A 144,179-nucleotide genomic window follows, 5' to 3' on the forward strand; every position below is an offset into this window, starting at 1 on the left:
TGGCCTCATTTACAGCCTCCAGGTCCCAACCCCTAAATCTCAAAACCCTAATGCCTTGTGTGAGCTTGTGAGTCATTTTTGAGAGAAAACTTGTGTATTTAAAGCTTGTGGAAGAAGAAGAAGCTTGAGGACTCAAGAAAGAGTTAGTAGATCCAGAAACTTCACCCCATCCTCGTCACTTTTTGGTAAGAAAGTCTCAAACTTGCTTAATGATTTCTTAGATCTCTTCATTTTCACTTTTATTGGGTTTTTGGTCCAAATATCTTAATCCTTGGGAAATGGACGTCCCAAGTGAGTATACTTCCAAATCTAGGACCTTGAAGGGCTTTCATGGCATAAAGGTGCAAACTTTATGGCCATTGAAGCCCCATGCAAGCTTTAGGATGTCATTTTGGCCTTTTAAGCTCCAAAAGGCCATTCATGGAGAGAAAGTCAGAGAATTTATGTGTTCATGTAGTGTCTAGGGTCAAGATCTCAGTTTGTATGCCTTAGCTTGAAGTATTAATGGATTTTGGATCAAGATCTAGGTCTTAAAGAGTTAGGGATTGAGCTAAATCCATTAAGGAATGGTATTAACGGGTAAAGTTGGAAACTTTACCCTTAAAAGGACATTTTCAGTATGTATATATGAAGTATGGAGCTTAGATCTGAAGGATAGGAGCTTAATCTATTAAGATAGCTTATCAGACTGAAGAACTCGATGAGTTCATAAAGAAACTCGACGAGTTGGGTCGAAATGCCCCGACCCTGTAGAAGGAAAGACTCGACGAGTTCAGGACGGGCTCGACGAGTGGAGTTGGAAAGTCTCGATTCTGTTGATAGGAGAAACTCGACGAGTTCGTGAAGAACTCGACGAGTTGGATCGCGACTTCAGGGTTTCTGATTTATGGAACTCGGCGAGTTGATGGGTCAACTCGGCGAGTTGAGTCAACACAGAATGTTGACTTTGACCAGAATGTTGACTTTGGCCAGGGGTAATGGTCATTTTACCCTAAGAAGGATTATTGGATTTTGACTAAGTGTTATTGTGATAATGATAGTCGGGGAGTCGTTGGAGCAGCCGTTAGAGATTCCTTACCGCGAGATTCCACAGTCAGCTTTGCTAGGTGAGTTTCCTCCAGGTTTGAACGGGTCGAAGGCACCAAGGCCGGCCCGTATATGTTATGTGTATTGATTAGTAGCAGAGTGTGGGTGGGGCCCGTATCTCATAGATAGCTGATTGTGGGCGAGGCCCGTATCTCATAGCATTAATTGAGTATGGATATATGACTGATTGATAGCTTTGATTATACTTGTTGTCTGTATGATAATTGTATGTATGCTTAGTAGCTGAGTGTGGGCGTGGCTCGTATCTCATAGTTAGCCGAGTGTGGGCGGGGACCGTATCTCGTTCTCAGCGGAGTGTGGGCGGGGCCCGTATCTCCTAGACAGCGGAGTGTGGGCGGGGTCCGTATCTCCTAGTTAGCCGAGTGTGGGCGGGGCCCGTATCTCCTAGTAGCATGATTATTTGTATGGTATGTAGTAGTTTGGGGAGACTCACTAAGCTTCGTGCTTACCATCTTCAGTTTTGGTTTCATGTACTTCCGGTAGCAAAGGGAAGAGCTCGGGATGACTGCAGTGCACACACCATGATTTTAGTCTGGGATGTTTTACTCTGATATGATTGACATATGTTTATGATGTTTTGAGAAACAATGATTGAAGATTTTTATGTGACGATTTGATAATTATGGTTTTATTAGTAATAAAAACGAAATTTTTGGACCGTATTTTTGGGATGTTTCATATGAAGGTATTCCCTACTATCCGAAAAGTAAAAAACATGATGGTTTTGGGGTTACACATAGGTAGGTAAAGAGATGTATCTTTATGGAGCTATCATATTGGCCTACGTTGTTAATTCGACACAACCTTAATTTGATGCATACTGAGAAGAACTTTTTTGACAGTATTTTTGGCACAATATTTATGGAAACTTATAGATCCAAAGATAATATAAAGGCTAGGAAAGATATTGATATTATCTCCATCTAGTCTCTATTTAACTATCTTCGGTTAAATGAGAAACTTTTTAAACACATGAAATTATGTAAATACTAAAAATAAAAGTTATTATGCTTTCGAAAACCATGATTATCATGTTTTTATGCAATAGTTTCTTCCACTATGATAGTGTTTATACCATATAAGATATATTATGTTATAAAAGAGTTATGAACATTCTTTTGAGTAATATGTTCAAAGTCTTACATCTAGATGGCTTGAAAAATATAAAACACAGTATTATCAAACCATCTACAAGTTACATAAAATCTTGCCTACCAATTTATTTAATTCCATGGAACACCTAGTGATATATCTAGCTCAAAAAGCGATTCTTAATGGTCCAATGCAATACAAATGGATGTATCTAGCCATACTAGAGTCTAGAGGTTATCATAATGTTTGTAATTTTATATATCAAATATTTTCCAATAATTTGTTCTATATTCAAAACACATTCGCAATATAGTCTAATGGTAGGAAGTTGAGATTGTTATAAAAACCTTTGGAAAAAAATTCAAGGGCTGACGGTCCGATCATCGAGTCATATCTATTTGATACCATGTGTGATACCCTATTATGTTGTTATGTGGTAGTGAATGGGTGTCACTGAATTTCTCATTGAATGAGACGATGATTAAAGTAATGGTGGCAGAACATAGACTTATTGGACGTTGTTGCTAATAGGGTTGTAAACGAATTGAACGTTCGGCGAACTGTTCGTTCGACGAACTGTTCGTTCGACGAACTGTTCGTGAACCGTTCGGCGGGAAGTTCGTTTATGTTCGTTTATTTAATAAATGAACAAAAATGAACACAATTTACGTTCATTTAGTTAAACGAATGAACATGAACAATGATCTCATTCTTTCAGTTATGTTCATGAACGTTCGTTTATGTTGTTTGTTTATGTTGTTCGTTTACATTTATTTATGTTCGCTCATTTAAGTTCCTTTTATGTTCATATATTTTAAATTGGGTCTGATTACATTACTATATTATATGTTCGTTTATGTTCATATATATTCAGTTATTTTTATTTATCAATGTTCGTTTATGTTCGTTCATTTATATTCGTTTAAAATGTTCACGAACATGAACAATGTAACTTTTTAAACGAACGAATATGAACATGAAAACTCGTTCGTTTATTCGTTCGTGTTCGTTCATTTGTCCGGCTAACTTAAACGAACGAACTTAAACAAGCCCTTGTTCACGTTCGTTTGGTTCGTTTACAACCCTAGCTGCTAATGTTTACCCCCTCAACTCAACTATAAAAATCCAAATGAAAGCATCGATGGAAAGCTAACCGTTATGTGGTGCTTGTCATCCAGGTTAACTATTCATTTTGCGTATGCATTTGATGCATCATGGTTTTTTTAGCACGACTTACACATACACACCTACTACTTACTCCTACATCTACACCTTTCATCCCAAGTGGGACTTGAACCATCAACCTTTGGCTGAAGAAAATCTATTCATCAACTCTTGATACTGCTATGCCAAAGTCCTTTTGGTGTGATGCATCATGATATTGGTGATCAATATAAGTGGACTTCCAAGTTTTGATTATAATGTTGCAGATCAACACATTTTTATATGGGGAAATGGCAATAGAGTTGGCAAAAACTTAAATTAAGAGAATTGAATACCAAGAAATCACCACGGGATTAAGAAACAAACACACATTGCATATAGAAAACAGTCCTCCAAATCTTATTTACATAGATAGGAATGAGAGACATAGAGCTGCCATGGGAGAACATTTAACTGAGATTACCCGATTAAATCTGTTTTATTTTTATCCCCAATTGCAGGAATAACAAGCAATACAATGACAGTGACAAGGAAACCAGTGCCAAACCCAGTCAATACAGGCAAAATAATGTCACAGGCTTCCTCATTATCAGATGATGCAGGAGTTTGCAATGGGACTTGATCAATATTGTGACAGTTGATAAAAAAAATTCACCACATAAACCAGAGTTTCCTTCAAAGCTGAAGTTTGTAAATGTTGGAAATTGACCTCCGGAAGGAATGATTCCTGTTAGATTATTGTAGGCAACACTGAACTTGGATAAAAAAAAGTTAGGCTCACTAGAGATGCAGGGACTGTTCCTGTGAGACTGTTAAAAGAAAGATCCAGCGTCTCTATGATGATCATACTTGATAAAGAACCAGGAATCGAACTTGATAAATTGTTATGGTTCAGATCCAAAATATGTAGGTTTTTCAAGTTTCCAAACTCTAGCCAGATTCGGCCAGTGAGGAGTTTGCTACTGAGGTCTAAAAATGGTGGAAATGTGGTGATCTGCTTGTACTGATAGGTCACTCTGCTCATTGACATGTCTTTATACTTAAAGAATGTAAAATCTGTGGATGGTTCTTCTAATAGGATATCACTTGAAATGAGGCTTTGTAACTGTGTTAGATTTTTGGGTATCTCTCCTGACAAGGAGTTGTTTGATAAATCCAAGTAAAAGAGAGACCTAAAATCACCCAAATATGTTGGAATCGATCCTGTCAAATGGTTCCATGACAAATCCAGCAACTGCAACTGTGTTAAACCGTTTAGCCATGGCAGAATGCTACCTGTGAGCCTGTAATTGGCAATCACAAGAGCTTTGAGTGCTTTGAACTGTAGAGCATCATCAGGTGGCAACTGTTCATCATAAAAGTTGGTTGTAAGAACCAAAACAGTTAGATTCAGGCAGTACTGGAGGACTTTGAGAGACGATGAGAGATTGCTGAAGCTACAATTGGAAAGTGAAAGGTAAGAGAGAGAATTAAGATTCTTGAAACTTTCTGATACACCTTGATAGTGTATCAAAGCTGTGCCCTTCGAGTGAGCACGTACTCCACACAGAAAATAAGAAAAGAGAAGAAGAATTGCCAAAATCAAGTCTGCGTGGCTTGTGATTCTAATTAGCTTAAATAATCACCAAAACATAATCCAAATAAGAATTCAAAACAAGTACTTATCCACTACTTATCCACTTATTCAAACTAATTTCTAAGCTACCAGATATAATCAAAACAAAAGAAACTAAATGTGGATTCTTCCAAGTCACGTGACATTATCACTCCATGTGATAATCCTTCTGCCAAACAGGTTTGACCACCAACCGATTCGACCTTCTCGGCTCCAAGTCTCCAGTTGTCGACCTTCTTGACTCCATGTCTCCAGTTGTATCATTCCCTTCTCCTTCAGAAAACACCTTGTCCTCAAGGTGGTAAGTAGGATAAGCTCCTTGAAATTCTTCCAAATACTCCCAAGTTGCTTCAGTTGGCGATCGACCCGTCCATTGTACCAACACTTGACGTACAGGTGCACCGTTGCGCAGCACCCTGCAAGAACCACAAATGGCGAGGGGTTGTTCCACTGGCTGTCCTTTCTCAACGTCCGCTGGTAATGCCACAACGACCGCCTGTGCATCGCCGTTAAATGGTTTCAAAATAGAAACATGGAACACCGGATGAATCTTGCTAGTTGGGGGTAGGGCCAGGCGGTACGCGACTTTTCCCACGCGTTCGATTACTTCAAACGGACCATAGTAGCGTTTGGATAGCTTGTTAGTCAAGCGATTAGCGACTGAAATCTGACGATAGGGACGAAGCTTGACCAAAACTTGATCGCCCGGCTGGAAGTTCACCTCACGCCTTTTTTTGTTCGCCTTGGCCTCCATACGAGCCTTAGCAACAGCCAGATTATCTTTTAGTTGGCGAATAAGAGTGTCCCTAGCTACCAATACCTCATCCACAGCCGCCACATTTGAAGATCCGGGTGGATAAGGAATAAGATCTGGTGGTAATCGCCCATACAAGACCTGAAAAGGTGACATTTGAATGCTAGTGTGGAAACTAGTATTATAGCAAAACTCAGCCCATAACAAACAGCGCGCCCAACAATGTGGCTGGTCCGACACCATAGCCCGTAAATATTGTTCGACGCCTCTATTCACCACCTCAGTTTGACCGTCCGTTTGTGGATGGTAAGCAGTACTATAGTTGAGAGTGGTACCACTTAAACGAAACAAATGTTTCCAAAATTTACTGACAAAAATAGCGTCCCGATCTGACACAACCGTGCGCGGAAATCCATGGTGTTTAACCACAATTTCCATGAAAAGTTCAGCAACTTGTTTAGCATTATAACTAGTGGGTAAGGTACCAAAGTGTGCATACTTCGACAATATATCAACTACCACGAAGATAACAGTGGCGCCCTTTGATAACGGTAACCCGGTAATGAAATCCATGCTCACGTCTTCCCACACGGCTTCCGGCGTCGGTAATGGTTGCAAATAGCCGTCCGTGGCTTGTGTTGAATATTTAGTTTGTTGACAGACCAAACAACACTTAACAAAATCATCCACTGACTTGCGCATGCTTTTCCAAAAGAAGAGAGCCGACAACCTTACCAGCATTTTCTTAGTGCCCCCATGACCCGCACTTGGTGTTTCATGAAACTCACGCAACAATTTGTCTTTAAGTTTGGAGTCACTTGCCAAGAAATATCGGCCTGAATACAGAAGAATACCATTTGATGGAATAATTCAGAAATAGATTTAATTGTTTTATGTCATGTTTTTATTATGTGTTGAATAATTCAAGCCATGTTGACTGTTGAAGTCCGGGTCTTAAGCCAGTAGGGGTAGTTGCAGAAATTTTAGCACTTTCCTTTGTTTAAATAGGTAGCTAGTGTGAACGTTGAGTTTATCATTTTTTCTTTTCAATTCAGTGAATAAAGGCTCCAAAAGCTATAAGCTTTAAGCAGTTTTTGTGCTCTGTTTCATTTGTTTTACTGTTTCATTGCTATACCCTTGGTAAAAGGCTTGTGAAAAGCCAACATTTGGTATCAGAGCATACCTGATACATGCCCAAGTATCAACCCCGAAAAGAAGAAATGACGGGCAGCAGCAGCAATGGAAATGGTGACAAAGATGGGCAAATCACTCTACACTATCCGATGTTGACTAGAAGCAATTACAGTGCATGGGCAATTAAGATGAGGGTCTTTATGTTGGCTCAAGGTGTTTGGGATGCAGTAGAACCCAGAACAGCCAACACTCTTGTTGAAGCAAAGAAGGATAACATGGCATTGGCTGCCATTTATCAGGGAATACCGGAGGATCTGCTCATGACATTGGCGGAGAAAAAGACTGCCAAAGAAGCTTGGGAAGCTCTCAAAGTTATGTTTGTAGGAGCCGATAGAGTAAAGGTTGCCAGGATCCAAACACTCAAGGCTGAATTAGAAGCCATGAGCATGAAAGAAACGGAGAATATTGATGACTTCACCGGAAAAGTAATTAACACAGTCAGCATGTTACGAACCTTGGGAGACAAGGTAGAAGAATCTCAGGTGGTGAAGAAGTTACTCAGGGCGGTATCGTCCAAATTTCTTCAGATTGCCTCGACAGTCGAGCAATTTAGAGACTTGGAATCAATGTCCGTTGAAGAGGTGATCGGGAGACTCAAGGCGTATGAAGAACGGATGAAGAGCTCAGGTGATAGTGATGATCGGAAACTCTTGTTGACTCACAAGGAATGGTCTGATAGAAACAAAAAGAAATCAGAAGGTGACTCAAAGCAAAGAGCAAGTCGAGGTGGATTTAGTGGTTCACGTGGTGGTCGTGGCAGAGGTAGAGGAAGAAACGGAGGAGGCCGTGGTGGTCGTGGTGGCAGAGGCGGAAAACATCACCAAAAGGAGAACAATTCCGGTGCATCGAGTAGTCATGACAAGAGTAACATTCAGTGCTATAATTGCCAAGAGTATGGGCATTATGCATCTGAATGTAAGAATCCTCTAAAGGAACGAAGCCACGAAAGCAATCTGATCCACGAGCATCATGAAGATGAACATGCCCTGCTACTGGCAACATACGAAGATGAAAGTTTAGTATTCTTGAATGAAGAAAACCTTAGCCCACAATTGAGAACCTGTGGCAACCCAAAGAAGTTATCTTGCACATGGTACCTAGACACAGGTGCCAGTAATCATATGACTGGAGACAAAACCAAGTTCAAAAACTTGAATGAATCAATTCATGGTTTCGTGAAATTTGGGAACGAGTCTAAAGTAAGAATTGAAGGCAAAGGCTCAGTTGTATTCAGATGCAAAGATGGTGGTCAACGAAAGATGAATGAAGTTTACTACATCCCTGATATGTGTAGTAATATAATCAGCTTGGGCCAACTAGCCGAGGGTGGAGATGAAATAAGGATCAAAGATCCATTTTTATGGGTCAAAGATTCAAAGGGAAAGCTGCTAATGAAGGTGAGAAGATTAGCAAATAGACTTTACAAGATAGAGCTAGAAGAGATCACATCCATCTGCCTAGTTGCTGAAACTGATGAGTCCATATGGCTGTGGCACAAGCGAATGGGCCATATCAACTTTAATTCGATGAAGCAAATGGTAGATAAAGGCCTAATTGAAGGTGTGCCTCAGATGAAAATCCCCACACAGCCATGTGAAGGATGCTTGATGGGAAAGCAGACTCGAAATTCATTCCCATCCCAGACGAGTTACAGAGCAAAAAAGAAACTGGAATTACTCCATGGTGATCTATGTGGCCCAATCACACCTCCCACACCCGCCGGAAACATATATTTTATGCTCATTGTGGATGACTACAGCAGAGTAATGTGGGCTTACTTAATGAAGACAAAGGACGAAGTTCTTCAAACGTTCAAGATGTTTAGAGGGAAGGTAGAAACGGAGACTGGAGAGAGGATAAAAGTGCTCAGAACTGATCGCGGTGGTGAATTTCTATCAAATGAATTTACAAAGTATTGTAACGAGACTGGGTTAGAGAGGCATTACACCTCTCCATACTCTCCACAGCAAAATGGAGTAGTGGAGAGACGTAATCGAACGGTACTGGAAATGGTTCGTTGCAACCTGAAGACCATGACAATGCCTCATGCTCTGTGGGGAGAAGCTGTAATGTACTATGTGTATGTTCTAAACAGAGTTCAAACAAAAGCCTTGAAGAATTCGACACCATATGAGATGTGGACGGGAAGAAGACCACATATCGAACATCTAAGAGTATTTGGATGCGTGGCTCACATGAGGGTTGCAAAGAGTCACTTAAAAAAATTGGAGGATAGAAGTATTCGTCTTGTTCATCTGGGAGTTGAGAAAGGAACGAAAGCATATAGATTAATGGATCCAAATACAGGAAAGATGTATGTTAGTCGGGATGTTAGATTTGACGAGAATCAGGCATGGACGTGGGAAAATAGCGGGAAGATAAAGGAGACACCAGGGATAACCTTCACTGTCGAAGGATTTAATTTCGATGATGAATTCGATGATGATATTGGTGATTGGGTACCGGATACTCCTGATCAAGGGAACATGGCGTCGACGGCGTCGGATTTAAATGAAGATTGGGTCAATTTTGACCAGTCAAATGACTTGGGTGACCCGGGTTCAAGCCAATCGGGTACACCGATAAACTCCCCAAATACACCCAATTCTAACACACCGCAAGATTCCCCAATTCACACACCAATGTCGAACACCACATCCAGCTCCACCGGCGGAGGAGCTCCAAAGCGATATCGGCTTCTCACCGATCTGTACGAGGCCACAGATGAGATCCACATACCCCTGGAAGAACTTCAATTGATCCGTAATGGTGAAGAACCATCCTCATATGTCGAAGCGATCAAAGAAAAAGAATGGGCACAAGCAATGGAAGCGGAATTAGCATCGATTGAGAAGAACAAAACATGGGAGTTAGTCGATCTGCCAAAGAATCGAAAGGCCATCGGTCTAAAATGGGTATTCAAGCTGAAAAAGGATCCAAGTGGGAAAATAGTCAAGCACAAAGCTCGAATTGTGGCAAAGGGATATGTTCAGAAGCATGGAATTGATTACGAAGAAGTTTTCGCCCCAGTAGCAAAAATCGAAACAGTGAGGCTAATTCTAGCCCTAGCAGGTACAAATGGGTGGAATGTACACCACTTGGATGTCAAATCGGCATTTCTGAACGGTAATCTAGAAGAAGAAGTCTACGTATCGCAACCACCGGGTTATGAGAAGAAAGAAGAGCCAAACAAAGTCTTAAGGTTGTCCAAAGCCCTTTATGGGCTCAAACAAGCTCCTAGGGCTTGGAATGCTTGCCTGGATCGACATCTAAAGAACATTGGTTTCACGAGGTGCGCTCATGAGTACTCTGTCTATACCAAGAGGTATGATGAACACGTCCTAATTGTAGGAGTATATGTAGATGATTTAATTGTAACAGGGAGTTGCCCTAAAAGTGTTCAGAAGTTTAAGAAGGAGATGAACACTAAATTTGAGATGAGTGATTTGGGACTTCTAACTCACTACTTGGGGATTGAAGTGAACCAGAAGGAAGATGGGATTACACTAAAGCAGGAGTCCTATGCCAAGAACCTGCTTGTCAAAACAGGTATGCAAAACTGTAACCCTACAAAGACTCCCATGGAACACAAGCTCAAGCTCAAGAAAGAAGATGAATCTGAATTGGTGAATCCAACAGAGTATCGAAGTATAGTAGGTGGGCTGAGGTATTTAACTCACACCAGGCCGGATATAACTTTTGTTGTGGGAATTGTAAGTCGATTCATGGAAAAGCCAACTCTGAATCACTTACAAGCAGTAAAGGGTATTTTAAGGTATATAAAAGGCACCTTGGATTTTGGCTTGAAGTACTCAAAAGGAGAGGGACCAGTCACGCTAAAGGGGTATACAAACAGTGACTTAGGAAATGATGTCAATGATCGAAGGAGCGCTAGTGGCATGGCATTCTTTGTAAATGAAAATCTGATCACGTGGGCATCACAGAAGCAAAAATGTGTGGCTCTCTCCTCTTGTGAAGCAGAATTTATGGCTGCCACTATGGCAGCCTGTCAAGGGATTTGGCTAAGGAGACTACTCAGTGAAGTAACCGGGAAAAATATACCACTTGTTGAACTGAAAGTTGATAACAAATCAACACTTAACTTGATGAAGAACCCAGTCTTCCATGGCAGAAGCAAGCATATAGATATTCGTTTCCATTTCATCCGGGAATGCATTGAAAATGGGGATATTTCTGTCATCCATGTTTGTAGCAAGGAGCAAAAGGCTGATGCCTTAACCAAATCATTGGGAAGATTGAAGTTTGAGGAGATGAGAAGTCTCCTTGGAGTGATGAAGGTATGATTTCTGAATTAAGGAAGAGAATGATGGAATAATTCAGAAATATATTTAATTGTTTTATGTCATGTTTTTATTATGTGTTGAATAATTCAAGCCATGTTGACTGTTGAAGTCCGGGTCTTAAGCCAGTAGGGGTAGTTGCAGAAATTTTAGCACTTTCCTTTGTTTAAATAGGTAGCTAGTGTGAACGTTGAGTTTATCATTTTTTCTTTTCAATTCAGTGAATAAAGGCTCCAAAATCTATAAGCTTTTAAGCAGTTTTTGTGCTCTGTTTCTTTTGTTTTACTGTTTCATTGCTATACCCTTGGTAAAAGGCTTGTGAAAAGCCAACACCATTATGGCGTGAAAAACCAGGAAATAAGTGACCACGGTCCAGCTGCTGGTGAAGGTGACGTAATTCATCAAGTTCCAAATTTTCTATCTTCAGTTCATCTAGTAATCCCACCAGAGGTTGACTCATGGCCAAAAACGAGGCAATAGCAACATCTTCTGGTTCATAAACTCTTGACAAGGCATCAACTGCCTTATTAGACACCCCAAGCTTATACTCAATGCGAAAATCAAAACCCATGAGTTTGCGTACGTACTGTTGTTGCACCGGTGTCTGAATTATCTGTTGCATGAGCTCTTTTATACTCTTATGATCGGTTCGAATAATAAATGGACGCCCAATTAAATATTGCCGCCATTTGTATACTGCCTCCACAATGGCGTGTAGTTCCTTTTGATAAGTTGCTGCCATATGCATTCTTGGACCCAATTTTCGGCTAAAGTAACAAATGGGTCGACCCTTCTATAATAAAACTGCACCGATACCCTCACCCGACGCGTCCGCTTCAATAACGAATGTCTCATTAAAATCTGGCAAACATAAGATGGGAGCGCTGGAAAAGTGGTGCTTCAGTTTGTTAAAGGCTGTGAGCTCCCGATCACCCCATTTAAATGCATCTTTTTGTAACAAATCTGTCAGCGGGGCAGCAATGGTGGCGTATCCTTGTATAAAACGACGGTAATACCCCGCTAACCCCAAGAAAGAACGAACTTGCTTTTGCGTTTTTGGAATAGGCCACTCTGTTACCGCAGTGACTTTCTTGGGATCCATTTGCACCCCATGCTCGGAAATGATGTGGCCCAAATACTCTAACGACGCGGCCCCGAACATGCATTTGGACTGTTTGAGGTAAAACTGGTGTTCCCGTAGACAATGAAAAACGCTTCGTAGATGTACTACATGGGCTGTTAGCGTATCACTGTAAAGTAATATGTCATCAAAAAAACAATAACAAATTTACGTAAGTAGGGTGCAAATAAGCGGTTCATTGTGGCTTGGAAAGTCGAAGGCGCATTTGTCAAGCCGAAGGGCATGACCAAGAACTCGAAGTGTCCGTCGTGAGTGCGAAATGCGGTTTTGTATATGTCGCGTTTGTGGACGCGGATCTGATGGTAGCCGGCTCGTAAATCAAGTTTGGTAAAAACTGATGCACCCCCGAGTTCGTCAAACATTTCATCAGCCGTCGGAATAGGAAACTTGTCCTTGACGGTAACCGTATTAAGAGCCCGGTAGTCCACACAAAATCTGTAAGTCCCATTTTTTTTTTTTTGACCAACAAAACGGGAGATGAGAAGGGGCTTTGACTAAAGCGGATAATACATTGGTCTAGCATGTCAGCCACTAGTTTCTCCATTTCTTTTTTTTGATAATGCGGGTAACGGTACGGTCGCACATTAACCGGCTTAGTGTTTGGCAATAAATGAATCTGGTGATCGATTATGCGACGAGGTGGTAGGGATGTCGGTACGTGGAACAAGTCGTGGAAGGTCTCGAGGAGGTCGTTGATTTCCTTGGGAAGTTGTTGTGGCTTTGTCTCGATCGGGTCATCGATGGTCAGTATAGGTGGAACCTCATGAAGTTCATAAACACTATAAATGTCATCGGTATCCAACAATACTTGCATTTTTTGGAAGCTAATGTGTTTCATACGGAGTGACTCCTCTCCCTTGAGCTTGACCGGTTTACCCTTGTGAACGAATTCCATAGTTTGCAAGGCATAATCATGTGTTACTTTACCCAACTATTGCAGCCATTGAATTCCTAGTACGACATCGGCGCCCTTCATAGGTAGAACGTATAGGTCTACCACCACCGACACCCCTTGCATGATGAGGTTGACCTGTGAACATACATTTTTACACAAAAGTGTCTCGCCACTGCCGATGTAGACCCTGAAGGCCTTGGTGGTGTTGACTGTAATCTTCATCCTTTCAACTGTGGTAGGTTGAATAAAATTGTGTGTACTCCCGTTGTCGATCAGGACGTGTGTCGCCATATCCCCAATTGTACCCCAGAGCTGCAATGACCTTGGGTTACCAGGGCCAGCGAGTGAATTGAGTATGGAGATGTCGACTGTTTCCTCCACTTCATCAGTCTCCGAATCCAAGCGGTGCCCTGCTTCATCATTGTCGTCATCTTCATTGGACATCATCAGCAAAAATCAACCAGGGCATTTGTGTCCCTTGACCCATTGGTTGTCGCAATTAAAATAGAGACCTTTACTGAGTCGCTCTTGTCGTTCTGCCGGGGTAATCCATTTGATGGGTAGGGAATTGGTGGGTTTATGGACTGACATTGTCCCGGTTGGGTTTAATTTTGGTGTGGTCGGGGCTGGTAGCAAGGCCGACGAGGTGGAATTGGTTTTATTGACTGTGGGTCGGCTCATGATTGGGCTAAACGACGTGTTGGTCCAGTTAGGGTTAGCGGTGGGTTTTGTTGGCGTGGGTTGTGACCATTGATCTTCAAATCGGGCTTCAGAGATGCGGGCAAGTGCAAAAGCTTCGACCAAGGTGGGAGGTTTAGCAACGAGGAGCTCACGTTGTAGAATCGGCTTAAGGCCAAAGGTATAGAAGGAGATAAGCAAGCCTTCACTGATGTTGTTGACGCGATTCATCAATTTCTCGAAATCGGCCTGGTATTGAGCCCCAGTGCCAGTTTGGAGTAATTTAGAGAGAGCGCCTTGGGGGTCTTCGAATTTGGATGGACCAAAACGGGTGCGAACGTTATCCACAAAATTGTCCCAAGTGGAGAGCAACTCATTCCTAGTCATGTAGCGGAACCATTCAGATGCTTCACCTTCTAGGTTAAACCCAATGATGCGAAGGCGTTGGTCGGCTGCGGTGTTGTGTAGATCGAAGTACTCAGTGATGGAGAAAAGCCAACTTTCTGGATCTGTCCCATTGAACTTGGGTACATCCAATTTCATAGAGTGTGGAATGTTGGGCCCGAAGTCACCCCCACTGGTGGATCCTTTAGTCCCGAACCGGTTCTTAGCGGCTTTGAGTTCTTTGGTTAAGGTGTCAAGTTGTGTGTGAAAGGAATCGGCTTGCTCCTTGAGAAAGGCTCGGACTGCCTGTTCATCCATTCTCTCAATGAAAGCACCAATTGATACACCTTGATAGTGTATCAAAGTTGTGCCCTTCGAGTGAGCACGTACTCCACACAGAAAATAAGAAAAGAGAAGAAGAATTGCCAAAATCAAGTCTGCGTGGCTTGTGATTCTAATTAGCTTAAATAATCACCAAAACATAATCCAAATAAGAATTCAAAACAAGTACTTATCCACTACTTATCCACTTATTCAAACTAACTTCTAAGCTACCAGATATAATCAAAACAAAAGAAACTAAATGTGGATTCTTCCAAGTCACGTGACATTATCACTCCATGTGATAATCCTTCTGCCAAACAGGTTTGACCACCAACCGATTCGACCTTCTCGGCTCCAAGTCTCCAGCTGTCGACTTTCTTGACTCCATGTCTCCAGTTGTATCACTTTCTGGGACTTGGCCTATGATTTTTAGATTTTTAGCAAGATTTAAAGCTTTTAACTTTTTGGCAAGATGCAAGATTATCAGGAATTATACCCGAAAACCTATTAGAACCCAGATCAAGTAAGGTAAGATTAACCATGGCAGAGCAGTTAAAACTGATTTTACCCATAGTTACAGGATTCGCTCAAAAGGTTGCGTACCACGTTTTGAACATTTCGTACCCAAACGTGGTACAGAATCGATCCCTATCGTGGCCGAAACGGTCTCCGGTACGGCACAGTGATGATCGAATCAAGCATCCGATACGATGACAGGAACGCGATTCAATCGACGTGGATTGCTCAGATTCCCATTTCTTGTGCTCTGATTCGTGTTTCTGGTACGCCGATTTGGCTATTTGGTATGCCGATTTGGCTATTGGGTCGCTGAATTGGCGATTAGGCGGGAACTGTAATGTCGATTCCAAAAAGCAACGATTCACCAAAACGGACGCTTCGACTCTTGTTCTGCTTCCTCGATACCAGGCTCTATTACCTTATTAATTCAGACCCTTCTCACCATAAACTTCATCTTCTTCAATTACATGATTCTTGCAGTAATCAATTTTCTAATTGCCTTCCAATAATTAATTTCCAATTTCTATTTCTGCTTCTCTTCTACTCTTCTACTACTATTCTGTTCTTGAATTTGAGAATGGTTTTTGGCACTAGTATTAATCTATCAGAGAATGAAACAGAAACACCAGAAAATTTTGTTGACATTGGTGAGGACGACATACCAGTAGGTGCATCTGCATAAGGAAGTAAAAAAATGATAAAGAAGCTGGAAAACCTCTTCTGGAAGAAGTGACTATGGTTGGTTCAGGTACTAGTAAGAATGCTGGTGGATCAAAGTAGTGGATTTGTAACCATTGCAAAGTGAAATATACAAGCTCATACACGAGGATTCATACTTATTTCTTTGGTGCTCAAGCTGGGAAGACCGGCAAAAATTAGATGTCCGGCTATGATTAAAGATCCGCTCAAGCTACAACGACTTTCGATCAAGGTGAAAGAAGCTGAGAGCGGAGGTGTGTCAAGAACTTTAAAAAATTCAATCCTTTCAAAAAATTCAGCATAAAAAACGACTTGAGGAAGCTTTTGGTGTCATGGAACGCAATATGGTGGACTTGAAAATCATGAGAGGCTTATGTGCTAATGGTATCCCATTCAATGTCTTGCGGAATCCTCAATTCATTGAAATGATACAAGCCATCAAGAAGTCACTGGATGGATATAAACCTCCATCTAGTGAAAAGGCAAGAACCGTCTTGCTAGATGAGTGTGTGAGAGATATTGATAAAAAACTAATACAAATGAAAGATACTTGGTACACTCAAGGTGTTTTTATTATTTTAGATGGGTGGTCTAATGTCAAACATAAGCCACTTCTAAATGTTGTTGTCGTCAATGCTCGTGGTGCGGTGTTTATGTATGTGGAAGATTATTCGGGGGTTGAGAAAACGGGAATGGCGATTTCCAAGTTTCTAAGAGGAGCAATTGAAGCCGTTGGTCCAAGTAATGTCTTACAAGTGGTGATGGACAACGCGGCTAATTACAAAGCTGCCAGACGCGAGATCGAAAAGGTATTCAAACATATCTTTTGGTCACCTTGTTGTGTTCATAGTTTAAACTTGATTTTTAAAGATATGGCACAAGAATTTTTATTGGATGAGTTATACCTATAAGAGGGGAAAAGCAATTGTGAAATACTTTATTAACCACACTCATGCCTTGTCGATGTTTCGTGAAAATTCAAAGCTAGATTTATTGAAGGTGGCTAAAACTCGGTTTGTTTCACACTATATTCTTTTAAAGAGAATTATGGAGTGTATGGAGGCTCTTGCCACAACTATAGTCCTTAATTCTTGGAGGGATTGGGTTAAATCTGGGGATGAAAAATACAAGAATTAATGGGGCAAAGGTATGTGATACAATTAAAGATGATTTGTTTTGGGATGATGTTGAAAGCGTTTTGGCTATCACTAAACCTATTTTTGTTCTTATAAAGTTTTGTGACGGTGAAGGCCCTAAAATGGGTGAGATTTATGAGAGGATGGATAATATGATGGGGGAAATCAAAGACATAATGCAAGAAAGTACTTATGCTAGTTATTACCAACAAGTGGAGAAGATAAGTTTAATTAGGTGGGAGAAGATGAATATCCCACTACATTGTTTGGGGTTTGCATTAAACCCACGATTTTATGATAGGCGATATCTTCAAAAAATGGCACCCGGTGGTATGCAAAGGAAACCACCAAATATAGACAAAGAGGTTATGCAAGGTGTCATGGAATCCTTCAATAGATTTTCTAAAAATGAAGAGGAGGGACGATTGTTACGAGAGTAATTCATAACATTCCATATGAAGAAAGGTATCTACTCTATGGCGGAAACACAAACGGACGCTTTGACAATGGATCCAATAGATTGGTGGTCAACCTATGGAGTCGAAACCCCGATTTGGCCTTGGTAGCAAAGAAGGTACTTTCACAACCTATTAGTAGCTCTTCCGTGGAAAGGAATTGGAGTACGTATTCTTATATTCATAATGTGAAAAGAAACCGGTTGAATGAAAAAAGAGCCGATAAATTGGTTTACATTCACTCCAACATTCGACTCCTATCTCGTTTCCATGAATCATACAAATCCGGCCCACACAAAATGTGGGACATCAATCCCGAAAGCACTTACATTGAAGGGTCGAGTTCACGATTAGATGACATGGTTTGGGAGAATTTAGATGAAGAAAATTTGGAGAATGGAAAAGGAAAAAAGCAGCGGGTTGATTGACATGTTACATTTCTGTTTTTGTTTGTTTACTCTTCCTGGTTCTGTTTTTAAGATACTAGAAAACTTCTATTTTTAAGATACTAGAAAACTGTTCCTGTTTTGATTTCCAGCATGTAATCTGTTTCGATTTCCAGCATGTAATCTTTATAATATGTGTATTTTGGTATTAGGAATTATGGAATCATGAAAAATATTGTTGGGAATTGAGTTTATAAAAATATATTGCTGGAATTCTGTTTCTAAATGAAATATATTTGCTGGAATTCTGCTTCTAAATGAAATATGTTGCTGAAAATTATGTTTATATAAGTAAATTATTGCTAAATATGTGTTCTAAAAACAGGTACATTGTATCGGGACCAATGGTACACCGTACCGGACACGTACCGAAATGAACCTACCCCCCTCGCACCCGATACGCCCAATCTCATGAATCCCGTTCCCGTTCCCTGTTCCCGTACCGGACCGGACCGTAACACGAACTATGTGACATTGATTTTCCATCCAAAGAATTGTTTCTCAAGCTGAGGGAAGAAACGGAGTGTGAATTTGACAATGATGGAGGTATCCCACCAAACAGATTGTTGGAATGAGCTGAGAAATAACTTAAATTCGGAAAGCTATGGAAGAAATCGGGTATATTTCCTGAGAGGCTGTTAGATGAGATATCCAAATGAACCAGATGAGTAGAGAAATTACCAATTCCGCCAATGGCAGTGAACATGTTGTCCTGGAGTGCCAATTCCTGCAAGTTAGGTAGCCTAAATAAGAAGTCTGGCATGATACCTGATATAGAATTGCAAGCCACGTCCAGATGTTGAAGAAAAGTGCAATTTCGGAATTGGGGTGGAATAGTTTCATTGAAGTAATTCAAAGCAAATCTAAGAAGTCGAATTCTGGTGGAGTTAACACATAAATCGGATGGAAGGAAACCCCTTAACACATTATCAGAGAGGTCTAATACTTGAAGTGCAGGCAGGTTTATGTGAACTGGCAAAACCCTATTGAATTTATTACTACTCAAATCAGCTACTTCCAAATTGGCGAGATGAAAATGGGATACTGGAAGAGGACCTCTAAGGAAATTTTGTGAAAGATTGAGGGTTCTAAGCTGATCTAAATTAGAAAATGAATCAGAGAAATTACCAGTTAATCTTTCCTTTGGGAGTTCGATTTTTACAATCCTACCGGAAGAGGAATTACATGTGATGCCTAGCCAGTTGCAGCAATTGGAAGAGGATAAAGATGGTGAATTTGTAAGCCACCACCCATGAAATTGGCGATTGCAATCCACTCATGAAACCCTTTAATCCCCTCAGTTCATCAGAATTGCATGTCAGATTCTGCGAAATTACAAGACCTTGAGTTTGAAGAGAAACCACAAGAATTATGACAAGTGCCTATATTTCGAATACAACGACCATCTAGGATTATATAGGCTGAAATACACAAAACCAAATAAGAACAAGAACACTAACAAGATTAAAAGTTGTGAAATTTTAGAGTTGAGAGAGAAACCCCATTTGAGAAAAGGAGATTTCTTGACATGGGTTTACAAGATCCATTGTGTTTTCCACTTGGGTTTGCATCACATACCAAGTATGATGGAAAAAGAAGAAATGGGTGAATCAAAAAATGGGAAAATTTATAGAACAAGGGTTTTAACTTCGCCTTCTTTTTCCAGAGTAAGACAAAGGAGATTTTAAAGAACACGGATGAATCGGAGAGAAGTGGTTTGTTTAAGGATTCTACTATGTGTCTCTTTTCCAGAAATAACACAAATAAGTCAACGTTTACTAAACTGGAAAATTGTGATGTTCGTACTGATATGATCCAAACTGTACCATCAAGGTATCCACAAGAAAAGTGGACTTTATTGCCAGGTCACATTCCTATTAAATATTAGTTTTTGACAAATGTAGGGGTGATAAATCGTGCTATCGTTTCGTGTTTCTATCTGACACGACACGATACGATAAAGTTTTATGTAACACGAACACAACACGACACGATGTCGAGTTTTTTTTAACTAACACAAAAACGAACGAATTAAAAAACGACAAACACGAAACGACACAAAAAATATAACATATACTAAAAACTAGTTTATTTAATGAATACTTTATCAAATATAACACAACTAACACGAAAAACACGATAAAGAACTGCTAAATCGTGTCAATTTCGTGTCAAATTTTGAACACGACACGACACGACATCGTGTTTTTTACAGTTAACACGAACACGAATTCAAATTTCAGTTTCGTCCCAATTTCATTTCGTGTCGTGTATTTTTGTCGTGTCGTGTCATAAATTGTCACCCCTAGACAAAAGTGCAAAAATATCCATGTGAATTATGAGAATTATTATTTTGGTTTAAAAAAATTTAGACTAACATGGGTTTTGGTTTTTATTATGGTTTTGGTCCATTTCAAAATTCAAAATAATTAAAATAATATTTTTCCCTTTTTATTTATTTTTCTCTTTTATTTTATTTACTCCATTATTTTTTAATTAAAAACAATATATATATATATATATATATATATATATATATATATATATATATATAGAGAGAGAGAGAGAAAGAGAGAGAGAGAGGTTCAGGTATATTGTGTTATTGTATGCATAAATGTGGACCAATCAAAATTAAATAAAAATTTAAATAATTAAATAAATAAACAAGGGTATTTTAGTAATTTGATAAATAGCTTCCACAAATAGTCCCTGTAATCATGCTAGAATTAACTTTTAACCTAATTTATTTTCTTATATACATAGCCGCCGATCAATACCATCACCCACCACCAAGCTACCATCGCCCCCATATGATCGACTAAAGTAGGAACGAGAGAATGACCGACATAGAAGAAGACTTTGGTAAACACCACTAGATTCTTAGGGATTGATGTTGTGATTCTGGCAATCGTTTTTCACTCCTCCGCCGAGAGTGTAATGTCGGGAGAGTTAATCGACGATTGGTTCCCGATAATTGGTCATAGTGGTAAACCGGCAAACCCTAACACCGCAATACGATTACGGATCAAATTCACATCTTGTGATGATCGGAACAAGGAAAAATCAATTGCTACCGATGAGTTATTTGGCCTGAAGGATAGTTATTTTCCGGTGAGACACGAGGGGAATGCGACGTATCAGGACGCGCACCTCCAGGAGGGGCAGTTACCGGAGATCGAATTGGACGGAGAGAATCAAAACGGTATGAATTTCATCTCAAATCCTTTGTCTAACATCTGTTTTTAATTCATCTTCATTGTTTCTCTTTTATCTCGACTTCTAAATGCTACCATTCCCAAACTCTAAAGATTTCTGAAAGTTCCAAAATGATATACACAGGTGGTTGGGACCCTTTACACCCATCATCAAAAATGTGTTATAATGGACACACAAGCCCATGGAAATTACAAAAAGATCTCTGCTTTTATTTGTGGTTTGGACATCTGTGATGGACGCTATGACACACCAGAACATCGTTTATTTCGTGATCATGATACAGTGTTTGAAAATGACTACCATGATCCAACACTTCCTGTAAGTTTATATACTACTGTATTATTTTATATAAATTCATACATGTTACCTTATTTAATGGACAAATTATCCACAATAGCCAGGTATAAAAGGTCCAAGAGAACCCCTGGAGTATAATTCTGTTGGAAGGTTCTTGATTTATGTACATGCTAAAGGAATCACGAATTCCAATTCTGTTGGAATGGAATCATGAATTATAATTCTATTGGAATGGAGTATGCATGTTCTACAATTCTTCGTTATTGGTTTTGGTGCAATTCACAAGTCCACATATTTTTCCAAATGAATTTAGTTTTTTATTTTTCATTTGCTAATGCATTATTGGAATCTAAACTACAATTTGGTTTTGTTTTCACAGAAGTTGATGCTTGAAGAACGGACCACAAAATTGAAAGTGATTCTAAGCAACATTATTCTTTTAGAATGTATTAATTCTTAACAATTGTTACTCGTATTCTATAAGAAATTATGTATTTATTGTTTTTATTCTTCAATTGATTGTTCAAGAATTTGTTATTCTACAAAAAGTTTTTAAAGTCATGATCAAGAAATAGGTTCAAGAATATTTTTATTATTTATGGTTCAAGAATATTTTTATTTTTGAATATACTCATATACATATTGTGTCAGAATGTCCGAATTAAAAGAATTATAATTCGTAAAATCGGATTTTTAAAATTAATAGATATGATCCCTTAAAATATGCAATTTTCCTTTATTAAATCTATATTAATTGACTAAAATACCCTTGTAATTAAATTAGATGATATTTTTCAATTATATTTAATTCAATAATATATATTAATCACTTTCTTAAAATAAGTAAAATTGATTTGCCCACATTTATGCATACAATAACACAATAATTACTTTGAATAGAATAACCTAAGCCTATATATATATATATATATATATATATATATATATATATATATATATATATATAGAGAGAGAGAGAGAGAGAGAGAGATAGAGAGAGAGAGAGCTATGTTCAGGTATTCAAAGTAATTATTGTGTTATTGTATGAATAAATGTAGGCCAATCATTTCAAAAGGGTAAATATGTAATCTTACATTTAATTAATTATGGTAAATATATAAATCAATTAATATCCCTTTAATTTAGGAATATCAGTTTTAAAACCCAATTTCTAGTATATATCCTCACGTCCGCCTTTTCCCTCTTCTCTTCTATTCATCGTCGATTTCGTAGACTCTTGCTGTGATCTCGCCGTCATCTTACCTCGTGTCATCATCGTATCTAGAGGAAGCCTTCGCAAGAACAAGTTCGTTGATTTTGTAGGTACGTATTAATTAATTTCTTTGCTAATCGATCCCAGCTGAATCACGATAAATTCGGATCTTTTTCTTTATGAATGTGGTTGTGCTTTTGATTAATTACTTTCACTCTTTTCATCTATTTATCATAAATGATAAATTTATCGTTTTTTATGAACAAAACGACGGAATCATGTCGATAAAACGATAATTAATTGTGATAGATGTTTTCTTTTAATTATCAGGCGAATATCATCTAGATCTTATAATCGGATATGGAGTTGTTCCCGTGATTGTACCCCGGGTAGCGGGTGTTCATACGCTGTTGCACAGTTCGGACCTACCCTCATCCTCACTCCGATCGTCGGTCTTCTCCTCTGATGGCGGACCAGGTTTTTTTTGGGAAAGATTCCCCTGAACTCGTCAAACAGGTTTCTTCCTTCTGCTTCTTATTTTGACTGGTTTACTGTAAACCAATGAAGTTTAATTTGATTTGATTTCAATATATAGAATGGATGTTTGGGTTGATTGTTTGACAGAAATCAAAGAAATTTTGGATGTGTTTAGGTTTATTGTCTAATTCTTTCAAGGTGTAATATTTTTGGTGAATTGGGAATTTGTTCTGACTGTCTAATTTTTACAGGAAATTGAAAGTTGTTTTGATGCACACCAAGCGCTCGCTAAAATGCTTCAACTGAATGGTAATTCTTAGTTATAATATTCTATCAGAAAAGAATGTTTTTTATGATAATCATGAACATATTCTGTTAGAATGTCCAGAATTAATATAATCATTGGTAAATGAATTCCAATTCTATCAGAATGGAATCACGAATTTCAGTTATGTTGGAATGGAATATGAATATTTTCTCACTAATTTATTCATTGGATTTGTTTCCACAGAAGCTGATGCTTGAAGAACGGACCACAAAATTTGAACGACGCCTCTTAGCAACATTATTCTTTTAGAATGAATTAGTGTATTTGTTAGATTTTGATGTTTTTTTTCCCGATTTGAAAGTTTTTTAGTTTTATTCTTTAACAATAAATGTAATTCTTAGCAATTGTTACATTTATTTTATAAGAATTAATGTAATTTTTGTTTTAATTCTTCAATTGCTGGTTCGAGAATTTGTTATTCTACAAGAATTTTTTAAAGTCATGATCAAGAAATATGTTCAATAATATTTTTATTATTTTATGGTTCTAGAATATTTTTATTTTTGAACATACTCAAACATATTCTGTCAGAATGTCCGAATTAAAAACCTTATAATTCGTAAAATCGGATTTTTAAAATTAATAGAATATATGATCCCTTAAAATATGCAAATTTCCTTTATTAAATCTATATTAATTGACGAAAATACCCTTCTAGTTAAATTAGATGATATTTTTCAATTATATTTAATTCAATAATATGTATTAATCATTTTCTTAAAATAAGTAAAATGATTGGCCCACATTTATGCATACAATAACACAATAATTACTTTGAATATAATAACCTAAGCCTATATATATATATATATATATATATATATATATATATATATATATATATATATATATATATAGGCTTAGGTTATTGTATTCTAATTAATTATTGTGTGAATGTAAGGATTAATGTAGACCAATGATTTTAGTTATTTAAAGTAATGATTTACTTATCTTTAAATAAGGAGATACATGTTTAAATTAGGAAACACATTTTAATTAATGAAAATTTCAGATTTTAAGAGATATTGATTCTTTTAATTTTGAATTCTGATTTTTTTAATTAATTCATTTTTAATTCTAACATAATTTTTAATTTTACTCGATTTTATTCTTTTAGAATGCAATTCTGTTAGAACGATATTCTATGAAAATGCCAGAATATATTATGATAGAATACATATTTTGATTGAAATAATTTCTTATAGAAAAACAACATTCTTTAACCTTCAGTTAAAATATACCATGATCCTTATATATTCAAACATTGTAATGCAAATATAGATTCATACATATTATTACAGAATAATAGTTTAAATAACATCCTTAAATATACAATTATTGAACAAATAGATTTCATTACTAAAATTAATTAATAGATAACATTAAAAATTTACCTTATTTAATTAATTCTTAAACTGTCTTGTCTAAATTAAAGGGATTAGTTAAATATGTATTTAATTACTAAAATTAATTAATAGATAACATTAAAAATTTACCTTATTTAGGTTTTGAAATGATTGGCTCACATTGATTCCTACATCCACACAATAATTAGTTAGAATACTTGAATCTAGCTCTCTCTCTCTCTATCTCTCTCTCTCTCTCTCTCTCTCTATATATATATATATATATATATATATATATATATATATATATATAACTTTCTCTCTTAATACGTTTCCTTTTTACAAGAATATATAGTTGTCAGAAAATTATATCAGATAGTAACCTCTTATCGGACGTCTCTCACCCTCTTCCACTTCAGTTTTCATCAGGCTGAGGGGAGTGGGCATGTTATGACCCTCGATAAGGAAGCGCTAGAGACGCTAAACACCACTCTCATCAAATGCTACCAGCCTCGCTAAGGAAGGCTTGTTATGTGCTTAACGAGAGGAGAGAGGAGAGAGAAACATGGATGGTGTGTTCTTATTGGCTTATCTAAATTTTTCTTTTTCTTTTATAATTTTTTTTCTAAAATAAAACTCGTTAAACTAACAAACTACCACTCCCTACCTTTTTTACACTTTGGATACTAATACTCTTCCCAAACTATGTGGCTTCAAAAAATGTGATGTGGCATAAAAAAATTTGATGTGGTAACCAGCGTTGTAAAACTCGCCGAGTTAGCCGATTATTCCTCCGAGTACTCGCTACTCGGCCCCTTACCAAGGCGAGTTACAGAATCCCGAGTACTCTCCGATCGGCCCCTTACTGAACTGAGCAGTGTTGTAAAACTTGGTCAACTCGGTGATTAATATGTATTATTTACTTGATGATTTATTATTTAACACACACACACATGTGATTATTACTACATATATATATCTTAAATTTTCAGTAATTATTCACGAAGTGAGACCATTATGTGATTTTCAGATTTTGTGTATTCATATGTATCTAATTTTGTTATATATTTCAATCAACTTATGATTTTAACTTATGATTTTGACATATATAATTTCCCTAAAAATATGTCTACATGAATTACCGAATCCGAGTACTCCCCGAGTACTCGTTACTCGGTAGTCGGCCGAACAGGTACCGAGTAACGAGTTTTACAACCTTGGTGGTAACATGCTAAGCATGCTACCACTCCCTTAAGCCCCAGGTGAAACCTTAACTCTTAACTCTGGTTCGGTGTTTGCAAAGATTTGGTTTATCGGACCACCGTCGGTGTCACCCCTATTATCAACCACTGTGTGTAAGAACTTGGTTTGTCTTCTTCGGGAGTAGTGGCGAGCTCAAGGTGATGGCAACAAAACCTTATATCTTTAGATCTCGGTCCGTCTTCTCCGATAGCGAGAATTGATTAGGGTTTTAAGGTGACAGATGATTTCGGATCGGAGGGTTTCCTGAAAGGTTTTCATATCGGAGGGTTTTTAGAAAGGTTCAACACCAATGGTGTTGATCGGTGGTGGTGTCGATGGTCATATCTTCCAACTGTGGTGGTGGTCATATCTTTTGACAAAGGGTTTTCAACATTGTTGAAGGGTTGTCTTGATCTTGAATAACTTGTATATTTGGAAACCCTTCTTGTATTGTGTTTATTAGGTTATTATTTTGAGTTTATCTTGTTCTTTAGTAAGTTTGCATAAATATCTTGTGTTCATGTTTGAGTTTTTTGGAAAAAGCAGAATGTGTTTGAGTACATCAGATTTTTCCAACTTTCTTGTTCATGTCTGGTGGTAGTGGAAAAATTAATCGATGATACAAAAATAGACGATTGGTGGTGATTGAGTTCATCATATTAGGATGAATAGAAAAAGAGAAGGAGAGAGAGGGGGTGGGTAAGGTGGGTAGCAGTGGTGGACGGTTTGAGTTTTGATGATCGTGCGACTGTTTTATTTTTATCTAAATAATAATATAATTTTTTTCTCAATCCAACATATTTCATTATATATTTTGTTATCAAAATTTGGTTTTTTATTTTTATTTTTTTGTTTATATTGATATAAAGTATGTTTTATGTACTTCATATTGTTGAAATATGAGATTATACGGACGTTTAAATCCACAAGATTTTAATAAAGTGTATGTATTTTCCCATTGAGCCTGGTACTCTAAATCGCTTTATTTCGAAACTAATTACACCGTTGTAATTTTTATAAATTACCCAAATTATTATTATTATTAAAAAAAAAACTTTATAATTTATCTTAATACAAAATGCCACTAAAATACGAAATCCACTCAATTTCCTATTCAATGTTTTCCAAATTAGTTTTTCATTTTATTATATATTTGTTTTCATGTATGTAGGGTTGTAATACGATGTAAAATTTTGTTTGTTAATACACAAATTTTCGGTAGCTTACCCATAACATGTGGCGGAAATGGATCAATGGTTGCCTAGCTTCATCGATGACATCAGTGTTGGTTAATGGTTCACCAACAGATGAATTTCCCACATCTAGAGGCGTTCGGCAAGGAGATCCGCTATCTCCTTTCCTTTTTATTTTAGCGATGGAAGGATTAAGTGTGGCGATTAAAAGTGCATGTTCTAATTCGTTAATTCGGGGTATTAAGCTACCAAATGAAGGGCCTTTGATCCCTCACCTCTTCTATGCGGATGACGCTATCTTTGCTGGCGAATGGTGCAGTGAAAGTATAAAAAATTTGTCTCGTATCCTCAGATGTTTTCATATTTCATCGGGTCTTAAAGTGAACTTTTTCAAGTCCGGATTATTTGGCATTGACATATCTACACAGGAAACTCAACGTATGGCGCGGATATTAGGCTGCATGGAAGGGTCATTTCCGTTGACATATTTGGGCGTCCTAGTTGGGGCAAATATGTCACTAAAGAAAAATTGACAGCCCATCATAGATAAGTTTCGAGCTAAGTTATCAATATAGAAAGCCAAATCACTCTCATTTGGCGGGCGTCTCACTCTGATAAAGTCTGTGCTAAATAGCCTTCCAACTTATTATATGTCATTATTTAAAGCACCACAGGGAATTATCGATCTCCTTGAAAAGATAAGACGTAAATTTCTATGGGGTGAGTCAAAGATACATTGGGTGGACTGGTCTAAAGTAGTAGCAGCAAAAAAGGACGGAGGTTTAGGAGTTGGAACTTTAAAAGCTCAAAATATATCTTTACTTACCAAATGGTGGTGGAGACTATTAAATGAGGGTGACTGTCTATGGAGAAAAGCAATTGTAAGTATCCATAACTTAGAAAAAAAAACTGCCTCATACATTGCAAAGAAAACATGCAATGGTGTATGGTGTAACATCTATAAGGCGATTTGTTCCATTGACGAGATGAACCTAGATAGGAATAAGATGTTTAACCTCGTTCCTGGATGTGGGACGAAAATCCTATTTTGGAAAGATACGTGGTGTGGAAACCTTCCTTTTCAGGTCCGATTCCCAACTTTGTATAACAAGGAAATGGTCAAATGTTGCAATTTAGAGGACCGTCTCTCTGCTTCTGGCTTCACCTGGAAGTGGAAGCAAGAACCAAATGATACCACTTCACTAAATGAATTATTGCAACTTCACACAACCATTGGATCGATGGAGGTGCCTTCTCAATCATCCTTTGGTTTTCGATTCATACCAAATCCGGATGGCTGCTTCACTGTTAACACAATGAGGAGAATTCTTGACTCAAAACTTATACATTATAAAGGTCCTGTTGTTTTCTGGCCCAAAACAGTCCCATTAAAAGTTCGTTGCTTTGTGTGGCGGGCAGATTTGTCGAGAATCCCTATGGCTATCGAGTTATCAGAAAGAGGAGTAATGGTTCCCAATCAGATGTGCCACTTATGCAACAAAGCACCTGAATATGTTGATCATCTTCTTGTAAGCTGTGAATTTGCAAGGGGTGTTTTTGAATGGGTGTTCAAATGGTGTGGGATAAGAACTCAAAAATTCTCCAAGGTGAGGGAGGTTATAAATTTTGCAGCTTCATGGGGGAATTGTCCAAGGAAAAGAACAATCGTCAGCACCATTTGTCCTGTGGAACATATGGAGGGCAAAGAATGATAGAGTTTTCAAGGATTTGAGAACTTCTTACACAAAAGTAGCCGATAATATCATCTCGCTATCGTTTCTATGGTGCAACCACGGGAGTAGTAATGGATGTGGAAGTTGGGTTGATTGGTGTTGTTCGCCATTTCTTCACTTTACTAATGTTGTCTTGTAAATAGTTTGCAATTTTCTTTTTAAACTCCTTGTACTACTTCTGCGTTTTTAGCTTCTTGCTAAGCGTAGACTTTTGCTTTGGTTATTATATATCGTATTTGCTGTTTCAAAAAAAAAAAACACGTATTACTTGATTTTGATTGGTGCGTTTTTAGAATAGGAATATGTTTCATGTAAATTGTCATTTAATATATTAAAATTACCCAAAGTATTGGAATATGTTTATGTAAAGTTTCATTAAATGTGCTGACCATGAACTTCTACATATGATCTTAATTTCAACAATTTTACATATTACGGCAGAAGGTGGTGCACCTTTGGTAAAGAAGTCATGACTTTTTTTAACATGCCATTTTGTTAACTATTACATTATATGTGGTCATTTTCCAACAAAGTACATTGCTTTAATGGTAAAGTAATATATGTACATTATTACTATGGGTAAAAAACAAAGTACATACGATTTTATTATGGGTAAAAAACATACGAGTATTCAATTATAAGTACATTGTTATTATGTGTAAGAGAGCATAAGTACATTGCGATTATGGGTAAAAAAAATTATAACTATAGGTAAAAGTAAAGCATATTGCTTTTTTGGGTAAAAAAATAGTATATGTACATTAGTAGGATGACAAACATATATAGTAGTTATTATTCTGATTTTTTTTTCATATATTGTTGGCCTCAGCAATCATTCATTTACAAGTTGATGTTTGTCCTTTGTTGTTCGTCCTTTGTTGTTTGTTCTTTATGCATCTTCATGAAGTTTTGGTACTCTTCTCAGTTCTCATGAATTCTTTTCATTAACTAACATAACACGTTTGAGTATAATGGAGATAGAGTTGGCAAGAAAATAAATAACAAAAAACTACATTCACCATGGGTGGCTTAAGAAACACACATTGCATAGAGAATACACTCCATGTCTTATTTACCTAGATTATAGATAGAAAGAGAAAACTCCCTGGACAAGAAAGAGTGACGTGGGTCTGCCATTGGAGAACATGGACCAACATTACTCAATTTAATTCCTTTTACTTTTATCCCTAATTGCAGGAACAACAAGCAATGCGAAGACAGTGACAAAGAAACTAGTTCCAAACCCAGTCAATACAGGCAAAATAATGGCAAAGTCTTCCTGGTTGTTGTCGGATGCAGGAGTTTGCAAAGGGACTTGAATTTTGTCACAGTTGATTAAAAAATCGCCACATAAACCAGAGTTTCCTTCAAAGGTGGAGTTTGTAAATGTTGGAAATTGACCTCCAGAAGGAATTGTTCCCGTTAGATTATTGTATGCAACACTGAATTTGGACAAAAAACTTAAGCTCACCAGAGACGTAGGGATTGTTCCTGTGAGACTGTTAAAAGAAAGATCCAGCGTCTCTATGCTCCTCATACCTGATAAAGAACCGGGAATCGTACCTGATAAATTGTTGTGTTTCAGATCCAAAACATGTAGCTTTTTTAAGTTCCCAAACTCCCGCCAGATTGGACCCGTGAGAAGGTTGTAACTGAGGTCTAAAAGCGGTGGAAATCTCATGATCTGATTGTACTGGGCTATTGATCCTCTGGCGCTCATGTTCCGTATTTTAAAAAACGGGAAACTTGGTGACGGATCCTTTAATGATATATCTCTTGAAATCAGGCTTTCTAATCGTGTTAGATTCTTGGGTATCTCTCCTGAAAAGGAATTGTTGGATAGGTCCAAGTAAAAGAGAGACTTAAAATTACCCAAATACCCCGGGATCGATCCTGTCATGTGGTTCCAAGAAAAATCCAGCAACTGTAACTGCGTTAAACCCTTTAGCCATGGTGGAATGCTACCAGTGAGATTGGAATTGGCAATCACAAGAGCTTTGAGTGATTTGAACTGTAGATCATCATCAGGTGGCAGCTGTTCATTATAGAAGTTCATAGTAAGAACCAAAACAGTTAGATTGGGGCAGTGCTGGAGAACTTTAAGAGCTGTTGACAGGTTATTGAGGCTACAATTGGAAAGTGAAAGGTAAGAAAGAGAAGGGAGATTCTTGAAAGTTTGTGGGATTTGGCCTTTGAGTTTGGGATTCCTGGCAAGATTTAAAGCTTTTAACTTTTGGCAAGATGCAAGAGTATCAGGTATTGTACCCGAAAAGCTATTAGAAGCCAGATCAAGTGAGGTAAGGTTAACCATGGCGGAGCAATTGAAATTGATTTTACCATCCAAAGAATTGTTTCTCAAGCTGAGGGAAGAAATGGAGTGTGAATGTGACAATGATGGAGGTATCCCACCAAACAGATTGTTGGAATGAGCTGAGAAATAACTTAAATTCGGAAAACTATGGAAGAAATCGGGTATATTTCTTGAGAACCTGTTGGATGAAATATCCAAGCGAACCAGATGACTAGAGGAATTACCAATTCCCTCGATGTCGGTGAACCTGTTATCATGTAGTGCCAATTCCACCAACTTAGGTAACGTGAATAAGAACTTGGGTATGACGCCTGAAAGATAATTGGAAGCCACGTCCAGATGTTCAAGGAAATTGCAATTCCCAAATTCAAGCGGAATAGTTCCATTGAAGTAATTCGCAGCAAATATAAGAACATGAATTCTGGTGGAGTTAACACATAAACCGGATGGAAGTGAATCCCCAAAGGCATTATCAGATATGTCTAATACTTGAAGTGAAGGCAGGTTTATGTTAGGTGGTAAAACCCCATTGAATCTATTATCACTTAAATCAACTACTTCCAAATGGGGGAGACGAAATAAGGAAACGGGAAGAGGGCCTTTAAGAAAATTGTGTGAAAGATTCAGTGTCCGGAGATGATTCAAATTAGAAAATGAATCGGAGACACTCCCCGTCAATATGTGATTCGGGAGTTTTAATCTAACAATCCTACCAGAAGTGGAATTACAATTGATACCGATCCAGTTGCAGCAACTGGAAGATGAAAAAGATGATGAAACTTTTGGCCACCACCCATCAATTGGCGATTCCAGTCCATTCATGAAACCCCTTAATCCTTTCACATCATCAGAATTGCATGTCAGATTCTGTGAACTCAAAAGAACCTGACTTTGAAGAGAAAGTGCAACAATAATGACAAGTACCCACATCTCCAATAAAACGACCATCTCGGATTATATAGACTGAACAAGAACACCAACACCAACAGGAACAAAGGTAATGAAATTTCAGGGTTTAGAGAGAAACCCCATTTGGAGATGGAGTTTTCTTTCAAAGGTCCATTGTTTTATCCAAAGATGAAGAAATTTAAGTTTACAGACTAAGAAGGATATATTTGCAAACACAGCTACACAGGTCGAGAGAAGAACTAGACTGAGCTTCAGTGACGTGACGTGGCTTGTTTGGGCATATTCTCTTGCTCTCTGGCTCTTTTATGCTTCAGCCACCGAAGCAAGTCAACGTTTGCCGGAAGATTGAGCTGTTCCAAAATTTCGAACAAAACGTGGAGAGGTAGTTTCAATTTCTATTACGTCCACCAAAGTCTCAACTTTGAAATGTTTAACGCGTGTTAGTCAACAACAGCCGTCAATTGTTTGCCATATACTTACATACTTACCAATTTTTCGTACAACCCCTTAAACTTCCACAAAGATATTAAACCACACCCTTACTTTTTAAATTTTTTTATCTTGCCTTTATTATTTCACCGATTTATTAAAAATATTATATATATATATATATATATATATATATATATATATATATATATATGTTCAAACAAAAACAATTATTCAATTTAAAAACATGAGAATAATTCTCAGCCAATCAACATCATTTAAAAGAGTATGTCATATAGTTAAGTTAAAAGGGGTATTTCCGTAACTTTGTCTCTTATAAGCATTATTGGGACTTCATGGATTATGTTTTGGCTCAAATGAACTTTGGATGTAAATGGAGAGGTTGGATCAAAGGTATCTTAGTTTCCACGTTGTGCCTCGATCGTTGTGAATGACTCCGTGACAATTGAACTCTCTCTTTCCAAAACAAATAGTCAAGGAGACCTGCTCCCGCCCTTTTTATTCATATTGACTATGGAAAATCTTTATGTCCTCATGTGATAGGCTAAAGAGAAAAAATTTATTTCATGGTCTTGCCCTTCCTAATGGGGGTCCCGTTTTATACCATTTGATGTATGTGGATGATGTGTTGTTTATTGGAAAATGGTTCGAAGTTAATTTCATTAATCCTAAAAGGCTTTTTCATTGATTTTATCTTGCATCCGGTTTAAAGATAAACTTTCAACAACAACAAAATGTCAAGTCCCATAAGGATAGGGTAAGAGGGGATGTAAAATGATTGGCAACCTTAATTGTTTCCAAATAAGACCTCCAACTAAAAAAATGATTAGTTAAAGGTCAACTTTCTTAAGAGTAAAGTTTTCGACTTCAGTGTGGAAAGTGATGACATATATATAAAATAACTAACATATTTATTTTATAATAATACGTGTATTCAATAATAACATATTATTTCCTAAACAATATGTATATCTAATGATCATCTAGAAGAAGGAGGCATATACATGAATCAATAGGTACATGAATGATATAAATGGTGGTGGAGACAAAATGATTAAGATTCTACACCTTACCCACTTGTTATTCTTGAAGGTTATAAATACAAGAACAGGGAGAGGAGGCAAAAACGTCTCATAGGTTACATTTAGATAAAAAAAAAAAGAGATAAAGATAATTGCATTATATATCGGAAAAAATGCAAAATAACGATTGCTAGGAAAAAGCATCCTACGCAAATCATAACCTTTCTTTGACAAAGTCGTTCTAATCCTACCCGGGAAAGTGGCGTAAAACATCATATAAAATATGAAGTTACCTATGTGGAATCGCCATCCGATGAATTATTACTGACTTCCTAATCCCTCATCTGTTGATTGTTTCTTGTGTTTTTACATCTCATAGCCCCACTAAAATGATGACGATATCCAGAAGCCTTCTTACGGGTCCGGGTCGAAACGATTTACACCCATAAGAGGAATCTGTTATTTTACGTATCCTCAAATTGGCGCCATCCGTGGGACCCGAACGACATACCTTTTAAAAAAAAGATTTAAACAACCCGCGAACGCTACCCGGCTAGCAAGGACGGAAGCATGGTCATGAATGGAGACGAACCACCTCAAGTCACAACTCAAGAAATGACGGGTATGTTAGGCGAACCGAGCATCGAACCCGCAGCCATCCCCCAAAACGCAGGCGGAGCCAATAAACTGATCTCAGAACCAGATCTAGAAGACTCGATCATGCAGTTTGTAGTCCATAATTTTGATCGGATGAATGCCATGTACAAAGCCTTCACCCGAAAGCTTACAGAGTTACCACCTCAGCCTACGCTCGTAAGCGCAGATCCTCCGGTCGTAGAACCACTCATCTCAGACTCAAATGATGTGCGACCAGGGAAAGCCAAGGAGCCCGCTTTCGTCGAAAGTGACAACAACGACCCCTCTAACAATCAAGCTGTCATCAAAGCAACACCTCTCACCGACATAATTAAAAAGAGATCAGAAATAAATAATGACTTCTATTACGAACCATTCGTATTCAAGGAGTCGGACAGAGACGTGTGTCGTCTAGTAGCTTAAAAGTGCTTAAAAGTAAGCTCCAAGAACTTCTACAATTCAACAAAGATATATTTGCATGGACACCCGCGAATATGACATGCATCCCACGAGAACTGGCAGAACACAAACTTAACATCCATCCACATACGTTCCCAGTCTGGCAGAAGAAACGAGTCATAGCAAAAGATCGGAGTGAGGTCATCACGACAGAGGTGACCAAGTTAGTGGAGGCACGGATTCTTAGAGCGGTTTTCTTTCCCCGATGGGTCTCAAATCCCGTAATGGTGAAAAAATCAGACGGAACATGGCGCATGTGCATTGACTTTACAAACCTCAACAAAGCTTGCCCCAAATATAGCTACATGTTGCCCGAAATAGACCAGAAGATAGAATCCTTAGAAGGCTTCAAGCTCAAATGTTTTCTAGATGCATACAAAGGTTACCATCAAATACGTATGGCCAAGGAGGATGAAGAAAAAACTTCATTCCACACAGAACAAGGGACCTTCTGCTATGAAAAGATGTCATTCGGATTAAAAAATGTTGGAGCCACTTACCAATGGTTAATAAATAACATGTTCTCAGATCAACTCAGCAGAAATATTGAAGTTTATGTTGATGATATGGTGATAAAAAGCAAGAACGAGAACTACTTCATATCGGATATCGCCGAAACATTCGACACACTCCGTAAAGCGAACATGAAGCTCAACCCTAAAAAATGCACGTTTGGGGTGGAAACCGGGCAGTTTTTAGGGTACATGATCACCAACGAAGGAATCCAGGCAAATCCAGAAAAGATCCAAGCCATAATAAACATGTCTTCGCCAAAAACCTTACATGAAGTTCAAGCGCTAAATGGCAAACTCGCAACACTGGGGCGTTTCTTAGCAAAATCGGCGGAAAGATCATTACCATTCTTCAAGACGCTAAAAGGTTGTCTCAACAAAAAAAGACTTTCAATGGGGTGCTGAAGCGGAGGTGTATTTCCAAGAATTAAAAAACCATCTTCAATCCTTGCCATCATTTACAATACCAAAGCCAGGAGAGACATTAATCCTTTATCGGTCAGCCGCCACTGAAGCTATAACCGCAGTACTCCTAGCAGAAAGGGGGAACGTGCAAAAACCAATATACTTCGTGAGCCGAGCATTGCAAGGAGCTGAAATCAACTACCCAAGCCTTGAAAAAGTTGCCTCGCCCTAGTGCACGCAGCTCGACGGTTGCGTCGCTATTTTCAAGCACACACAATATGTGTCATAACCGACCAACCAATCAGACAAGTCCTCCTAAAATCGGAAAACTCGGGGCGTATGGCCAAATGGGGCATCGAACTAGGAGAACATGAGATAATATATAAACCTCGCTCAGCAGTTAAAGGACAAGTCCTCGCAGACTTTTCGGCAGAATCTCCTATGACCAACAACTTTTCCATAAAGAAAGCTGCCAAAATATATGATAAAAGCAACGCTAAGACATGGACCCTATTCACTGACGGAGCATCCAGCCAAGAGGGATCTGGTGCGGGATTAATTCTAATCGATCTCGCAGGACGAGAAATAACCTACACCCTCCGATTTAACTTCAAGGCCTCCAACAACGAAGCTGAATACGAAGCCTTGGTGGCAGGACTAGAACTCACTAGTCAAATGGAAGCACAACAGCTTCATGTATACACCGACTCTCTGTTGATTACAAATCAAGTGAAAGGATTATATGAAGCCAAGGAAGAATTGATGAAAATATATTTATCCAAATTCCAGGACTTACAAAAACATTTCAGCTACTTCACGAAAACACAGATCCTGCGTTCAAAAAACAAACGCACGGATGCTTTAAGTAAGTTAGCATCTTCATCTTTCTCTCACTTAACGAAAAGTGTCTTGGTCGAAATTGTCCCATGCAGGAGCATATATGTGAAAGTTGTCAACACAGTTGAGGAAATAGGACAGACATGGATAGACCCGATTGTACGCTACTTGATGGATGGGACCCTTCCAGACGACCAAACGGAAGCAAGGAAAATAAGGATCAAAGCCCCCAAAATTCCATCAAACAGGGTGTGCTTTATCGAAATGGATATCTGACCCCGTGTTTAAGATGCGTTGGACCCAAACAGGCAAACTATGTTTTACGTGAAGCACACTTCGGGTCATGTGGTGCACATGCAGGAGCCCGAAGCATCGTTCAAAAGGTCGCAAGGCTCGGGTACTATTGGCCTACAATGTATCAAAATGCCACAAGAATTATGGAAACATGCCAGAATTGTCAGCAACATGCACTAACGATACGACAACCTCAATGTGAACTAACAAGCATCTCAAGCCCATGGCCCTTTTACGAATGGGGAATCGACATAGTGGGGCCATTTCCAGAGGTTCCCGGCCGTTTCAAGTTTCTAATAGTCTCCATAGACTATTTTACAAAATGGGTAGAATTCGAGCCGGTAGCAACAATCACCGGTCAAAAGGTATTGCATTTCATTTAGCGCAATATTGTTTGTCACTTCGGAATTCCAGGAATAATCATCAGCGACAACGGGAAGAAGTTTTCCAACTACCCTTTTAGAGAATGGTGCGAAGAACTTAAAATCAAGCAAAATTTCACGTATGTTGCTCACCCACAGGCAAATGGACAAACCGAAGTAACAAATCGGACCATATTACAAGGATTGAAAGCAAGACTTGGTAAGGCTAAAGGATAATGGGTCAAAGAATTGCCAAATGTTCTTTGGGCATATCGAACAACGGCTCGAACTAGAACAGGTTGCACGCCCTTTAGCCTAGTCTATGGCTCAAAATTCGTTCTGCCACCCGATATTGGCTTACCAACTTACCACGTCAGCAACTTTGACCCAACCACAAATGATGTAAACCTATGCCTCGATCTTGATTTACTAGAAGAACGACGAGAGTTGGCTTCTTTAAGGAACGCTAGATATAAAACATTGACATAACGATACTACAACAACAAAGTAAAACATAACCAATTAAAAATTGGTGATTTAGTTCTAAGAAAAAATGAGGCCAGCAGACAAGAAGGCCAAAAGAAGTTAGATCCCAACTGGGAAGGCCCTTACCAAGTAGCAGGCACCAAGCGCACCAGATCATACCTCTTAGCCGACATGAATGGTGGCCCCATCCCAAGAACATGACATATAAGCAACCTACGAAGGTTCCGATTTAAAGAAGGCGAAGAAAGCACGTTACAACACGACACAGTTATCTCATATGTACAAATAAGTCGTTTTCTAAAAATGTGTTCTTCATTCACCATGAAAATAAAACAAAAGTATGTATGGCTACAAAAAGCCAAACATGATGGATCACCGTTCCGACATTATAGGAACTAATAATATAATCAAAAAGGCATACCTACGCGATTTCACACGACAATCAAACAACGTCCCACAAATAATGGTCGTTGATAAAGAGTAATAAAACCCGTATAAAACATATTATGACAAATCGACTTATATGTCAACAATCAAAAGACGATGCATCCTCGTTCGACATTAAAGGAACGAAACTGTATACATTAAAATGTATACTTTCGTGGCTATACACGATAACAAAATGACACCGCGGAAACAATAACTATATATGTTAATAATCAAGTTGTTCAAACATTACATTGGTCGGTAACAGTATCCCCTGTTAGCCTAATAAGATTTTGGGCTTTATTTTGTATTGGGTTTTATGATTGGGCCTTTTCGCTAGGAAACCCTAATTAGCTTGTCTATATATTATGTCTTTCCCTTTCATTGTATTTGTACTTCTCTTTGATAATAATACGAAACCCTAGCCGTTATATGTCTTTCACTTGTTAGTTTACATGGTATCAGAGCTCGGTTGATTATCTGTAGTTTTTCGTTTTTGGGGGTGAGCACTGTTCATCGGAGTTACTGTTCACGATTATTGTTCATCGGCGTTACTGTTCACCGGTGATTATTGTTCACGATACTGTTCATCGGCGTTACTGTTCACCGACGATTACTGTTCACTGGGTTACTGTTCATCGGTGTTACTATTCACCTGACGTTTACTGTTCATCGGTGTTACTGTTCACCGGTACTGTTCATCACGGTTACTGTTCATCGTATTGTTCATCGGTACTGTTCACGTGCACTGTTCATTGCCACCATTTGCAATTTTGGGTATGCCTTTTTTGCTCGTTTCTGTATTTGGTTTGGTTTGATTTGTTTGTTTGTCGGTTTTGAGGGTTTCTTTTCGTCTAGCTTTGTTAATTTCGAGATCTTGATCATTTTTGCTGCTACTCGTATTTACTGTTTGACTGATATTGAAATATGGCCCCAAGAGATGATTCTCTTCAGTCCATTAGTATTCAACTTGATGACAAAAACTATGCCTATTGGAGTTATGTTATGAAAATTTTCTTGCGGGGCAAGACTATGTGGGGGATTGTTACAGGTGACAAGAAGAAACCAACAGACGAGAAGGCCGCTAATTATGCAACCTTACTGGATTCATGGGAGACTGATAACTCCAAGATCATTACTTGGATTAATAATTTTGTCATCCAGTCTATGGGTACTCAGTTGGCGAAGTATGACACGGCAAAGGAGGTTTGGGATCACTTGGCTAGGTTGTATACTCAGTCTAACTTTGCAAAGCAGTATCAATTAGAGTTTGATATTCGAGCCCTCCAACAGAACAATCTCAGTGTTCAGGAATTTTATGCAGCTATGTCGGATTTGTGGGATCAGTTAGCTCTTACAGAACCTGATGTGTTGAAGGCTTTTAAGCCTTATATTGATAGAAGGGAAGAGCAACGTTTGGTTCAGTTCTTGATGGCATTACGTTCAGATTTTGAAGGTCTGCGTGGATCAATCTTGCATCGTACACCTCTTCCCACTGTTGATTCGGTTGTTCACGATTTGATTGCTGAAGAAACTCGTATCAAGTCCCATGCTGACAAAGCTCCCAAGATAGCCACTCCTGATGTCTTTGCTGTTTCACAACGACCCCAATCTTCAAACCAAAATCGTCCCAGAGTTGCATTTGATGAGTGTGCTTTCTGTAAGAAGAAGAACCATTGGAAGGCAAATTGTCCTTTGCTGACAAGCAAGGGAAATCAGCAGCAACAACAAACAAGATCACCAGCACAGTCTCAATCTCCACAGCAGAACAAGTCTTCTGGACAGTCACGTACCTCTTTTTCATCTTTTAGGCCACCACAGTACGCTTCTGCTACACCTTCAGTTGAGAATGAAACAGATTTCACACCACCATCAGCCTTGGATCCACATATTGTTGAGCAGTTCAGACAGTTCTTAGCTACCAATCCAACTGCCATGTCAGCTTCCATGTCTCATTCAGGTCTGTCTTCATCCAACACATCAAGTATTCCTTCATCCTTATGGATATTGGATTCTGGTGCATCTCATCACATGTCACCACATTTTTCATCTTTTGCTTCATTATCTTCTCGTACACTGATATTGCCATATTTATACATAGTTCTAGGCAATATTGATCTACATTCTATTTAATATTTTGGTTATTTGCATAGAATTATGGTACTTATAAGGATAAAATGTTATTTGCAGCCAAAATAAAGCATTTTAGAAGAAAGGGACCAGAAGTGACAATTTATGGAACATTGGAGGCTTGAAGCATAAAAGATGAAGTAATTCACGGAATATACTGGGGCCACGACGTGAACTTGATAATCACGACGTGGAATCGATCTTTTCAGAAGATAAGTACACGAAGAAAGAATCCTTGGTGAATACGGATAATTCCTGAAGTCACGTCGTGGAGCTTCCTGCCACGACGTGGAACGTGATTTTCCAGAAAATATATAAACCCCTCTCCATTACGTTTTGGGAGACTTTTGGTGGAAGGAAGAGGTTCCAGGAGGCGATTTACAGCAGAAGCAAGGTCTTGGAAAAGGGTTTTCAACACCAAAAAGAGTAAAAGTTCATAATTCGTTTACTTGTTTGATGCTTATAGACATGTTTTCTTATTTGAGTTGTGTTTATATGTTAGATGCTACTATGAGCAGCTGAATCTAGCTACTCTTATCTAGCTAGATGAAGCTTCAAACTTATGAATAGCATAACTTTACATGGATTTATTTAGTTGGTGAATTGCTTGTGTTTGATTTATTGTTACCTAGCATGCTCATGTTGTTGCTTAAATTGCTTAAACTCATGTTATGTGTAGCTTAGTGACCATTAACTGCATGAACTTGATAACCTAGTAATTTAGTGAACATTGAATTGCTAGAGCTAGGATCGACCAAAATCTTAGTTAGTAATTGAAGTAATTAACCTTGCTGTGCTAGAGAACATAGATTATGACCATAATTGTGTTTGCATGATAAATCCTACATAGCATATTCATAAACATAATTGGTTCTGTGTTTAATTGTGTGTGACCATACATAGTTTTACATGAATTAATTAACTATTGGTAAATTTAGACCTAAATTACTAATATAATAATATCCAACTTAATAATCCATAATTATTAGCTAGCCGTAAGGACGAAGTGGATTCGAACTAGATAAGAGTGTCTTTTAATTATTGATTGAATTTGAGTTAAGCAAAATCAGATAAAAACCCCCTTTTTAGCTTGTTAATAATTAGATTAATTTAGTAGTAAATAGATTAATTAATAACACCGTTCCCTGTGATCGACACCCGACTTACCTAAGCTATATTATAATCTGACTAGGTGCACTGCCTACAAGTGCATAGTTAGTCTAAGTTTGTTAGGTTATAAATATTAAAATTAGTGGGTACTTCCGTGCACATCGTACACCTGTCTCTGTTATGTCTGCTAGTGCTACACCCATGTCAGTAGAGGGTGTTGGTTTTATTGTCACTCCTTATATATCTTTAACAGATGTGTATTACATTCCTACACTTGATTTGAATCTTGCATCGGTCAGTCAGTTGTGTAAATCTGGTTGTTGGGTCTTCTTTTCTGATTCATTATGCTATGTACAGGACATTTGGTCTCGGAGGGTGATTGGGATAGGCCGTAGACTTGGGGAGCTTTATGTCTTGGAGCAGCTACATGTTGATGATGTTGCTGCATCTAGTGTCGATTTGTCGTCTTTTCGTTTAAACCCTTCATCGTCTCCTTTTTATCTTTGGCATTCTCGTTTGGGACATGTGTCAGCGTCTCGTTTACAGTTTTTGGTTTCCACTGGTGTGTTAGGCTCTTTGAAATTTGATGATATTTCTGATTGTTGTGGTTGTAAACTAGGAAAATTTTCTACTTTACCGTTTAATAAAAGTGTCACTCGTTCTGTTGCTCCCTTTGATGTTGTGCATTCTGATGTGTGGGGTCCCTCTCCGATCACCTCCAAATCAGGAGCTAACTATTATGTTTCATTCATTGATGATTACACTCATTATACATGGGTTTATTTTATGAAGTACATGTCTGACTTTTTCACCATATATAGTGAATTCAGAGCTCTTGTCAAGACTCAACACTCTGATGTCATAAAATGTTTTAGGTGTGATCTGGGAGGAGAACTTACCTCCAATGATTTTAAACAATTATTGGCATCTGATGGCACTATACATCAATCATCTTGTACAGACACTCCTCAGCAGAATGGTGTTGCAGAAAGAAAACATCGACATCTCCTAGAAACTGCCAGATCCTTACTACTCTCTGCTCAAGTTCCCAATATGTTTTGGGGAGAAGCTGTTCATACCGCCACTTATGTTATTAATCGCATTCCTACTGTGTACACTTCGGGGAAGTCTCCTTATGAAATGTTGTTTGGACAACTCCCAGATTATTCTTCATTACGAGTGTTTGGGTGTACATGTTTTGTCTTGAAGCCTCATGTAGAGAGAGATAAGTTATCTTCAAAATCAGCTCTTTGTGTTTTTCTGGGATATGGTATTGGTCAGAAAGGTTATCGGTGTTATGATCCTTCAAATCAGAAAATTATGTATCTCGCAATGTCACCTTTTTGGAGCATATTCCATTCTATAGCATTCCTGTTCAGTCACATGATGCAACCCGAGAGGAGCTTCGTACTATTGATTCGGTTAGCATTGACATTGATGATCCACCACATGTCACTGATCCACCACTTGCTGCTGATCCACCATATACGTCTGATCCAGCACCTATCGTTGATCCTCTACATGCAAATCATCAAGACCCCCCTCCATCGAGGCCTTATCGTAATAAGAAGTCCACAAAGCTTCATGACTTTGTCTATTCCTCTTACTCACTGGCTTTTGCCTCTTTTATTGCTAATGTACATCGTCTCTCTGAGCCAACATCCTACAAAGAGGCCATTTCTGATCCCTTTGGCAGACCGCTATGGCTGAGGAACTTGCAGCTCTTTATCAGACTCATACATGGGATCTGGTTTCGCTTCCACCCGGAAAACACACGATTGGTTGTCGTTGGGTTTATAAAATCAAAACAAAGTCTGATGTATCCGTTGAGCGTTATAAAGCCAGACTTGTTGCGAAAGGGTACGCGCAAAAGTATGGTATGGATTATGAGGAGACGTTTGCTCCTGTTGCAAAAATGACGACTATTCGCACCTTGATTGCAGTTTCTTCCATTCGCCAATGGAAGATTTATCAGATGGATGTCAAGAATGCTTTCTTGAATGGTGATCTTCATGAAGAAGTATACATGTCTCCTCCCCCTGGTATTGCTCACCGACCAGGTGAAGTTTGTCGACTTCGGAAGGCTCTATATGGCCTCAAACAAGCCCCTCGTGCTTGGTTTGAGAAATTTTCTACGGTGATTACTTCTCTTGGTTTTCAACTAAGTAACCATGATTCGGCTCTATTTATTCGATGTACGAATGCAGGTCGGATTATTCTTTCCTTATATGTCGATGACATGATTATTACTGGTGATGATCATGATGGTATAGAGTCTTTAAAGCGTGATTTGGCTCACCGTTTTGCTATGAAAGACTTGGGATTGCTTCGTTATTTCTTGGGGATTGAAGTTGCTCAATCTCCAAAGGGTTATCTTTTATCTCAAACGAAGTATATTTCAGATTTGTTTGAACGTGCATGACTCACGGATAATCGAACAGTTGATACGCCTATAGAGAGTAATGCAAAGTACTCTCCAACTGATGGTGTCCCATTATCAGATCCAATCCTTTATCGTACCATTGTTGGGAGTTTGGTTTACCTGACTGTCACTAGACCGGATATTGCTCATGCAGTTCATGTGGTTAGCCAGTTTGTCACTGCTCCTACTACTGTTCATTGGGGAGCTGTTCTTCGTATTTTGAGATATTTACGTGGTACTCAGTTCCGCACTCTTATGTTTCCTTCTTCATCCTCTCTTGAGTTGCGTGCCTATAGTGATGCAAATTGGGATAGTGATATTTATGATCGTAAGTCCACTACTGGGTATTGTGTTTTTCTTGGAGATTCATTGATATCATGGAAAAGCAAGAAACAAGATGTTGTTTCTCGATCTTCTACAGAATCTGAGTATCGAGCCATGGCTATCGCCACTTGTGAGATTGTTTGGTTGAGATGGATTCTTGAAGATATGGGCGTTTACATCTCTCAGCCTACCCCTTTGTATTGTGATAACGAGAGTGCGATAATGATTGCCAAGAATTCAGTGTTTCATGAGCGTACAAAGCACATTGAGATTGACTGTCATTTCACATGTCATCATCTCCAGAAGGGCACTATATCCCTTCCTTATGTTCCTTCCTCTTTGCAGATTGTTGATATTCTTACGAAGCCGTTGACTGCTCCTCGATTCCATTTTCTGTCCGACAAACTCTCAATGCTTATTGTTGTTGCATTGTGAGTTTGAAGGGGGATGTTAGCCTAATAAGATTTTGGGCTTTATTTTGTATTGGGTTTTATGATTGGGCCTTTTCGCTAGGAAACCCTAATTAGCTTGTCTATATATTATGTCTTTCCCTTTCATTGTATTTGTACTTCTCTTTGATAATAATACGAAACTCTAGCCGTTATATGTCTTTCACTTGTTAGTTTACATCGCCGACAAACAAATATATATCTACGGCGCAAACACATCCGGTTATAATCATTTTCAAACAAATGAATATGATTATGGAAATAGAAAAAGTACTATACAGAAAAAGATGAGTATAATGTTTATCCACAATGGACTAGAAATAGAGCAACACCAATAAAAAGCAGCGGCAGTATAAGAAAAAAAATAAAAAATAAAAAATAAACTACCAACTTCTAGTCAAAACAATTTTTGCTTACAGACCCACATCAAATAAAGATACAAACCACCTTCTTTCATGCCCTTACTCCTATTATTCAAAGGCACAATAATATATAACAAAACATAATAGTTTTATTGATGGAACACAACAAGGCCACATTCATCCATACATCTCATACAACTAGCGAAAAGTTATTTCAAACATTCCTAAAACATAACATGAGCAAACACAAAAACGCCTTAACGATCACGACCGCCACCCTGACCACCAACACCAACACCACCGCCACGCAAGGACGGCTCAACCAGTTTGGGGGCTCTAAGCGAACCAATATTTTGGGGCCCTTTAGCCTTTACTATACTCCTTAATTGTATTCACATACAAGTTCACTCTTAATGTTTTCTTCATGGACAATTTTAGTATGGGATAATGGATTTGTCTTGGTGTAATAACCTAAATCAACAAGAATTTGATACAAAATTCAATATGATTCTTATAACACCTAATATAACAAAAGTATATAACAAACTTGTTACTAAAACCTATCATTCAGTGTCAAGAATTTATGGTATTTAGGACTAGATGGCTCAATCACATAGCTATATTCTAATCGAAAGAAGTAACTGATAGTTTATTTATTTGTTTGCTTGATTTATTTTGTGCTTATCGGATTGGATCTTTTAATGGACTAAACATTTGGACTTTGGAGAATATGGGGCCCCTTAGAATTGGGGACCCTAAGCCCTAACTTAAAAAAACTCTACATAGAGTCGGCCCTGCCGCCACGAACGATTTCATTCTTGAGCGCGGTCACGTACCTACGCAATTCTGAGTTCTCACTAACCAACGTTGAACTTCTTCACAGTAAAACCCCGCGTAAACAGCGAGGAGCTGGTAATAACGCTCTAGAGAGTCAGCAAAATGATTCACATATTCAGAGTTCTCTGGAACTTGTCTCGAGTAATTAACCGTTGGATGAACGTTTACACCCAACGACAGGCCAAGAGAGTCCTCAATCCCAATCGGTGTCACCGGCATCACCGGTACAACTGGCACCGCAGACGGAACCACATGAACAAAAACTTACGACCCAATAGCCTCCACGGTAGTCGTTATTCGTTCAAATGAGCATGCTGAATCAGTAATGTTTGTTTAAAAAATATATATGCATATATAACTCGTAAGTATCGATAAAAAAAATTATACAACGTTTTTTGACGTTAATATATATATATATATATATATATATATATATATATATATATATATATATAGGGGATAGAGAATATACATTACAGCCTCACCTAAGCTTAGGTACTAAACCTCTAAAATATGTCGTCTTAACATGCTAAATATGCCCGGTTTGGTTTCACTTGGTAAATATATCATCCTCCATAACATTTCTTTCTTTCATTATGGTTTTACCATCTCTGTTTTCTTTCCTCAATTATCGCTTATTATTTCACCCAAGTGAACCTTACAAAACCCTAAACCTAAACCCTAAACCCTAAATTTAAACCCTAAACCCTAAACCTAAACCCTAAATCTAAACCCTAAACCCTAAACCTTAAACCCTAAACCCTAACCCTAAACTCTAAACCCTAAATCTAAACCCTAAACCCTAAACCCTAAACCTAAACCCTAAACCCTAAACCTAAACCCTAAACCCTAAACCCTAAACCCTATTGTGTCGATCTTGAATTTACATCTTGAAGTATTAACCGTGAATCCATTAACCGTCATCTTTATATAGTACAACAATGTATTTTCAAGAGGTTTAGTACCTAAGCTTAGGTGGGGCTGTAATATATATTCCCTTTTCCCATATATATATATATATATATATATATATATATATATATATATATATATATATATATATATATATATATATATATATATATATAAACTAATAAATTTAATACATATCTATGTATATTTATATGTATATATTAGGGAAAATACGCTAATAGACAAAAAAAGGGGGCCAATTTCAAAATTTAGTCATAAAAAATGACTTTTCCGGCTATAGACACGCATTCCGCGGAGGACCCTCTGCGGACCTCCGCGGAGCGTTGTTTCCACCGCGGAATCTAATAAAGTGACAATTTTTTATTGTTTACAAAATTGCTCCGCGGGGTCCTCTGCAGAGACATTAACCCCTCCGCGGAGGGGATGGAGGCTGGGGTTTTAATCCCTCCGCAGAGCCAGTGGCGAGGAGCTCCGCGGAGAGATTAATGACTCCGCGGAATGAATGGTTGGAACGTTTTTTGACAGATTTTTTGATACAAATGTTGTTTTTTCATTTTCTTATCTCCATTTGTGATCAAATTTGTCTAGTGTTACTAATTTATTTTCCAAAAGAAAAATGAGTTTTGTTATTCTATGTACCGGGGGTTTTTGGCAGATAAGTAATGGGGTTAACACCTACGTTAGACCTAAGTTTAACAACTTAGGTATATTGCTTCCGCCAAACTTTGATCGTCGAATATTGTTTGATTTGGTCAAAAGTAAGGCTAATTTGTTCCATAGTAATATATCATTGTCATTTCAACACCCGATTCATGGGTATGTTATGAATATTGTAGACGAAGCAAATGTTCATCAACTCAGAAATGTAATTTCTGAAACGAAGGAGATTGTGCATTTGTATTTGGAGGTGTTTGAGGGATGGGTCGAACCGACAGAAGCGGTTGAGAAGATTGTACCATACAATGTTGAAAACATTGTATCTGATAATGTTGAAGAGTGTCCAGAACAAGAAACTGTTGCAGTGAATACAGTGGAAGAAGAAATTTTATATGAGTTTGGAAGACTGGGTAACAAAACTTTGTCAGATGGTGAAGAGTCAAATGAAGGCTGGTCAGAAGATGAGTTCACACACGGGAAAAAAGCTTCAGACATATTTTACGGTATACCTCCCATACCTGATTGTCCTGATCCTATTGTTGAACCCGGACCATTTCATAGTTTAGGTCCAAATGATGATATGTTTGTTCGTCAAACGTATGATAACAAACAACAACTAATATTTGCTTTGAATCTTAAAGCTACCAGAGAAAAGTTTCAGTTTAAGACCAAACATTCTAAAAAAAATCGTTATGAGGTATATTGTGAAATTGAGAACTGTAGTTGACGTTTATATGCAAAACGCATTGTTCCCACTGATGAATTTGAAATCAGGAGTTTCAACAACGTGCACACATGTTCGTCATTACAGATACACCCTAATCATAAGCATGCTAATAAAAAAGTCATGGGTACTATATTGCATGAGATTATGGGAAAAACTCGTTCCAAGGTTTGGAGGCCTAATGAAATATCAAGGGATTTGAATGCCTTGCTGGAAATTAATGTAAATTACAAACAAATGAGAATATATTCCGTTTTCATCGTGGAGTAAATCCACATAAGGACCAACTTTTAAACCACAAATGAGAATATATTCCGTTTCACCAAAATCCAAATGCGTCCCTTGTATATCAAAAAAAAAACTCCCCATTTCAAATACTTCTTGAGACCTTACTTCATGCAACATCATCAAATGCACAAGTAACGGATCACCATGTGGGATATGCATTCCTAAGAATATTCCAAACGGCGAAGCTTCGAATAATTGTTGTTGTGATTGTGTTAGCCGCGGAAAATAATCTTTAATGATAGTACCCACCACACCTTTTAAAGTTAAATCCGCTTTTTGATTGAGATCTAAATGCTGCAAAACATAAGATTTAATTTAATTTAATTTAATATAAAAGGACATGAAAAAAAATTAGGAAATTATGTTTAAGGTCATTCCGCGGAGAAGGCTCTGCGGATGGACCAACACCTCCGCGGATAGACCAAATCCGCTTTTTTAAACAACATACTTCACTCCGCGGAGGGTGCTCTGCGGACTGATATAACCCTCCGCGGAGAGACATACACCTCCGCGGAATGGATCATCACCATTCCGGAACCCACCTGTCGAACTCCATTTTTTGCTATCTAAATTTTTTAATTTTGCCTATTTATTCAGTTTAATATAATCGGTTTTCAACAAATTTCATACATATACATCATTAATCCAAAGAAAGGAATGTGAGAAATACCCGGGATCCTAAACCGTCGCTCAAAATATTGGGGAGATTGTCCTCCATTACTGTCGGAATGACGTCGTAATCGAAGTCCTGGTCGCCGGTTTGGACGTCGGAAAATGACGTCGTTTGCTATCGTGGTCGCCGGAATCTTCGGTGTCGCCGGAATCTTCGGTGGTAAGTCGATGCGGAGAACCGTCTTTGTCAAAGAGGATCGGGGGACCAGTGGGGGGACCAAAGAGGAGGGTCCGATTTTGTCAAAAAGAAGACGGGCAAATGACAAAAATACCCCTCTCCGCGGAGGTAATATCGATCCGCGGAGGTCCGCAGAGGGCCCTCCGCGGAATTCGTGTCTATAAGTGGAAAAGTCATTTTTTATGACTAAATTTTGAAATTGGCCCCTTTTTTTTGTCTATTAGCGATATTTTCCCTATATATTACCGTTGAAACTCAATGTTTCGCTAGTCACCTCACACCAGAAATTATCCGACTGATTAAACAAATCCATCGCTCTCCTTTAAGGTATTAACTCAAAATAAAACTACTCTCAAATGATAAGGATGAACATTTTACAAAAAGAGGGTGATATATATAGCCCGGTAAGTAATGAGCCACGTATCCAGTAAAAAAAAGAATACTACAACATCTAGAAATCTATCTATTTGAGGAAACATAGACTTCATCATACCTAATGCAACTTTCTATATATATATATATATATATATATATATATATATATATATATATATATATATATATATATAGGGTGAGGTTCAATAGAGAACCATAATTAACCAAGGAACCAATCGTGAGCGTCGGAAATCATAACGATCAACGGGCAAGGAAATAAATGTACACTTTTACATTGGACGCACACACACCGGATTATACCAAAAATCCACCATTTACAAAAAAACTCACCACTTTTTTTCGTTTAAAATTTTTTTTAGGTCATGTTTTTTATCAAAAAAAAAACCGAATATACTGTTGTTCACGATTTTTCTTCCTCTTTCCATAGAGATCCATGATGATATATAAAAAACAAACTTTTTTTTCATTTTCTTATCTCCATTTGCGATCAAATTTGTCTAGTGTTACTAATTTATTTTCCAAAAGAAAAATGAGTTTTGTTATTCTATGTACCGGGGGTTTTTGGCAGATAAGTAATGGGGTTAACACCTACGTTAGACCTAAGTTTAACAACTTAGGTATATTGCTTCCGCCAAACTTTGATCGTCGAATATTGTTTGATTTGGTCAAAAGTAAGGCTAATTTGTTCCATAGTAATATATCATTGTCATTTCAACACCCGGTTCATGGGTATGTTATGAATATTGTAGACGAAGCAGATGTTCATCAACTCAGAAATGTAATTTCTGAAACGAAGGAGATTGTGCATTTGTATTTGGAGGTGTTTGAGGGATGGGTCGAACCGACAGAAGCGGTTGAGAAGATTGTACCATACAATGTTGAAAACATTGTATCTGATAATGTTGAAGAGTGTCCAGAACAAGAAACTGTTGCAGTGAATACAGTGGAAGAAGAAATTTTATATGAGTTTGGAAGACTGGGTGACAAAACTTTGTCAGATGGTGAAGAGTCAAATGAAGGCTGGTCAGAAGATGAGTTCACACACGGGAAAAAAGCTTCAGACATATTTTACGGTATGCCTCCCATACCTAATTGTCCTGATCCTATTGTTGAACCCGGACCATTTCATAGTTTAGGTCCAAATGATGATATGTTTGTTCGTCAAACGTATGATAACAAACAACAACTAATATTTGCTTTGAATCTTAAAGCTACCAGAGAAAAGTTTCAGTTTAAGACCAAACATTCTAAAAAAATCGTTATGAGGTATATTGTGAAATTGAGAACTGTAGTTGACGTTTATATGCAAAACGCATTGTTCCCACTGATGAATTTGAAATCAGGAGTTTCAACAACGTGCACACATGTTCGTCATTACAGATACACCCTAATCATAAGCATGCTAATAAAAAAGTCATGGGTACTATATTGCATGAGATTATGGGAAAAACTCGTTCCAAGGTTTGGAGGCCTAATGAAATATCAAGGGATTTGAATGCCTTGCTGGAAATTAATGTAAATTACAAACAAATGAGAATATATTCCGTTTTCATCGTGGAGTAAATCCACATAAGGACCAACTTTTAAACCACAAATGAGAATATATTCCGTTTCACCAAAATCCAAATGCGTCCCTTGTATATCAAAAAAAAAACTCCCCATTTCAAATACTTCTTGAGACCTTACTTCATGCAACATCATCAAATGCACAAGTAACGGATCACCATGTGGGATATGCATTCCTAAGAATATTCCAAACGACGAAGCTTCGAATAATTGTTGTTGTGATTGTGTTAGCCGCGGAAAATAATCTTTAATGATAGTACCCACCACACCTTTTAAAGTTAAATCCGCTTTTTGATTGAGATCTAAATGCTGCAAAACATAAGATTTAATTTAATTTAATTTAATATAAAAGGACATGAAAAAAAATTAGGAAATTATGTTTAAGGTCATTCCGCGGAGAAGGCTCTGCGGATGGACCAACACCTCCGCGGATAGACCAAATCCGCTTTTTTAAACAACATACTTCACTCCGCGGAGGGTGCTCTGCGGACTGATATAACCCTCCGCGGAGAGACATACACCTCCGCGGAATGGATCATCACCATTTCGGAACCCACCTGTCGAACTCCATTTTTTGCTATCTAAATTTTTTAATTTTGCCTATTTATTCAGTTTAATATAATCGGTTTTCAACAAATTTCATACATATACATCATTAATCCAAAGAAAGGAATGTGAGAAATACCCGGGATCCTAAACCGTCGCTCAAAATATTGGGGAGATTGTCCTCCATTACTGTCGGAATGACGTCGTAATCGAAGTCCTGGTCGCCGGTTTGGACGTCGGAAAATGACGTCGTTTGCTATCGTGGTCGCCGGAATCTTCGGTGTCGCCGGAATCTTCGGTGGTAAGTCGATGCGGAGAACCGTCTTTGTCAAAGAGGATCGGGGGACCAGTGGGGGGACCAAAGAGGAGGGTCTGATTTTGTCAAAAAGAAGACGGGCAAATGACAAAAATACCCCTCTCCGCGGAGGTAATATCGATCCGCGGAGGTCCGCAGAGGGCCCTCCGCGGAATGCGTGTCTATAAGTGGAAAAGTCATTTTTTATGACTAAATTTTGAAATTGGCCCCTTTTTTTTGTCTATTAGCGATATTTTCCCTATATATTACCGTTGAAACTCAATGTTTCGCTAGTCACCTCACACCAGAAATTATCCGACTGATTAAACAAATCCATCGCTCTCCTTTAAGGTATTAACTCAAAATAAAACTACTCTCAAATGATAAGGATGAACATTTTACAAAAGGAGGGTGATATATATATCTCGGTAAGTAATGAGCCACGTATCCAGTAAAAAAAAGAATACTACAACATCTAGAAATCTATCTATTTGAGGAAACATAGACTTCATCATACCTAATGCAACTTTCTATATATATATATATATATATATATATATATATATATATATATATATATATATATATATATATATAGGGTGAGGTTCAATAGAGAACCATAATTAACCAAGGAACCAATCGTGAGCGTCGGAAATCATAACGATCAACGGGCAAGGAAATAAATGTACACTTTTACATTGGACGCACACACACCGGATTATACCAAAAATCCACCATTTACAAAAAAACTCACCACTTTTTTTCGTTTAAAATTTTTTTTAGGTCATGTTTTTTATCAAAAAAAAAACCGAATATACTGTTGTTCACGATTTTTCGTCCTATTTCCATAGAGATCCATGATGATATATAAAAAACAAACTTTTTTTTTCGAAAAAAACCCACTTCGTTTTCTTTGATTAAAAAAGTTAAGGTCTATTTTTTATAGAAAAAAATTAATAAATATATCAAAATTCATATTTTTTGTACTTTTTAAACATAGATTCATATTCATGTTAAAAAAAATAAAAAAATAAAAAAAAACGATATTTCTGTTCAGATTCATATTGTAAACCTGTTCAGATTCACATTGTGAACTTTCTCAGATTCACAGTGTGCATAATAATAACTCAGATTCACAGTGTGAATCTGAACTAATCGTAGCTTTTTCACATTGTGAATGTTAAAATTTGAAATATTTACAGTTTAGATTCACAGTGTGAATCTACACTGATCGAGGTTTTTTTTTTGTGAACATTCACAGATTCACAGTTTGCATAATAGTAATTCAGATTCACAATGTGAATCTGAACTGTTCGAGATTTTTCATATTGTGAATGTTAAAAATTGAAATATTTACAGTTTAGATTCACAGTATTAATCTACACTGTTCGAGGTTTTTTTTTTTTTTTTTTAGTCGGTGTTGATGTTTATTAATAGAGTACAAAAAATTAATATTTTTTGTATAATTAGTTTTTTTTGATAAAAATAAACTTAAATATTGAAAAAACTAAGAAAATTAAGTGGGTTTTTTTCGAGAAAAAAAAAAGTTTGGTTTTTATATATCATCATGGATCTCTATGGAAAGAGGACGAAAAATCGTGAACAACGGTATATTCGGTTTTTTTTTGATAAAAAACTTGGCCTAAAATAAATTTTAAATGAAAAAAAAGAAGTGAGTTTTGTTATAATCTAGTACATGTGCGTCCATTATAAAATTTTACAACCCTTCATTTTGCCGTTGATCGCTTTAAATTCCGACGCTTTGGATTGGTTCCTTGGTTCCTTGATTAATAATGGTTCTCTATTGAACTTTTCGCTATATATATATATATATATATATATATATATATATATATATATATATATTTAATGATGGTTATATGTTAATACTGAAATATATTTAATGATGATTATATGTTAATACCGCAATATGAAACATATTATATATATATATATATATATATATATATATATATATATATATATATATATATATTGTTGTAAATAATTGGTGGTGTTGTAAATAATTGGTGGATGACATAATAATTGGTGCATGGTACATTTGTCAACATTTCTAACTAGTTACAATTATATGTTAGTAAAATTTGTAGTATAAATACCCCTCCATTGTAAAGAATGTGATACACCAAAAAAAAGTTATAAGAGATATAACTTTCATATTCTCTGTAAATATTCTTTCTTCTAAATTAAAGTTCTTATCAAAGTTTACTAGTTTGGTTTGATTTATAGTTACATTATTTACGCTTAATTCATAACACGTTATCAGCACAAAAGCTCTAATCAAGGTTATTAAACAAGTGGAAAATCACATCTATCTTAATCAAGGTATGTATTACTTATTAAAAGCACTATTAATTATAAAAACCTCAATCATATTAAAATAATAATAATACTAATGAATTAATGAAACTTATACATTATGGACATTATGGACTACTAACAATTTTTATTTCTTATACTAACATTTCTTTATGTATTCTAATTTTTATACTAACATTTACATTATGCAACTAATTTTTATTTATGCAAACTAACATTTACATTATGCAACTAACTTTTATTTATGCATACTAACATTTATATTATGCTACTAACTTTTATTTATGCATAATAACATTTAAATTATATTTATTTATACATGTCAATGTTTATTAATATTTTAGATACTCTTCATAATTTTATTTAAACATTTACTAATATTTATTTATGTTTCTAATTAGTAAAGTTATGTATTAGTTATAAGTCTTATTATATGATTTATAAAATACATATACATATATACACAACGGGAATATATATGCAACGGTTATAAACAGCAAAAACAACGGCTATATTTTTTACCATAAATAAACATCTTTACCCTGCTTATTTTACCCACAACAAATATTTCTCTCTTCTATCAAATAAATCAATTTCAAGAAATCAAGCTTCAAGATGATTCATCCTTTTGTGATAATCATGACTATAATAGTCATGTTACTTTTCATCCCAATCCTTAACATCGAAGATAATATGGAATTTCATCTACTTTTAGGCCTGTATGCAATGTTAGCTTTACCGCTTCTTTTTTGTGTAATATTTATTGAAATAAATGGATTTTAATTTTAATTTTTATTTTATTTAAAATTTATAGTTACATTATGTCAAACATTGCAAAGCTCGAGTTTGCAGCACTTGAAGTTAGTGGGAAAAACTATGTGCCATGGATGATAGATGTAAAAATGCATCTTGAATCCATGGGTATCTCAAATACTATATATGAATTTAATAACTGCTTGGCACAAGACAAAGCAAAAGCACAAGTTTTCCTTCGTAAGCATATTGATGAAATGTTGAGATTTGAATATCTTGATGTTACTGATCCAAGTATTCTCTGGAATCTTTTGAAAGAAAGATTTGATCATCAAAAGGAAGTTATACTTCCAAATGCTAGAGATAAATGGAGAACACTAAGGTTTCAAGACTTCAAGAAAGTAAATGAATACAACTCAGCTTTGTTTAGAATATGTTCACAACTCAAGTATTGTGGACAAGAGGTTACTGATGAAGATATGTTGGAGAAAACTTACTCAACATTTCATGCAACAAACATTACCTTGATGCAACAATATCGGATGCAGAAGTTCACAAGATATTCTGAACTGAATGCATGTCTGCTCGTTGCAGAGCAAAACAATGAACTCTTGATGAAAAACCATGAATCTCGTCCAACGGGATCAGTAGCACTTCCTGAAGCAAATGCTACAAATATTGATGGTCATCGAAACAATACATGTGGACGAGGGCGAGGTCGTGGTCGAGGGCGAGGCCGTGGCTATTTTAATTGAAACCAAAGCCATAATCAGAACCATAATTCTGGTCGTGGACAAGGTAATAATCGTGGTCGTGGACATAAAAGAAATAATTACCAATATTCACAAAGAAACAATGTCCACACACAAGATAAGGCCAAAGTGGCAAGGCATGACACTGGGACATCACAAAAATCTGATGGTTCATGTTATAGATGTGGTAGCACAGGCCATTGGTCAAGGACCTGTCGCACACCTGCACATCTTTGTCAACTCTATCAAGAGTCCATTAAAGGAAAAGGAAAAGAAGCAAACCTCATTGATAATGTTGAATTCACTCCGCTAATGTTGCTGATTTCTGCAATGACATGGAAGACATAATCTAAAAAAAAAATCTATTATTGTTCTAGTAAAACTGTTTTTCCTTCGTTTGTTTTTCATGTAATGTCTTTCCTACAATAAATGAACTTTCTTTTTAATAATAATTATGATTATGTTTATTCACTTATTATTCCTTTATATGTGAAGTTTAATATGAGTCCAACTGGAGCACAACACCAAGAAAAGATTGGAGATCTTTGTATAGCAGATAGTGGTAGTACACATACTATTCTGAAATCAAAGAAATATTTTTCAGAATTAGTACCAACAAAAACAGTCATACATACAATATCTGGTCCTGCAGACTTGATAGAGGGAACCGGGAAAGCTCATTTTATATTACCAAATGGTACAAGCTTTTGTATAGAAAATGCCTTATTTTCTCCAAAGTCTAATAGAAACTTATTAAGTTTCAATGACATATATTTCAAAGGTTATGACACAAAAACTGTGACCATTGAAAATAAGAAATATATGTATATTATAGACAAAAACCATGTGCTTGAAAAACTACCAACACTTGATTCTGGTCTGCATTATACATATATACATATGATTGAATCAAATATGGTAGTAGAAGGAAAACATTGTGATCCTGGGACATTCAGTTTATGGCATGATAGGTTGGGCCACCCAAGATTAACAATGATGCGAATGATAATTGAGAATACACACGGGCATCCATTGAAGGGCCAAAAGTTCCCTCAATCCAATAGCATAAAACCATGTACATCTTGTTCCCTTGGAAAGTTAATTATAAAACATTCTCTAATGAAAGTTGAAAGGGAGTCACCTAGATTTCTAGAAAGAATTCAAGGTGATATATGTGGACCGATTCACCCACCATCTGGACCATTTAGATACTTTATGGTCTTAATAGATGCATCCAACAAATGGTCTCATGTTTGCCTATTATCAACTCGTAATATGGCATTTGCAAAGTTTCTTGCCCAAATTATTAAATTAAGGGCACATTTCCCTGATTATACTATCAAAAGAGTGAGACTTGATAATGCTGGTGAATTTACTTCACAAGCATTTAATGACTATTGTATGTCTGTAGGAATTGTTGTTGAGCATCCAGTTGCTCATGTACACACACAAAATGGTTTAGCTGAATCACTGATTAAACGTCTCCAGCTAATATCTAGACCATTGATAATGAGGACCAAACTTCCTGTTTCTGTTTGGAGCCATGCAATCTTACATGCTGGATCATTGATACGCATGAGACCAAGTTCATATCATGTATATTCTCCACTACAACTTGCTTTCGGTCAAGAGCCAAATATATCCCATTTGAGAATTTTTAGGTGTGCAGTATATGTCCCTATTGCACCACCTCAACGGACAAAAATGGGTCCTCAAAGAAGGTTGGGAATATATGTTGGTTATGAGTCAGTCTCTATTATAAGATATCTTGAACCATTAACAGGTGATGTTTTCACAGCACGCCTAGCAGATTGTCAATTTGATGAGGCAAATTTCCCATCATTAGGTGGAGAAAAGAAGATTATGGAAAAGGATGTGTCATGACATGAGCCTACTTTATCATATCTTGACCCTCGCACAAAGCAATGTGACATGGAAGTTCAAAAGATAATGCATTTCCAAGAAATGGCAAATCAATTACCTGATGCATTTACTGACACAAAAAGGGTGACTAAATCATATATACCAGCTGTCAATGTTCCAGCTCGAATTGACATTCCACATGGACAATCTGATGATAAAGTCACTCAAGAGTCTAAAACACGCCTGAAGCGTGGAAGGCCATTTGGTTCTAAGGATAAGAACCCACGAAAAAGAAGAGGAACAGAAAATGCACTAGATCACGATGAAAGTGTTCCTGGAGAAACACGAATTATTCAAATTCCCCCAGGAAAGGAGGATGATGCATTAAATTATGGTCAGACAAATAGAATATGTGACCAAAATGAAACTGACAATATAGGTGCAATATTTTCTTATTCAGTTGCATGTGATATTATGAATGATGATCCCGAACCACAATCTGTCATTGAATGTCAAAGAAGAAATGATTGGGCTAAATGGAAGGAAGCTATGCAAGTTGAATTAAATTCTCTTAACAAGAGAAAAGTTTTTGGGAACATTATCCTCACACCTGAAGTTGTGAAACCATTAGGATATAGATGGATCTTCGTACGAAAAAGAAATGAGAAAGACGAAATTGTAAGATACAAGGCCAGGCTTGTTGCTCAAGGTTTCTCTCAAAGACCTGGAATTGATTATGAAGAGACTTATTCACCGGTAATGGATGCAACCACTTTCAGATATTTAATCAGCTTGGCAGTATCTAAAAATTTAGAGATGCGTCTTATGGATGTTGTTACAGCTTACTTGTATGGATCACTTGATAGTGATATCTATATGAAAATCCCTGAAGGATTTAAAATGCCTGAAGCGTTAAGTGCGAAACCCAAAGAAATGTATTCTATAAAATTACAAAGATCTTTGTATGGGTTAAAGCAATCTGGGCGCATGTGGTACAATCGTTTAAGTGATTATTTGACAAGTAAAGGTTATAAAAATAACACTATTTGTCCATGTGTATTTATTAAGAAAACAACATCTGGATATGTGATCATAGCAGTCTATGTTGATGATCTAAACATCATTGGAACGAATAAAGAAATCCTTGAAGTGATTGAACTTTTAAAGAAAGAATTTGAAATGAAAGATCTTGGAAAAACCAAATATTGTCTTGGTTTACAGATTGAGCATATGCCTAACGGAATGCTTGTGCATCAATCAAATTACACAGAAAGAGTCTTGAAACGTTTCAATATGGAAAATGCAAATCCTTTAAGCACTCCAATGGTTGTTAGATCATTAAATATTGACAAGAATCCATTTCGTCCATGCGAAGAAAATGAAGAAATCCTTGGTTCAGAAGTACCATATCTAAATGCAATTGGAGCTCTTATGTATCTTACCAATTGTACTAGACATGACATTTCTTTCGCTGTAAACTTTCTAGCAAGATTTAGTTCAGCCCCAACAAAAAGACATTGGAATGGAATCAAACATATTTTTCGATACCTTCGAGGAACTAGTGATTTAGGGTTATTTTACCCTAACAATTCAAAACAATGCTTGATTGGTTATGCAGATGCAGGTTATTTGTCTGATCCTCATAAAGCTAGATCTCAAACTGGATATGTATTCATGAATGGAGGTACTGCAATTTCCTAGCGTTCTCAAAAGCAAACACTTGTTGCCACATCCTCAAATCATGCTGAAGTAATTGCACTAAATGAAGCTAGTAGAGAATGTACATGGTTAAGATCGATGACACAACTAGTTTTAACTTCATGTGGACTTGAAAAGGATATATGTCCAACTTTAATTTATGAAGATAACTCAGCATGTGTCACTCAAATGAAAGAGGGATATATCAAGAGCGACAGGACAAAACATATACCTCCAAAGTTTTTTGAGTACACTCAAGAGCTTATAAAGAACCATCAAGTTGAAATCAAATATGTTCAATCCAGTACCAAAGCAGCAGACCTTTTTACAGGCACTTCCTACTGCAATCTTTAGGAAACATGTCCATGGCATCGGAATGCGACATGTGCATAAAATATAATGTGACGGGTGTCTAAATAAGGGGGAGTCAACTATACACTGCACTCTTTTTCCCTTCGCTAAAGTTTTTTTCTCACTGGGTTTTCTTTAGCAAGGTTTTTAATGAGGCAGTACGTCAAAGTTGAACGCTAAAATGATGTCATCCAAGGGGGAGTGTTGTAAATAATTGGTGGTGTTGTAAATAATTTGTGGATGACATAATAATTGGTGCATGGTACATTTGTCAACATTTCTAACTAGTTACAATTATATGTTAGTAAAATTTATAGTATAAATACCCCTCCATTGTAAAGAATGTGATACACCAAAAAAAACTATAAGAGATATAACTTTCATATTCTCTCTAAATATTCTTTCTTCTCAATTAAAGTTCTTATCAAAGTTTACTAGTTTGGTTTGATTTATAGTTACATTATTTACGCTTAATTCATAACATATATATATATATATATATATATATATATATATATATATATATATATATATATATATATATAATGTGTATATATAAATAAATAAAAAGAATATGCATTTACAAAAGTCATACATAGTCTTGGGGGGCTTGATGGCATATATATATATATATATATATATATATATATATATATATAATAACTAACATATTTATTTTATAATAATATGTGTATTCAATAATAACATATTATTTCCTAAACAATCTGTATATCTAATGATCATCTAGAAGAAGGAGGCATATACATGAATCAATAGGTATATGAATGATATAAGGGAAAATGACTTATAAGCCCAACGAAGTTTTCAAACCGTTCAAAAAATTCCAGTTATGTTTTGTCTGTTCAAGAAATCCCAACGAATTAACATTTTGTCTAAAAAAACCCAGCTAACTTACACTTCTCATTTAGGGTCAACCGGTTAATGAAAGTCAACGCATGACATGGCTTATGACGTGTAATTAAATATCGGAAAATGACTTGTAAGACCAATGAAATTTCAAAACCGTTCAAAAAACTCCAATCATGTTTTGTTTGTTGAAAAAAACCCAACGAACTTACACTTTTGTTCAATTCTCATTAGAGGCAACCAGATTCATTAGGTATATAACTAGTTGGCAAATGACATGGAATTATATTTAACGACATGGAATAAACAGATTAGAATTGTCCATCTGTTCGAATAAGCCCTGAACTTTTTTCTCTGGATGATCCTCTGTTCTAGATGTCCAAATCCAAGAAAGGCGTCCACATCCACAAGGGTTTTCATCATCAAATATCTTCTTTGTAGATCTTGAGTTGGATATCAACGATTGAGAAGAAGAATAAGAAGTAACTATTACAAGAGATCGAAGACAGACGTCACTCGTTTTTCTCTTCTCCAAGCCATAAATCGATATATAAAGGGCAATTCTAATCTGTTTATTCCATGTCATTAAATATAATTTCATGTCATTTGCCAACTAGTTTTATACCTAATGAATTTGGTTGCCTCTAATGAGAATTAAACAAAAGCGTAACTTCCTTGGGTTTTTTTAACAAACAAAACATGATTGATGTTTTTTGAGCGGTTTCGAAACTTCGTTGGTCTTACAAGTCATTTTCTCGATATTTAATTACACGTCATAAGCCATGTCATTCGTTGACTTTCATTAGATGGTTGACCCTAAATGAGAAGTGTAAGTTAGTTGGGGTTTTTTAGACAAAAGGTTAATTCGTTGGGTTTTTTTGAACAGATAAAACATAATAGAAGTTTTTTGAACGGTTTGAAAACTTCGTTGGACTTATAAGCCATTTTCCCATGATATAAATAGTGGTGGAGACGAAATGATTAAGATTCTACACAACTTGCTTACCCACTTGTTATTCTTGAAGGTTATAAATACAAGAACAGGGAGAGGAGGCAAAAATGTCTCATAGGTTACATTTAGATAAAAAAGAGATAAAGATAATTGCATTAGATATCAGAAAAAATGCAAAATAACAATTGCTAGGAAAAAGCATCCTACGCAAATCATAACCTTTTTTTGACAAAATCGTTCTAATCCTACCCGGGAAAGTGGCGTAAAACTTCATATAAAATATGAAGTTACCTACGGAGAATCGTCATCCGATGAATTATTACTGACTTCCTAATCCCTCATCTGTTGATTGTTTCTTGTGTTTTTACAGCTCATAGCCCCTCTAAAATGATGACGATATCCAGAAGCCTTCCTACAGGTCCGGGTCGAAACGATTTACACCCATAAAAGGAATCTTTTATTTTACGTATCATCAGAAAGATAGGTGGCTAGACAATATTGCCTGAAAAGATAGATAGATTCCCTCGTCTTACATCATTGAATCGGATAAAAATTGCTTGTTTTCTCATAGGCGTGTTGTGTCTGCCCAAAAATTGTCTCATGGAAGTGGAATTGGAAAAGGAGGCTAATCAATTTGATTAGTTCTCTTGCTAATGTTCGTCACCACTACAATAATGAGTCGATGTATTCTCACCAACCATATTCAGCTTTAAGCATTTTCCTGTACAATTTGCAATGGCCTCAAGACACCATGACTGACCTGTACGTTGAAGTTTGAACAAAATTAAACTAAAGATATTGGGGAAAAACTCAAAATCACCAAAGGCCTTAATCAAGAAACACACATTAAATACAAAACATACTTACACTGTTAATTGAATATAGTAGAAACGATGAACATTACTCAAATTTATCGGTTCTTTTAGTATCCCTAATTCTTGGAACAACAACCAACAAGACAACACTCAAAACAAAACCAGTTCCAAAACCAGTCCATACAGGCAAACCAATCATCGTCTCTTCCTCCTCCTCATCCTCCTCAGATTCTTGTTTTTCCAACAGATCTTCAACTTCGCGACAGTTTAAAACAAATTCACCACATAAACCCGGGTTCCCTTCAAAGCTAGAGCTTGAAAAGGTCGAAAATTGTCCTCCGGAAGGAATAATCCCTGTAAGATTATTATACGCGACACTAAACTTGGACAACATCCCCAATCTCACCAAAGATACAGGTATCTCCCCACACAAATCATTATGAGACAAATCAATACTCTCAATGCTGCTCAAATTCGCTAAATTTTCTGGAATACTACCCGATAACTCGTTATATTTCAGATTCAAAATATGTAAGTTTTTCAGATTCCCAAACTCTGGTGAGATTTCTCCGGTCAGAAAGTTGTTACTCAGATCTAAAGTTGGCGGGAATCGAATTCCGTAGCTGTAATATAAAACTTTCCCGTTCATGGCTCGCCTCATGAATATAGGAAAGTCGAGGAAAACTTCAAACGAGATGTTATGGGATCGGAGACCCGGTAATTGAGTTAGGGTTTTTGGAATCTTTCCATCTAAAAAGTTGTTCGATAAATCAAGGTAAACGATAGATGATAAGTTTCCTAAAAAGGGTGGAATTGGTCCGTTTAATTGGTTCCATGACAAATCCAAGATCCTGAGTTTTGTTAATCCGTTTAACCAATTGGGGATTTTACCGGTGAGTTTGCAGTTTGGGATCACGAGGGTTTTGAGCGATTTGAATTGTATATTGGAATCAGATGGGATTTCTTCATTGTCAAAGCTTCCACCAAGGACTAAGGTGGTTAGATTCGGGCAATGTTGAAGAACATTTAGGGAACCCGAGAGGTTGTTCAACTTGCACATTGAGAGTGAAAGATAAGATAAAGATTCGAATCTTTTGAAGGTTTCTGGGATTTGTCCAGTGAGATTGTTCCCACCAAGATCGATCATTTTTAATTTTGGGCAGGCGGGAAGATTATCAGGAATGGTGCCCAGAAATTTGTTATCGGCTAAATCAAGAAACGTAAGGCTTATCATTGCTGAGCAGTTTATATCGATTGAACCAATGAGCGAATTGTTTCTTAAGATAAGCGAAGAAATGCTTCCGGAATTCAACAATGACGGGGGTATCCTACCAAAAAGATTGTTCGAATGAGCAGCGAAATAGCTTAAATTTGGAAATGTATGAAAGAAATCAGGTAGATTTCCTGAAATTAGATTCAAGGAAACATCGAAGTAAACAAGATTTGAAGGATTAGTATTGTGTAGCTGACCGATTATATTGTTATCTTGGAGAGATAATCGAAGCAATCTAGGTAACTTGAACAGATATTCTGGTATGATCCCAGAAACGAGATTTGCATCTAGGCAAAGATGTTCTAAGAAGCTACAATTCTCAAATTCTGGTGGGATCTCGCCATTAAAGTAATTCACCCCTAATTTAAGCTCCTTAACTCCAGTGGAGTTGATGCACAAGCCTGGTGCGATTGGACCTTCGAGGTTATTATCAGAAAGGTCTAACAATTGGATCGAAGGTAAGTTTACGCTTGATGGGAACGACCCAGAAAACTCATTGGCACTCAAATCGAGAATTTCCAAATGGGGCAAGTGAAAGAGTGAAGTGAGAAGATTGCCTTTGAGTAGATTACGAGAGAGATTTAGGGTTCTAAGTTGGTTTAAACTAGCCAGTGAATCAGCCAAAGTACCGACTAATCTTTTTCGTGACAGTTCCAATTTGACAACCTTACCGGAGGAATCGCAAGTAATACCATCCCAATCACAGCAATTGGAAGAATTCGAGGTCCATCCATCAATGGCGGTTTCCATTCCGTTCATGAAACGCTTCAATATCATGGAATCATTCGAATTGCAGGTGGAATTGAGCTGAGCTTCTACTGAAATCCCGAAAACTATAACAGTCACACATAACCCAAAGACATTCATCTCCAAGATTACAACAAGAAAATTTCAATGAAATCAATTTGAACAGATGGATTACATCCCATCACCTAAAGAAAAAGAGCAATCAAGATTTGATTTTTGCAGGGTAGAAAAACTTCAAAGTGTGGGAATTACGGAATTCGTCGACGCTATGCATCAGAAAGGAGGTGCAAGTAGCGTGCGTTTGACAGTTGCAGAAACAGAGGGGTCTGCTTTCTGTCAATGGAGGTCAAATTCATGGGGAATTGAGAATCTAATCTTCTTGGAGTATGCAACCACTGTTCTTTTTGTATTAACTCGACATTCATATATGCTATACACGTGAATCATCCTCAAAGACAACATGGAAATATTAAAATAAGTAAGGCTAACTATACAAGAGAGTGTTATTATTCTGAATGGTGATTTAAATAAGCCTAGGAACGTTAAACAATAACTTGACTAAAAAAAGAAAGTAACGTGGACTAAGAGACCTAAAAAAACTCCCGACAAAAAAATGTTAGTTAACCAGTTTGAATCATTCTTCAAAACCCTCCTTTGATTCAAAACTAGTAATGAACGTATGATTTTTCATATGTTCAAACATCTCTTGTGAGAATGCTTTGGTGAGTATATCAGCTAGTGGTCAGTTGTGCACATTTGTATATCGATTTCTTGTTTTGCAACAAGTTCTCGTATAAAATGGTGTTTCATTTCATTATGTTTTGTTCTTCCGTACATAATTGAATTCTTAGCCAAGGCCATAACAGATAATTCAAAAGTGGCTTGAACTTGTTCTCGATTAAAATTCGTTAAGAAGCATTCTTAAACATACCACTTGGCAAGTAGCTTTTGTAGTTGCTACATATTCACCTTCATTGGATGATAAGGTTATAATTATTTAACCACCCCAATTTAAATATTTTATTTATGTTATTGTTAATCATGATTTTTTTTTATTTTTTTTTTTTATTTTAGTCATTTAATTTTTTTAAGTGTTTATTTTAGTCATTATATGTTTAAATTTTAAACTACAATTAGTCTATGCACTTATTTAAAAATTTTGTTTTGATCATTCTATTTTTTTATTATCATTTATAAAAAAAATAAAAATAAAAACTCTTTTTTTTTCTTTTTATCCACAACAAAATTTGTTACATTAATTATTATAGAGTAAATAATACGAATGATACCAATGATCTCTTGATTATAACCAATGTTCTAAATAACGTAAGGCGTGTGACTTGGCGGTAATGTCAAGCCTCAAGCTTTCCTGAGTCTTGGCGAGCCACGTCGTTTGTAAGGCGTGACATAAGGCGGCAATTTTGTATATAATTAATATTTTTATATGTATTTTCAACTATTATTCATTTTTATACGCATATATGAGTTAAGGCGGCGTTTTGGTAAAGCTTGGCGGCAGGTACAAGCCTTGGAGTCGTGGCGCGCCATGGCTCCGTCATGGCGATCTTTTTAGAACCTTGATTATAACATGTATTTAGTCTAACTTTGATCCATATGACTTCATAAAAATCAATTTTGTCCTCCATCTATCACTTTTTCCATCAAAGGCCCCTCACAATAACTTCCGTTATTGCAAGATTTGTTTTATTTGATAGTTATTAATAAAAACAAATTTATAATTTATTAATATTATTTATTTTAATTTTTTATTAATATCTTTTTGGATAATAAATATAATAAAAATAATAACAAAAACAATAATAGTTATAAGCTAATAATAACGCTAGTAATCTAGATAACAAAGACAACATAACACAAACGCAACATGCAAAACAATTAAAAAAGACAATAAAAAACATAACAATTTCATTGCAACTAGCAATGAAATGGGGTACATATAGAAGGGTGTTACTGTTACTATTTTACATGGCATGTCCCTAGAAAATACTCATTTATTTGTGAAGACTATTTCAACAATATAATTCAATCACTATATTACTTTTGATCAGATTTTATAAGAACCGAATATAAGTTTGTTATGTTGGACATTACTTTTCTATCATTATGATGAAACCACATATCTGAGTGCCTACTATTCTACAATATAAGGCAAACACGTATGTTGTTATCGTGAAAACTGATTTACAATGAATGTATTAAGTGCCTACTATTCTACCATTATGATGTAACCACATATCACAATTTAACCACTACATGCCTAAATCCCACCAAATATACAATGCATTTGTGCAATATATAAATATCTTAAGTATCTAATAAATAATAAAAAGAAAATGCTTTTGAATAATAAAAATGATAACCCTAATAATAAATAAAAAAAGCAATAATTTGCTAATAACAATAATAACGTTCCCCGTTCCAAAAAAATAAAAAATAACAATAATAACGTTAATACTACTACTATAATAAACTTAATACTCTAATAAGAAGAAGAAGAAGAAGAAAAAGAAGAAAATTAAAAGATAAAAAATGTCATCATTGTTTTTAATGCTTCTAAAAAACGCGTCATGGCACGCCTCAATGCGTGTCATGGCGCGAGACGTGGTGTAGCCGTTACGAAAACGTCAAAAGCGGATTTGTTAAGCGTGACGCCCAAATAACATGTCAAGGCGCGCCTTATCGCGATATGGTTCGAGTTTTTTTTGTTTTTTGTTTTTTTGATTTTTTTTTGGGGCCTAAAATAATTGAGTTTTTGTTAACTTTTTATATTAAATACTAATATAACACTTCTAAAAACTTGATATACTTGATAAAAGCAAGAATTATATGATTTATCTCTTTTAATATATATAAAATAATCACGCATTGAAAAACGTCATGGCTCGCCAAGACTTGTCATTGCTTAACTTTTACCTTGCCGCCAAGTCACGGCTCACGTTATTTAGAACCTTGGTTTTTAGAAACTAATTTTTCAAAATGTCTCACGTTGAATAGATCTTTTTTTTTTCAATTTTACACTTTTATCCAAGATTTTAAATTTTATTACAATTTTGTATGAATTTAAAATTTTGTTACAAAACCTCCCGAAAATTAGTTTTTTTTTTTTTTTTTTTTTTTTTTTTTTTTTTTTTTTTTGCAAATTTATTTTTCTACAACTATTTTTTATAATGGTTTATAAGAACTTTTTGTTAACTTTTTTCCAAATATTTTTTAAAATTATTTTATAATATTTTTTTATCTTTTTCTTTAACTTTTGTATTGCCTCATATAAATTATCAATCCATTTTTTTCTCATTGATTATGCGGCACTTGGATTTGATGAAATTAAAAATATGATTTAAAATTAGAGGAAATAATAAAACAATAATTAATCATTGTTTTAGTATTTCCTCTAATTTTAAATCGTATTTGTTATTTCGTCAAATCCAAATGTCTCATAATTATCGAGAAAATTGGTTTGTTAATGTATATGATGCAATTCAAAAGTTGAAAAAAGAATAAGAAAATGTTGTAAATAAAATTAAAATTTTTGGAAAAAAAAAATTAAGAAAAAAGTCTTAGAAAGTCATAAGAAAAAAAAATTATGGTCAATTCTTAACAAAAATTTAAATTCTGACCAAATTTGTAATTAAAATTAAAATCTTGGTGAAAATGTAAAGTTTAAAAGAGAGTGAAATATTCAATTCGAGTTTCGAGATAGCAGGTAGTCATACAGAAAACATGAGTTGGTTACCTTTTAAAATATAAAATTATATTCAAATATAAAATTGTGGTGTAATTGGGCTACAACACAAGGATGTTTCGTTTTTGGGTTCGTATTCGAAAAATCTAACGAAATAGAATAAACATGAATACAAACGACTAACTATAATCATTTTCTTCCCATAAAGCTAAAATAGTATTAGGTTTGTGCTTTCTACAACTCTCATTTATAAATGTTAGTTACTAATAATACTATTCATATACTTCAACATAATATGATTCTAAACTATTAACTCATCCTTGACTTAATAAGCATACAAGACACCCAATTTCTTTAGCAATGAATCTTTCAAATTCTCAGCTGCAACCTCTTTTCCTTTTACCTTCACAAACAGATCAAATAGTGTCACTTATGACTTAACAATAAACAAACTTATTCGCTTCGAAAATATTCCATCTTAATTCTTACCTCTACTTTGAGAATGTTCAAGACTTGGCCATTACAAGTGGTGACGTGGATATCAACTACTTCAAGTCTCAACGAGTCAACAATCTCCATAGTCCTCAAACATTCCCCTCGTTTTTTACCACAAACTATTTTAACCAAAAATTCTTTAGCCCCAATTTGATGTACTTCCACTTTAACCTTCATAAAAACAAGAGGATGAATTAGGGCATCTAATCTTTATACTCCATAAACAGATAATATCTAAATAAGCATTATTCACCTCGGTTTTAGTATGCCCTTTTGTTACAGGCGAGGGTTGATTTGCTCTTTTCTGTTTGCAGACCTCTACTTCATCTTCATGAGATTTTAAATCATCTTCTTCTAATCCCTTAAGTTCATCTTCAAGTTCTAAAACTTTCTTTTGCAGCTCTTTTATATACTCGATTGCATCTCCAACTATGGAAGCTCTATCCATCTGATCAACATTTTCGAGATTAGTTATACACCAAGAACCAAATAAAAATTCATGAAATTTACAAAACGAAACCTTTGAGATCTTGGGGACTAAAGCGCGTAGAGCAAAGAGACCATCTTTGATTCGGTTTCTTCGGTTCCTTTCAGCCATAAGACTATTCGATTGGTGATGTTTTTTCCCAGTTTTCTGTTTAGTTTTTGCCTATTCTTTTGCTTCCCCAGAAATATCATAGCCCAACAGGTTTATTGGTTGATTAACATCTGATTGAGTTGGTGAAACTTGAGTTGAATCCACTGAAACAAGTGATGAATTTTCACTCCATGGGTATGAAACATTTGGTGATGCTTCAATTTTTGGGTTCAAAATGTGTTGTGCAGAAAAGGTATTGAATTGTGTCGTAAGCATCTCTATCATGATTTCATCTCTCGGGACCTAAAAACAGCCAGTGATTCATGTTAGATTAATGCGAAATTGCTTCTAGATTGTTTGCGACTTACTTGTCTGGATGTGTAGAGCTCAATCAGACCACCATTAAAAGGAATCAAAACTTGGGTTCCAAGGGTATCCTGTTAAGTAACACGAAAATGTTATGAATTCGGAATTTGTGTTTTGAATACTGATCATTGCATACTCACATGAATCCAAGCTGGTTGAGCCGACATTGCAACTTCTCCATGGATCCTGATCGAGGATTTCCGACGTTAAAATTTAGAGCGATTTCCTTGAACAATAGAACAACGAATAATAAAATAGATGATTGATTACCCAGAATAGAGTGGCAAATGAAAAGGAATCTTAGCTAGTTTCTCGCAAGCTTTTGTCTTCAAAGAGTGTTTGATGTAAGTATCTCTGCATAATTGAGGAAAATGTTGCTTTGTTGCATCAATTTCCTCTTTGACATTTCTACAAACACCTTGGCTACCATTACAACAACAACCAGTCCACTCAATGTACCTGAAATAAACTCAAACCCCTGATATTTTACAGGTAATCAAACAAAAATCAAATGTGTTCATCTGTTTAGATAATATATAATACCTAGAAGGATCATCACTAAATTGCCAAGCAATGCAGTAGTCCCATGCCATCGTCTCTACAATAGGTCTTAGCCACTCTAACGCTCTCATCTTCAAAAAGATCGATTAAATTGTCTTTCTCGTTCTTCCTTTTTTGTTCTAAATGAAATTTCAATAACTTTTCTGAATTGGGTATCATTCAAATCAGCATAAAATGTCACTCCAAGAGGAATCTGATACTCTCTGTATATGTACTATGAGCGTGGAACTGAAAACAATATTGAAATTATTCCTTTCCCTTGATTGCCTTCTCTCCGGTGAAGCCCTTCTCTTTTTGACCAAACAAGACCAAAAGATATAGCTCTAAAGTTTTAAGTTTAAGTAAATATCAGTTTGTTAATTGTTTGAAATAAATAGATTTAATATTAAATCTTTAACACATAATCTAAATACAAATAAGAAACAAAAAAAAAAAAAAAAAAAGTTCTCACGAAAGGCAAAACATTTAAAACCGGTTGTTTAATCATAATTAAAAAATTAGGCATTTAAATGTTCTAGGTTTTTTTTTAAAGAAATTATAGTTTCTGATATTTTGTTAAATTTCAATAAGTAAAATGTTAGTTATAGACTTTTTCAACAAAGTTAGTTATGAGAAAGCAACTGTTACTTTAAAAAATAATAGGAAAAGCGAGCATATTTGCAGGGGTGAAAAGGTAATTTTGGTAGCATTGGATATCTTTTGTACGATTTGTAATCGGTTAATTCCGTACTAAGTATTATGACTTGATAAGGTAAGATACTTTTTGAAATGTACACATTTAGTCCTTATTCTTTTTTTTTGTAAAATAAACCCTTATACTTTATTAATATGTACATATTAGGTCCTTTTCACCGGATTCTACAGGTTTTGCTGACGTTGAATGGTTTATTTTACAAAAAAAAAAAAGAATAAGGACTAAATGTGTACATTTCAAAAAATATCTTACCCTATCAAGTCATTTTCCCTTTCTTTTATTTTGTTGAAATGAAATACCCAGGTGGCATCCACATATCCACAACGAGATTTTTCCAACTTTTATTCATCATGAAAAAGAGGGAGAACCCCGATCTCCGGCGACTCCTTTGTGTGTTCCTACACATCACTGGTAGCAAGGAGGAATGATGGCAAAAACAACAAGGTCGAAGGGGGAGACAGGAGGAAGTAGAGATGGTAGTTGGCGGCGAGGAGCTGCTCTGGTAGCCCCCTCGTCGATTCTTTCTTCTTTTTCTGGCAACATATCTCAAAGATGGAGGTAAAGAGAGACAGATCGGAGAAACACAACAGGTAAAGGGTGTTTGGTTGTTGATGTTCGACCGGAAGGAAGAGAGACGAGAAAGAGAAGGGTCGCCGCCCTTTTCTTGTTGCTGGAGGATCACCCACCTCCGGTGACTAAGCTAATTAATTGTTATTTAGTGCCACTTGTGCTTCCACATCAGCAAAACCTGTAGAATCCGGTGAAAATGACCTAATGTGTACATATTAATAAAGTATAAGAGTTTATTTTACAAAAAAAAAAAGAATAAGGACTAAATGTGTACAATTCAAAAAGTATCTTACCCTATCAAGTCATTTTCACTAAAAGAAAATCCGTATATGACCGGTATACCGGGTATAGCCGGTTACAAGGATTGCATTGTTACAAAAAATAAAGTATAAGGGTTTATTTTACAAAAAATAAAAAAAATAAGAAGTAAATGTGTACATTTCAAAAAGTATCTTACCCTATCAAGTCATTTTCCCACTAAACAAACAGATATTTCATAATTATGTAACTAAAGTTGGATTAAACCCCAAAAATCAGGAGTAATGTACTTTTCGTAAAAACGTCTACATTTGAAATTAGGGCCCAGGTTATTGAAGAAAATGGAAAATGACTTATTAAGGTAACTATCTTTTTTTTGTACAAATCTAGGTAACAAACTTGTTGGAAGTGTTCACATATAACCATTATGACCTGATGTAGCAGGTTAAATCCTAGATGTGAACATTTTCAATGAGTTCGTTACCTAGATTTGTACAAAAAAAATAGTTACCTAAATATGAACATAACGAAAAGTAAGAGTAATTACACGAATGGTCCCTGTGGTTTCGAGGAATTTGTTTTTTTGCCCCTAACTTATTTTTTTAACTCGGATGGTCTATACTGTTTATTTTTGTTGCACGTTTGATCCCTGTCTTACCTAAAAAGACTATTGTGCCCTTATTAATTTATTTTTTAATTAATTTTCTTATTTATGTATTTATTTTTTATATATTTAAAAAAAATAATTTATTTTGTTGCACGTTCGTTACCTAGGCCAGTGTTGGGCGACAAACCTTACCTACATCAAAACTGGCGCCTGAAAACGCCAAGACAGGCGAATTAGTCATTATCAAGCATGGTTGTAACGGCTCACTTAGAGACTAACTTCATCAAATATTTCGGTATATTTATACAAATATTGACTATACTAAAAACATACATCGATACACGGGATTTTATGATTACGATACTTTTGTAAGCAGAAAATATCGGATTTTCTACGATAAATACATTTATACACTACCTTCTACTTACAACAGAAAATACAGGATTTTATCTGGATTACATTTTTGTTTATCTATACATTCCAAAAGCAGCAAACACACATGCTTTAATACTTGATTTTGACACATTACTTTCAAACTACTTTACAGAAAATATCGGATTTTCTGGTGTTTTACGAACCATACAAAACTTTTCATTCAAACATGCTTATGAACTTACCAACATTATATATTTTGACGTTTTCAAAATAACTTGTATTCTCAGGGACTCGTTAAGCGGAAGAATCAACAAGAATATGGGATTTTGTTTTGTATACTGTTAAACATCATACATTGAATGTTTTGGTCATGTAATTTAAAAGATTATACTCGATGTAAATAATGACAGTTGTATTATATTATGCATGGTGATGATGATGTTATATTTCATTTATATTCACTGTAATGATATTTCAAGATGAAGTCACGCACAAGCCCCCAGACGTTTCCGCCGTCTGGTTCGGGGGTGTGACAGATGAAGAGACAGTGGGTTGGTGACCGGATAGCCCCAAATTAAATTTCTCAAATGTGGTTTCAGGTTTACGGTGAGGATATATATATATATATATATATATATATATATATATATATATATATATATATATATATATATATATATATATGTGGGGTCTATTAATTTTTTTAATATATAAAAAATAAATACATAAATAAAAAATTTAATTAAAAAATAAATTAATAAGGGCACAGTAGTCTTTTTAGGTAAGACAGGAACCAAACGTGCAACAAAAATAAACAATAGGGACCATCCGAGTTAAAAAAAATAAGTTAGGGACAAAAAACACAAATTCCACGAAAACACAGGGACCATTCGTGTAATTTACTCTTACTTTTTGTTCATATTTGGGTAACTATTTTTTTGTACACATCTAGGTAACGAACTTGTTGAAAGTGTTCACATCTAGGATTTAACCTGCTACAGCAGGTCATAATGGTCATATGTGAACACTTCCAACAAGTTTGTCACCTAGATATGTACAAAAAAAGATAGTTACCCAGATGTGAACATACCGAATAGTTAATTACCTTAATAAATCATTTTCCCTTGAAGAAAAAGGTGAAACTCACACAGTTTAGTAAACCGATAACAAGTTTACAAATAATGTAGTAGGGTTGTGCAACCAATCAATCAACTTCGATGTCAGCTTAATGTTTCTATTAAATAAATAAATAAAAACTATTGTAAAATGATATATCATATAATTTTTTTTTTGTTTTTAAACAAAATTGCAAAAATGGTCCCTTGGTTAGGTGGAAATTGTCAGTTTTGGCCAAAAATGTTTGGACTAGCATTCATGGTCCAAAGTTTTTCATTTTCTTGCCACTTTGGTTCAATTAACTTTAAACTTTTTTGTAACAATGATTTTGCCCTTGGTTTTTGTTTTTTCAATTTTTTTTATTTAAATACTTTATAATTAAAGGAAAAATAAAAAAGAAAATACATTTCTCTCTCTCTCTCTCTCTCTCTCTCTCTCTCTCTCGAATAAGCTCTGATTCATATCCTCTCGTAAAACCCTAGATCTACAATCATCACTACAGTCGTTACTTTCCACTAGCTATCAGTTTCTTGACCCCGTCGAACCATCAAAACTATCGCTAGACCTCCACCTCCACCTCCACCTCCACAACCACCATTACTACACCACTATCCGGTTTCTTTGTATCTCAATTTATGTCCCTCTTTAGAGAATATTCAATCTGAAACCGCCACCATCTATTTCACGTCCAACATTCAGCTCCACTACCACCGTCTTTCTCTCCTCTTTAGAAACTCCTCACCATCACTCGGCTGAGATAAAGCTCGAAGTCGCCAGAGCACAACAAACCCTAGGGTCGCCGTCATCTTCAGATCTCTAAAGACGAAGCTTCTGTTTGCAGCGACTCAACCATCGTCATCATCGAGTTGTAGATCGGAGCATCGGTGGTTTCGAGTTGGTAGGGTTTGTAGCGTCGCCGGATCTGGAATGTTGACGAATCTATGGATCCGTCGTCCTCCCTCCCAAACGATGTTGAGGGTTAGGGTTTCTAATGGTGGCGAGTTTTAGGGTTTCTAATGGTAGTAGCGGCAATTTTGAACTCAACTTCGTTCAAAGATGAATGGCAACTTTTTAGATCGGAAGTGAGAACGATAGACCTGAGGCGTTCCGGCATAAAGGGCCCTCTCTTCGTTCAAAGACAAAGGGCAACAACAAGAGGATTTTCGTCGGTGACGATGGCTTTCAGAAGCATTAATGAGATGGTGGTTACGACAGTTGTTGCCGGAAAATCGATGCTGGTGGCGGTGTTGAACTAGTGGCAATGGTTTACGGTGGTTGCGGGAAAATCCGTCTGGTGGCGGTGGTTTCCAATAGGTTATGGTATATGTTTTATTAAAGATGTGAGTTCATTACTGGTATTGATTTTGAAGATGAACATGTATATAGATTTTTTTTTGTAACTGTATGTTTTATTGATTTATGTGAGCTCATTACTGGTATTGATTTTTTGTATGACCTTTATAAATATTAGAAACAATATGAAGTTTTATGGGTTTGTTCTTGACTTTATGAGAGAGAGAGAGAGAGAGAGAGAGAGAGAGAGAGAGAGAGAGAGAGAGAGAGAGAGAGAGAGAGAGAGAGAGAGAGAGATGTATTTTCTTTTTTATTTTTCTTTTAATTATAAAACTATTTAAATAAATAAAAAACCAAAAGCAAAAACAAATAGCAAAATCGTCATTACAAAAAAGTTTAAAGTAAATTGGACCAAAGTGTCAACAAAATGAAAACTTTTTGACCATGAGTGTTAGTCCAAACATTTTTGTACAAGAACTAGGTTGAGCGGAACAGAACCGGACAAAATAGAATTGGACCGGACAGAACTAGAATGGATTGGTTGTATAGCGTTTTGGTAGAACTCGAACACCATAGAACATAATGCTAAAATTACCAATTTGTCCTTAATTTCTTCTAATATTCTTTTACCATATAATTATTATAACTATAAACCAACATATTATCTTATATTTTGATATTATTTAATTAATTAATTAATCAATCAATTAATTAAAGCAAACACAGATTTTAATGGCACCTATCTATGTATCGATCGGTTCTTCATCCATTGCAAAATAGATATATCTTTCAATGGCACATATCTATGTATCCATTGGTTCTTCATCCCCTGCAAAATAGATATATCAGTTCTTCGTTTTCATTTCTACTATCATCGTGGTAGGCCTTCTTTCTTGCAACACCTCTGCTTTTCTGGCGGTTTTTGCAACTATACAGTTCTGACGGTTGCTTTTTCGATGTTTGTTGCTTAAACCATCTCCATTAAATATCTTTTGTTTACTTTTAATTTAACACCTCCATCTTCGGGCAAAAGCAACCCACATGGCAGTCTCACTTCGTCTCCGGTAAGATCTCCGGTAGTTCAACAAGTCATCAACCAGTTGCAACTTTTCTTCGCCAGACCTACATCTCCTACAAAAAGTAACCCGCCTGGCAGTCTACACATCATTCCGACGAGATCTCCGGTGGTGAAGGTTAGATAATCAAACTTTTACAGGGTAGATGAAAGGAGTGTGGAACATTAGATAGAAAACGGAATGAGTTTTTAGTCAGTTTATTTTCTGTTCTACTGTGTTTCGCCCTTTTGGGTAGGACTAAAATGAAGTAAATTAATCCCATTTGACTAGGTCAATAACCGATTTTGTTCCAGTCCAATGTGTGTCAAACGCCACTTCAAAGCATCCTTCTTCTGTCCAGTCCCATGAAACAAATGTTACCTAATAGTTAAAAGTAACTATAAATCAAGAGATAAATTTACTTTTATTTTTATCAGGAACTCATGAGTGGTAGTAGCTATTAAGACATGAGGTTCTAATATATATCTATGTTTAAAATTATTAGAATGTTTTATAATAAATTGACATAAGAATTATTAATCAACTTATAGGTATTTAAATAAAATATATTTTTAAATATTTTAATTATATTATTATATTTTACGCAATGCAAATATATTCGTCTAATTTAAATAAATCACAGGCACATAAGTGGTAATTTTGAGTTTCTTTCATATAAAAATGTAGAAAGTGGATATAAATTTGGAAAGTTTATCCTATCAATCTTTATAAGATTTAAATTTTATATAAAAGTTGCAACAAAAACATAAAATATATTTAAAAAATTACTGATCATCCTGTCTTATATCCAATGTTTTAAAAACCGGTTTTTTAGTTGAACCGGTATGATGACCGGTTCCCGGTTCAACCGATTTAACCGGTTCGACCGTCGGGTTAACCGGTTTCTATAATATTAATTTTTTTTCTTATTTTTCTATACATACATACATATATAAATCATGAATTTGATGTTTAAAAGTTCAAACATTAAAAATACATATAAAAATAAGTTGTGGATCAATTCAAATACATTAAAATAACACATAACCATAAATTTTAGTGTTTTACATCAATCCATATACATCAAAAAGAAAATAAAATATAATACCGAAACAAAATATAGTTTTAGATGAATACAAACACATCAAAAAACTTTATAACATTTATCATATGTTTTTATTTAGAGAAAACTAAATAGATTTGAAAAAATCATCAAAGTTTATTATACAAATGATTCATTTCCGTGTATTTTTATTCGGTTTAACCGGTTTATATTGATCGATTCAACCGGGTATTTCTAAAAACTGGCCGGTTCAATCCGGTTCAGACATCAACGTAAAACCGGTGATAGTTGAACCGCTCCCTCCCCTGATTCCCGGTCCAACCGATTCGACCGGCCGGTTCAAACCGGTTTTTAAAACATTGCTTATATCAGTTTATTACTGTAAAAATGGCTTATATAATAGTGTTTAACTGGTATGTTTTAAAGATCACTATACTAATCAGATCAAATAATCATTTTCTTAAAGGTAAACATAATCAGGTAGCTTCGTATTTAATTCTGGAATCAGATCTATTATATGCGAGTATTTTTTATCAATTTCATGATTTGATTATTTTATTTCCAATTTCAGTATTGGGAAACAGTTGGAGTAAGACTGGAGGAAAGAGAGGTTCTTATCCCTTTCCAAACACTGAATTTAGTCAAAGAAAGCCAGACACCATGAATCCCCCATCCCCTCTTTCCATCTTACTTCCTGTTTCAAGTTTCAACTCATCTTCCTCTATAAAACTATCATCTTCCACTTTCATCCCCTCACACACTCACCTCAAAAACATCAGACCACTGGAAAGCAATCTGGGGCATCAAGGAGGTGAAATCGGATATATATTTTTATAATTAACTATGTCAAGTTGTATTGATGAAAGCATCACAATCCGAGAAGTATGGTCTGATAACTTAGAATCCGAGTTTGATTTAATCAGATCTATCATCGATCAATTCCCTTACATCTCCATGGACACGGAATTCCCTGGCGTTGTATACCGTCAATCGTCGGAGCCTGGAAGATCTTACAGGCATCGCCAGCCATCGGAGCACTACAAGTTTCTAAAGTCAAACGTCGACGCTTTGAACCTCATCCAACTAGGTCTCACCCTCTCCGACGCTTCCGGCAACTTTCCACAAATAGACGGCACTCACCAACGCTTCATCTGGCAGTTCAATTTCAACGATTTTGATCTCACGCGTGACGCCTACGCGCCGGAATCGATTGACTTGTTGAAACGTCAAGGGATTGATTTTGAACGGAACCGGGTAAACGGAATCAACTCGGCCGATTTCGCTGAGTTGATGATGTCATCGGGGCTGGTTTGCAATGAATCAGTTAGCTGGGTGACGTTTCACAGCGCGTACGATTTCGGGTACTTGTTGAAGATCCTCACGCGTCGCCTTCTGCCAAATGAGTTGCCGGAGTTTATGGAGGCTGTGAAGGTGTTCTTTGGGGACAACGTGTACGACGTGAAACACTTGATGAAGTTCTGTCGGAACGGGTTGTATGGTGGGTTGGATCGGGTGGCGAGTCTTTTAGAAGTGAACCGGGTTGTTGGGAAGTGCCATCAGGCCGGTTCGGATAGCTTGTTGACGTGGCACGCCTTTCAAAAGATGAGAGACGTATACTTTGTCGATGTCGGACTGGAAATGTATGCCGGCGTCTTGTATGGTTTAGAAGCTCACTAAAGAAAATTACTTAGGGTCAAATCGGTAAATTAGTTGATCAGAATTTAATTCATTTTTTCATGTTTATGTCTACACTTAGCTTTTTATACTCTTTTGTATAAATATTTTGACAAACTTATAACTTTTTTTAAACAAAAACATTAAATATTTAAAGTAACTAGTAACATAAAATGGACAAATACCATTACCATATTTCATACTTTACCATACAAACTAGTCAATTACACACCTGATACTTTCCTAAACACTAGAAATTTATTTAATAATAATAAGTCAAATACCATTATAACAAACTTCTCTATAGCAGAGCAATTAGCATACACACCCACAAAACCTTCGACACAAATTATTATTTACGAAGCTTTATAGCAAACATCTCCATCACACACCCACCCCTCCGGATTTCCCTTCTCTTCCACCACCTCCTTCCCATTACTAGTTTCTTTAAAAACACATTCAGGATGAAGATCAAAATTACATTCTTCACAACTATACCCCCAAACTTTCCCTTCTTCCTCACACCCATCACACGTATACCCTCCTCGTGACCTGGTCAAAACAAGCTCATGCTCTTCATGCAACCTATTCTTCACTTTATCCGGCCACCCTTTTGCCATGTCAGCAAACTTAGCTTCAATCTCAGCCATCCGTTCGTCAGTAAAAGGAAACGCCTCAGCACCATGAGCCATAATAAGACCACGAGCCTCGGTCGTAACCGTTTTCCCGGTGGGCCCTAAAGCCGCCAACAATGGAATCCCATTAACCTTAAAAAGACGGCTCAATGATTGCTTCCTCTTGTCCCCAAACGGAAGCGCCAACCATGGCATAGAACCATAGTATTCATCAAAAGAATCTTGGTCTCTATCACTCGAAATGAAAATAACTTCAAAATTATTGTGTTTTTTCTTGATTTCATGATATGTTTCCACAAGTTTTGGAGTGAAAGCACGACATGGCGGACACCAGTGTGCTGAGAAATACAACAGTACATGCTTCCCCACCAAATCAGATACGCGCACCTTTGCACTATCTTTCCCGATTACATAATCAAGATCTCCGGAAACCAAAACCGATTCCAGGGTTTGTGATTCCTGTTTGGCTTTCTCGATCTTTTCAAGCTCGGAGAATTTATCAGGTGTGAAAGGGTACGCGACAATACCGTGCTCTTCGATGGCATCAGCCACATTTGGGTGAAGGGTTTGACCATCTTGACCGATAATGACTAAAGTGGGAAGAGTCGAGAGCTCGAAGTATCGAACTAGTTTTTCGCATTTTTTGTCTTTAAATGGAAGTGAAAACCATGGGATATTAGCAAGCTCTTTCTTGAAAGATTCTTCATTGTCGTCAAGGGGAATCATTACAATCTCAAAGTTTTCTTGTTTTGATTTCAATTCGTTGTATACTTTGATGAGTGTGGGAGTGAAATCAGATGATTTCTTGAATGATGACAGTATGAAGTACAAACCAACTGTTTTCCCTTCAAGATCGGTGATATTTACCTTTTTGCCATTGGCTGAGATGACATAGTCACGTGAGGGAGACTCAAGGATGGACCTTAAAGACTGATTCTTTCTAGCTGCTTCTTCTTCATCTTTAATCTCCTTGAGCCGTTCTGGTGTAAATGGGTAGGCCCCTGCTCCATATTCCACGATGATTTCAACCCCACGATCAGTCAAAAGTTTCCCGTTTTCATCAAGGAACACCAGATGAGGGATTCCATTGACTTTAAAAGATTTGTCTAGAGATTCTCGTGTTTTGGAATCAGAGAACGGAACTGCAAGCCATGGCATTTTGGAGAAATAACCATTGAAGGATTCAAGATCTTCATCAGCTGAGATGAATATGATCTCTAAATCACCTTTTGAAACGAGTTCTTTATATACTTCGACTAGGTTTGGGGTAAACCTTTGACATGGGCCACACCAGGATGCAGAAAAATATAAGCCCAGCTTTTTACCATTCAAGGTGTCGATTGCAACCTGACAATTCCAACATTTAGCAATAAAACACCTAATTTTAAGTTTTGTGTAACTACTTCATACGGCAATCTCAATCCAAGTATAACGAAGATGTAAGGGAGCTATCACCTAAAGTCCCAATTTTGGTGTTAAGAATTGTGAGAAGCAAACAGTACAGACCTACAGATCCATGAACGCAATCCATTTATAGCCTAGAACTTATCATAAACCCTAATACTAGACAAGTAACTTGTTCTCCAATCAAACTTATCACTCTCCGAAGTTAATCTCTATATGGATATATGGAATTGACAACAAAATTATCATCAGATCCTTTTGATATCTAGTAGAAATCGACCTAGGTAAACGAATTCCAGAAAGGTTCTCAAATTAATCCCAATTCAAAAGTCAAAACCTAGTGCACTTTTTCATTTTTACAGCCCATTTCCAGGAAAACCTAATTTCGTTAGCACTATCTACTCCAACAAAATTGAATAATCACACGAACGATCGACGAACAAAAAACATTGTCACTGCCAACAGTTGCGATCCAGATAAAGGAATAAAGGACTGAGCTACAAGGAGGAAGAAAACTGGATACCTGATCACCGTTGTTGCGAACAAGATAATCTGTTTCGGTGGAAGTAAGGATCGACTTAATATCGTGAACATCAACTTCAACAGTATCCGCCATTGTTTAAGCACCAAAGAAATCAAATTGTAGAGATGTCGTTAACAATGGGGGCTTTTATAACAAGTGTTCGGTGGTTCTGGAAATTCTTGGATGCCACGTAAATAAACGACACCGCGTGGGCTACGTCATTATGGTACGTCATTTATGGATACGTCATATATATGGAGCATTTTTGTGAATTTTTTAAACAAGATAACTACAGTAAAGTCCCTATAATTTGGCAAATGTTTCAAAAAAGTCATAAAAAAAAATTTTTTGAATGAAAAAGCCCAATAAACCGGATAAACCGGACAATTTAGTCCTTATCATCCGGTGACCCTCATTTTCCCGGTTAAAGAAGTCTACATGGCATCTTAATGGTGACTGTATCGTTAACCTCATTAATTTAGGGTTTTCTTTGAAAACCCTTTTTTCTCGTCTCCTTTATTCCCGACAAATCGATCTCGATTCTGCTCGTGTCCTTTGGCGATGGATGAAGTATTTGAGCCTGACACAATCGACGTTCAAGTTGATGATTTTGTAAAAACCAAATCAGTTTCAAGATGCAAAGATGAATTCCTTAATGTTCTTTGTGAAGACAGTGATGACGAACCAGTGGAAGGTGAAGGAGAAAATGCTCGAGTAGAACTAGATGATGAGGAAAACACTAACGAATCTAGTGATGAAGATGAAATCATATACTCCATCCATAATCCGAAGGTCAAATGGAATGTGAGGAAACCGGTTATTGGAGAAAGGTATGAATCTAGACACGAACTGAAATTATGTTTAACAAATTATTCCATCTATAAGGGCTATAAATATCATTTCAAGAAGTGTGACAGTGTTAGACTAGTGGCTGTGTGTGCTAGTGATCCAAAAAAATGCCCTTTTATGGTTCGTGCTTCATGGATGAGTACTGAAAAATCCTTCCAGGTGAAAAAGATGAATGATAGGCATACATGTGTTAGGAATTTTAGTAGTTTAAGGCTTATGAATCCAACTTGGTTAGCAAAGCAGTTTGTGAAAGAACTAGTAAGGAAACCAAAGTTAAAATGCAAGGAAATGCAGGCAATAATTCAAAGTAAATTTCATTGCAAGGTGTCATGGTCAAAATGTTATAGATCAAGGTGTAGGGCACTGTCCTTAATTGATGGCAATTTGAGTGACCATTATGCAAGAGTGTGGGATTATGGACATGAACTGATGAGGTCCAATCCAGGTAGCACAGTTAGGATTTCTGTTAATATTAACCCTAATCAGACTACAACTTTTCATAGAATCTATGTGTGCTTTAAAGCAATCAAAGATGGGTGGAAGATAGGATGTCGTAGGGTTATAGGGTTGGATGGGTGTTTTTTGAAGGGACAATGCAAGGGTGAGTTACTAACTGCAATAGGTAGAGATGCAAATAATCAAATTTACCCTATAGCATGGGCTGTTGTGGAGGTTGAAAACAAGGTTAATTGGACATGGTTCTTGGAACTAGTTAGTGAAGATCTTTCATTGGATGCTGGCAGGGGATTATGTGTCATTAGTGATCAACACAAGGTAATGACAGGTTCATTTAATTTATATCATCTATTATAGTTTTTAATAACAGTTACTAATATATTTTTTCATTTCCTAGGGTCTTGTTGAAGCAACAAAGGATATTCTACCCCATGTAGAGCACAGACAATGTGCTAGGCATATTTATGCCAATTTTAGGAAAGTGTATAGCGGGATACAATTCAGAAACATGTTTTGGGCTGCTGCAAAATCTACAACAGAAGGTGATTTCAAGATAAACATGGATAGGACAAGACTTTAAGTGAAGGTGCATATGATCATCTTATGGCTAGAGAACCTCATACATGGTGCAGTGCATTTTTTGGTAGTGGTTTGGCATGTGAGTCTGTAGAGAATGAGATAGCTGGGTGTTTTAATGCAGTCATTTTAGATGCTAGAAAGAAGCCTCTTTTGGCTATGCTTGAAGAAATAAGACTCTACATGATGGAAAGGTTCTACAACTTAAGAGAGGAAGCACAGAAATTAGAAGGTGATGTGTGTGAAGCAGCACTTCTAAAGATGGAGGAATTTGCTGAGGATAGAAGGTATATTTTATATTTCATATATACATGTAGCTTTTTAATTGACTATTATTACATTTATAATAAGATAAATGTTTATATTTGCAGGACTTGGTATGCAGTGCCAAGTGGTGTTAATTCATATGAAATTAGGAATGGCTTTCAAAGTTATGGAGTTGATTTGGAACACCATTACTGTAGCTGCAAACTGTGGGATATAGCAGGGATACCTTGTGTGCATGCACAGGTAGCAATCTTATACACCAACCAAGATCCAAAGGAATTCATTAGCACTTGGTTCAGCAAGAGTAATTATATGGCTACATATCAGTCTAACATACTTCCAGTTAATGGAAGTAACTTGTGGGAAGAAACTGGCTATACCAAGCCCCTTCCACCTACAGCTAGGAGGATGCCAGGACGACCCAGTGTCAAAAGAAGGAGACATGTATCTGAGCATGAAGACAAGTACCCCCAAGTGTCTAACAAGGGAAGAACTGTACAATGCAAGAATTGTCTTCAAAGGGGACATAATAAAGCTTCTTGCAAAAATCCAAAGGTTGTACCTGAGCCAAAACCTAAAAAGAAAATGGGCAGACCCAAATTGGATCCTGATTTGACTAACTGGACAGGATCTAGAAGAGGTGATAGAGGTGGGGGTACTGGATCTGGTAGAAGAGGGAAGAGAGGTGGTGGTAGGGGATCTGGAGGAAGAGGCAAAAGAGGTAGAGGGAATACAAAATTTGGTGAGGGAACTTCTAATCTTGATGAAGAAAATGTGGTGACTCCTACTGTTGAGAGTGATAATGAAGAGGCAAGAGATGTGGAGAGTCCTGAAGTTAATGATGAAATAAGAGTGGATGTAAAGAGTGATATTGATTTCATGAGACAGTCGAATTACACTACACAAGAGATTTTAGACTGTCTTGGAATCAATGAGGAAGAATTATATGAATTTGAGGGTCTAAAACATGTACCTGTGAATCTTAATATATCACAGGTATGGTTTAGCAAGAGAATTTTAGTTTATTGTGTTTAGTATGCCTAACCATATATTGATATGCTTGTTGCAGGGTTTTGAATTTCCTAGCCACTTGACTGTAGAAACTTTGACTGAGAATGAAGAGGATTTGGAACAAGAAGGTATGGATCAGGAGGGCCTAGGTGAGGAACAAGAAGGTATGGATATTATGAATCAGGATGGTATGGGTCCAGAGGGAATCATTGAAGAGGATATGGGTATAGAGGGAATAGATGAGGAGGGCATGGAACAAGAAGGTATGGATCAAGAGGGCATGAATCAGGATGGAATGGGTGCACAAGGGTTGGATCAAGAAGGTATGGATCAAGAGGGCATGAATCAGGATGGAATGGGTGCACAAGGGTAGGATCAGGAGGGAATCAATGAGAATGACATGGGTGAGGAGGGCATGGAACAAGAAGGTATGGATCATGAGGGCCTGGTTGTGGAGGACATGAGCAGGAGGACAAAACTGAGAAAGATGAAGACTTCAGAGAGGATAACAAAAATACAATTGAAGAAATTGGTGGTTGTCAAAAATGGGAAGGGGATGAGTTCATCCAACCCACTTAGTCTAGATTAGGGTGTTTCTAACCCATCCTTTTGTGAAGAACATGTACAAACTTTTTGGCTTTGGGCAACCGTTGATAGCCCCTTTTGTTGATAGCTCATTTTGTTGATAGTCATATAAAGTATAGGCTTTGGGCCCCTTGATTATGTTTTGTACAAACTTTTGGTTGATATTACATGTTCTATGATAAACATGGTTAATGCATCTTTAAGTTGATTAACTTGTGTATGTTTATGTTGTGTTTGATTTGATTCTATTGTGTATGTTAATTGATTCCAACCATGTTTGATTCCTGCCATAATTGATTCCGGTCATGCATGATTCCAACCATACTTGATTCCGGTCATGCATGATTCCAGTCATAAATGATTCCAATCATTATTGATTCCATTGTTTATTAAACATGTTTGATTATATTCTATATTCATTCCATTGTTTATTGATTCAATTAATTAATGATTCCATTCATGTTTCATTCCATTCATTGTTTCATTCCATTCATTCTTTCATTCCACTCTATTCACTCATGATTACATTCGAAGCACTTATGACTCATACATAAACATAAACTTGTTAATTCATTTCACTTGACAAAAGGGCACAACATGATTTCCATACATCTTCTGTCTATCCTAAAAGACACCAAAACACAATCAAAACACATAAAAGACACCAAAACACTATTTTCCATACATCTTCTGTCTATCCTACAAATCCTTCAACATCACCAACACAAAAACAAAAGAAACCATGAACACATAAAAAAAAGATTTCCATTTTCCACCTTCTTCTCCATTCTGGACTTGAATGGCCACTCCTTCCACGGGTTGATTTGCCACTGGTGTTTGTGCCACTGGTTGTTCCACAATGTCCTCAAAAAAGTTCCCTTCAACTTGTTGTTGTCCATAGTCCCCGAAAATTGCATTGTTCTCCAAATTAACATTGTTGTGAAATTCTAGTAAGAGATTTGCATACCAATGATTTGGTAGAGGAGGATCCACCCATTGGAAGAACTTGCAGTCGATTCATCACTCTTCGATTTGAACTTCTACTTCCTACAGAAGATGAAGACGACATTGGTGGCTCCTCCTCCTGCTTCGATTTTTGCCTGGTCCGATTTTAGGGCACGAAAGGAATGAATGATGTATATATTTAAGTTTCGTTAAGTCCACCTAAGCATGCTCAGTCCACGTAGACTTCTTTAACCGGGAAAATGAGGGTCACGGGATGATAAGGACTAAATTGTCCGGTTTATCCGGTTTATTGGGCTTTTTCATTCAAAAAAAAAATTTAGGACTTTTTTGAAACTTTTGCCAAAATATAGGGACTTTACTGTAGTTATCCCATTTTTAAACGGGTAGGAATAGGCAACGCGCACCCGCATTACTCGGACATGGCACGACAAAAACGACGTTATAACGCCGACTACACCGTCCCGGGCTTACGTTTTTCAGCGTTAGGGTATTGCGCGTTATGGTGGTAACGGAAGGAAACGCTTCAATTCAGGGACGGAGCCCGGATTTAAGAATAAGGGGGTTGATAGCCTCACATTGCAATAATATATTAAAATATAATGTTATACCCAAATAAAGTAATATGTTTAAAATTTTAAAATAAAAAAATCACAAAGGATTAAAAATTTGTTAACGTTAACTTCAATCTTCAAAAGTTTTCAAGTTATATCACATTGGTTACTTGTAAAACTTAAGATTGAATGTCGTTCTCATAGATCACGAATCAAGAATCTAATTTACCTCTTCTAAATTTGACATATCATTTTTTTTCAGGACAAATTACACGAATGGTCCCTATGGTTTGGTGTTTGTTACGCGCCTAGTCCCTAACTCCATTTTTTAACCCTGCCAATCCTTAATAGTTTGGTTTAGTTCACGCCTGGTCCCTCATCTAACCTTCCGTTTGATTTTGGAGTTAAAACCCCCACGTGCCTTGCACGTTGAGGGTTATTTCCGTCATTTTACTTATTCATCCTACCGTCAGTTTAAGAAATCGATGCGTTCAATTAAACGATCATACTCTACATTATACAACACAATCGTATACCAAAAAAAACACAACTATGTGCAAAATCCTTACGTGAAAACCCTAGGAGCGACGGCTGCAAGAACAAAGAACTGCAATGGTTTCTTGGCGCATTCGTGGTGAAATGGCTGAAATCGACGTTGATCAAAGTTATGGTATGTTTGATTGACTTTCGTTTTGACTGTTAAAGGTTTAATTTTGTTAGCTAAAAACGATTTTCTCTCCTCTACAGCTGGACATCCGACAGTGTTTTCAATAAGAATGCACCATGGAGGTGAGTTTACAAGCTTTCCTGGAAGGAAGTATATTCGTGGGAAGCAAACATTTGTTGATTTACTGGACATTGATACCTTTTCCGTTCATGACATTGATGAGATGATGGAAGACCTAGGGTATGCTTCAGTAGGTAAACCACTTTACTATCACTTTCAAAGGCCTTTCAAAGGACATTTACATATGCTTAGGAGCTTTAAAGAAAGGCTTCGCAGCTGGAAAGAGGGATTTTCTTGGCTTTGATGGTGCTTTCATGAAGGGTCCATTTCCAAGACAAATTCTTTCAGCCGTGGTAAGTTTTAATTATTGTTCTTTTACTTATTGTTATACATAAAAATAAGTAAAAATCTATGTATGATTGTTATTTATCATAAAAATGCAGGGACTGGATGGTAATAATGGCACATATCCATTGGCATATGCGGTGGTTGAAACAGAGAACATCAGTTCATGGACTTGGTTTTTGAGTTGTCTTGGGGAGGATCTTGGCTTGAATACTAATTCTAATTTCACTTTTATAACAGACAGACAAAAGGTACTAAAATCATAGATTTTTTACTTTATTTCTAAATTGTTTACTAACAAAATCTATGTATGATTGTTAGGGTATTCTAAATGCAATTGCAACCTTGTTTCCTTGTGCTGAAAATCGTTACCGTGTTCGTCACATTCGGGATAACATGAGGAAGCAGTTGAAACATCCCAAAATACGACCCAAATTTTTTTGTTTTAATATTACTAAAAATCACATCATCGAATGACATACGTACTAAGAACCATAGAATGAGTAACTCAAAAGTCAAGTAATTGTGTCAAAACAAATACTGTATCAATCATATCAAAATATATGAATAAAACTCCCAGGATAAAACTGAAGTTGTGGTGTGTGCGATGCCATCAACCCGAGCTCTTCCCCTTACTAGCGGAAGTACCTGAAACCAAAAACTGAAACTGTAAGCACAAAGCTTAGTGAGCTCCCCCAAACTACACATACCATACAATAATATATAAAGCAACTACTGGGACTTGCCCACTGCATCGGACCGAAGTCCGGGACTAACCAGGGCCTTGCCCTCTGCATCGGACCGAAGTCCGGAAACTGCATCGGACTGAAGTCCGGAACTAACCAGAGCCTTGCCTTCTGCATCAGACCGAAGTCCGGAAGTGACTGAACATAGCATAGCATAATCATAACTACTAACATAAACACAGATACTGCATAGTGCATCGGACCGAAGCCCGGAACACATAACACAAAGACATGCTTGAATCACAAAGACATCAAGCACACTGAACTACTGCATCAGACCGAAGTCTGGAACTACTGCTAACTAAACGGGCCGAAATTGTGGCCGTAGACCCGTTCCTACTGGAAGGAAACTCACCTCGTAACGCTGGCTGCTGAGGTGCTAAATCTGAAGCTGGCTGACTGATGCTCCGGAACTCCCCGGCTACACATCCAAAAAACACTAGATCAGATACTGATAACTTCCCTCAGGGTAAAATGACTATTTTACCCCTGGTCAAAGTCAACCTTCTGGCCAAATTCAACTCTCAGTTGACCTGACTCGCCGAGTTGGGCCGCCAACTCGCCGAGTCCCTGTTCTCATATCTAATTCTCTGCCCGCTACTACTCGTCGAGTTTAGCATAGGCTCGATGAGTTCCACTTCGATGCTAATAACCAGTCCATCTTCATCTGACTCGCCGAGTTGTATGAACAACTCATCGAGTCTGTTCTTGAGGCAAGAAGATTACCTTGGACTCCCCGAGTCAGGGCGCAGACTCGCCGAGTCCCTCCATTACTAGATCTACGTCTCAACTCACTGAGTCCAATTCCCACTCACTGATTCCACTCGCAAACTCTCAAAGGGGAAATATCGGGGACTCGTGACTCGACTCGCTGAGTCAGAAGAGCGACTCGCCGAGTCCTTAGCATGCCATTACTATTCAGTCGATTCTGCTCGAATCCAGAGCATTCCATTCATAGATCTGGGACTCCTAGCGCTGGTCTTACACGTAAAGTTTCCAACTTTACGTGCAAACATGCTAATACGAAGCTTATAAACCCAAAATAAGCTAAAGGAAGAGATCTAATCTTGGAATGGAAACTTGGCTCAATAAAGGTGGCAACCTTGAGCTTAAGAGGCTCTGGAAAGCTTAGATCTGAAGTCCATTCGCCATCTCAACTCTTAATTCGACCCTAAAGTCTAGAAAGGGCTCAAAATGACAATAACATGCTTTCTAAGAGATCTAATAGATAATAAACAAAGATTCCAGCTTGATACCTCCAAGAAGACTGAAATGCAACAAGAAATCCGGATCTACTTGCTCCCTCTTGAATACTTCTCTACTCTCTTCTTCCCCAAATCCCCAAGATGCACTAAAACCTTCACAGGTGAGAAAATGCTCCAAAAATGCTAAAGAACGGCTAGGGTTTCGTATGGGACTCTTTGTGAGTGAGGGAGGCTGGTCTTGGGGCATATAAGGTGTTTAAATAGGGTGCAAACCCCTGAAATTAGGGTTTCATCCAGACTGGCGGACTCGCCGAGTCCGAGAGTATGGACTCGTCGAGTCGCCAACTTAAATCGCGTGCAAAACCCGTCTCTACTCGACGAGTCGGGCTACTGACTCGTCGAGTACCCCTTAAGAAATGAAAATTACTTTAATTAAATCACATACCAGAACTGGGGCGTTACAACTCTCCCCCACTTATCTTAGACTTCGTCCTCGAAGTCTGCTGCTGCTGAATCTAAAAATATCTCAGGGTAATGCTCCCTCATTTCCTCCTCAGCCTCCCACGTCCACTCTGAACCCTTCCGGTGCTGCCACTGCACCTTTACTAACTGAACCACCTTGTTCCTCAAAGTCTTCGTCTTCCGATCTAAGATCGCAACTGGCCTCTCGATATAATTCAGGCTGTTATCAACCTGAATATCCTCCAAGGGTACCACTGCTGACTCGTCAGCCAAACACTTCCTCAACTGAGAAACATGGAATGTGTTGTGGATCTGGCTAAGCTCTGCTGAAAGATCCAACTGATAAGCAACCCGACCCACCCGGGCCAAAACCCTAAACGGACCAATGAACCTGGGGCCCAACTTGCCCCTCTTTCGGAACCTGATAACACCCTTCCAGTGTGATACCTTCAGGAGGACCATATCGCCCACTTGAAACTCCAAATCCGAACGCCTCTTGTCGGCGTAACTCTTCTGCCGACTCTACGCAGTCTGCAGTCTGCTATGGACCTGCTGGATCAACTATGTGGTCTTGAGTACCACCTCTGTACTCCCCATGACTCGCTGACCGACCTCACCCCAACAGATTGGGGTCCTGCACTTCCTCCCGTAGAGCATCTCGAAGGGAGGTCGGTCTATACTGGAATGATAGATGTTGTTATACGAAAATTCCGCTAACGGAAGATACGTATCCCAACTGCCACCGAAATCTAGTACACATGCCCGAAGCATGTCCTCGAGAGTCTGAATCGTTCTCTCGCTCTATCCATTCATCTAAGGGTGGAAAGCGGTGCTGAAATGGAGACGAGTACCCATATCGTCATGAAACCGCTTCCAAAATCGGGAAGTAAACCGGACATCTCGGTCTGACACCACCGAGACAGGCACTCCATGCCGTGCCACTACCTCACGCACATAAATATCAGCTAGCTTCTCGGCAGATATACTCTCCTGAATCGGTATGAAATGCGCGCTCTTGGTCAGCCGATCCACTATGACCCAAATCAAATCAACTCCACGTGCGGTCCTGGGAAGCTTAGTGATGAAATCCATGGTGATATCCTTCCATTTCCATACGGGAATGTCTAACGGCTGCATCTTGCCGTGGGGTCTCTGATGCTCCGCCTTGACCTTCCTGCAGGTCAGGCATCTATCCACGTACCAAGCTACGTCCCGCTTCATGCATGGCCACCATTAATCGGGTCGAAGATCTCTATACATCTTCGTCGCCCCTGGATGGATGGAGAACCGAGACTTGTGGGCGTCATCCATCAACACCTGCCGTACTCCTCCCCAATACGGCACCCAAACCCTCCCATGAAGGGTCAACAATCCTCGACTGTCATAATCGAAAGAAGCTACTCGGCCCACAATCCTCTCACACTTCTGCCTCTCCTCCTTCAGTCCCTCGACCTGTGCCTCTCTAATCTGCTCCAACAATGGAGTAATCACCGTCATCCTCAGACATATATTCCTGATCGAGGCTGCTACCACCTTGCGGCTCAGGGCGTCAGGCACCACGTTGGCCTTGCCCTGATGATAAAGGATCTCACAGTCATAATCCTTTACCACGTCTTACCATCGGTGCTGCCTCATGTTCAGATTCGGCTGATCCATGAGGTACCTCAAACTCTTGTGATCCGTGTAAATGGTATAGCGGACCCCATAGAGGTAATGTCGCCATATCTTGAGGGCAAAAACTACTGCCCCCAACTCCAAGTCATGTGTCGGATAGTTAGCCTCGTGAGGCTTCAACTGTCTAGAGGCGTAAGCTATCACATGGCCTCGCTGCATCAAAACCGCTCCCATTCCTGTGATCGAAGCATCACAGTAGACTACAAAATCCTCTACTCCCTCTGGCAGGGTAAGAATCGGCGCCTCGCACAATCTCTGTCTAAGGGTCTCAAATGCTGCTTGCTGCTCAGGCCCCCAGCGAAACACCACCGACTTCTTGGTCAGTCGGGTGAGCGGAACTGCTATCTTGGAGAAATCCTGAATGAATCTCCTGTAGTACCCTGCCAGTCCTAGGAAACTCCGAATCTCAGTTGGAGACCTCGGGACCTCCCACTGCATCACAGCCTCTATATTGGCCGGATCTACTAGTATACCCTTCTGGTTGACGAGGTGACCAAGGAACTGCACCTCTCGCAACCAGAACTCGCACTTGGAGAACTTTGCGAAAAGTTTCTCCCTCCTCAGCGTCTCTAGCACCTCTCTCAGGTGCTCCTCATGCTGCTCCTGAGTCTTGGAATAAACCAAGATGTCATCAATGAACACTATCACTGACCGATCCAGCATTGGTCTGCATATGCGATTCATGAGATCCATGAATACGGCTGGAGCGTTGGTGAGCCCGAACGGCATCACCACAAACTCATAATGACCATAGCGGGTCCTAAAAGCGGTCTTCTGCACATCCTCATCCCTGACCCGCATCTGGTGATACCCTGACCGCAGATCAATCTTGGAGAACCAAGATGCTCCCTGAAACTGGTCAAACAAGTCATCTATCCTCGGAAGTGGGTAACGGTTCTTCACAGTTACCTTATTCAGCTCCTGGTAATCTATGCACATACGGTGCGACCCGTCCTTCTTCCTCACGAACAGGATCGGGGCTCCCCATGGTGAACTACTCGGCCTGATGAAACCCTTGTCTAGCAGCTCCTGCAGATGTGTAGACAACTCCTGCATCTATGGAGGAGCCAACCGATACGGTGCCTTGGCTATTGGAGCCGCACCAGGAACCAGATCAATCCGAAACTCGACCTGTCTTTCCGGAGGTATCCCAGGTAAGTCCTCGGGGAATACGTCCGGATACTCTCGCACTACTGGTACATCGTCAACTGACGCCTTAACCTTCTCCCGGGCATCTATAACATAGGCGATGTACCCTGCGCAACCCTGCTGAACGTAGCGCCTCGCTCTCGCTGCTGAACAAAGAACTGGTCCGCGTTGCGGCCTCTCGCCCTGAATCACTAACTCTCCCCCACTGGGAGTGCGAACCCTCACTAACTGCAACTCACAATCAATCACTGCCCCATTGGGGCTCAGCCAATCCATATCCACTATAACCTTATTCCCTCTCAGGGGAATAGGTACCAAGTCCACTGAAAACTGCTCATCAAATAACTACAGTGAACACCCCCTATGCACTCTCGCGACTCTGACGGTCCTGTCATCAGCTATCTCAACATCGAGTGGACAATCAAGCTCCCCCGGAGCTCTACTAAACCTCTTGCTAAGCGCAAGTGAAACAAATGATCGGGTGGCCCCCGAATCAAACAATACTGTAGCTGAAATGTCGTTCACTAAGAACGACCCTATACGAAAATATATAACTATGAGAAACAATCAATATCAAATAAGAGACAAGAGGAAAAATACATACCCGTCACCACATCAGGAGTCGCTCGCGCCTCCTCTGCTGTCATCTGGAAAGCTCTACTCTTCGCCACTGGCGCCTCACCCCGGCCCTGACGGCCATCTGTAATCCTCAATGTAGCAGGGGCAGGTGCCGCTACCTTCCCTGCTGCTGCCAAACTCGGACACTGGGACTTTTTATATTCCCTCTGATTGTAATGGAAGCAAATTAGATCAGATGCTGTGGTGGTGGTGGTAGCTGTACAATCTCTGCTCATATGCGCGTTCCCGTCCGCACTTGTAGCAACCGGCACTACCCACCTTGCACGCCCCATCGTGCAATCTCCCACACTTGCCACACCGACTGTGGCTCTACTGCCCTCTAGATCTGTGATCTGATACCTTGGGCTTTTTGCCCGAACTCCCTGTGCCAGATGCTGCCTCTGGCTTCCTCTTCCTCTCCATCTCCAGATCTATCTCCCTCTCACGAGCCCTTGCAATCATATCATCCAGCGTTTTACAGCTGGACCGGCTCACAAACTGGCGGATATCACTCCGCAACATCTCATGATAACGGGCCTTCTTTATCTCCTCATCAGCTGCATACCGAGGAACAAGAAGAGCCGTCTCCCTGAACTTGGCGGTAATCTTCGTCACTGTCTCTATAGTCTGGGTGAGATCCTGAAACTCCCTGGCTAACTGCTGCACCTCAATAACCGGTGCAAACTCGGCTCTGAACCTGGTAGTAAAATCAGCCCAGGTCATCGCATCAAGAGTTGCGTCATCTCTGATAACATGTCCGATCTCCTCCCACCAATCTCGTGCCCTGTCCTTCAGGAGACAGGATGCTAGTCTGACCTTGTCCCCCTCGGGACATCTGCTAGTGCGGAAAGCGTTGGCAACATCAGCCAACCATCTGGTACTCGTTATGGGGTCCCGCGCCCCATGATAGTCTGGAGCTCCACAAGCTCTGAACTCCGTGAACGTCAATGTGCGCGATCCCATCATGGCCGCTACCTCAGTATGGAATGCGCTTAGCTTGTCATACAGAAGCTCTAGGATACCCTCCTTGACCGAACCGAAGATCACAGGAGTCTGCTCAAGTATGGTGCGAGTAACCTCTGAAGAGAGGAACTCCCTGGTCTGCTCATCTAGATGCTCGGCCCCCGAGCCTGATCCTGATCCCTCGCCAGCTCCTGTACTGCCGACTGCTGGCTTAGGGCGTAAAACCACCATTCTGAAAACACACCATGACAAACGTCAGAAACACTGATATATCTCGAGGGATCGCTACTACTACAAGTTTCCTAGTCTCATCTCCGCCTTACTCGATTCAAGTACAGATCCTCTGCTTTCAGTAGTATGGGCCCATACTACCTTCCACATCTATCCGTACTTTCCTCAAGTACTGCCTCGACTCCACCAAGTCACTTCTACTTCTACTAATCTCTGCTACTCTCATCCTAGGCTTGCCCTAGGGAAATCTCTGACTCCACCCAATCCAGTCCTCAGCCGCTGAAGACCTCCTTGTAATGCCAATTAGGCATCACCTGAATACCATCACATGTGACGAGGCTCAGATAATCCTTCGAGTAAAAGACTCGTCCCTACAACGGTTAGAATCAAACAAGAGCTGCGCAATAGGGCCAAATCCAGCACTCTGAGATTATTCAACCCTGATCACATGTGACGTGACGTATTCACCTAATGGCTAACTCCCATCACTCCGAGTCCTACAAAGCACGAAGCAAGCAGCATTCAGACACAGGAAACTACTCAAGCAAATCTATCCTCATAACGAGAAACTGTACTAGCATACAATGCTAAGCTCATACTATCAGGCATAACCTAAACAGGCTATCCTACTGCTGTCTACTCAATACTAGCATGCAACTCTCATACAGCTGAAACACATAAAGCAAGCACATAAGGCATCCTCCTAGATCCTTAGTCCTATTCTAGCATGTTGTTCTACTGAAACTGAAACTGATATTCATAACATAAACTTGTATGGGTAATTTGGGAGTACTTACTTGAGCTCGGCTGATCGCATGCACCACACCCTTTTCCTTTTTTTCAAAACTCTTTTCTTTTTAAGTTTCTTTTTCAAAACTTCTTTCGAAAACATTTTTCTTTTGTAAATCTTTTTACCATTTCCTTAGTTTGAGTCCAGTCAAACCCGAGAGTGTGCCTGAATCCCTCAAACCAAGGCTCTGATACCAACTTGAAACATCCCAAAATACGACCCAAAATTTTTAGTTTTAATATTACTAAAAATCACATCATCGAATGACATACGTACTAAGAACCATAGAATGAGTAACTCAAAAGTCAAGTAACTGTGTCAAAACAAATATTGTATCAATCATATCAAAATATATGAATAAAACTCCCAAGATAAAACTGAAGTTGTGGTGTGTGCGATGCCATCAACCCGAGCTCTTCCCCTTACTAGCGGAAGTACCTGAAACCAAAAACTAAAACTGTAAGCACGAAGCTAAGTGAGCTCCCCCAAACTAAACATACCATACAATAACATATAAAGCAACTGCTGGGCCTTGCCCACTACATCGGACCGAAGTCCGGGACTAACCAGGGCCTTTCCCTCTGCATCGGACCGAAGTCCGGAAACTGCATCGGACCGAAGTCCGGAACTAACCAGGGCCTTGCCTTCTGCATCGGACCGAAGTCCGGAAACTGCATCTGACCGAAGTCCGGAACTGACCAGGGCCTCACCCTCTGCATCGGACTGAAGTCCGGAATTGACTGAACATAGCATAGCATAATCATAACTACTAACATAAACACAGATACTGCATACTGCATCGGACCGAAGCCCGGAACACATAACACAAAGACATGCTTGAATCACAAAGACATCAAGCACATTGAACTACTGCATCAGACCGAAGTCCGGAACTACTGCTAACTAAACGGGCCAACATTGTGGCCGTAGACCCGTTCCTACTGGAAGGAAACTCACCTCGTAACGCTGGCTGCTGAGGTGCTAAATCTGAAGCTGGCTGACTGATGCTCCGGAACTCCCCGGCTACACATCCCAAAAACACTAGATCAGATACTGATAACTTCCCTCAGGGTAAAATGACTATTTTACCCCTGGTCAAAGTCAACCAATTGGCCAAAGTCAACTCTCAGTTGACCTTACTCGCCGAGTTGGGCCGCCAACTCGCCGAGTCCTTGTTCTCATATCTAATTCTCTGCCCGCTCCTACTCGTCGAGTTTAGCATAGGCTCGACGAGTTCCACTTCGATGCTAATAACCAGTCCATCTTCATCTGACTCGCCGAGCTGTATGAACAACTCGTCGAGTCAGTTCTTGAGGCAAGAAGATTGCCTTGGACTCGCCGATTCAGGGCGCAGACTCGCCGAGTCCCTCCATTACTAGATCTACGTCTCAACTCGCTGAGTCCAATTCCCACTCACTGATTCCACTCGCAAACTCTCAAAGGGGAAATATCGGGGACTCGCGACTCGACTCGCCGAGTCAGAAGAGCGACTCGCCGAGTCCTTAGCATGCCATTACTATTCAGTCGATTTTGCTCGAATCCAGAGCATTCCATTCATAGATCTAGGACTCCTAGGGCTGGTCTTACACGTAAAGTTTCCAACTTTACGTGCAAACATGCTAATACGAAGCTTATAAACCCAAAATAAGCTAAAGGAAGAGATCTAAGCCTGGAATGGAAACTTGGCTCAATAAAGGTGGCAACCTTGAGCTTAAGAGGCTCTGGAAAGTTTAGATCTGAAGTCCATTCGTCATCTCAACTCTTAATTCGACCCTAAAGTCTAGAAAGGGCTCAAAATGACAATAACATGCTTTCTAAGAGATCTAATAGATAATAAACAAAGATTCCAGCTTGATACCTCCAAGAAGACTGAAATGCAACAAGAAATCCGGATCTACTTGCTCCCTCTTGAATACTTCTCTTCTCTCTTCTTCCCCAAATCCCCAAGATGCACTAAAACCTTCACAGGTGAGAAAATGCTCCAAAAATGCTAAAGAACGACTAGGGTTTCGTATGGGACTCTTTGTGGGTGAGGGAGGCTGGTCTTGGGGCACATAAGGTGTTTAAATAGGGTGCAAACCCCTGAAATTAGGGTTTCATCCAGACTGGCGGACTCGCCGAGTCCGAGAGTATGGACTCGTCGAGTCGCCAACTTAAATCGCATGCAAAACCCGTCTCTACTCGACGAGTCGGGCTACTGACTCGTCGAGTACCCCTTAAGAAATGAAAATTATTTTAATTAAATCACATACCAGAAATGGGGCGTTACAGCAGTGGAGGGGTAAACCTTTCGAAGACCTCTTATGGACATGTGCAACTGCAACACATGTACAACAGTTTAATAAAGGCATGGAAGCTAAATAAATTGTAAATGGATTGTTATGAGTGGCTTAAGAAGGTACCACCTCAGCATTGGTCTAGGTCCCATTTCACTGGTATAACATTTCATTCTAGTAACATTCTTTATGTTTTCCTGGTTTATGTAGTTTTTTAGTATTGACTTTAAGTGATGTGATTGGACAGGGAGATCACATTCTGATGTGATTCTTAATAACTTGTGTGAAACATTCAATGGAAAACTGAATGAGGGCCGTGATAAACCAATTATTACTTGCTTAGAGTTCATTAGGGAATATCTAATGAAGAAGATTGTGAATGTAGAAAAGGCCATTGGGAAATGTATTGGTCCTTTGACACCTACAGCTATGCAGACTCTGGAAAATATAAAAAAAGGCAGAAGATTATAGATCTGTTTTTTGTGGAAATGGTAAGTATGAGGTAAGTGGCCCTTGGATGGACCAGTGCGCGGTGGATGTGGTTCAACAAACATGCTCCTGCAGGAAATGGGAACTCACTGGGATGCCATGCAAACATGTTGCTACTATATGGGAGATGAGAAAGAATAGTAAGGATGTTGGAATACCAGAAACTTGGGTGCATGAGGTATATTGGCTAAAAACTTGGAAGCAGATGTACTCATTCAAAATTGAGCCCATTAGTGGGAGAAGCGTGTGGGAAAAGTCTGTGTGTCCAACAACTTTGGCTCCTCCTAAACATCGTGTCACAATAGGTAGACCAAAGAAGAAACGCAGAAAATCAGCTTATGAAATTGATGACATGGTGAAGGGTAATAGTGCATCAAGAGTCCTTCAGTCGATCACTTATTCAAAGTGCAACAACATTGGTCATAATGCAAGGAGTTGTAAGGGACAAAAATCTAGTGCTCCTAGTGCTCCTAGTGGTTCTGGTGGTCCTGGTGGTTCTGGTAAGGGAAAAGGAAAAGTTGGTTGAGGGAAAGGGACTTGATCCATTAGTGAAATTATGTTTTGTTGGTTAATCAGTTCTTTTGGTTAAACTATGCCCTTTTGGTAAAACTGTGTCCTTATGGTTAATACTTTTGGGTAAATTGTGTTTCTTTTGGTTAATCATTTTGTTGATGTATGAAACTATGTTATGGAAAGTATGGAAACTAAATTACCCTTTATTAAACCCCACTTGTGTTTTGGTTGTTTATGTCAATTGTTAGCATATGTTATTGGTTGTTTTTGTCAATTGTTAGTGTTTACTTTTCCATATAAGTTCCAGAAACACTTAATCAAAATACATGGATCATAGAAGTCAAAATAAGTTCCAGAAACACTTAATCAAACACTTAACCAAAATATTATCAAATTCCCAAGCACTTAATCAAAATACATTCTAGAAACACTTCAAAACACTTCAAATTCACATACAACAACCAACTACATGGATCATAGAAGTCAAAATAAGTTCAAAAAAGACATAAACATCCTACATAGCATACTAGTTGGATCTTCTTAAGCACTACAACTTGTAAATAATGATTCCTATGAACACCCGACTTAAAATAATGATTATCTTCAGCAGCCGATTCTCAGCTTCAACTTTGTTCTAAGCCTTCAACAGCCCTGGAATTATCCTAGTACATCGTCCACATCCTTCCTCATCAACCCATCCGATAAACTTACATTTAGGTCCCTGTCAAGTTCAAATCCAACAGATATACGGTCATTGTCTCACAAAAGCTTGAGTTAGAATCAAAACGACCTTACCTTCTTTGTGCAGCCATAAAACTTTCTTCCGAGGTGTGATGTCAGTATAACACTTGGTTGCCCGCAATTACATTTCACCATTGTTGATTTTTTGTCCATTAACGAAACGAGAGATGAAATGAGAGAACAAACGCAGAGGAAGAAAAGGGGGATGCACCGATCTAGGGTTTTTTAAGGATGAATAAGTAAAATGACGGAAATAACCCTCAACGTGCAAGGCACGTGGGGGTTTTAACTCCAAAATCAAACGAAAGGTTAGATGAGGGACCAGGCGTGCACTAAACCAAACTATTAAGGATTGGCAGGGTTAAAAAATGGAGCTAGGGACTAGGTGCGTAACAAACACCAAACCATAGGGACCATTCGTGTAATTTGTCCTTTTTTTCATGTTAATATTATTTGGCTCTTCAATGTTACTATTGTGTATTAGGAACCTTGCTCATAATTTACTCTATAAATGTATAATTATAATAAACCAAATTATCTAACAATAATTTAATTATTAATTACAAATAACACTAAATAACGTATGCAATAAAAAAATAATTTTACTTTAGAACAGAAATCTCGTTGATGTAACAGTGTTGCCGAAAATTAAATGAAAGTTAACATCTTCGACGAATAAAAGTAGCTGGGAATCTCTTGAACTTTTGATTAATCATCGCTTACAAGAAAAAAATTATAAACAAATAAGGTATTCTTGCTACTTACAAATGAACTAGGTATTGATTGGCCGATTAAAAAAATAAATAGGATGAAGGCGTTGGTTATGAAATAAAAATGGGTCTCATAATACAATTGTCTTTTTTTTAAATCATAGGAGGGGCTCAAATCACTATCAATTAATCGATGTGGGCTGTTGGGCTTATGTTATCAGTATTATAGATACAATTTGGAAAAAGATTGGGGTGGCAGAACACCCGGCAGCCCCTTTACTGCCTCCGCCATTGCTTGAATTGGCTTGTATTTTGAGGGGAACGGTCACATTTTTTACCGTTTGCAAATGGTCACAAACTTAAAAAATAATAATAATAATAAGACAAAACTTTAAAAATGGTCACTGTGGTTTCACGAAATCTGAAGTTTGGTCCTTAATTTTAAAAAACCTCACGGATGGTCCATGTGGTTTCAAAACTTTTAATATTTAGTCCTTCCGGATCACTCCGTTACCATTTAGCCGTTAAACATATTTTTCAATATTATGTAACAATCCAATTTTTCAAAAGAATTTTTTTATTTTTAAATAGTCAAAATACTTTTCCATAAATCATGAAATCTCAATACAATTGTTTTCAAATTCATATCCATAACTATATTATTTCCAAACATCATAGTGTCCCATCAAAATGTCTGAGAGAGTGCACGCCGCTCCATCAAGTCTTGCCCTTGCCCTTGGGCTCAGATGTACCTGAAACAAATCCACAAACTGTAAGCTAATGTTTAGTGAGTCCCCCAGAACATACCCTACACACAATCCACATAACACATATCATATTAGCTATAAAAGCTACATATATCACATAAGCCATGCATACGACATATAAGGATGCCGTGGGCTCCTCCCAGGGTCTTATACCTACATGTCATGGGCTCCCCCATGGTCTTTACCTAGGAATTCCACGGGCTCCCCCACATGGTCTTATATCCAACTGCCACGGGCTCCCCCGGGGTCTTCCATGCAATAGCATAATAATCAACTAGCATATCATATATCACAGAAGTAGCTATCATACTACATAACTCATTCATAAACATATAAGGATGTCGTGGACCCCCTCCATGGTCTTACTCTAATGTGTCATGGGCTCCCCCGCATGGTCTTATATCCAACTGTCACGGGCTCCCCCCGGGATCTTCCATGCAAATATCATATAATCACTAGCATACCACTTAGCATATAGCTAACTATCACACCACATATCTCTACTACAACTAGTGTACCACATATCATAAAATGGGCCGGCCTTGGTGTCTTAGATCCATTAGTATGGTGAGAAGACTCACCTCTCGGATGTTGAACTGACAAGCTAAGATCAAATATATCCCACCTGCTGCTCCAACTCAACTGCCTATAATCATCATGTGATTAACTTGTCACGATCCCGGAATACCATAAATACCCTCAAATTCAACCCTGGTCAAAGTCAAGGTCAACACTCAAGGTCAACAGCCCATGTTGACTTCAACTCGTCGAGTGCATCCAGCAACTCGTCGAGTTAGTTGTAGGACTTGTTAACTCGCCGAGTTACCTTTGTAACTCGTAGAGTTCCTCCCGAGTCCCTTCCACTGAATATCGCATCAACTCGCCGAGTCACCCTACTGACTCGTCGAGTTCATCAAATGTCCAGATAACTAAAGTCCGTTCAGACCAAAAGCCTAATCCTTCACTGCACTCATCCAGAAACTCAGAAACGGGCAAACCCTACCCCGATCCGTCGAGTCAGCAAAGGAACTCGACGAGTTCCTTCAGTCCCTTTCATGTTCAACCCTTTTCAGTGGGATCTAAGGTCCCAAACTTCATATCCAACCTCCCCTAGTGCAGATACCACGTAAAGTTGCAAAATTTACGTGCATACTGTTGGATTAATGTCTAAGTCCATAACTATATTTGGTATGTATTTGAACCGACCCGGCATGGTCCATTTGGGTTGCACTTCACCGGCACAATTTATATGGATAGTCTTTTGAGAATAGTATATTTATGATTTATATTAATATATTATAAGTTCTAATATATTAATATGGAATCATATTATTTAATTAGTATTGATCAAGAATTAATTTAGAATTAATTAAGTGATCAAAAAGAACTAATTAAATATGGACTCTTATATATATAGAATGGGCCAAGTTCATTTAGGTTGGGCTAAGCTTTCATGGATGGTCCATGGTGCTTTTAACCCATGGATCCTATGTAAATGAAAGGTCATGGGTATTAGGGTTTACATGGATGTAACCCTAATTCTCCATAATATATAAAGGGGTCCATGGCTCACAAAATTGGCACAAGTGTGTGAAAATAAGAGTGAGCCGATTTTAGTGTGCATACATATTCTCTCAAGTTCTTCCAAGGTGTTTTGGTGATTTGTGATTCCATTTGAGGCTTCCACACTATTGGGGCTAAGCTCTTAAAGCTTGAAGACATCAAGCTACATCAAAAGGTATGTCATCTAACTAGAACTTTGTAGTATAGGTGCTTCATAATATGCTAGTTAGGATGAAACCTTGGAATAGTTAATATTTGCATGTATAATAGAGAAAACATAGATCCAAGGTTTATAGGGTTGCATGTACACCATAGGAGTGTTAGAATGCTCTAAACCCAATAGTGGTATCAGAGCCAGGTTGTTTTCTGTTATATTGATGCAAATGTTTTATTTTCAAAGTTGGAAAAAAAAGAAAAAAAAACATGACGTTTGTCAAATTTTAAGATAATTACTTGTTTTTGTGAAAAACTAATTATTTGTAAAATTTGAATCATTTGCTATATGAGTTGAATTAGGTCAAATTTAGTAAAAGATAAAATGATATGATTATTTTATTAGTTTTAAAAGTTTGATCTAAAGAGTTTTTTGAAACCTCCATAAGTTATGGATATGAAAAAGTTTTAAAAAAAATTGATTCAAAGTTTTTTATGGAGTTACAAAACTTGGTCTTAATGTTTTAAAGAATTCCATAACTTGTTCTTAAGTTATGGAACATGAAAAGTTTCATCATAAAACAAGTATTTAACTCCATAAGTTATGGAATCCAAAAGTTTTCAAGAGTTACAAAACTTGCCCTCAAGTTTTGGAATTTGAAAAAAGTTTTTTTATGATAAAAAAAAAGAATTGAATTCTAAAACTCTTGGGTTCATAACTTAAACAATTAATTAAATGGTTTTAATTTTGAATTTAATAATTGGAATTATGATGTTTTTATTGAATAATTCAATTAACTCTTATGGACTTTATTAATAGATAATTAAAGTGTTTAATTAAAAGAGAATTAATAATTCCATAATGACATGGTTTAAATTTAATTAAATTAAGAGTATAGTTTAATTAATAGATTAAACCACCAAGTATTTTAAATGTCTAAAATACACCCTTATACTATTATAATATTAAAAGTTTAATATATTATATGTATAAGAGCAAGTCGTCTTACCATTAGTAGGCCTCATTCACGAAGCCGGTCTATAAGGGGGGTATAAGGTTACTGCCTATAAAATGGCAGTTTAATGGGTGTCCACTCTCACCCACCGCTTCCTTGACTGGTGGAGGGTCGTTAGCCGAACAGGTAGGACAAGGACTATAATTCTCCCTTCATTAAAAGTATTAATGATAAATACTAAGTAACTAAACTTTTTATAAATTCTCAATCTTAGTTACTTAGGAAAATGTGAATAAGGTGCTAATCCATGAAATTACACTTTGCACTTTGTTTAAGCTGTTAGTGGAGCGTGTGTGGTTAACCGGCACACTAACCTGGACTTAACAAGGTAGGCAAAGGGTAACTTAATGTTTATCATAGTATCGTTGGAGCGTGTGTGGTTAACCGGCACATCGATTGGGGGGTAAATATTAAGGGTACCAAGTATATTTGCATGGTTACTTCACACCTTGTTTTGTGATCCTCGGCATCCCAGTCACAAAACCTGAAGGGCACACTCGAGATTGAAACATGCCATTGAAAAGTTCAATGAATCTCAAAAGAATCTAGGAGTTTCAAAACCAATTAAAACCTAATAATACATTTCGTTTATCTTGGTGGAAATTGGTGAATCGTCATTCACCTACCTTCAAATATTTTATAGCTTGGATTACGGCATCCCTCTTCCAAGTTATAAAATAGTTTGTTGGGTCCTAGCCTTAATATATCATATTGGGTGTTATATTAAGGACTTAAATCAACTTTACGTGAATTTCTCCCATTGTTGATGTCTGGTTTAGACAACAATGATCTTCCCAAACCAAGCTTTCCTAATGAATATGACTTCCCGAGTTTGGCTCATGGAAGTCATACTTCTCTTCCTCCACCTCCTCCAATTATTCTCCCTAACCCACAAGTTCAAGGTCACTCAAGCCCTAATGGCAAGCAAGGTCTATGTGTGATCACATCTTAGAGATGAAGTCACATATTGACAAGCCGGGAGAGTTGGGTGTCAAAGTCTTGAGAAAGTTGGATGTTCAATCACTTTCTAAGTCACATAGTGAGTTCCTTTGGGACTACTATGAAACAGACTATGACATGAACCTTAATGATCATATCTATTTGCTTGGTGCTGCTGAATCAGCAATGATTTGGAACGATAGTAAAGCAAATTTGATTAGAAGATCAACTTCCCAAAAACTTCATGGACAGTGACAATGGTGACACTGGAAATCCAGAAAAAGCATTCTCTTCCCAATGGAAAGGGATTGACCATAGTCAACCCGGTTGACCAAATGGTAAAGAGAAAGGCTAAGTCTGAGATAGTCCCATTACCAAAGGGTCCATATGTTTATTTTGCCAAAGGAAGGGGCGTTGATTGCAAAGCTGCCAAATTTACCTAAGGATGTTAAAGTCAATAAGTTTGACTCTACATCAGGTAGAGCCCACTATCTAACTCTGTTAAGTTCTATTCTGAGATCCTCATTACATGATGTGACTGGCAAGATAGTCTTATATGTCAAGAGGATAGTAAGAGTCTTAAAGATCCTAAAAATAATTTCAAGAACTAATCAAGAATAAAACCTGAGGTTCTTCACTAGCACACGACTTGAGGTTTATAACCTATTGTGTTGACATATTCTGTGCCCATTCCAGTTAAAGTTGGCTTTGCATAGGAGTTCTGAAAGTTCTCAATTGGTTGCATAACAACTTGGAAGCAATGACAGGCCATGTACTGCCAGGTGGCAAGAAGTTAAGATTGCATAAGTTCAGTCCATATGAGTTTGGATTTGTCATTATCCTTGTCTTGTGACTATGGTTTTGACGATTCACATGGATAAGAACATATACACCATAAAATCTAAGGGTCATAAGGTTTCTCTCCGATTCATGAAAATGATGGTGAGGAAACACTTCCACTAAGTAGATTTGAAGCAGATGGCAAAAGGTCTAAACAATTGAGACTATGATTACGACATCCCTTTTCATAGTTCTGAAATTGTTTAGACACACATGCATGCTATCTAAGGAAAGGTGTATGATTTTGATAAAGTTTTATCAAAGCATCTCGTATCAGAAATCTGAACTTTGGTAAGAAAGTCAATAAAGTATTGATTTCTAGAAGTCCAGTTGATTTCTGAGTACATGTCAAAGCTAGTGGGAGCATAAGTGTTATGCTAATAATCATCATGTTAGTGGGAGCATGATAATTATTGTTAGTGTTGCAAGTTAGCAATGTTAATTATAGAAAACAAAAGTTTCAATTCGTGAGGCTGCAGGGATTGAAAAAGTTGTTTGGCTATAATTAAGGGAGAGGATATACTTCATTTCAGTTCTAAAGGCTTATATTGAGACCTTAATCATCTTTAGTCAAGAATATATATATGAATTTCATGTTGGATTGGTTCAACTTAAGGAAATTCTATATATTGCGTTCTCAAAATTCGATTATGATTACGACATCCCACTTCATAGTCAAATTTTGAAAACATGGCAAATAAAAATATTGTAGCAAAAGACTGGTCTAGAATCATGTCTTTATGTGAGACATCATGAATCGTGTACCATTTGCTTTGTGTACAGGATCGATTGCAGGTGCTATAATATTTGTCATTTCTAAATTTTTCCAAATGCCCAGAGGCATTAATAAGGGAAAGGTCTAGAATTGGATATGACTAAAATGATTAAGCAATTGTCGAGGACAATCTGATGTTTACCAAAGATTGGTTGCTCAGGGGCAGTTGGAAGTATAGTGCTAATTTTGGAAGGACCATATTGACATATTCTGAAAAGAGGCATCTCTTATTCAGAAGTGATAGTCAAAATGAGAATATGGAGTTGTCTCCATAGGTGGAAGTTATCTGTGTAAGATTAGAAAACTTAATGCAAGAAGCATGTCCAAAGCAATGTACTTTGAATATGAGACTTAGTTTCCATGGAGTTGATCTCCATTGGAATACCTTATAATGACTGTTGACAAGTCTTTGTGACTTTGTACATATTCAGTACAGGAGGGTCAGTCCATATAAGTTTAAAATCTAAACAGATTTCTATGAATGATAGGAATTTGAAATTCTCACATTTTTCGATAAGGATTTGGGAGTGTGAAATTAGAATCATTGAAATTATGTTCAATTGGTTTATTTCACAAACTAAGGATCATAGACAAACATAGAGTGCATACTTGGTGTATGGCAAAGCTATTGTTTAAGAAAAACATAGTGTACATGCTTGGAGAATGGGACAACTAGTGTTTTTAATTCAAGTATAAAGTTGATAAAACCGAAACAATGAATAATGAGTAATCAGTATGGTGATAAATAAAAGTGTTTATTTATATTCATAGGGTTTGATACCATATTTGATTCATTTATTCTTGTGTTTCACTTTGCATGTTTTGACTTCCAGAATAACTAAGTCGCTCTTCCTGAATGATTAAGTTATTCAAACCATCCATAGTCGGTCATATGTTGGAAGTAGATATGAATCAAGACTATCATGGGTTGGTTTGTAGACGTCCAAGTTGGTGGACAAAGTGGTGCTACAATACTCATGAGTGCTCATAAGTTCTGAGTATTGGATTCAACCCGCGCTCATTTCAATCACTTCATGGATTTTATCACGAGTGATCATGAGACGATAATATCTTATATTCTTAAAACCTAGAGATATGAGTTGTTACTATGAGTTGGTTATACATTGATTGCACGAAAACGCATTTGGTAACTCGATGTTATAAAACGTGCCTTTGTGTATGCTTCAACAAGTAGTAGAACAAGCCATATGAGTCGAAGTTTATCCATTCCTTTTACCTTTGGGATAAAAGCGATATCAGTGGGCCCCTCGATGATTTAACGATGACACATGTGAGTGCTTGGCCAAGCCAGGACTGATTTGATTTGTTCAATCAGTCAGTCATCATAAATCGAAAATCGGGAAACAACAAATGGATAGAGAGAATGATTATAATCCATGTCTCAGTCCATATGATATCTAGAATGGAGGAATATATGATCCCTTATCTAATGGACAAGTCATTGACAAGGTCAGAGTTCGACAGCGGCTTTAAGAGCTACGATTGCCCGTTAGGTTTTGAAGTCATACTCAATAATAGTTTTAGACTTATCCAAGTGGGATACTGTTGGATTAATGTCTAAGTCCATAACTATATTTGGTATGTACTTGACCCGACCCGACATGGTCCATTTGGGTTGCACTTCACCGGCACAATTTATATGGATAGTCTTTTGAGAATAGTATATTTATGATTTATATTAATATATTATAAGTTCTAATATATTAATATGGAATCATATTATTTAATTATTATTGATCAAGAATTAATTTAGAATTAATTAAGTGATCAAAAAGAACTAATTAAATATGGACTCTTATATATATATGGAATGGGCCAAGTTCATTTAGGTTGGGCTAAGCTTTCATGGATGGTCCATGGAGCTTTTAACCCATGGATCCTATGTAAATGAAAGGTCATGGGTATTAGGGTTTACATGGATGTAACCCTAATTCTCCATAATATATAAAGGGGTCCTTGGCTCACAAAATTGGCACAAGTGTGTGAAAATAAGAGTGGGCCGATTTTAGTGTGCATACATATTCTCTCAAGTTCTTCCAAGGTGTTTTGGTGATTTGTGATTCCATTTGAGGCTTCCACACTATTGGGGCTAAGCTCTTAAAGCTTGAAGACATCAAGCTACATCAAAAGGTATGTCATCTAACTAGAACTTTGTAGTATAGGTGCTTCATAATATGCTAGTTAGGATGAAACCTTGGAATAGTTAATATTTGCATGTATAATAGAGAAAACATAGATCCAAGGTTTATAGGGTTGCATGTACACCATAGGAGTGTTAGAATGCTCTAAACCCAACACATACAAGGTCCTCCAAGGCTATAACATCAAAACTAAGCTTCTTACAAGGTTTTAGTGCATGGAAAGGAGCTAAGCTATATAAAGTGAGCAACTTTATGTCATTGGGGACCTAGAGAGGTCCAAATCTGGAACCATATCCTTGTGATAAGTCTAGTTCCGAGTTTGACTCCATTTTGAACCAAAAATTGCCATTTACTTCCAAGAAAAGGGATCTAAGCAACTAGAGATCAAGGTAACGACTTTATACCTCAAGATGATGGCCAATACATAGTAGATGTCGGATCTAATGCTTCTCTCCTTGCTCCTTCTTCTTCAAGCTCTAAAATCCTGGAATAGGTGTTACATATTATATTGCAGGGGCATTTATGTCATTTCACTTTTAACCTCCACTCTTTAATATGAAATGATTACCTATTGTTTGCACGTCAACTCCATAACATGTCCCTCTCCCAAGAACATACCCAGTTACAGTTGTAATCATCGCACCATTTCCATCTTAGAAGCAAGAACGGAAATTGGGATTTAGGGTTTAAGCAGAAGGAATCGCAATGGTGCTGTCAATATTGTGTTTTCGAGAAAAATTCGCAACCGTGCAAGACTTGGGAAAAAGATACGGTACGATACTACAAAAAACTTGTTTTTTTTTCGTTGATTGTGTTCACGTAGAGAAATCATTGACTTTACCCTTTTTTTTTTTTTTTTTTTTTTGTGTTTGTAGAAGGATATGATAACTATTTCACGTTGAAGATACACTACAGTGGTATCTGTTGGATTTGGTGTCTAAGCCCATAACTATAACTGGGATGTACTTGACCCGATTGTAGCATGGTCCTTTTGGGTTGCCTTCACCAATGCAATTTGATAGGATGGACTTTTGAGAATAAGGTTATTTAAGATTTATTAATATATTACAAGTATAATATATTAATATGAAATCATATTATTTAATTAGTATTGATCAAGAATTAATTTGGAATTAATTTAGTGATCAAAAGAGACTAATTAAATATATGGGGATTGATTGTGTAAATCAATGATTCTAATAGTGTGGGCTAATGATCCATAGTTATTTAGGATGAGCTAAACTAATGAGATAATCCATGGATAGTCCATGGAGGTTAACCCATGGATCCTAAGTAATATGAAAGGTTATTAGGGTTTACAAAGTGTAAACCTAGCATTTGCCACACTATAAATAAACCCCCTATGGCCAAAATCGGTTACACCATTAGCCACAACATTCTTGGAGAGTGATATTGATTTTGTGCAAGTAACTTATTCTCTCAAGCCTCCTCTTACATATTGGTGTTTGTGAACCATTAGAGGCATCACACTTGAGGTGCTCAAGCTTTCAAAGGTCAAGAACTACAAGTCCTTCTAAGAGGTAAGTCATCTAACTAGTTGTATTGTTCATTTGACAATTTGTATGCTAGTTAGGATATATGCTTTGGAAAATTGAAAATATGCATGTATAATTAGAGAAAACATAGATCCAAAGCATTTAGGGTTGCATGTGCACCATAGGAGTGTTATAGCACTCAAAACCCAATAGTGGTATCAGAGCCTGGTTTGTTTTCTATTATATTTGATGCTTGTTATTTTTCAAAGTTGAAAAAATCGAATTTTTGGCATCTGACTGATGAACTCGTCAAGTCCACTGGCTGACTCGACGAGTCCACTCAGAAACAGAGCAACTCGTCGAGTCAGTTCATGCACTCGACGAGTTGCAGGCTCTGGTTGCAGAAATTCGAGGTTTTTGGCCAGAATCGGATTAGGATCATTACCACAAACTGTTTTGAATCATAAAATCTGTTTTTTCTGATATGGTAGTGATCATTCTCATCCAATTACAAGATAATTGTCAAAGTTTTAAGATAATTGTTGATTTATATGATAAAAAACGTTGCTTGCAAATTGTTGACTTGATATTATCTTGTTTATGAGTTTAGCTAGATCAATCTAGAATCATATGATAATTTTAGTTGTTGAAAATTAATCTAAATGAATTTTAATAACCTCCATAACTTGTCCTCAAATTATGGAAAATGAAAGGTCTCATATTTAAAATTGCATTAAACTCATAAGTTATGAATTTCATGAGTCATCAAAAGATAGTTGTCAAAATTCTTATGATAGTTGTTAGTTTATAAGTTAATCTAATTACTTGTATCATTTGATTTGAAACTATGTTGCCTTATGAGTTAGTTTAGATCATGATTAAAAATTATATGATAATTTTCCTTGTTAGAATTGATATAAATGTTCTTTAATGAGTTCCATAACTTGTCCTCAAGTTATGGAACATGAAAACTCTTATCATAAATGTTTTAATGAACTCCATAACTTGTCCTCAAGTTATGGAAAATCAAGAGTCTTTTCATAAAACCAACATTAAACTCATAAGTTATAGAATTGAAGAGTTTTGACAAGTTTCAAAACTTGCCCTCAAGTTTTGGAATTTGTAAAGTCTCAATAATGAAACTTTAATTCCAAACCCTAGAGTTTTAAAAGTTAAAATTCAACCCTTATACTTTATAATATTATAAGTTTAATAATACATATATATGTATAAGACAAGTCAGTCTTACCGTTAGTAGACATCATTCACGAAGTCGGTCTATAAGGGGGGTATAAGGTTACTGCCTATAAAATGGCAGTTTAATGGGTGTCCACTCTCACCCACCGCTTCCTTGACTGGTGGAGGGTCGTTAGCCGAACGGGTAGGATATGACATTAATTCTCCCTCATTAAAAGTATAATGATAAATATAAAGTAACTAAACTTTTATTAAAATTCCCAATCTTAGTTACTTTAGGAAAATGTGAAAATGGTGCTAATCCATGAAATTACACTTTGCAACTTGTTAAGTCGTTTGTGGAGCGTGTGTGGTTAACAGGCACACTAATCTGGGACTGACAATGTGTGGCAAAGGGTAGCTTGATGTTAATCATAGATCAATGGAGCGTGTGTAATTAACCGGCACATTGATTAGGTGATTTGTAACATTGAGTGTACCAAGCTAATTTGCATGGTTATTCACACCTTGTTTGTGATCCTCGGCATCCCATTCACAAACTTGAAGGGCACAATCGAGATTTAAACATGCCATTGAAGAATTCAATGAATCTCAAAGGATCTAGGAATTTCAATACAATTAAAACTTAATAATCTATTTCGTTTTTCATGGTGGAAATTTGTAAATTGTCATTTACCTACCTTCCAATATTTTACAATTGGATTACGGCATCCCTCTTTGCAATTGTAAATGTAACACCTGTTCCAGGTATTATTTAAATTAATTAAGATTTAGGGTTTTGGTGTGTGGACTCAGCGAGTTGGGAGTCCAACTCGTCGAGTAGAGGGCATTTCAAGGACGCAGAATCTACACCCTACTCGACAAGTTGGAAGGCCGACTCGACGAGTAGGCGCTGTAATGATAAAACCCTAATTTTAGGGTTTACACCCTATATAATCTCCTTATGAGCCTTGAGGTTGACCTCCCATCAGCCTCCAAACCCTAAGAACGTCTGTGCTAACCCTAATCCCCATTCTTTTCCATTTTGTGAGCTAGAGTGACCTTTGAAGCTTAAGAAGAAGGAGATAGTGAGAAGATCCAGCAAACCAAGCACCCATCTTTGAGCTTAATCATCTTGTGGACTACTGTAAGTCTTCAAGACTCGATTTTTATTAAAGAATATGGCTAGATCTTGTGTTTACCCTTCATTTCCTACCCTTTCTTGTTGAATGCATGCATGGGATTCATAAATTTTGCAACTTTATGAATCTCCAGAGCAAAATGGTCCCAAGGTGGGCTAGATCTAGCCTTTGGTTGAGCAAGGATACCATGCAAGGGTTTTAGGGCATGTTTACCTCTTTTTGACCATTTTGACCTAGGGATGTGTATTGGACATGCATATCCATAAAGCCTCCATCTTTGGAACGTTTTGAAGAATAAAAACCTTTCTGGGAAGGAGGAATTTCAAATCCCTAGAGTTTTGGAACATATGGCAAAGCCTTGGAACTTTCCAACCTTTGTTAAGGGCCTTGGAGCATTTGGAACGGTTCTAGAAGTTAAAGTTGGAAACTTTATCCTTCTAGACACCTTAGGGTTTTAGATCTAAACCCTGGAGTCCCTGGATTCGGCGTATCATCACAACAAGCAAAAGGAAGGGGGACTCAACGAGTTGCTCTAGGAACTCGACGAGTCGGGTTGGGTTTCCCCGCCTTCTGGATATCAAGTGAACTTGGCGAGTTGGCTAGGGTTTGACCAGGTATTCTTGACTCGGTAGGAACTCGACGAGTTGTTAGATGCACTTGACGAGTTGAGGTCAACATGGACTGTTGACTTCGACTTTGACCAAGGTGGACTAGGGTTGACTTTGAGGGTAATTTTAGGACTTTGACAAGTCTGTCTTATGATGCTTTTAGGCAAATGAGTTGGAGCAGCACGTGGGACATATCTGATTCTAGTTTATCAGTATAGCATTCGTGACAGGTGAGTCTTCTCACCATACCATTGGGTCTAAGGCACCAAGGCCGACCCATTTTATGTGATGCGGATTGTTGATTGATTATGAAATATGATAGTATGACATTTTCATGGAAGACCACGTGGGGGTTCCCGTGGCATTTGGTGTAAGACCTTGGAGGGTTTCCATGGCATCCTAGTATATCTGTTTGTATAGTTTGGATTATGTCTTGTTTGGTAGTGAAGACCTTGTGGGGGTTCCCAAGGCAGGAAGACCTTGTGGGGGTTCCCAAGGTAGGAAGACCATGTGGGGGTTCCCATGGCAGATAAGACCACGTGGGGGTTCCCGTGGCATTAGGTGTAAGACCCCGGAGGGTTTCCATGGCTTCCTTATATGTTGTATGCATGGCTTGTGTGATATGTGTAGCTTCATAGCTGATATGATATGTGTTATGTTGATTGTGTGTGGGGTATGCTTTGGGGGACTCACTAAGCATTAGCTTACAGTTTGTGGATTTGTTTCAGGTACATCTGATCCCAAGGGCAAGGGCAAGGCTTGATGGCGCGACGTGCACTCTCTCACCGACATTTTATGGGACACTCTGATGTTTTTAAATAAATAAAGTTGTAATGAATGTGGATTTGAAAACAATTGTTTTGGGATTTCATGGTTTATGGAAATGGTTTGATTAATTAAAAATGAAAATTTTCTTTTGAAAAATTGGATCGTTTCAAGTTGGTGTCAGAGCCTTGGTTTAAGGGATTCGGGCACACTCTCAAGTGTGTCAGAACTCAAACTAAGGAAATGGTGCAATTGTTTTCAAAAGTAAAATAAAAGTTAAAGCTTTTAAAGAATGGAAAAGATGAGAGTGCAACGTGCGTGATCAGCCGAGCCAAGAGTAGTTCCCCAATATTTTAGCCATGTTATACTAATATTTAAGCTTTGATAATCGTATGGAACTTGCTATGTGTATGCTTTTAAAATTGTATATGGTTAGGAGCTTATAGCCATAGAATGATTGATTTGGCCTTATTTCCTGTTCCTTGTCTGGTTGTGGTCCAAGGGTAGAATCTCTTATTCGAAAGTCTATTTGATCCTTTTCTATGTATAATTTGCATGCATAAAGGCAACCTGTTATGATTGGTCTGATTGATATGGGTAGAGCAGATCTTAGGACAGCCTGGGATTTGGGTTATGCGATGGATTGTGGTATATGATTTGTTTTGGGACGAATTGGAGTTATCAGGTAGAGCTTGGGGAAAGGTACAGGTAGATGTGGAAGGTAGTATTGGGCTCGTACTACTGAAAGCACAGGACCTATACCCGAACTAACGCTAGATCTAACAGCTCCAAGGAGGACCGGTGTGGGAAGATCCCCTGTATAGATGTCCTAATTATTATGGTCTATGAAATTTCAGTTCAGCATGGTGGTGTCACAATTTGGGACAGGGGGATCAGGATCGGGATCAGGGTCTGGATCCAGATCGGGTAGCGGTACTGAGCCCATTGATGAGAGGCTGCGCGAGATCATTGCAGTCGAGGTTACGAAGGGTATCCTTGACACTACCCCAGTGATCTTTGGGACGGTCAAGGAGGGTATCATGGAGATCATGGAGGAGAGGCTCAGGTCATTCAGAGCTGAGATTACTGCGGGCCAGATCGGGGCCCGAACTCCCTCGTTTCGGGAGTTCAAGGCGTGTGGAACGCCGGAGTTTTTCGGGGCCAGGGACCCCATTGTTAGCCGATGATGGGTGGCGGACATTGAGAACGCCCAACGCATGATTTCTTGCCCTGATGCGGCAAATGTGGGTTTTGCTTCATGTATGCTGAGGGACAGAGCCCGAGATTGGTGGGGAGAGGTGACCAGCCAGGTGGGAGCAGCCGGTGTGGCTGAGATGACATGGGCCGAGTTTGTTCGGCGATTTGACTTGGAGTTTTCACCGGCTATTGAGGTGCAACGGATGGTGAGGGAGTTCCAGGAGCTCCAGCAGACCACCGAGACTGTGGCGGAGATCACCGCCAAGTTTCGGGAGCGAGCATTGTTGATCCCACAGTATGCTACCGATGAGGACATGCGGAGGACGAGGTATCATTCCATGATGAGGGATGATAACCAGGAGTTTGTGAGCTTAACAGGGTGCAAAACCCTAAATGAGATGGTGGAGAAGGCCCGTGAGCGGGAGATGGAGTTGGACTTCCGCACCAAGCAGAAGCCTAAGCAGGCACATGCAGCAGTAGGTCAGGCTAAAAAGCCTAAGACCTCGGATTCATCTAGTACGGGCCAGCAGGGTCGTGGCTGGTGTGCCAAGTGTGGGAGATCTCATGGCGGAGCTTGCTGGGGTCGAACCCGGTGTGTTATACGTGTGGTCAGCCGAGCCACGTGAGCAGGGACTGCCCCAATAAGGGCTTGATATGTTTCCACTGCAACCAGACTGGCCATAAAAAGGCCGATTGCCCGAGGTTGCAGGGAGGGGGAGGAGCAGTGGTGGCGCCTGCGCCTGCCACAATGAGGATTACTGATGGCCACCCTGCTAAGGCGGATGCTCCAGCAGTGAAGAGCCGCGCATTTTAGCTGACTACCGATGAGGCCCGGGCAGAGCCAGACGTTGTCGCTGGTACGTGTTTATTCTTCTCTGCTCTCTATTTATTTGTATTGCTTATATGTACATTGTGCTTATGTATAGGGACCTTTTTGGTCAATGGTATGACGGCTCATGTTTTATTCGATTCGGGAGCTACCCGATCATTCGTGTCTCTTGCGCTTAGCAATAAGTTTCGGAATGCGCCGGGAACTTTGGATTCCCCGCTTGAGGTAGAGATTGTTGACGACCGCACTGTGAGTGCTGCGAGGGTGTATCAGGAATGTATCATGAATGTGCTTGGAGAGAGGTTTCGCGTTGACTTGGTTCCGATACCGTTGCGAGGGCTGAAAGTAATCGTCGGGATCGATTGGTTAGGGGCCAATAGGGCCATGATCTATTGCGGGCGCCAGTTAGTGAGAGTTTGAACCCCAAGTGGGGGATAACTAGTTATACATGGTGAGGGGGCCTCACAGGGGCCGACCCTCTATTCGGCTGCGAGGGCAAGGAGATTTCTGCAGCAGGGATGTACAGGATTTTTGGCTTATATCTCGGATACGATGGTTGAGACCACGAAAGAAGTGGGCAGTGTGCCGGTTGTATAGGAATTTCGGGTTGTTTTTCCCTAAGAGTTACCAGGAGTGCCTTCGGAGAGGCAGGTTGAGTTTCACATTGATTTGGTGCAGGGTGCCGCTCCGATAGCGAAGGTACCATACCTGCTAGCACCGCCCGAGATGCAGGAGCTATCTACGTAGCTTCAGGAGGTGCTAGACCGAGGATTCATCCGTCCGAGCAGTTCCCCGTGGGGAGCTCCGATCGTATTTGTGAAAAAGAATGATGGATCGCACAAGATGTGCATTGATTATCGAGAGCTGAACAAACTGACGGTGAAGAACCGTTATCTGTTATCAGGGATCGATGATTTGTTTGATCAGCTGTAGGGTGCGTCTTGGTGTTCCAAGATTGATCTTCGGGTGGGATACCATCAGATGAGGATTCGGGATGAGGATATACCAAAGACAACTTTCAGGACTCGGTATGGGCATTATGAGTTTGTGGTGATGCCATTTGGGCTCACTAATGCCCCAGCATCGTTCATGGATCTCATGAACAGGGTATGTAGACCGATACTGGATCGGTCGGTGATCGTTTTTATTGATGATATCCTGGTCTACTTTAAGACCAAGGAGCAGCACAAGAAACATCTGAGGGAGGTATTGGAGACCCTAAGGGCGGAGAGGTTGTTGTTGGATAAGGTGTCTAAGTCCATAACTATATTTGAGATGTACTTGACCCGACCCGGCATGGTCCATTTGGGTTGGACTTCACCCGAACAATTTATATGGATAATCTTTTGAGAATAGTATAAGTTATGAATCATATTATTTAATTAGTATTGATCTAGAATTAATTTAGAATTAATTTGGTGATAAAAAAGATGACTAATTAAATATGGACTCTTGTATTTATATAGTGTAGGCTATTGCTTATTTAGAATGGGCTAGGCTTGCATGGAAAGTCCATGGATAGTCCATGGAGCTTTAACCCATGGATCTCATGGAAATGAAAGGTCATGGGTATTAGGGTTTACATGGATGTAACCCTAATCCACCACACTATATAAAGGAGTCCTTGGCACTTGAAATGGCACTAGTGTGTGTGTGAGCAAAGGTGGCCGATTTCTACAAGTGTTCATACTCTCTCTAAAGGTTTCCAAAGTTTATGGTGATTTGTGACTTCCATTTGAGGCATCCACATTATTGGTGCTAGGCTCTCAAACTCCAAGCAATCAACCACTACTAAAAGGTATGTAACTCTACTAGCTTATTATGTTTCAAAGTTCCCCATGCCATGCTAGTTAGGTTAAGAACCTTGGAAAAGCAAATTTGCATGTATCTTAGTAAAACATAGATCCAAGGTTTCTAGGGTTGCAGGTACACCATAGGAGTGTTAGAATGCTCAAAACCCATCAGTGGTATCATAGCCTAGGCTTGTTTTCTTGATACTTGATGCTACATGTTTTTCCAAAAGTTGAAATTTTGCATTTTTTGCATCTGACTGCTCACCACGACGTGTCAGACTTTACCACGACGTGGTGATGCCCCTGTATGCAGAATTTCGGGGTTTTGCTTGGTATTGGATGAGGATCATTACCCTAAACTGTTTTTTCTGTTTTTGATGTGGTAATGATTATGCTAATCCAATTTCAAAGGTTATTATCAAAATTTCAAGCTTTGTATGGTTTATTTATGATTCTTGAAATTGTTGATATGAATATTCATACACTTATGAGTTTAGAAGATCATAGGAATTATTTGCAACTTGCTTGTTAGTGTAATTCTTGATCATTATGTGTTTTAATGGAATCCATAATTTGTCCTCAAGTTATGGATTACCAAAAGTCACTCTTTTAAAGTCCATTAAAGAAACACATAGTTTACATAAAATGAAAAGTCTCTCATTTTAATAAACCATTAACTCATAAGTTATGAAAGATGAAAAGTTTTGAAAGTTACAAAACTTGCCCTCAAGTTTTGGAACATGTAAAGTCACTTTAAAAACTGTAGTTCCAACCCCTAGAATTTTAAAAGTTAAAATTCAACCCTTATAATTTATAATATTATAAGTTTAATAATAATTATATATGTATAAGAACAAGTCATTTTACCGTTAGTATGCCTCATTCACGAAGTCGGTCTATAAGGGGGTATAAGGTTGTTGCCTATAAAATGGCAGCTTAATGGGTGTCCATTCTCACCCACCGCTTCCTTGACTGGTGGAGGGTCGTTAGCCGAACGGGTAGGACAATGACTTTAATCCTCATTAAAAGTATGATGATTATAAAGTAACTAAATGCTTTTATAAATTCCCAATCTTAGTTACTTTAGGAAAATGTGAATAAGGTGCTAACCCATGAAATTACACTTTGCACTTTGATTAAGTCGTTAGTGGAGCGTGTGTGGTTAACCGGCACACTAACCTGGACTTAACAAGGTAGGTAAAGGGTGGCTTAAGGTTTATCATAGGTTGGTGGAGCGCGTGGTTAACCGGCACATCGATTGAGTGATAAACATTAAGAGTACCAAGTAATTTGCATGGTTACTTCACACCTTGTTTTATGATCCTCGGCATCCCAGTCACAAAACCTGAAGGGCACACTCGAGATTGAAACATGCTATTGAAAAGTTCAATGAATCTCAAAGAATCTAGGAGTTTCAAAACGAATTAAAACCTAATGACTTATTTCGTTTTTCATGGTGGAAATTGGTGAATCGTCATTCACCTACCTTCAAATATTTTATAGCTTGGATTACGGCATCCCTCTTCTAAGTTATAAAATATTGCGTTGGGTCCTAGCCTTAATATTACATTTGGGTGTCTTATTAAGGACTATCTTTATATCTAATCTAAACTTGTCTTTCTTCTTTTTCAGATGTCTTCCAACAATGCTGCTTCTGGCTCAAACCCTATTGGATCCTTCTCTCTCATGAACCTTTGTGGGAGAGTCATCTTCGATGGATCCAACTTTATGGATTGGATCAGGAACATCAGGATGGTCACTCGGTATGAGGACAAAGAATATGTCCTCGACAAGGAGCTTAAAGAACTTAATGAGTCGTCTGCTACTCCTGAGGAGATCGCTGAATACCAGGCACATGAGACAGATGCCACCAAAGTGGCATGTATCATGTTGGCCACAATGACAGCTGAGCTCCAAAAGTCCTATGAGGACTATTTGATGGGTTTTATGCATAAGAACAATCCTATGTGCTCATACAAACCCTAATGCTTGGATCTAGGTTTCTCTATTGTACATGCAATGAATCCAAGACATGCAAACCCTAATCTAGCATACATAATTTCGAAATTAACATATAACATCAGATCTAGATGTTTACCTCTTCAATGGAAGCTTGAATGTTCTTTCTTGGAGCTTAGAGTCACAATTGTAACTCATGTAATGGCTTACAAACACCACAAGCAAGAAGGTAACTATGAGAGAGGAGGGAGGATGCTTAATTTCGGCCTAGGGTTTCTCTTGGGAAGCAAGTGGCCGAAAATTGAAGGCTAGGGGTCTTATTTATACTGTAGGCTGCTAGGGTTTCAGTCTAAACCCTAATGGACAGCTTAGTCACCAAGTAGCCCAAGGAACCTTCTGGAATAGGGCCTTGGACGAAAATATGATGATCCTTCATCATAATTTCGTTCCCCCTTAGTCCATTAGGTTTCCCAGCCCAAAACTCAACTATCATACATTTGACAGTTTATGCCCCTTTATTTAATTAATCTCTTTTAGTCACCAAATTAATTCCTAATTAATTTATGACTAATACTAACTAAATAAATATGATTTCTCCTTTAATATATTATTCTTATAATATATTAATAAATCATATTATCCTCTCTCTCTCTCACATCAAATTACCTTGTCAAGTTGTTTTGGTGAAGGCAACCCAAAAGGACCATGCACAACCGGGTCAAGTACATACCAAATATAGTTACGGGCTTAGAAACTAATCCAACAGTCACCCACTTGGATAAGTCTAGTAACTATATCTCACATATGTCTTCAGGATCCGATTAGTAATCGTAGCTCTTATACGCTGTTGTCAACTCTGATCAAAATCTTGTCCTTTAGATAAGTGATCGTATAATCCTCTGTTCTAGACATCATGCTAACAATACTTATTGTCTAACATTTTTGTTCCTTGATTTCTGATTTATTTGACATAGAATTTAATTGAACACATCAACTTCATCCTGACCGGGCCCGGCACATAAGTCAAACCAAATCATCAAGTGGCCAGATATCGCTTTTATCCTCTTAGAATAAAAGGAACAGAAAAACTTCGACTTATATGCTTTTATCATTCAATAGTTAAGTTACACACAATAATGCGTTTTATAACATCAAGTTACTGATGCGTTTTCGCATTATCAATGTATAATCAACTAGCAAACAATAACCATATCTCTAGGTTTAAAGATTATATGATTTTATCATCTTGCGATCACTCATGATACCTTTCATGAAGTGATGCCAGCAAGCGCAGGTTTATTCCAATGCTCAAATCATATTCCATAAGCACTCATGAACTTTGCAGCAATCCTTTGCTATGTCTAAAACCTTTTAGACATTCTACAAACAAATTCATGAAAATCTTCCTTCATATCTACTTCCAACATATGAGCGATTGTGGACTGTTTGAATAATCTTATTACTCAGGAAGTCAAAACATGAAAAATAGAAACAATAGATAAATAATCAACACAAGATAGTAACCTTTCTTATAAATAACACACCTTTATTAATCATCAAATGTTGAATACAAAATTATCTATTACAATTTTCCTACCTATCTAATCTAAACTAATATCGTCCTTTAGCCCAACGCTCCTAGCGTGCTGCAAATGCTTGACCCTACTCAGTCCCTTCGTAAGGGGATCTGCTGGGTTATCTTCTGACGATACCCTCTTCACAACGAGGAGTCCCTCTTCTACCCGATGTCTGATAAAATGGTATTTTCTGTCGATATGTCGAGATCTGCCATGATCCCTTGGTTCCTTGGTTAAGGCAACTGCTCCTTCATTATCACAGAAAATTTCCATGGGCTCCTTTATGGATGGCACAACTCCAAGGTCTCCAATGAAGTTCTTCAACCATATAGCCTCTTTCGACGCTTCGCTTGCTGCAATGTACTCTGATTCACACGTTGAATCAGCCACAGTCTCCTGCTTGGAACTCTTCCAAGTCGCTGCTCCTCCGTTATGGGTAAAGACCCAGCCTGACTGCGAACGGTAATTATCCCGATCCGTCTGAAAAATAGCGTCACTGTACCCTCGTACCCTTAAGTCATCACTCCCACCGAGGACCAGAAACCATTCCTTGGTCCTTCGTAGGTACTTAAGAATATTCTTGACAACAATCCAATGTGCTCTACCAGGGTTCCCTTGATATCTGCTGACCATGCTCAAAGCGAAGGCCACATCAGGGCGAGTACAAGTCATAGCGTACATGATAGAGCCAACTGTGGAAGCGTAAGGTACTCGGCTCATATCAGCTATTTCTGCCTATGTACTCGGGCATTGAGTCTTACTCAACTTGGTATTGCTTTGGATTGGCAACTCCCCTTTCTTGGAATTTTCCATACTAAAACGCTTTAGTACCTTATCCAAGTATGTATCCTGACTGAGTCCTATCAGTCTCTTACTTCTGTTTCTTATTATCCTTATTCCCAGAATATACGCAGCCTCTCCGAGGTCCTTCATAGCGAAACACTTCCCAAGCCAGGACTTGACCTCCTGCAAGGTTGGGACGTCGTTTCCTATGAGTAGTATGTCATCGACATACAATACAAGGAAGCTCACTATACTCCCACTGGTCTTGACATACACACATGACTCATCTTCGCTTCGCAGAAAGCCAAACTCTCTGACCTTCTCGTCAAAACAAAGATTCCATCTGCGAGATGCTTGATTCAATCCATAAATGGATTTCTCAAGCTTACTCACTCTATTTGTATGCTTCGCATTGACAAAACCCTCCGGCTGATTCATGTAAACATCCTCAGCCAACTTTCCATTAAGAAAAGCAGTTTTCACGTCCATCTGCCATATTTCATAATCATGAAACGCAGCTATTGCGAGCATCACTCTAATAGAATTTATCTTGGCAACTGGCGAGAAGGTCTCATCATAGTCAACTCCAGGAGTTTAAGTAAAGCCCTTCACAACCAATCGTACTTTATAAGTGTGCACATTCCCATCCATGTTTGTCTTCTTCTTGAAGATCCACTTGCACCCGACTGTCTTACGACCCGGCACATTATCAACCAAATTCCAAACTTGGTTGTCGTACATGGACTGAATCTCGCTGTCCATTGCCTCTTTCCACTTAGCAGACTCCGGGCCTGCCATGGCTTCCTTGTAGCTGCTAGGTTCGTCCAAATTTACCAGTGTAGTATCACTAATAAATGTATCCCCTTCAGTAGTAATATGGAATCCATACAACTGGGGTGGAACACTAGCCCTACTGGAACGTCTAAGAGGTAAGGACTCGTCAACAGGTTCAACAGGAGTTTCCTCCTCAGGTTGAGTGCTAGTGTTAGAAGTTCCTTCATCGCTTTGCTCTTCAATCTCTTCAAGATCAATTTGCCTCCCACTGTCCTCTTGGCTTATGAGTTCTCTTTCTCGGAAAACCCCTCTCCTCGCAACGAAGACAACATTGTCACTCGGTCTGTAGAAGAGATAGCCAAAGGACTTCTGTGGATAGCCGATGAAATAACACTTCTCACTACGAGGTTCGAGCTTGTCGTGAGTCTCTCGTCTTACGAAAGCCTCGCAACCCCAAACCTTGATATGCGCCAACGAGGGAGCTTTCACTGTCCACATCTCGTGAGGTGTTTTGGCAACCTTCTTGGTGGGAACTAAATTAAGGATATGGGTGGCCGTCTCTAAGGCGTACCCCCAGAAAGCTATTGGTAACGAAGCCCGACTCATCATAGAACGAACCATGTCCAAAAAGGTCCGATTACGTCTCTCAGCCACACCATTCAACTGTGGCGTTCTTGGAGGCGTCAATTGCGAAACGATTCCGCATTCCTTTAGATAGTCGTGAAACTCGAGACTTAGGTACTCTCCTCCTCGGTCTGACCGAAGCATCTTGATTTTCCTGCCCAGCTGATTCTCCACTTCATTCTTAAACTCTTTGAACTTTTCAAAGGTTTCTGACTTTTGCTTGATCAAGTAGATATCCATATCTGCTATAATCATCCGTAAAAGTCACGTAGAATCGGCAAGCATCCCTTGTGGTGAGTCTAAAGGGTCCACACACATCGGTGTGTATGAGATCTAATAGACCCTCACCCCTTTCACAAGTGCCAGTAAAGGGTGACTTGGTCATCTTCCCAAGTAAACAAGATTCACACACGTCATCGTCCCTAAGGTCGAATGACTCCAAGACTCCATCCTTTTGGAGTTGGGCTATGCGTTTCTTGTTCACATGGCCAAGGCGACAATGCCACAAACATGCTTTGTCCAAACTATTAGACGAATCAATATTCAACACATCATTTCCCAAATTATCAACAATTAACACAGATTCATAAATCCCATTACAAGGTAATGCATTGAAATAAAAAAAACACCATTCAAATAAACATTAATAGAACCATTACTATTATCAAATGAATATCTGAAACCTTGCTTATATAATCCATGAAAAGAAATGATGTTCCTTGCCATATCTGGTGAATAGCAACAATTATTTAAATCTAGTCCTAACCCATTACTCAACGCTAAAGAATAAACTCCGACTCTGGTCACAGGCGACGATCTTCTGTTTCCCATAATCAAGTTTATCTTCCCATGTTCTACCTCCCTACTTCTTCTTAGTCCCTGCAAATCAGAACAAATATGGAAACCACATCCTGTATCAAGAACCCATGAAGTAGCAAGTGATGAGTTGTTAGATTTAATAGAATACATACCTACATAGGTGGGCTTTATCTTCCCATCTCTAATGTCCTGCAGATATTTAGGGCAGCTTCGTTTCCAGTGGCCCTTCTCGTGGCAATAGAAGTACTCTGGTTCCTTAGGGTCAGATGAGGGTTTAGCAGAACCTGCTTTGGTCCCACTAGAGGATGAACCATCACGGGACTTTCCCTTTTGGTGGATCTTTGAAGGAGCCTTCCTCTTCTTTCCCTTCCCTTGGCCAATTGCCAACACGGGAGTAGCCACAGCAGGGGATGATGCAACAGATTTGTCCTTGAGGTTGCTCTCAGCAGTCCTCAGCAGCCCTTGAAGCATACTCAAGGAGACCTCTTCCTTATTCATGTGGTAGGTCATTCTGAACTGGTTGTAGCAGGAAGGCAAAGAGTGGAGGATGATGTCGATAGCCAAATCCTCATCAAACTTAACATTAAGTTTGAGAAGACGATCAACATCCCTCTGCATTTTCTGCAAATTAGAGGTTAGGGATTCTCCACTCCCCATCTTAGCGGTGATCATGTTAGTAATGATCTCATAGCGCTCTTGCCTCGCGCTTTGGTGGTATCTGTCCAGCAAATCTTGATGCATTTCATATGGATACATGTCCTCATAGGACTTTTGGAGTTCGAGGTTCATGGTGGCCATCATGATGCAATGAACTTTCGTAGCATCACGCTCGTGGGCCTCAAAGGCGGCCAACTCTTCAGGAGTAGCAACATATGAGATGACCTTTTCAAGCTTCTCATCGAGGACATATTCTTTGTCCTCGTAGCGAGTGATCATACGAATGTATCTCATCCACTCGTTGAAATTTGACCCATCAAATGTCACCTTTTGACATAGGTTTATCAGCGAGAATGACCCAGAAGCGTTGTTGTTGTTGTTAGCAGACATCTGAAAAAGAAAGGAACAAAGTTTGATCAGAAATGAATCCCCAATTAAACACCCAAATGAAAAATTAGGGCTAGGATCCAACAACATTATTCACAACTTAGAAAAGGGATGCCGTAATCTAAATGCAAATAATTTGAAGGTAAGTGAATGACGATTCACTAATTTCCACTATGAAAAACGAAAAAAAAAATCAAGTTTTAAATGTATTTGAAAACTCCTAGATTCTTTTGAGATTCATTGAACTTTTCAATGGCATGTTTAAATCTCGATATGCACTTCAAATTTGCGACTGGGATACCGAGGATCGCAAACAAGTTGTGAATAACCATGCGAACCAACATGGTGCACTCAATGTCTCTATCACCCAATTAATGTGCCGGTTAGCCACACACACTCCATTGATCTATGATAAACATCGAGCCACCCTTCGCCACCAATGTCAATCCCAAATTAGTGTGCCGGTTAACCACGCATGCTCCACTAACGTTTGACAAGGGTGTAAAGTGTAATTCCATGGAATAGCATCATTTTCACATTTACCCTAAAGTAACTAAGATTGGGAATTTGTAAAACATTATAGTTACTTTGTAAATTCACTATACTTATAATGAGGAATTAAGTGCCCTATCCTATCCGTTCGGCTAACGACGCTTCACCAGTCAAGCAAGCGGTGGGTGTGAGTGTACACCCATTAAGCGCCATTTTATAGGCAGCAACCTTATACCCACCTTATAGACTGGCTTCGTGAATGAGGCCTACTAGCGATAAGACTAGCTTATTCTTATATATATATATATATATATATATATATATATATATATATATATATATATATATTAATTAATCTTGTAATAATATAATAGTATAGGGTTGAATTTTAAACTTGTAAAATTCTAAGGGTTTGAAATTTAAATCATTCAAAATTAAACTTTTAATCACCAAATTTAAATCTCAAAACTTGAGGACAAGTTTTGAACTTTTCAAAACACAAGGGATCAAATAACAAATAATATAAATTAAACAATTAATTTTATGATTATCTATATTTGACCTAATCCAATTTTAGTCACAAGATAATTACCAAATAATTTAAATAATCCATATTTATCATATAAAGAAACTATTATTCAAAAGATTTGAAATTATCTTTTGTTTTGGTAAGGATAATCATTTTAATACAATAAAATTCGGATTTTATTATTAAAAAACGATTTTGGCATTTATCATATAGCAAAACAGCAAGAAAATCCCGAGATATGCTCTGTCTGACTCCCGAACTCGCCGAGACTTGCAAACCCTAATCTAGCATACATAATTTCGAAATTAACATATAACATCAGATCTAGATGTTTACCTCTTCAATGGAAGCTTGAATCTTCTTTCTTGGAGCTTAGAGTCACAATTGTAACTCCTCTAATGGATTACAAACACCACAAGCAAGAAGGTAACTATTAGAGAGCAAGGAGGATGCTTAATTTCGGCCTAGGGTTTCTCTTGGGAAGCAAGTGGCCAAAAATTGAAGGCTAGGGGTCTTATTTATACTGTAGGCTGCTAGGGTTTCAGTCTAAACCCTAATGGACAGCTTAGTCACCAAGCAGCCCAAGGAACCTTCTGGAATAAGGCCTTGGACGAAAATATGATGACCCTTCATCATAATTTCGTTCCCCGTTAGTCCATTAGGTTTCCCAGCCCAAAACTCAACTATCATACATTTGACAGTTTATGCCCCTTTATTTAATTAATCTCTTTTAGTCACCAAATTAATTCCTAATTAATTTATGGCTAATACTAACTAAATAAATATGATTTCTCCTTTAATATATTATTCTTATAATATATTAATAAATCATATTATCCTCTCTCTCTCTAAAATCAAATTACCTTGTCAAGTTGCTTTGGTGAAGGCAACCCAAAAGGACCATGCACAACTGGGTCAAGTACATACCAAATATAGTTACGGGCTTAGACACTAATCCAACACTATTACCCTTTTGAGATGCACTAGGACTTGATGGACCGCTACCATCAGAGTGCTCGTCAAGAGTGGTATGAAATCATCTCCTCCATGATAACAACCCGGATGAAAGATGGTGGACCCATCACGGGCCACATGCAGAAAATGCAAAGGTATGTGGAGCGTTTGCTGAAACTGAATGTGAACTTCCCAGAGGAGTTGGCAATTGATATCATTTTGCACTCCTTACCTTCGTGTTATGATCAATTCCGAATGACATACCACATGAACAAGGAGGAAGTTACACTCAGCAAGCTTCAAGGACTTTTGAAGACCGCAGAAAGTGGTCTTAAAGGTAAGTCGATTGTTACTACTCCTACTCCTACTCCTACCGTGGCCCCTATCTTGGCAATCGGGAAAGGCAAAGGAAAGAAGAGGAAGAGCCCTTCAAAGGGTACCAAGGGAAAGTCCCTTGATGGCTCCTCTTCAAGTGGAACCAAGAAAGGTTTTGTCACTCCTTCTACTAACCCTAAAGAGGCTGAATGCTTCTATTGCCATGAAAAGTCGCACTGGAAGTGAAACTGCCCGAAGTACCTGCAAGATGTTAAGGATGGGAAAGTAAAACCCAACCATGCAGGTATATACACTATATTGTCTAATAACTCACCCTATTCTAATTATTGGGTCCTTGATACAAGTTGTGGTATTCACATATGTTCTGATTTGCAGGGACTAAGAAGAAGTGAGAATGTGGAGCATGGGAAGATAAACTTGATCATGGGGAATAGGAAAGTTACACATGTCACCAAGATTGGATTTTATTCTTTGTTGCTAAGTAGTGGGTTAACATTAGATTTGAATTAGTGTTGTTACTCGTCTGAAATGGCGAGAAATATTATTTCCTTTCATGGTCTGTACAAACAAGGTTTTACCTTTTCGTTTGATAATGAATGTGGTGGTATTAATGCTTTCTTTAATAATGTTCTTTATTTTAAAGCATTACCTTGTGATGGTGTGTATGAAACTGTGTCGGTTGTTGATAGCCTAGGAAATAATGTATTGTGTATCGATTCTTCCACTAGCTTGGATAAAGCATCATTATGGCATTGTCGTCTTGGACATGTAAGCAAGAAACGCATAGGCCAACTCCAAAAGGATGGAGTCTTGGAGTCATTTGACCTAAAGTCGGATGATAGTTGTGAATCTTGTTTGCTTGGAAAAATGACAAAGTCACCCTTCACTGGTTCTTGTGCTAGGGGTGAGGGTTTGTTGGATCTCATACATACTGATGTATGTGGACCCTTCAGAACCGCCACAAGGGATGCTAACCGCTTCTATGAGACTTTTACTGATGATTTTAGTAGATATGGATATGTCTACTTAATCAAGCATAAGTCAGAAACCTTTGAAAAGTTCAAAGAGTTTAAACAGGAAGTGGAGAATCAGTTGGGCAGGAACATTAAGATGCTTCGATCCGATCGAGGTGGTGAGTATCTTAGTACAGAGTTCATTGACTATATTAACGAATGTGGGATTGTCTCACAATTGACACCTCCCAGGACACCGCAGTTGAATGGTCTGTCTGAGAGGCGCAATCGAACCTTGTTGGATATGGTTCGTTCCATGATGAGTCGAGCTTCGCTACCAATCTCATTTTGGGGGTATGCCTTAGAGACTGCCGCCCATATCCTTAATCTAGTCCCTACCAAAAAGGTTGCCAAAACACTTCATGAGATGTGGACTGGAAAAGTTCCCAATCTGGACCACATCAAGATTTTGGGTTGCGAGGCTTTCGTGAGGCGCGAGACTCACGATAAGTTTGAACCTCGAAGTGAGAGGTGTATTTTCATCGGCTACCCACAGAGATCCTTTGGTTACCTCTTCTACAAACCCAGTGATAATGTGGTCTTTGTAGCAAGGAGAGGAGTCTTTCACGAGAGAGAATTCATAAGCCAAGGAAACAGTGGGAGGAAAATTGACCTTGAAGAAATTCAAGAGTCAAGTGGTGAAGGAACCTCAAACCCTAGCAATCAACCTGAGGAGGAAACTCCTGTTGATCCGACAGATGAGTCTGTACCTCTGAGGCGTTCCACGAGAGTTAGGAATGCACCTGAGCATTACTATGGTTTCCATATTACTGCGGAAGGTGATACACTTATCAGTGATAGCACACTGGTAAGTCTGGATGAACCTAACAGCTACACGGAAGCCATGGCAGGCCCTGAGGCTGCTAAATGGAAAGAGGCTTTGGACAGCGAGATACAATCCATGTATGACAATCAAGTTTGGAACTTGGTTGACAATGTACCAGGTCGTAAGACAGTCGGGTGCAAATGGATCTTCAAGAAGAAGACCGACATGGATGGTAATGTACACACTTATAAGGCACAACTGGTTGCAAAGGGCTTTTCTCAAACTCCGGGAGTTGATTATGATGAGACATTTTCACTAGTAGCAAAGATTAAGTCTATTAGGTTTATGTTAGCCATTGCTGCATTTCATGACTATGAAATATGGCAAATGGATGTCAAAACCGCTTTCCTTAATGGAAAATTGGCTGAGGATGTTTACATGAGTCAGCCAGAGGGTTTTGTCATCACAGAGTACCCTAATAGAGTGTGTAAGCTTGAGAAATCTATCTATGGGTTGAAACAAACACCTCACAGATGGAATCTTTGTTTCGATGAGAAAGTCAAAGAGTTTGGCTTTTCAAGGAGCGAAGATGAGTCCTGTGTATATGTCAAGGCTAGTGGGAGTATAGTTAGCTTTTTGGTATTGTATGTGGATGACATACTACTCATAGGAAATGACATTCCAACTCTGCAGGAAGTAAAGTCCTGGCTTGGGAAGTGTTTCGCTATGAAGGACCTTGGTGAAGCTGCCTATATCCTAGGGATAAGGATTTTGAGAAACAGGAGTAAAAGACTAATTGGACTTAGTCAGAGCACCTATGTGGATAAAGTGTTGAAAAGGTTCAACATGCAGAACTCCAAGAAAGGCGAGTTACCGATCCAGAGTAACGCCAGACTGAGTAAGACTCAGAGCCCGAGTACAGAGGCTGAGGTAGCAGAGATGATTCGAGTTTCGTATGCTTCCGTTATAGGCTCGATCATGTATGCTATGACTTGTACTCGTCCTGATGTGGCCTTTGCATTGAGCATGGTCAGCAGATATCAAGGGAACCCTGGCAAGGATCACTGGACTGCGGTAAAGAACATTCTCAAGTACCTGCGGAGGACTAAGGACTGGGTCCTTACACTCGGTGGGAGTGATGACTTGAGAGTAGTAGGGTATAGTGATGCTAGCTTTCAGACAGATAGAGATAATTTCCGCTCTCAGTCAGGCTGGGTCTTTACCTTAAATGGAGGACCAATTTCTTAGAAAAGTTCCAAGCAGGAGACAGTGGCTGATTCAACTTGCGAATCAGAGTATATAGCGGCAAGCGAGGCAGCAAAGGAGGCTATATGGCTAAAGAACTTCATTGGAGACCTTGGGGTTGTACTAGCTATAAAGGAGCCTATGGAGATTTTCTGTGACAGCAATAGTGCGGTTGCCTTAGCCAAGGAACCAAGGGATCACGGGAGATCCAGACACATCGACAGAAAATACCATTTCATCAGACATCGAATAGAAGAAGGAATCCTCGTGGCAAAGAGGGTATCATCGGATGAGAACCTAGCAGATCCCCTCACGAAAGGATTGAGTAGGGTTAAGCATCTCCAGCATGCGAGGCGCATAGGGCTGAAGGATGATATTAGTTTTAGTAGTTAGATAGCTTTGAAATTTGTAAAGTGTAATTGACATTTGATGATGAATAAAAGTTGTTGTTTATTTATGAGTAAAGTGTTGCTATCTTTTGTCAATCGTTTATAATCATTTCATTTTGCATGTTTTGACTTCCAGAATAATTATGTTATGGTATTTCATATTATTCAAATATCCACAGTTGGTCATATGTTGGAAGTAGATATGAATCAAGACTGTCATGAAGTTGGTTGTAGTTGTCTAAGATGTTGGACATAGCAAAGGGTTGCTACAACACTCATGAGTACTCATAAGTTCTGAGTATTGGATTCAACCAACGCTCACTTGTATCACTTCATGGAATTTATCTCGAGTGATCGTGAGACGGTAATATCATATAAATCTTCAAACCTAGAGATATGAGTTGTTGCCTATGAGTTGGTTATGCATTGATTGTACGAAAATACATTGGTAACTCGATGTTATAAAACGTGCCTATGTGTATGATTCAACAAGTAGTAGAACAAGCATATGAGTTGAAGTTTATCTGTTCCTTCTTGGATTAGAAGCGATATCTGGGCCCCTCGATGATTTTGTTGTGACCTATGTACCGGGCCCGGTCAGAACTAAATTGATGTGTTCAATTAAGTTCTATGTCAAACAAATCGGAAATCAGGAAACAAACTGATGGACAATAAGTAAGACATTGTTCCATGTATTTGTCCGGCTGATATCTAGAATAGAGGATTATATGATCCCTTATCTAAAATGGCGCTTCATAGTTCAACAGAGTTTTAAGAGCTACGATTGCCGGTCGGTTCCTGAAGTCATGCTTGCAACTATAGTTATTAGACTTATCCAAGTGGGAGACTGTTGGATAAGGTGTCTAAGTCCATAACTATTTTTGAGATGTACTTGACCCGACCCGGCATGGTCCATTTGGGTTGCACTTCACCCGAACAATTTATATGGATAATCTTTTGAGAATAGTATAAGTTATGATTTATTAATATATTATAAGTTCTAATATATTAATATGAAATCATATTATTTAATTAGTATTGATCAAGAATTAATTTAGAATTAATTTGGTGATAAAAAAGATGACTAATTAAATATGGACTCTTGTATTTATATAGTTATTGGATAAGGTGTCTAAGTCCATAACTATTTCTGGTATGTACTTGACCCGACCTGGCATGGTCCATTTGGGTTGCATGGCACCATGCAATTGGATAAACTAAAATGAGAGAAATAACACTTATGGTTTATTAATATATTATAAGTTCTAATATATTAATAATATTATTTAATTAGTTTGATCAAGAATTAATTTATAATTAATTAAGTGATCAAAAGATAACTAATTAAATATATGGGTAGATTATGTAAATCTTCCATATCTTATATAGTGGGCTAAGAGGCTCCATGGATTATCAAGTTGGGTTCCACCCATAGGATGCTCCATGGATGCTCCATGGGAGTTACAAACCCATGGGTCATGGAAATGAAGAGTCATGACACATTAGGGTTTACATGGTGTAACCCTAGATGTGTCAACACTATATAAGAAACCCATTCTCCACCAAAATTGGCTACACATAAGAAACAAGAGGGCTAGGCCGATTTTAGAAGTGTGTATTCTCTCTAAAGTCATTCCAAAAGCATTTGGTGTTGTGTGAAGCATTTGAGGCATCACACTTGGGGTGCTAGGCTCACAAGGTTTCAAGGATCATAAGCAACAACAAGGTAAGTTATTCTATCTTTCATGCAAGTTAAAATTTGTTCCCCATGTATGCTAGATAGGAATATAACCTTGGAATTCAACTTTGCATGATAATTAGACAAACATAGATCCAAGGTTATTAGGGTTGCATGTACACTTAGGAAGTGTTAGAATGCTCAAAACCCATCAGTGGTATCAGAGCCAGGTTCGTTTGTTGTTTTTTTTTGTGTGCAAACAGCTTGAAAAAAAATCGTTTTTCTGTTTTCTGCTAGTATGAAAGTTTGCACATTTGTTGCTGGAAATGGACTAGAAACATTACCCTAAACTGTTTTGATGTTTTAAAGCTTGTTTTAGATGGTGTAATGTTTATGCTAATCCATTTACAATGGCAATTATTAAAATTATAGGTTTTTTTAAGTGTAATTTTTGATTCTTGAAAGTGTTCATATTCATGTTCTTGAACTTATGAAGATTAGATGATCATAGGAATTGTTTGTAACCTTCATGGTAGTTTAATTCATGATCATAATGTGTTTTAATGGAGTCCATAACTTGTCCTCAAGTTATGGAAAACCAAAAGTCTCACTTTTATTAAAGCCATTAAAAGAACACAAGAGTTATAAAAATGAAGAGTCTTCATTTTTATTACTCAATTAATTCTAAGTTATAAGAAATGAAAAGTTTTGGAAGTTTACAAAACTTGCCCTCAAGTTTTGGAACATGTAAAGTCTTGATTAAAACTTTAGTTCCAACCCTTAGAATTTTAAAAAGTTAAAATTCAACCCTTATACTTTATAATATTATAAGTTACTAATATATATATGTATAACGTCAAGTCGTCTTACCGCTAGTACGCCTCATTCACGAAGCCGGTCTATAAGGGGGGTATAAGGTTGTTGCCTATAAAATGGCAACTTAATGGGTGTCCACTCTCGCCCATCGCTTCCTTGATCGGTGGAGGGTCGTTAGCCGAACGGGTAAGACAAGGACTTATAAATTCTCATTAAAAGTATGATGAATATTATAAAGTAACTAAATGCTTTTATTAAATTCCCAATCTTAGTTACTTTAGGAAAATGTGAATAAGGTGCTAATCCATGAAATTACACTTTACACTTTGTTTAAGTCGTTGGTGGAGCGTGTGTGGTTAACCGGCACACTAACTTGGACTTAACAAGGTAGGTAAAGGGTGACTTAAGGTTTACCATAGCATCGGTGGAGCGTGTGTGGTTTACCGGCACATCGATTGAGTGATAAACCTTGAGGGTGCCAAGTGATTTGCATGGTTACTTCACACCTCGTTTTATGATCCTCGGTATCCCAGTCACAAAACTTGGAGGGCACACTCGAGATTGAAACATGCCTTTGAAAAGTTCATTGAATCTCAAAAGAATCTAGGAATTTCTAAGAACCAATTAAAAACCTAATATTTATATTTCGTTTTTCATGGTGGAAATTGGTGAATCGTCATTCACCTACCTTTCAAATATGTTATAGCTTGGATTACGGCATACCTCTTCTAAGTAATAATATATTGTGATTGGATCCTAGCCTTAATATTACATTTGGGTGTTTTATTAAGGACTCTCTTAATATCTAAACTAATCTTGTTCTCTTCTTTCAGATGTCTTCAAACAATGCTGCTTCTGGCTCTAATCCTAATGGCCCCTTTACCCTTATGAACTTGTGTGGGAAAGTCACTTTTGATGGATCCAACTTCAATGAATGGATCAGAAACATCAGGATGATTACCCGCTACGAGGACAAAGAATATATCCTTGACAAGGAGCTTAAGGAGATTGATGAGACCACTGCAACTCCCTAGGAGATCGCTGACTTCCGGGCACATGAAAGGGATGCTACAAAAGTGGCATGCATCATGTTGGCCACCATGACAGCGGAACTCCAAAAGTCCTATGAGGACTTCTACCCTTTTGAAATGCACCAAGATCTGATGGAAAGATACCATCAAAGTGCACGACAAGAGAGGTATGAAATCATATGCTCTATCATAACAACCATGATGAAGGACGGGGAATCCGTCACGAGCCACATGCAGAAAATGAAAAGGTATGGGGATCGGTTGCTGAAGCTTAATGTGAACTTCCCTGAGGAGCTTGCAATAGATATCATTTTGCACTCCTTACCATCGTGCTATGATCAATTCTGCATGACATATCACATGAATAAGGAAGAGGTCACACTCAGCAAACTTCAGGGACTCCTCAAGACCGCAGAAACAGGTCTTAAGGGTCAGTCGGTTGTTAACACTCCTACTCCAAACTCCGCCCCTATTTTGGCAATCGGGAAAGGTAGAGGGAAGAAGAGGAAGAGCTCTTCGAAGGGTACCAAGGCTAGGACCCTTGATGGCTCTTCTTCAAGTGGAACCAAGAAAGGTTTTGTCACTCCTTCTTCTGACCCTAAAGAGGCTGAATGCTTCTATTGCCATGAAAAGTCACATTGGAAGCGGAACTGCCCAAAGTACCAGCAAGATGTGAAGGATGGGAAAGTTAAACCCAACGATGCAGGTATTTACACTATCTTATCTAATAACTCACCCCATTCTAACTCTTGGGTCCTTGATACCGGTTGTGGTATTCATATCTGTTCTGATTTGCAGGGACTAAGAAGAAGTGAGAATGTGGAGCATGGAAGAATAAACTTAATCATGGGGAATAGGAAAGCTTTACCTGTCACCAAGATTGGAGTTTATACTTTATCGCTAAGTAGTGGGTTTAGTTTAGATTTGAATAAATGTTGTTATTCGCCAGAAATGGCAAGAAATATTATTTCCTTTCATGCATTGTATAAACAAGGTTTTACCTTTTCATTTGATAATGAAGTTGGTTCGATTAATGCTTTCTTTAATAATGTTCTTTATTTTAAAGCATTACCTTGTGATGGTGTGTATGAAACTGTATCTGTGGTTGATAACTTAGGAAATAATGTATTGTGTATTGATTCTGTTAATGATAATAACTTGGATAAAGCATCATTATGGCATTGTCGTCTTGGACATATAAGCAAGAAACGCACAGGCCAACTCCAAAAGGATGGAGTATTGGAGTCATTTGACCTAAAGTCAGATGATAGTTGCGAATCATGCTTACTTGGAAAAATGACAAAGTCACCCTTCACAGGTTCTTGTGAGAGGGGTGAAGGTTTGTTGGATCTTATACACACGGATGTGTGTGGGCCCTTCAAACATGCCACAAGGGATGCTAATCGTTATTATTTGACTTTTACTGATGATTACAGTAGATATGGATATGTCTACTTAATCAAGCATAGGTCAGAGACTTTTGAGAGGTTTAAAGAGTTTAAGTAGGAAGTCGAGAATCAATTGGGCAGGAACATTAAGATGCTTCGATCCGATCGAGGTGGTGAGTATCTTAGTTCAGAGTTCCTCGACTATCTTAGGGAATGTGGGATTGTCTCACAATTGACACCTCCCAGGACACCGCAGTTGAATGGTGTAGCTGAGACGCGTAATCGAACCTTGTTGGATATGGTTCGTTCCATGATGAGTCGAGCTTCGCTACCAATCTCATTTTGGGGGTATGCCTTAGAGACTGCCGCCCATATCCTTAATCTAGTTCCCACAAAGAAAGTTGCCAAAACTCCTCATGAGATGTGGACTGGTAAAGTACCCAAACTAGACCACACTAAGATTTGGGGTTGCGAGGCTTTCGTGAGACGCGAGACTCATGATAAGCTCGAACCTCGAAGTGAGAGGTGTATTTTCATCAGCTACCCACAGAAATCCTTTGGTTACCTCTTCTACAGACCTAGTGAGAATGTGGTCTTTGTAGCTAGGAGGGCTTTCTTTCGAGAGAGAGAGTTCATAAGCCAAGGAGACAGTGGGAGGCAAGTTGACCTTGAAGAAATTCAAGAGTCAAGTGGTGAAGGAACTTCAAACCCTAGCATTCAACTTGAGGAGGAAACTTCTGTTGAGCCAATTGACAAGTCTGTACCTCTGAGGCGTTCCACAAGGGTTAGGAATGCACCTAAGCATTACTATGGATTCCATATTACTGCGGAAGGTGATACACTTATCAGTGATGAGACACTGATAGGTCTGGATGAACCTAACAGTTACGCGGAAGCCATGGCAGGCCCTGAGTCAGCCAAGTGGAAAGAGGCAATGGACAGCGAGATACAGTCCATGTATGACAATCAAGTTTGGAACTTGGTTGAGAATGTATCAGGTCGTAAGACTGTAGGGTGCAAATGGATCTTCAAGAAGAAGACCGACATGGATGGTAATGTACACACTTATAAGGCACGACTGGTTGCAAAGGGTTTCTCACAAACTCCGGGAGTTGATTATGATGAGACCTTTTCTCCAGTGGCCAAGATTAAGTCTATTAGGGTTCTGTTAGCCATAGCCGCATTTCATGACTATGAAATATGGCAAATGGATGTCAAAACCGCTTTCCTTAATGGAAAGTTGGATGAGGATGTTTACATGAGTCAGCCAGAGGGTTTTGTCAACATAGAGTACCCTAATAGAGTGTGTAAGCTTGAGAAATCCATTTATGGGTTAAAGCAAGCACCTCGCAGATGGAATCTTTGCTTTGATGAAAGTCAAGGAATTTGGCTTTTCTAGGAGTGAAGATGAATCTTGTGTATATGTCAAGGCTAGTGGGAGTATAGTTAGCTTTTTGGTATTGTATGTGGATGCCATACTACTCATAGGAAATGACATCCCAACTCTGCAGGAAGTTAAGTCCTGGCTTGGGAAGTGTTTCTATATGAAGGACCTAGGAGAAGCTGCCTATATTCTAGGGATAAGGATCTTGAGAGACCGGAGTAAAAGACTAATTGGACTTAGTCAGAGTACTTACTTGGATAAGGTGTTGAAGAGATTCGGCATGCAGGACTCCAAGAAAGGAGAGTTACCCATCCAGAGTAATGCCAGATTGAGTAAGACACAAAGACCTAGTACTGAGGCTGAGATAGCAGAAATGAGTCGAATACCTTATGCTTCGGCTGTAGGATCGATCATGTATGCTATGACGTGTACTCGACCTGATGTAGCCTTTGCTTTGAGCATGGTTAGCAGGTATCAGGGGAACCCTGGCAAGGCACACTGGACTGCGGTAAAGAATATCCTCAAGTACCTACGGAGGACTAAGGACTGGGTCCTTACCCTCGGTGGGAGTGAAGACTTGAGAGTTGTAGGGTATAGTGATGCTAGCTTTCAGACTGATAGGGATAATTTCCGCTCTCAGTCAGGCTGGGTCTTTACCTTAAATGGAGGAGCAATTTCTTGGAAGAGTTCCAAGCAAGAGACAGTGGCTGATTCAACTTGCGAATCAGAGTATATAGCAGCTAGCGAGGCAGCAAAGGAGGCGATATGGCTGAAGAACTTCATTGGAGACCTTGGAGTTGTACCAGCTATTAAAGAGCCAATGGAAATTTTCTGTGATAGTGAAAGTGCAGTTGCCTTAGCCAAGGAACCAAGGGATCACGGGAGATCTAGACACATCGACAGAAAATACCATTTCATCAGACATCGAATAGAAGAAGGACTCCTCGTGGCAAAGAGGGTATCATCGGATGAGAATCCAGCAGATCTCCTCACGAAGGGACTGACTCGAGTTAAGCATCTCCAGCATGCTCGGAGCATAGGGCTGAAGGATGATATTAGATTTAATAGTTAGATAACCTTGAAATTTGTAAAGTGTAATTGACATTAGATGATGAATAAAAGGTGTTTTATTTATTAGTAAAGTGTTGCTATCTCTTGTCGATCGTTTACTATATTTCTTTTGCATGTTTTGACTTCCAGAATAATTATGTTTGGTATATCATATTATTCGAACCTCCACAGTCGGTCATATGTCGGAAGTAGGTATGAATCAAGACTGTCATGATTGGTTGTAGTGGTCTAAGTTGTTGGACATGGATACAACACTCATGAGTGCTCATAAGTTCTGAGTATTGGACTCAACCCACGCTCACTGGAATCACTTCATGGAATTTATCTCGAGTGATCGTGAGACGGTAATATCATATCAGTCTTCAAACCTAGATATATGATCTGTTACTTATGAGTTGGTTATGCATTGATTGTACGAAAACGCATTGGTAACTCGATGTTATAAAACGTGCTCTTGTGTATAATTCAATGAGTAGTAGAACAAACATATGAGTCGAAGTTTATCTGTTCCTTCTTGGATTAGAAGCTGATATCTGGGCCCCTCGATGATTTTGTTTTGACCTATGTACCGGGCCCGGTCAGAACTAAGTTGATGTGTTCAATTAACTTCTTTGTCAAACAAATCGGAAATCGGGAAACAAACTGCTGGACAATAAGTAAGACATTGTTCCATGTATTTGTCCGGCTGATATCTAGAACAGAGGATTATATGATCACTTATCTTAAATGGCGTATCATCATCTTCTCAGTTCCGAGAGACCTTGAAAGAGCTACGATTGCCGATCGGTTCCTGAAGTATTGCAGTTATAGTTATTAGACTTATCCAAGTGGGAGACTATTGGATAAGGTGTCTAAGTCCATAACTATTTCTGGTATGTACTTGACCCGACCCGGCATGGTCCATTTGGGTTGCATGGCACCATGCAATTGGATAAACTAAAATAAGAGAAATAACACTTATGGTTTATTAATATATTATAAGTTCTAATATATTAATAATATTATTTAATTAGTTTGATCAAGAATTAATTTAGAATTAATTAAGTGATCAAAAGATAACTAATTAAATATATGGGTAGATTATGTAAATCTTCCATATCTTATATAGTGGGCTAAGAGGCTCCATGGATTATCAAGTTGGGTTCCACCCATAGGATGCTCCATGGATGCTCCATGGGAGTTACAAACCCATGGGTCATGGAAATGAAGAGTCATGACACATTAGGGTTTACATGGTGTAACCCTAGATGTGTCAACACTATATAAGAAACCCATTCTCCACCAAAATTGGCTACACATAAGAAACAAGAGGGCTAGGCCGATTTTAGAAGTGTGTATTCTCTCTAAAGTCATTCCAAAAGCATTTGGTGTTGTGTGAAGCATTTAAGGCATCACACTTGGGGTGCTAGGCTCACAAGGTTTCAAGGATCATAAGCAACAACAAGGTAAGTTATTCTATCTTTCATGCAATTTAAAATTTGTTCCCCATGTATGCTAGATAGGAATATAACCTTGGAATTCAACTTTGCATGATAATTAGACAAACATAGATCCAAGGTTATTAGGGTTGCATGTACACTTAGGAAGTGTTAGAATGCTCAAAACCCATCAATAGTGTGGGCTATTGCTTATTTAGAATGGGCTAGGCTTGAATGGAAAGTCCAAGGATAGTCCATGGAGCTTTAACCCATGGATCTCATGGAAATGAAAGGTCATGGGTAGTAGGGTTTACATGGATGCAACCCTAATCCACCACACTATATAAAGGAGTCCTTGGCACTTGAAATGACACTAGTATGTGTGTGAGCAAAGGTGGCCGATTTCTACAAGTGTTCATACTCTCTCTAAAGGTTTCCAAAGTTTGTGGTGATTTGTGACTTCCATTTGAGGCATCCACATTATTGGTGCTAGGCTCTCAAACTCCAAGCAATCAATCACTACTAAAAGGTATGTAACTTTACTAGCTTATTATGTTTCAAAGTTCCCCATGCCATGCTAGTTAGGTTAAGAACCTTGGAAAAGAAAATTTGCATGTATCTTAGTAAAACATAGATCCAAGGTTTCTAGGGTTGCATGTACACCATAGGAGTGTTAGAATGCTCAAAACCCATCATTTGTATGCCAAGTTCTCCAAGTGTGATTTTTGGCTGCGGGAGGTATAGTTTTTGGGGCACATCATCAACCACGAGGGTATTTCGGTTGATCCAGCGACGGTGGAGGCAGTGATGAAGTGGGAAGTACCGAAGAATGCTTCCGAGATCCATAGCTTCTTGTGTTTAGCGGGCTATTATCGGAGATTTATCCAGGATTTCTCCAAGATTGTTGTGCCTTTGACCTGCTTAACCAAGAAGAATGTGACATTTCGTTGGGGTACGGATCAGCAGTTGGCTTTTGAGACCCTGAGACGGAGGTTATGTGAGGCTCCGATTCTAGTGCTACCCGAGGGGTTAGATGATTTGGTGGTTTACTATGACACATCGATTTTAGGGTTAGGTGCGGTACTGATGCATATAGGGCATGTGATACCTTACGCCTCGAGGCAGTTGAAGCCTCATGAGGCGAATTACTCCACTCACGACCTGAAATTGGGGGCGATGGTGTTTGACCTCAAAATTTAGAGGCACTACTTGTATGGGGTGAGGTGCACCATCTACACTGATCACAAAAGTTTGAAGTATTTGATGGATCAGCAGAACCTCAACATGCGACAGAGGTGGTGGTTGGATGAGCTAAAGGATTATGATTGTGAGATCCTATACCATCCTGGGAAGGCCAACGTGGTGGCCGATGCATTGAGTCGCAAGGCGGCAGGTTCCCTGATTGGGAACATTTGTTTGAGGATGACCGTGATCTCTCCATTGTTGGATATGATCAAGGAAGCTCAGGTCGAGGGGGAGAAGAAGGAGAATTGGAAGATAGAGCGGATTCGGGGGCAATATCCTTTGTTTGTTAAGGATAGTCGCAGTTTATTGACACAGTGTGGCCGAGTATGGGTACCGGTGATTGGAGGAGTGAGGCAGAAGATATTGGAGGAGGCGCACAAGTCCAAATTCTCTATACATCTAGGGGCTCGAAAATGTATAGAGATTTGAGGTTGAGTTACTGGTGGCCCTGCATGAAGCGGGAGATCGCCTGGTTTGTGGAGCGGTGGTTGACCTGCAGGAAGGTAAAGGCCGAGCATCAACGGCCGCAAGGCAAGGTCCAGCCGCTACCCATTCCCATGTGGAAGTGGGAAGAGATCACTATGGACTTCATTACGAAGTTACCGAGGACGACCAGGGGTGTGGACGCCATATGGGTGATCGTAGATAGACTGACGAAGAGTGCCCATTTTATTCCGATCTCTGAGAGTATATCTGCGGAGAAGTTGGCGGATATTTATGTGCGAGAGGTGGTGGCTAGACATGGGGTGCCAGTATCAGTAGTCTCTGACAGGGATGTGCGGTTTACATCGAGGTTCTGGAAGAAGTTCCATGAGGAACTGGGCACCCAGCTGCATTTTAGTATAGCGTAGCACCCTCAGACAGATGGCCAGAGCGAGAGGACGATCCAGACACTAGAGGATATGTTGCGAGCATGTGTATTGGATTTTGGAGGGAGCTGGGACACATACCTTCCATTGGAATAGTTTTCGTACAATAACAGTTATCATGCCAGTATCGACCGAGCTCCATTTGAGATGTTATATGGTCGAAGGTGTAGGACTCCGGTTTGTTGGGACGAGGTTGGGCAGCGGGTAATGGGGAGCACTGAAGTAGTGCTCAAGACTACCGGGTTGATTCAGCAGGTGCTCGACCGGCTACGGGTCGCGCAGAGCCGTCAGAAAAGTTTTGCTGACCGACGGAGATCGGATCTTGAGTTCCAGGTGGGGGACTTTGTGTTACTGAAAGTGTCGCCATGGAAGGGGGTTATCAGGTTTCGGAAGAGGGGCAAGCTAGGACCCCGATTCATCGGCCATTTCAAAATTTCGACCCGGGTGGGCAAGGTAGCATATCGACTAGACCTTCCAGATGAGCTTAGCCAGATTCACAACACCTTCCATGTGTCTCAGCTTTGGTAGTGTGTTACTGATGAGTCCGCAATCGTTTCACTGGACGACATCCAGGTGGATGAGAGCCTGAACTACATCGAGAGGCCTGTTGACATCTTAGATAGGAAGACTAAGGTTCTTCGGAACAAGGAAGTGAAGTTGGTAAAGGTGCAATGGCAGCATCGCAGGGGCTCCGAGTGGACCTGGGAGTCGGAGGACAAGATGCGGGATCACTACCCGAAAATGTTTGGATCAGCAGACTTTGAGGACGAAGTCTAGTTCAAGTAGGGGAGACTTGTAACACCTGTTCCAGGTATTATTTAAATTAATTAAGATTTAGGGTTTTGGTGTGTGGACTCGGCGAGTTGGGAGTTCAACTGTAACATCCGGATTCCCAGGTATTCTATGTTATTCATTTATTTTGAGTTATGAGGAAGGACTCGACGAGTTGACGCCTATAATCGTCGAGTAGGATCGCGATTTGCTGACTGGATTAATGAAGGTACTCGACGAGTCGATGGGTGGACTCGAAGAGTCCGCGCTGTGGGTGGAAACACTAAATCTGCGGGCCTGAGCCCTATTTAAAGGACCTTATGGCCCTCATTTGCGGCCACCTTCACCCTTGAGAGCACCAGAGCACCTGAGAGCGTTGTGAGAGAGAGAATAAGCCATTTTCATCATTCTAAGTGTGATTTTGCAAGAAAGAAGGAAGGAGGGCAAGCTAGGAGGGTTGAGGAGCTCAAATCTACCACCATTTGATCAGAAGAGGCTGCTAGAGGTATAAATCTGTGCTCAATCTCGTGTATTTGGTGATCTACTTGAATCTAGCGTTTTCTTATGCCTTCTTTAGCTTGGAATATGAGGTCCCAAGGTGGAGTTCTTCTTAGATCTGGACCTTAAGAGGTCCAGAGAGTCCTATCTACCCTGCTTTATGCTATTCCATTAGGGATATGAACCTAGGTTGCCATTTTAGAGGCCATTTTACCAAAAGAAGCATTATGGATGTTGCATGAGTGTAAAGGTCGGACCTTTACGTGATATTTGGGTATGGTAAGGTCAGATCTATAAGTTAGAGAAACAGATCTGACCTCAGAAGGTCATTTGAGTGTTGCCATGGACGCTACTCGCCGAGTTCATAAGTGGACTCGACGAGTCGAGTCGGGGTTGCCCCGCGATTCATGACAGGTGTAACCCGTCGAGTGAAGGGACGACTCGACGTGCCAAGTGAGGCTAGAAGGATTCAGAGGACCCGCATGGACTCGCCGAGTCGCCCATGTGCACTCGACGAGTCGGGTCAAAGTTTGACCGTTGAATTCAGTTGACCTTAGGGTTTTGGTCAAGCTGGTTCAGGAGAATTCAGGGAGGGGTAGAATGGCCTTCCACCCAATCTTTAGGGATGAGGCTATGAGTAGGTATTGATCAGGAATGTTATTCGTATGATAGGAGGAGGCTAGGTCGAGACGTCGAGCACGAGAGTTTATCCGACTTCGTACGAGGTGAGTCTTCTCACTATACTGTACCTAGAGTGGTACCTATGTGTGGCCGGAAGGTCTTATATGCTATGAGATGTATGTGTTGTATGATGTTATATGATATGTATGCGTTATGTATGTTATGAATGATAAGGACCGGAAGGTCATCATGATGCAGACCAGAAGGTCAGGATGATATGGACCGGAAGGTCATTACGGGTAGGGCCGGAAGGTCTACCGGGGTTGTGGGACGAAAGTCCTCTGAGACACAGTGACTGGAAGGTCTTATAGCCTTGAATGACGTATGTGCGTATGTGGTATTTTGGGGAACTCACTAAGCATTTATGCTTACAGTTGTTGTGTTATGTGTTTCAGGTACTAGCGAGGATCGCGGGAAGGCGCCGGCATGATCCGTACACACTCATGGAGTTTATGTTTTGAGATTCTGGGATATTTTTTGTTATGATACATTGGATACATTATGTTTTGATATTATCTTATGAATAAAAGTATGTTTTAAAAATGAAAAATTGTTTTGGAAATTTACGTTGTTACAT

General features: G+C 38.3%; 4 protein-coding genes and 4 pseudogenes across 7 annotated transcripts; 3 read left to right on the forward strand and 5 right to left on the reverse strand.

The window, feature by feature from the left end:
• Positions 1 to 3,914: 3,914 nt before the first annotated feature.
• Positions 3,915 to 20,705, reverse strand: LOC145163559 (phytosulfokine receptor 1-like; annotated as a pseudogene).
• Positions 20,706 to 29,944: 9,239 nt separating this feature from the next.
• On the reverse strand, positions 29,945 to 32,565 carry LOC145165776 (phytosulfokine receptor 1-like). Of its 2 annotated transcripts, XM_079084664.1 has the most exons (2): positions 30,421 to 32,565; positions 30,167 to 30,350 (listed from the first exon to the last, which is right to left on the reverse strand). In XM_079084664.1, exons 1-2 carry the CDS (start codon positions 32,206 to 32,208, stop codon positions 30,285 to 30,287), a joined length of 1,854 nt encoding a protein of 617 aa, XP_078940790.1. In that variant the 5' UTR covers positions 32,209 to 32,565; the 3' UTR covers positions 30,167 to 30,284. The 2 variants fall into 2 exon arrangements, with proteins under 2 accessions (XP_078940789.1, XP_078940790.1); XM_079084663.1 differs by having other exon boundaries at positions 29,945 to 32,565.
• Positions 32,566 to 61,558: 28,993 nt separating this feature from the next.
• Positions 61,559 to 64,780, reverse strand: LOC145165777 (phytosulfokine receptor 1 pseudogene; annotated as a pseudogene). Its single transcript, XR_013740191.1, has 2 exons — positions 62,391 to 64,780; positions 61,559 to 62,283 (listed from the first exon to the last, which is right to left on the reverse strand). The product of XR_013740191.1 is annotated as a phytosulfokine receptor 1 pseudogene (transcript).
• A 3,483-nt stretch (positions 64,781 to 68,263) lies between these two features.
• LOC145162336 (transcription factor bHLH90-like) lies at positions 68,264 to 70,429 on the reverse strand (annotated as a pseudogene). Its single transcript, XR_013739044.1, has 8 exons — positions 70,043 to 70,429; positions 69,770 to 69,958; positions 69,640 to 69,685; positions 69,502 to 69,570; positions 69,077 to 69,436; positions 68,810 to 69,004; positions 68,551 to 68,727; positions 68,264 to 68,464 (listed from the first exon to the last, which is right to left on the reverse strand). The product of XR_013739044.1 is annotated as a transcription factor bHLH90-like (transcript).
• Positions 70,430 to 77,712: 7,283 nt separating this feature from the next.
• LOC145165780 (putative CCR4-associated factor 1 homolog 11 pseudogene) lies at positions 77,713 to 78,840 on the forward strand (annotated as a pseudogene).
• Positions 78,841 to 78,929: 89 nt separating this feature from the next.
• LOC145165778 (putative nucleoredoxin 1) lies at positions 78,930 to 81,485 on the reverse strand. Its single transcript, XM_079084666.1, has 2 exons — positions 81,328 to 81,485; positions 78,930 to 80,747 (listed from the first exon to the last, which is right to left on the reverse strand). Exons 1-2 carry the CDS (start codon positions 81,418 to 81,420, stop codon positions 79,122 to 79,124), a joined length of 1,719 nt encoding a protein of 572 aa, XP_078940792.1. The 5' UTR covers positions 81,421 to 81,485; the 3' UTR covers positions 78,930 to 79,121.
• Positions 81,422 to 85,279, forward strand: LOC145165779 (uncharacterized). Its single transcript, XM_079084667.1, has 4 exons — positions 81,422 to 82,950; positions 83,030 to 83,495; positions 83,580 to 84,471; positions 84,545 to 85,279. The coding sequence occupies exons 2-4, from the start codon at positions 83,236 to 83,238 to the stop codon at positions 84,857 to 84,859; spliced, it is 1,467 nt and encodes a 488-aa protein (XP_078940793.1). The 5' UTR covers positions 81,422 to 82,950; positions 83,030 to 83,235; the 3' UTR covers positions 84,860 to 85,279.
• LOC145163561 (uncharacterized) lies at positions 81,889 to 83,212 on the forward strand. The gene is made up of 2 exons (XM_079082390.1): positions 81,889 to 82,950; positions 83,030 to 83,212. The coding sequence occupies exons 1-2, from the start codon at positions 81,889 to 81,891 to the stop codon at positions 83,210 to 83,212; spliced, it is 1,245 nt and encodes a 414-aa protein (XP_078938516.1).
• Positions 85,280 to 144,179: the final 58,900 nt, after the last annotated feature.

Source organism: Lactuca virosa, chromosome 3 (genome assembly GCF_052849685.1).
Source record: "Lactuca virosa cultivar CGN04683 chromosome 3, Lactuca_virosa_CGN04683_v6, whole genome shotgun sequence".
In the NCBI taxonomy this organism is placed as follows: domain Eukaryota; kingdom Viridiplantae; phylum Streptophyta; class Magnoliopsida; order Asterales; family Asteraceae; genus Lactuca; species Lactuca virosa.

What these genes read in the sequence shown, in the direction of transcription:
- LOC145165776 (XM_079084663.1), bottom strand. Translation starts at nt 32,208, where the DNA reads ATGGTCGTTTTATTGGAGATGTGGGTACTTGTCATTATTGTTGCACTT.
- LOC145165778 (XM_079084666.1), bottom strand. Translation starts at nt 81,420, where the DNA reads ATGGCGGATACTGTTGAAGTTGATGTTCACGATATTAAGTCGATCCTT. An exon ending in TTCGCAACAACGGTGATCAG is followed by an intron (nt 80,748 to 81,327) that starts GTATCCAGTTTT and finishes TGGAATTGTCAG; the next exon opens with GTTGCAATCGACACCTTGAA.
- LOC145163561 (XM_079082390.1), top strand. Translation starts at nt 81,889, where the DNA reads ATGGATGAAGTATTTGAGCCTGACACAATCGACGTTCAAGTTGATGAT. An exon ending in TCATTAGTGATCAACACAAG is followed by an intron (nt 82,951 to 83,029) that starts GTAATGACAGGT and finishes TTCATTTCCTAG; the next exon opens with GGTCTTGTTGAAGCAACAAA.
- LOC145165779 (XM_079084667.1), top strand. Translation starts at nt 83,236, where the DNA reads ATGGCTAGAGAACCTCATACATGGTGCAGTGCATTTTTTGGTAGTGGT. An exon ending in GAATTTGCTGAGGATAGAAG is followed by an intron (nt 83,496 to 83,579) that starts GTATATTTTATA and finishes TTATATTTGCAG; the next exon opens with GACTTGGTATGCAGTGCCAA. An exon ending in TGAATCTTAATATATCACAG is followed by an intron (nt 84,472 to 84,544) that starts GTATGGTTTAGC and finishes TGCTTGTTGCAG; the next exon opens with GGTTTTGAATTTCCTAGCCA.